At 45.9% G+C, this 111,992-nt stretch overlaps 1 protein-coding gene across 7 annotated transcripts; it reads right to left on the bottom strand.

Annotated features, from left to right (window-relative positions):
- Positions 1-19,483: 19,483 nt before the first annotated feature.
- Positions 19,484-103,938, bottom strand: ESRP2 (epithelial splicing regulatory protein 2). 7 transcript variants are annotated; one of them, XM_060253689.1, is made up of 17 exons: positions 103,761-103,867; positions 98,220-98,375; positions 97,030-97,158; positions 61,124-61,237; positions 58,935-59,049; positions 57,372-57,470; positions 55,959-56,019; positions 50,413-50,523; positions 49,264-49,396; positions 48,226-48,268; positions 47,353-47,654; positions 40,808-41,029; positions 38,451-38,649; positions 34,784-35,006; positions 31,982-32,180; positions 22,777-22,888; positions 20,703-20,890 (listed from the first exon to the last, which is right to left on the bottom strand). In XM_060253689.1, exons 1-16 carry the CDS (start codon positions 103,785-103,787, stop codon positions 22,799-22,801), a joined length of 2,223 nt encoding a protein of 740 aa, XP_060109672.1. In that variant the 5' UTR covers positions 103,788-103,867; the 3' UTR covers positions 20,703-20,890; positions 22,777-22,798. The 7 variants fall into 7 exon arrangements, with proteins under 7 accessions (XP_060109668.1, XP_060109670.1, XP_060109669.1 ...); XM_060253690.1 differs by having other exon boundaries at positions 31,982-32,159; positions 103,761-103,865; XM_060253691.1 differs by having other exon boundaries at positions 31,982-32,159; positions 55,959-56,013; positions 103,761-103,865.
- Positions 103,939-111,992: the final 8,054 nt, after the last annotated feature.

The raw sequence follows: 111,992 nt of genomic DNA, 5'->3' as shown, positions 1-111,992 counted from the left end.
AGTGCCTGGGGAGAGAGAGGGAAGTGATGTCATGTCCAGATGATGACCAGATGGCCTCTCCAGTCACTGCAACATTTACCATATAGAACAGTGGAGACTTTTTTCCTGCCCTGATCAGTTCTTCTAGGGTGGGGAATTGGTACTGGGAGCTGCTAATTTTTAACTCCAAGTGGGTAAATGGGAGGCCTGCTAGTGAGATCTGCTATCCTTCTCTATGGCTGGAGCAATACTGTAAAAGACCCAACGAGTCCCAAACACACAACTAGCTTCATGACAGGTTTTCCCATTGTTGAGAGAACTCAAAAAGCAAATTTTGCAATAGCACTTGAAAAGCTGATCTGTGTTGAACTCACATCAGCGATTCTAGCAGCTGTCTTGACACATGGAGAGCTTAAGGGAAGTCAAAGAGTAGTTGACTCTAGGGATGGGCATGAACCTGGGAAACGGTGGTTTATGTTGGTTCTTGGTTTGTACCATTGCTCAAACCAGTTTGTGGTTCAGTGTCTTCAGCAGGCTCTCCTCCACCTGCCCTCCAATTTGAAGACTGGATTTGGAATTTCCAAGTTATAGCCTTTCAAAGCAAGTACCCCCAGGAAACTTCAGCTCTCACAACTAACTCTTCTCTCTTTGTGCTGCAAAATGAAAGCAGCTGAATCAGGGTGTCTGCTCCCATAGAACAGAATGAGAGCTCCATGATTGCTATAGGTGCTTCTAGGGCTCCCAGGTGTTGATTGAATCAGCGCCAGGCTGTTGGAAAAACCGAACTGCAAAAATGAACCAAATGAAACACCAAGGGAAAACCAGTTTGAAACAACAAATCATGGTTCTTGGATTGGTTCATGCCCATTCCCAGTTGACTGTCCTACACAAGCTTATGAAGGTATAATTGATATAAAACTGGATATCATTGTTTGTATACATATCCACACCAGTGAATTTTGGGTAGAGAATGAAACGGATGTATTTTTTTCCCCTATTGGTGCAAATCTTGACTTACCCGTTGGGTGCTGGTCAGGTTGTATAAGATTTTCAATTAAAAAAACAGGACAGTGATAGTGAATCCTGCTCCATTTGGGACTTGGGTGTGACTGCGTCTCTGTGTAGCAGCTCACAGCATCACATTCTGGTGCTGATGGGGAAGTGGTCTTTGTAGTGGCTGGGACCACCTGCCATCCACCCTTTCTTCAGCTGCACAGCAAAGAAGGCGGCAAAGAATTCAGTTCCCCCTACATAACACATTTTAGGGAGTGTACATTTTCCTATGCTGAACATCCAGAGTTCAGCCCCTGGTTATTCTGTTTTAAAAGGCAGCCTGGCTGGGATTTCTACCTGATACTTCGGCAGAGTACTTCCTGTTGGGCAAGATTGACTTGGTGTAAATTCTTCTATGTCTGTAATGGTTCAAGTTATAAACCCCAGGGCTTGAATTCAGCAGGAGCTCACAGGGCCTGCACGCAGTGGGGAGTTCTTTCCCTGCTGCATACAGATCCTGGGCATATGCAAATGATATATGCTACTGAGCTCCTGCACCTTTTTCCCCTACAAAATGACCCCTGATAAACACTACTTTGAAATGTGGATGATATGCCAGTGCAACTAAGATTCTAGCTATATGTTGAGGATGCCTCCTGGATAGCCTTGAGGTGGGGCTACCTCCAGCCTTGTGAGAAAAGGGCCGAGATCCAAAGCACATGACCTAGTGAAAGCATTGACCAATTTAGGATTTGTCTCCTTGACAGTCTCCTCGTCTTTATGGATGGCCCTTGTGTTATAAATAGGGGAGGTGGGTGGAAGTGCCAGTGATTTCATATTGAGCAGGGATGTCTGAAGCTTTCTAAATATAGCTTGGAAGCTTGAATCCTGCTCTGCATTCGTGTCATGCAATTAAGAGGTAATTAGAGTCTAATGCTAGGGCTGCAGATGCATTGGCATCAGTTTAAGCACGTTAGTTTGGGGCACCTTCCCCTGTGTGTGTTCAGCTGGGGCTTGTGTGAACTGAAGAAGCCGCATCATATCTGTGTTTGACAGCTTGCAGAATGGAGCTGTCTCAGACCCGGGCTCATAGTTCTGTCGTGTCACATGGGGCCATAAGTCCCATAATTTATCAGAGGTGTTGTCATCTCAACCTCAAGAGCTGCGACAAATCACTTTGCCCTTCAAGGCCTAACTAGACAGAAAAACGTCCTGTTTCAGGGACTCTGTGATAGAAAGGGATTCTCAAAAAGCAGCCCCTCCAACCCCAGACCTGATAGGGGGGCTGAGTGAATGTTAACCCCTTTGAGGCTGTGATCAGAGGAGCTGTTTGATCTGATGTCGTTGCTGTTTCTTTCCAGATTTAAAATGCATGATCAGGCATCATCATCCCTATCCAGTCCTGTAGTTGTCATCCCCCTCATTGTCACTCCTCCCTGATTGTGTGGTTTTGATGCCAGGGAAAGTCCCATCTTTACGGATGTAGCTGGTGTCACCTTGCATTTCTGGATGTCTGAACTCTGTTGCAATCTCAAGCCGTTTGGGAAGTCTGAACCTTCCTTTCCATTTTTGTTCCTTTCTAAAAAGTCAGCAATGTGCACATAACCGCATATTCATACCTGGGTGATGTATCACCGCTTGCTCGTTTCAGTTCCCAAATATTGTCAGGATTGGGAGCCCCTTGGGGTTGCTTTAGAGTGACAAATTCAAGAAAAATAACTCTGTCATTTCTTGGGGTGGGACAGCAATGGAAATAATCCCTATTTAGGCTCTTATATCAGCAATTAGGATTGTGCCCCTGGAACTTCAAGCCACTTCATAATATTGCTGTGGCAGGAAAGCTCTAGGGGGAGAGAAAAAGGAAAAACTTCCCTATGAAAAGAGTGGGAAAGGGAATAAGTCCAGGCAGCAAAGAAGTGATTTCTGGCAGAGAAATACAGTTGTATAGAAACCAAAGATCACAGTACTTGGTGGAGGGATTGCAGAGCTGTCAGAAAGGAGCCCGTGCTCCAGTTATGAGCTTATGGGCATGCATGAAAGACCAAAAAAAAAAAAGGAAGCTGCCCGCCCACAGCAATAATCTGAATGGTCAACCATGGGGTGAGCATGTGGTGAAATGTGTTAAGGGTGTGATGTCTGAACAAAAGTTTCTGTAGGAAAAGATGAAATGAGAAGAGTGGCCAGACCACGCTAAGCTTGTCGTCTGACCGCAGCCTGGGTTAACATACCAGACACAATATCAGGCCGCATCAGTGGTTTTCTATTGCAACATCTGGGAGGTCTGGGCTTGAATTTCTGCTCTTCCATGGAGGCTCACTGGGTGACCTTGGGCCAATCACACCCCCTCAGTCTAACCTACCTCACAGGGTTGTTGTAAGGATAATATGGAGGAGTGGAGAGGAGGAGGATGCAGAATAATCTAGGTCCTCATTCATGAGAAAGCTGGAGGTGTACATAAAGAATAAATCGATTCCCAAGGCACTATAGTCAGTTGCTTAGGCATGGCGGTCCTGTGTGCCACCTTACAAGCTAGGCAAGAACTCTTGGAATCAGGGGGAGCCCCCCTCCTTTGCCAGACCAGCTCATATATGTTGACTTAATTGTCTATTGAGTGAAAGGGGAGTTCACCAACCGTACTTTCTCTGATGAAACCTTGAAATTCTTTTTTCAAATAATTATTTCATTACAAACCTATAAAAGCTATAAATTTAAAATATAGATGATGGTTCAAAATACAGCAATTAGCGTAATGGAGCCAATGTCTCGACTCTTTTTCTCTGTGTGTCTGTGTTTAATAGCAGAGAGCTATTAAGGTTTGGTGCCTCCCTTTCTCTGCATAATGTAGGTCTTTCAGTCCTGCAAATTCTCAAAGTGATCTTCTCCACCCCCTATGCAGCACACCACATACACCCCCTACGGTGGTGGAATGGAAAGATTGTGGAGCTCTATCCTAGGAACCTACTATATCTTCAGATCCCCTGAATCCCTGACCAGCGTTCATATAGAGACATCAAAAGTAAAGCATTTTTCAGCACCCTGGTCAATCTCATCTCCTTACGATAGGATCATAACTTACCAAGTCCTGGAAGCTGAAAGGGCAAGAGACAAAGCTCCAGGCTTGTTCTTTCATCTCAAAAGTGGAGCTGTAAACCAGACCACCTGGTGAGAGAATACAGGAGAGAGCTCAGCATGATGCAGTGGTTAGAGTGTGGGATCTGGGGGACCCCAGGTTTGAATCCCCACTCTGCTGCAAGGTCTGCTGGGTGACCTTAGGCCAATTATTTCCTCTCAACATAACCTACCTCCCAGGGCGGTGATTATGGGATGAAATGAAGAGGAGAACAATGTTGTAAGCCACTTTGGTCCTCATTGTGGAAAAAAGCGGGGTATAAATATATACATAAATGTATTTGGGGGTGTTAACTAATCAAAGCACGAGTTCTCAGAATGGGATAGAACCCCAAAGCGAGGTTGGGAGTGTCTTGCAGGTGGATTGTGAGGCCAGAAGGGAGGAGAAGGAAGCACAGGGTGATCTAGAAGAGAAAACACCAGGAGTTTTGATGGCAAATTTGGATTTGCACCCCAGGATGGCCAAGAAGTACATCTTGTTATTCAGGCATGAGACTCCTTACATTGGGGAGGGCGGGGGGGGGGGGGCTTACATTGGAAAGGGTGGGTGGGGGGATAATGCAGGATGACTTTGTGAGTGGCTCCTGAAAATAATAAGCATAAATTCAGTACATTTTGAAATGGGCTCCACTTCAAGAAGTTTTGAGAACTGCTGCATTAAAGTTCACCTGTGTTCTAGGCATCGGTCACATTTGGCTAGGCCTGATTTGTTTGTTTAAAATGTTTCTATTCCACCGTATTTCCTTAGGCTGAGGGCGGTGGGCCCCAGACCCCCTGTATTTGGTAACAGATCTTGAAATTAATATGGGAAGACCTAGAAAACCCACCCTTTGAAGGAACGGTTCCTCCGCAATATCTTGTAATGGCAAGCCGCATAAGAGAGCCAAAACAGTTGCTGGGGGACTGGTGTAGTGTAGAAGTTAGAGCACTGGGCTAGGAGGACCTGGAATGATTCCCTCACTCACCCATAGGATCCTGCCAGGTGACCTGGGGCCCGTCACAGTCGCAGCTTAATCTGCTCTTGTATGGTGGTTATCATGAGGATGAAATAGAGGAAGGGGGCAATGCTGTGTCCCTGATGAGGAAGAAAATGAGTATAATTAAAAAAAAAAAAGTTTAAAAGGTAAGTTTAAAAAATGGACGCAAACAAACCAGCCTTTAATTCACCTCTAGGTTTACCATCTTGAGCAACACTTTCTATAAGGTTTCAGGCTATCTCTGGGATGTAGGTGATGCATAAGCTTGCCAGCCTCCAGGTGGGGCCTGGAGATCTCCTGCTTCTATAACTGATCTCTAGACTACAAAGATTAGGTTTCTCAGAGGCCGTTTTCCCACTCACGTTTTACTGGCGCCACGACCATCCTGACGCCGGCGAATCTGCCTGGATTTCGCATCAGAAGCTCCGGCGCTCCCAGAAGCGCCGGCTACTTCCGTCGCTAAGCCAGCGCAAACGGAAATCGCAAAGATGCAGGAAAACGTTTGCGCTGGCTTAGCGACGGAAAGCGCCGGCGCTTCTGGGAGCGCCGGCGCTTCTGTTGCGAAATCCAGGCAGATTCACCGGCGTCAGGATGGTCGTGGCGCCAGTAAAACGTGAGTGGGAAAACGGCCAGAGAAAAGTGGCTGCTTTGGAGGGTAGATTTTGTGGCATTGTACCATGCTGAGGTTTTTCCTCTCCCAAAGCCCAGTCCCTCTCTAGGCTTCACCCCCTCAAATCTCCAGGTATTTCCCAACCTGGTAACCTGAGTGGCACGACTAACCCATGGGTGCTCTTCTCTGGGTCACCATACAACAGAAGAAGAAGAAGAACTGCAGATTTATACCTTGCCCTTTTCTCTGAATCAGAGACTCAGAGCGGCTTACAATCTATATCTTCTCCCCCCACAACAGACACCCTGTGAGGTAGGTGGGGCTGAGAGGGCTCTCATAGCAGCTGCCCTTTCAAGGACAATTTCTGTGAAAGCTACGGCTAACCCAAGGCCATTCCAGCAGGTGCAAGTGGAGGAGGGGGGAATCAAACTCAGTTCTCCCAGATAAGAGTTGACACACTTAACCACTACACCAAACAGCCAACGCCATCTCTGGTTTTGAGCAACCAGGGGGCTTTACTTTTTTTACAAAGAGAAAAACTTCTTTCTTTTCTTTTCTTTTTCTTGGTTTTTTTTGGTGGTGGTGGGGGGGAGACTATTTATATCCCTGTCTTGCTTCATTGCAAAGCTGTTTGCCCCTCTGGTTGCTCACAGCACCTGCTGTTCATAGCCCCTGGTGGTGTGCTTGCTCAAGGCCTTGTGGTTTCCCTACTTCCCTGCCCACTTGAGAGTCATGTTCTGTTAAGCAGCCGAACATACGTCAGGCGCAAGCATCCCCCCACCCCACCCCCCGCACGCACCCTTCCAGGGCTGGCAGCAGATGATGGTATACAAATACAGCTGACTTAGACATCCTCCTGCTGTGGTAACAGCTGGGCAGGGAATGTGTCTCAAACCTTATACGGCAACTGAGCCACAGAGGCGGCGTGAGTCAGGAGCTTGCAGAGACAAAAAGGAGGTTTCTAAACCTGGGTACACCTGCAGGGGTGACTGGGGGGAGGGGATTGTTGGTTGCTGTGCCTTCCCTCTGCTGATTTCTTTTGCAGCACTGCACTATTGAGGTTCTGAGGTCAGTAATTAACCCAGCATGAAGAAAAAGAAAAAAGATGGTAGAGGGTGGAAAATCAGCCAGAAGAGTTCAGCAGCCCCCCTCCCCTTTCCACTAATCTTGGACATGCACACTCAAACATACCCCTGGCAAATATCCACTGCATTAGAGTTTTTGAGAGAACATGTAAGTAGAAACAAAGGTGTTTTGCCCCAGTACAGTTCAGGCCTCGGATTCAGTGGGAGCTCACAGGAGCAAAGCTCCTGAACCTTTCTGAGAGTTCCACCTCCTCCTGAGAGTGCTACCTCCTTGTCCATTGAAGAGTATGTGCAGCTGTATAACAATCCCTGGATGAGCTCCACCACCTATTTTTCTACAAAATGACCCCTGCCGTACTTAATAGATAGTTCTGCCATAAGAGCGCTGGATTTCTTTTTCCCCAGAAGCATAACCCCTCCCCACAGTAAGGATGCCTGTCTGTCTCTCAGAAGTTTCAGCAGCATGGCTGATCTTTCATGTTCAATTGTCTAGTGTGTTAAATAGTTTGACCCACTTCACATTCATTCTATTATTCATACAATTATATTATATTCATTCATACAATTATATTATATTGTATAGTTTTAATGTTAAAATTTTAAGGTTTTTAGATTTTTAAATGTTTTGACTTTTTAATTGTAATAATTCTGCACTTTGTTTTATTGTTTTACCGTTTGCTGTGAGCCACCCTGAGCAATTTTATGGGAAGGGCGGGATATAAGTCATAGAATAAATAAAAAATAAATAAAAATTCTTGGTAGACCTTATTCCGGCTTTGTAAGCTGGTCACCTCATCTTGCACCCAGGGAGGTGAAGGCCAAGGCCCCTTCATAGCTGAGATGAGATTGGAAGTGAAACCAGAGTTGCTGACCACCGATACTGTTAGAAGCATACCTCTGTTCTCTGTGCTTGTGTGAGGCGGTGTGGAGGAAAAGGTCTGCACAGGTGATAGAAATAAGAAACGGAGCAGAAACTATTCTGGAAATTTCAACTAGACCCCCTCCCCCATTTACTTTCCTTGTGTGGCTTACTGTGGCTTTCCTTGACATACTTTGAAATTAGGCTGTTGTGGCAGCCATCTTAAATATCTCCACCAGAGGCGCCATGACACCTAGCATGGTAGAGTGGTTAGAGAGTTAGGTTAGTGACCTAAAAAAAGGTAAAGTGTGAGACTGTGCAAAACACCAGTTGTTTCTGTGACCTACACAGCCACAAAGCTTTCAGCCTAGGATGATTGGAAATTCAGCTATGGGCTGGGAAATTCCTGGTGACCTGGGAGTGGAGGCTGGGGATGGGGGTTGGGGAGGGGAGGTATTTCAGCGGTGTATAATTCCATAGGGTGTACCCTCCAAAGCTGCCATTTGCTCCAGTGTAACTGGTCTCTATCATCTGGAGATCAGTTGTAATTCAAGGAGAGGCCCAGACTTCACCTGGAGGCTGGTGACCCTCAAGGTTGTTGGGGGAGGCAGGCCTTCAGCTGCTTGGAGGAAGGATGAGATAAAACAAGACACATTTTTTTTTTAAATGAGAGCGTACAAGAGAGTTTTTTTTGCTCAGTGGATGGGTCCAGTTTTGCTTTGCCTGGACAATGTTGCCGTTTCTTCCACTTGGCATCTTTTCAAGGCTCCAGCCAGCGGTGCTAATGTTAATTAGCTGACGGCCTCAGAGGGGAAAGCAGGACAGGGGCTGTCAATATCGGACCTTCCAGTCACCCGCTTTCTTGTGTGGCGTGAGGCGTGTGGTGTGGGGTACACCTTTTCTCCTCATGGCTGTCCCCTGGCTGTGTTTGAAGCACCCCTGAATATCTCGGGGGAGGAGGGGCTCAGGGAAAGGCAAGGAACAGGCGATGACGTAAAGAGGGGAATCAAGGAGGGGTTGCTCTTGTCACCAATGAAAGGAAAGATTTTGACAGTTGGCAGATGAAGCGTTAGATGTTTCAAAGCATTTTTAACAACCATAATTCAACTTTGTTTTGTCAATCATGCTAATGAGGGCAACAAATAATCTGATTTCATTAATTTGCGACAGTTTTTAAAACTGTAACAAATTATGAAAATCTTTGCCACCATTAAGTCCAGGCTATATAAAACATGAGTGATTTTGTTTCCTTCGTTCTCTTCCATGCTCTCCTCACAGCAGCCCTCTGAGGTAAATGAGGCTGAGAGTATGTGGGACTGGCCCAAGGCCGCCAGTGAACTTCTGTGGCAGAATGAGGATTCGAACCTGACCTCAGTAGGGAATGTTGGCTCTCCAGATGTTTTTTGCCTACAACTCCCATCAGCCCCAGCCAGCATGGTCAATGGCTGGGGCTGATGGGAGTTGTAGGCAAAAAAACATCTGGAGAGCCAACATTCCCTACCCCTAGTCCAATGCTCTAAACCACAGCATCGGTCTATAGTTAGAAAATTTAAAAACAAAATGCAAAGCAAAACAAATTTAACTGCAATTTAGAAGCCTCTGCAGCTGCACATCGTTGGATATTTTTATTTCTTTATTAAAATATTTTTACACCTTATTTTTAAGGCGGGCTTAATGTAATAATTAAAACATTGCAAGTTGAAACCAAAAGTAAACTAACAAATCCCCAAATACAAACCTTCCCCCCCAGTAAAGGATGACTGCCATTCATAACCCATCAAAAATCCTGGCAAGGAATTAGGCCTTTGCAGTGCCCTTCAGGGGTCCTTATTGTGTTATGGCAATTCTTTGCCTTTGGATTGTCTTATCCACAGGAAAAACCAGGGCTTTTAATTCATTTTGAAAGGGACCTTCTAGTCTGGACTGTCTTGCTGGTGCGTGTGGCTAAATTCATGTGTGCTAAGTCTGACCACTGGTCCACCCAGACCAGTCTTGTCTCCTTGGACTGGCTGAAGCTCTCCCGGGCCCCAGGAAGAGAACATGTCTGTCTCATCTCCCTGCTTATGTTGAGATTCTTTAACTGGCAATGACAGGGATTGAACCTGGGACCTTCATCTTTTGTATGCAGTCAGCACTCAACCTTTGAGAAATGACCTCTTCTCCTGCTCACTTCAGTGGGAAGAAACTTGGCTGGCTTCAGTCCCCTGCTCCCTAAAAGGCAACCAGAGCTCAGGTGTTCTCCAAAGAGAGATTGATTTGCCTCTATCATTTTACTTATCTGGTCAGACCTCTGATCTCTCTGCCTCCCTTATGTCACTGTGAATCCTGCTGATTTATGACTGGCTTCCTGCTTAACCTTTCTTCCTCAACTCCTCCCCCCCCCCCCTCCTACACAAAGAACATCTTCAGTGAGTTATCCAACCAGGACTCTCAAGATCTCTTTCCTGGTCAGTTACTGCCAATTTGAACCCCATCACTGTATATTTATAGTTAGGGGGTTTGGCTCCAATGTGTACTACTTTGCACTTGCCCATGCTGAAACTCATTTGCCACGTTGATGCCCACTCACCCATCCTCAACAGATCCCTGACTTATTGAAGCTGGATGAGTGGTCTTGTTGAGGTCCCTTGTCATACTCCACCCTCCTATCTCTAGGAATTTTCCAATCCAGACTTGGCAAAAGCACTTGGTCACCTCCCACCCAAATACTGAGCCATGCTGCCTTCCCGGCAACCAGCTTCCTTACGCAGCAGGAAAAGATGGAGGCAGCTATTCTTGTATCTCTATGCAAGTGCTGGGAAGTTGGCGGTAGGTTTCGTAAAGTCTCTTGGCCTGGCCTTCAGCTCTAACCTTCTCAGCTCCTGCCTGGGGCCTGAATTTTCTCTCCCTCCTACTCAGAAGGGGGATCCTGCCGAGCCAGCCACCTCCTCCCCGCTGCTTCCAGCCAGGAGCTGGTCTCGCTCCTGGCTTCATTAAAGAGCTATTAAAAGCAAGCAGGGAACGGCTTCTTGTTTTCTCTGGCCTCCCCTGACACCTCTCTACCTCGCCCCTGCCAGCAACAGCCATTAAATAACTATTTCAGAGCTCCGGCAAAGCGGCCTCCATTTAGATAGTTCCAAGCATTTTGCAAGCTGCTTGGTGTATTAGAACAAATGGTGCCCATGGTGAAATCTAATGGCAGGGCACTTAGCCCAAAAAGGAGGGGAGGGGAAGCAGGATGGTTGGGGTGCCTTCCCTTCCCCTCCCTTTGCCGCGCCATAAAGGGTTTGTTGTGCCCATCAACATGGGCGACCCGACGCCTCATGGCGCCCTAGGCAGACTAGCTGCCTTCTGCCTCCCAAGCGCCTTCTCCCTCCCTTCGGACCCTTTCCCACTCTGTTGTGTCCTGCAATTCGGCCCCTGAATTTACAACACAGTGCTAGTGCGCGCGCACAGAGGCGACCAGTGGAAAACCTCAGGTTGCCGGATGTAAGGACGAAAATGCACTCCGCTTATGAAGATCTGTAGCGGGAGGTTTAACTGGCCAGGATTGGACCTGGCCAGATAAGGGGGTTGTTCCAGGAGATGTATATAATTGGTGACCCAGTCCCACCATGTGGTCTTGTGATGTACTCGCCAATAAAGCATGTTGCCTTTTAAACATCTCAGAACTCAGTACATTACACTGGCGACGAGGATGGGATCCTAGCCGGGTCTGCGGGCAGCTAGTTTCCCCTGCTGGGAGATTGCTGACCTGTCTGGAGATAAAGAAGGCACGCAGCTCAGATGGGCAGAAGCACCCACCGCCGCTGAAGCAACCACCGCTGCCAGAGTGCCCGCCGCCACCATGGAACCCTGAGCCGGATGGCAGGCCACATCACAGAGTTTGACCCCAACAAACACAAAAGGTGGGAGACTTATGCAGAACGTGATTACGGAGGGGAATGCCACGTTCGAGATCGCCAAAGGTCTCTCTACCCCCGCGAAAGTCACCGCGAAAACTTATGAGAAGGTAATCAAACTCCTGACAGGGCATTACTTACCCCAGCCATCCATCAGCACCCACCAATTCCTGTTCCACAAGAGGGATCAGGAGGCGGGAGAGACGGCTGCCATCTACTTGGCCGCTCTCTGCCAAATCGCTGGAAACTGCAGCTTCGACAAGCTGGAGGAAGCCCTGCGGGATCGATTTGTCTGGGGCCTCCAGGACGAAAGGCTACAGCAAAAGCTTTTCGCAAAGGATGAGCTGACCCTCCAACTTGCCTTCATTGAAGCCACCTCATTTGAGAGAGTCACCAAGACACACTACAGCCCTCAGGTGGAAGCCGTCCACCACAAGGAGATGGCGTCGGGCAACCACGAGGAGGAAGAGGCACACCAGCTCCGCCGCCAACCAGGAAACGGGCTGAAATCTTCCACCCGGCTGCAAGCTACAGAGAGGCCCGCCAGCACAAAGTGCGCCAGCTGTGGAGACCCACACGAGCAACGTGTGAGGAAAAACCCCTTACAGAACATCATAGTCATCAACTTGGTTGCCAGAGCACCTGGAGAAGTAACTCACACACGTCTGCCCAGAGAGTGTGAGTGAACCTATCCAGGGGCAAAAGGGACTTATGCAGTACTAGCAGCCATAACGCTACGAAGGCACTCAAGACCGGTACAAGAGTACCCACCAGGAGAACAGAGGGCTTCCCACCATTCTGTATGACTTCCATCTCAGCCGTGGAGCGGAGGAGACTGCGCCGCCAGGAGCTATCCAGGCGAACGGTTTTGAAGCACTGACCATGGAATCCACTGTGGAGGGCTAACACCACACGCAGCCATCTTCTTACCAGGCCAGACTCCATTCCAGCGAAGCGAACAGCTCACGTACTCACCAGATGTCACCTGTGATTGCAGGCAATCGACCCACCCCAGGCATGGCCAACTGTCCAACCGCCACTGTCTTTGTCCAGCGAAACCTTGGACAAAACACTGGTGACAATAGAAGATTGAAGAAGAGGAAGAACATCTAAATCCAGAGCCAAGTATCTTTTCACCGACTGGGTGTTACCTTAGATAACAATTTGGCCATCTATAGTCACCCTCTTAGATAAGTGTGATAAACTCAAGCACACCTCCACCCAGTGATTTCCCCCATTCTTCTCTGTACTGTCACCTTGGAGCACCCCCACCCTGGTTCATTTCAACCTGAGAGTTCACTCAGGTAACCAGAACCCAAGCCTGTTCATTGGTCAGTTATGGGCACCCAATTAGATGCCATCAATGAACTTTCTATTGGCTATCGCAGTAGTCCAGCCCTTATGGTCACTGTGAAGCCTCCCCTTTTTGGGAGGTCATGCATCAGGTGACCACCTTCCTCCTCCCTCGTACCTCCCATCCCCTAAGGGCTCAAGATAGTTCTTATAACCTGTGGACTAGTTACCCACAGGTGTGCTTCTAGCAGTATCCCAATTCCGCTGTCTAGATCCGTCCTCGATTCTAAGGCCAAGTTTCGGGTCCCCTCTCCCACTTCCTCGCTCGTCGCCATTGGAGCCTTCCTTGAAGACTACAATCGGTAAATATCACCCTGTTCGTCTACCCATGTGTTCCTCTATATCTCTATTTTTCTTAGGACTTTATGTATGATTTTATGAGTATTTTATCTTGTATGGAAGCCTATATTTTTCTGGAATAAATTTTAATTGTTTTACTTAATTAGAGTCCCTAATATTTTTAAGCATTAATTTCTGGACGTAGAATCCTGTATACACAGGTAAAAGATCCTGATTAAGCCAGGTGCCTACCTGACAATTCCCCAACCTCGTTTTGAGGGCATTTTGGCTTACAAACGGGACTGCCCCTACCACAACACGAATTGTAGGAGCTGCAGAAAAGTGGGCCACATCGTGTGCGCTTGCAGAGCCAAGACCAACTGCAGGCGCCAATCCATGCACCACGACTTGACGGACGCTCACATGACCGCATCGACTAGCATCCAGGTAATGAATTTGCCCCTGGACACCCCTGATAAGGTCAAATCGAGGGTGCTCCCTGCATAAGGGAGCTGGACTCTGGATCCTCCATCTGCATAATTTCAGAGGAATCCCTAAGAAAACTTTGCCCCCACAGCTGGCCCCTGTTGCGGCCTGATTTCATACTGCGGGACTTCCAAAAAAACCCTGTACAGATTTTGGGATGGGCCACTGTGAGGGTAGGGTTCAATAACTTTAAGGGGGCACTGGACATACTCGTGGTCAAGCGCCAGCTCACCACATTACTGCGTCTGGCCTGGTTCAGACCTCTGGGCATACAAATAGCTGGGGTGCAGCAGATACAATCGCACAATTTTGAAATTGTGCCGGGAATTCCTGGAGGTATTTGATGGGACTCTGGGGTGCTATAAGGGGCCTCCCATCACCTTATAGCTCGACCCTCATGTGAGACCAATATGGCTGAAGGCCAGGTGAGTTCTGTTCGCTTTAAAACCAAAAATCGAAGCAGAGCTGGACTGCCTCGTGGCCCAGGGAGTGCTAGAGCCGGTTTCGTGCGCTATATGGGAGAACCCCATAGTCACTCCGGTGAAGCAAAATGGGGACATGCGCATATGCGCAGACTATAAATGCACAATAAATAAAGTGCTCCAGGACAACCTATACCCCATCCCAGTGGTCAGCCACGTCCTTGCATCCCTGGCCGGCTCTAAGGTTTTTGGGAAGCTGGACTTGGCCCAAGCATACCATCAGCTCCCAGTGGATGCTGAGACTGCTGAGGTCCAAACAATAGTGACACACAGGGGGGCTTTCAAGGTGTGACAGTTACAATTTGGAGTAAGTGTGGCTCTGGGAATCTTTCAGAGCATAATGGACTCTCTCCTCAAAGAGATTCCTGGAGTACAACCCTTTTTCGATGATGTTTTGATCACCACCCTGGACGCCAAGGAGTTCAGTTGCTGTTTGCGAGAGGTACTCCACCGCTTCCAGACTGTGGGATTTAAGATGAAACGAGAGAAGTGCTCTCTCGGGGTGCTGAGGGTGGAGTTCTTGGGGTTTGCAGTGGACGCCGCAGAAATACACCTGACGGCCGACAAGATCAGGGTGATAGTCCACGCCCTGCCCCCACAAGGCGGAGTTACAACATTTTTTGGGACTCTTGAACTTTTATCATTCCTTCTTGCCCCACAAAGCTCCCCTTGCAGAACGCCTACATAGGCTCCTCGATAAACACGCCCTGTGGGTCTGGGAAGAAAAGCAGGTCACCACTTTTCAGGCAGTCAAGGGCATCCTGGTTTCCAATGCTGTTCTCCACCATTTTGATGAGTACCTTCCAATGATTCTAGCATGCGACGCTTCCCCGTACGGGGTGGGTGCCGTCCCGGGTCACCAACTCCCGGATGGGAGGGAAGTCCCTGTGGCCTACTACTCTTGGGACCTTGACCCCCGCAAAGCGTAACTATGCCCAAATCGACAAGGAGGCGTTGCCAATCATGGCAGGTGTGTACAAATTCACCGACTACCTGTACGGCAGGCATTTCATGATTGTCACAGACCACAAGCCGCTGCTGGGCCTCCTTGCCCCGGACCGCCAGACGCCGCAAATCCTGTCACAGCGCATCCTGTGGTGGAACCAGTTCCTCAATTCGTACACGTATAAGCGAGTTCACCGCCCTGGCAAAGCAATGGGACACGCAGACACCCTCAGACTCTTTCTGCTGTCCTTGATGGACCCCGACCCGGCCCCTGCCCACCACGTGATGCTACTGGAGACTCTACTGGAGAGGCCCCTCCCTGCCGCTGAGGTAGCTTGGGCCATGGGCAGAGACTGCATCCTCGCATGTATTTTGAACTGGGTGGGGAGGGGGTGGCCCACAGGCAAACTGGACGCTGATTTCAGGCCATTTGCATCCTGCCGGAATGAAATGTCCATACACAAGGGGTGCATTCTCTGGGGAAGCAGGGTGGTGGTCCCCCCCCCCCCCCACTTCAGAAGCAAGTGCTCAAAGCCTTGCACGAGACGCACCTGGGGATAGCGCGCACAAAGGCCCTAGTGCATAGTTATGTCTGGTGGCCGGGGATGGACGAAGAGATAGAGGGGTGGTTTAGAAGGTGCCAACCCTACCAAGAGTCCAGGCCAGATCCGTCCAGTGCCCCCATCCACCACTTGAGTCCAATCATGTGCTGTGGTCCCAGCTACACCTAGACTTCGCGTGGCCATACCAGGGCCAAATATTACACAAAGTGGTTGGAGGTGATTCCCATAGCTTCAACCTCCATCGTGGCCGGGGTCAGAGCTGTACAAAGGGTCTTTTGCACCCATGGGATCCCTGAGACCTTAGTCATGGATAACGGAACTGCTTTTACCTCCCGGGACTTCAAGGAGTTCCTGAATAGGTGCCTCATCCGGCACATACGGTCCGTTCCCTTTCATCCAGTCACCAACGGCCAAGCAGAGGGCATGGTGCACACCACCAAGGAGGCCCTGGCTCGCATAATGCAGGGGGACTGTGACCACCGCTTGGCAGCCTTCCTTTTTGGGAACTGAATCACCCCCAACCCAGTCATCGGCTTAAGCCCTGCAGAGCTGCTCATGGGTAGGAGGTTAACCACTAGGCTAGATAGGTTGCATCCTGACAGGGCCCTGGACCTCCACATCTCCCCTGAGACAAGAGAAGCCACTAGGGGGTTCTTTCCAGGGGACCTGGTCTATGTGAAGAACTTTGCAAGCGGGCCAGAATGGCTACCAGCCCGAGTGCTGCAGGTCACCAGGTCCCGGTCTTACAAAGTCTCATCAGAAGGGGGCCATTTCCTCCGGAGACACATTGATCAGCTGCGCTGTTGCACCTTGCCGGAAGAACCAGCAGAGCCGGGGGAACGGGGAGCAGGGTGATAGCAGTAACACCACCAGAAGCCACCCAGCCGGTGCCGACCTCGCCAGCCCTGCCGGTGGAGGGGCCCCGCAGCGGCTGAAGCAACTCTCCCTAGTGGGAGGCAAGAGGAGCCCCCGGAGCGGTTGCAGGCACCGGACAGCGCTCTTCTGGCTTCACCCCACAACGAGGAACCAGCAGCCACTGCCACAACAACAGCCGCTCCGGCTCACCAGATCAAACCTAGGGGGCTGAGGAGGGAACGTGGGCCACCGGCTTATTTGAAAGACTATGTTTCTTGAACTAGGGGGGGAGAAGTGTTGTATCTTGCATCCCTGAATTTACAATACAGCGTGAGTGCGCGCACACAGAGGCAACCAGTGGGAAACCGCAGGTTGCCGAACGTAAGGACAAAAATGCACCCCACCTATGAAGATCTGTGGCGGGAAGTTTAACTGGCCAGGATTGGACCTGGCCAGGTAAGGGGGTTGTTCCGGGAGATGTATATAATTGGGGACCTGGCCCCGCCACGTGGTCTTGTGATGTACTCGCCAATAAAACATGTTGCCTTCTAAACGTCTCAGAACTCAGTACATTACACACTCCGTGCCAATTTCAATGCCAGAACCGGCTCTAGCGCCGAGTTCTGGCTCTCTAAAGCACCCTCCTCCCCGGCCGAACACTCGAAAAGCGGCTAAAACTGCACTGCAGTGCTGGGGCACGCTCATCGTCCCTCAGGAAGAGCATCTGAAAGGGCAACCCCCGCTGCCACTGACTCCTCTCTCATCCAGGAAGTGGAGAGGGAAAGAGTCAGTGGCAGCCGGGGTCGGCCTTTCAGGACGCTCATCCTGAGGGACGGTGAGTGCACCCTGGCCCCGCGGCACAGTTTTAGTCGTGTTTCGAGTGTTCAGCCGGGGAGGGGGGGCTTTAGAGAGCCGGAATGCAGCGCTAGAGCCGGTTCTGGTGTTGAAATTGGCACGAACTGGGAAAGGGTCTGAAGGGAGGGGGAGGAGGAGTCGTGGCAGGAAGGGGGGAGGCATGACGAGGGGGGTGTGGAGCCGCGGCGGGGATGGGGGGAGGCGCTGGGGGAGGCGAAGGAAATGGAGGGGCGGGCGGCGGCAGTGAGTGGTGGTAGCAGTGGGGGGCGAGGAAGGCAAACTAGGTGCTTGCTTTGGGCACTGGGAAGGGAGTGGGAAGCCTAATTTGGCGAACCCACCCTCCTGGAGTCCTAGGCAACTGCCTAGTTTGCCTAGTAGGAGAGCCAGCCCTGCCCATCAAGGCAGAATCATTAGAGCAAAATCCCATGAAGAGGCTCTGATAAATTTAAAAATGATCACAATGATGCTGCATTTATTTTAAAAACCCGGCCATCCCCACTTCCATCTAGAACTTTTTAAGGAGGCACTTACTGATGCAAACAAAACATTTCAATTAAAAAACTATGGAGCTTTAGTTCAAATCCCGGCTCTGCCTGGAACTCGCTCAGTGGCCTTAGGCTAACCATAAAAGACATTGAATGGATCTTAGGATCTGGGCTTTTGAGCAGGAATGCACAGGAATGGAGTTCCGGCTGGTTTGGTGTCAGGGGTTGTGGCCTAATATTCAAATGAGTTATTGCTGGGCTTTTTCTACAAAAAGGCCCTGTGTGTGTGTGTTTGCGCTATTTTGGTGGAAAATGCTGTCACGTCTCAGCCAACTTATGGCAACTCCATTGCGTTTTCAGGGCAAAAGACACGAGAGGTGGTTTGCTGTTGGTACTAACTATGGCTGACCCTGCTTAGTTACTGAGATGTGGTGAGATCAGGCTAGCCTGGCCCATCCAGGTTGGGGTACTTTAGTTCACTTATAAAATAAAATCGGTTCCACTGTGGGGATTTCCTTCTCCCACTGGCCAACCATCTCCTCTCAAAATAGCAATAATTCTTTACATACGAGCAAGAATCCACAGCTTTTGCAATAGACCAAACCAGCTTCCTGAATTAACTACATCAGACCACATTCATGGGGATAAATGCATGGGACTATTTCACAGTATCCAGTGGTAACAGCTGCAAATCTAACACATTTTCCCTTTCTCCCCCCCCCCCACCTTGACCCAGTTCAGCTTGGAATCAAAAGGGAACCAAACAAAAGGACATTTTTTTTCAAGGGCACAGCATCTCTGAGAAAAAGGCTCTCCCCTCACCCCACAGCTATGACTAAAGCAAGAGCCAGAACTACTGTGTGTATTAAAATTATTGCAAATATTGTGAGAAGCACAAGTCTAAGAAATCCCAAAGTTCCACTTCCGTGCCTCCATTACAACCAAATGCAGTGCAATGGGGACATCTACTGTCAGGATGTCTTCATTACACCCTTTTAAGGATGATTTTCTTTCCATGGCATCTGAAGAAGTGAGCTCTGACTCACAAAAGTTCACAATGTAATAAATGTTGTTAATCTTCAAGGTGCCACTGGACTCTTGGTTTCCTTAGGTCATTGATGACTCTGCTTCACACAAGTCTAATTTCCTGCCCAGATCTCACTGTGTGCATGCCCCTCTGCCCTGAGTGCAAATACATACATAGTTCTCTGTCCAGTGGGACGGGGGGAGGAAAAGGAGGAGAGATTGGATTTATATCCCACCCTTCACTCAGAATGGCTTACAATCTCCTTTCCCTTCCCCTCCACACAACAGACATCCTGTGAAGTAGGTGGAGCCGAGAGAGCTCTGACAGAAACCTCTCTTGAGAGGAGCAGCTCTGCGAGAATGCAAGGTCACAGGGCAGGTGCATTTGGAGGAATGGGGGATCAAAAGCAGTTTTCCCAGATTAGAGTCCACGTACTTAACCACTACACCAAAGTGGCTCCTGCTTGTATCTGAAAAGGGGAGTTTTGACTCTTGATCTCCAAGGCACTACTGGACTTGAGTCTACTGTAAACCAACACAGCTGTTCTCTGAAACAAAAAGAAACAATTTAACTGCAAACCAGTTTATGGTGCATGGGCTCAGAGGAAAATGCCCAGTGATATAGTAAGGCCACAATGTTATTTCTTCAAGCATCTTTTGTTTTTATTTCTTGTTATATAAAGAAGCGTACATCATCATTTGGGAGGTGAGAGGGCAGGGGCTTTCCATTTTAAGTACTACTCAGAGTTGTACACTCTTTTAACACACACAATTTTTTTTCCTGTGATCACAGGTACCTTGAGAGCCACTCGCAAAAAAAAAAAAAAATCCTGGCTCCTTTCCAGTTTCCTCTGCTGTTATTGCACATTTGAGAAAAATCTTGGATCAAAAGGCACAGTAAAAACAAAATCATCTAGTGCTTCTACAGTAGATGTTTCCACACACGCACTGTACAACATAAAACTAAATTCTTTAGACATGTATACATACAGACACACACATAAAAAAACAAACCATGCACTAGCTGGGACTCAGGGTTGCCTTGTTGCTTCGTAATATACAAATAAAGTATAGTTTAATATTGTAAACAAATGGCATGCACAAAGACTATAGCAAAAAAAAAATCTTTTAACATAGTATCTGAGAGCTATGATGCTTAAATAAAACAAAATATATAATTTACTAGTCCTCAGTGTTTATGTGCCATTCTTGTCCTAGTGAGAGTTTTAAAATTCTGGAATTATTATTATTTTTTTGGTTCAGTTTGCTTCACAGATTGGCAGCTTGAATGTTTAGAGACATATGGCTTTCTTTCTTTGCATTGTACCCCACAAAAAGTTTTCTTTTTTCATTAAAAAAAAAGGAAAATTACTCCATCGTAATGCAGCTTCTTAAGCTGCTCTTCAGCTATGGGACATAACAACAACAACAAAAATCATACAATTTGCCAGGCTGCACTGGAGAGAGAAAGAATGGGGTGTTCCAGGGGCCTATTTGGCAAGTCTGGCTTCAAAACAAATTGGTAATTTGAAGGAAATGTTGGTTTCAAGCTTCCACTCCAAAATTGATATGTAAAACTAAAAATAACAGTAGCAGTATCCCATCATGGATGCCTTTGCCCAAGTGCAGTCACATGATTTCCAAATTCAGTGGCTGGAAATTATTAGGGCAACTGTCTTGAAATCAAGCACTGTGGCTCTACAAAGTGAGTGCTCTGGAGAGCGTGTGTGTGGGAGGGGGCGTTTCTGGCCTATCCCTTCCCCCACTTGAATGGCTGTTTGTCCCATCACATCAGAAGGAGAAGGCACTTTGATGGGGGAAGACCACTTCCTTAAAAGGCACCAATTTTTAGTCAAACTCCCCCCGCCCCCCATAAAGGAGTCTGTTGGTTAGATCAGGCAGAGTTCCACACAGTGGCTGCCCAAGAGGTGTCCGCTCCTCTCAGCCACGGCTTTCTTCGCGGAGTCCAGGCTGGGGAAGGTGACCAGGGCCTCTCCGCTGGGCTGCCCACTGAAGTTGTAAAGCAGAAGGATGGAATCCGTGTGGAGCTGCAGGGAGAGAGAAGCCGGTCAGAAAACAAGGAAAGAGGCGAGGAAAAGTCGAAGATTAACAAGGAAGTGATGCAACTCTGGACAACAAAAATAAGTCGAAGATTAACAAGGAAGTGATGCAACTCTGGACAACAAAATTAGCAGGAGCAGAAGGTAAAGGAAAGAGACAGAGGGGGGGGGGAGATGAGAAACTAGAGAAGAAATTAGATCACAGTTACTGTGAAATTAGAAAGTTATCAACCAGTGGGCTCAGACTGGTGTAACTCTGCATAGCACAGAATTGCCAGCTCTGTATTGGGAAATACCTGCAGATTTGGGGGTGGAGCTTGGAGGGGGTGGAGCTTGGGAAGGGGAGGGAACTCAGCAGGGTATAATGCCATAAAGTCCACCCTCCAAAGCAGCCATTTTCTCCAGGTGCCTCCTGGAGGCTGGCAACTATACACTGCATTATAAGTGTACTGGGGGGAACCAGGAAATCAAAACAGCAAAGACAGATCAATAAATGTTCCACACTGCAAAAATGTATCAAGACACCTAAAAGCACTGGGAAAAAGAAAAGAAACTCCATAAAAACCAGAGACTTCCAAAATAATCCATTCATTGGGAGAGAGGAAAACATGGACATTTAGAGGCTTGAGGAAAGGGAACCTTGAAGGATTGTTTTGAAGAGCAGCTAGGATATATACATACAAAGAAAGGGCTTACAGGCAGGAATATTAGTTCTGAGACAGGCAATACCCAAAATGGAGATGGGGCACCAATTACGTTGCGCGGTAAATGGAATCAGAGCACAATTAATAGGGGAGCCTGGGCCAGCTCCTAGACTATCTAATCCCACTCCCACACCCTAGGTTTAGAGTCCTCCAAATAAAACACATCTGGCTCCTAAAGTTAAAAATGGAGAAGACCTTTGACAAGCCTTTTTAATGACTCCAAGTTGATCTGATATTGGAATTCTGGTTTTCCCAAGGCCCTGAAAACAGCACTCCACCAGCTAGGCTGGGATGGGTTTCAAAACTTCCTTCCAAGGAACTGCAGGTGCAGAAGTTTGGTGGGTGCTCTTCAGTGAGAAGATCAGTCAATGGTGGGCAGCTAGATTTGAGTCCAGTAGTACCTTAGAGACCAAAAAGAGGGGGGTTCTTTGGGGGGGGGGATAAACTTTTGAGAGTCGAAGTTCCCTTTGTCAGATAGAGCTTTGACTCTCAAACACTTAGATCCCCAAAATCTTGGTAGCCCCAAGGTGCTCCCGGACTCTCAGCTAGGTGGTCTACTGCAGACTAGCTCGGCTACCCTCTGAAACAATGGTGGGCAAGTTTCATGGCAAGTCAGACAGCAGAGCTGCTAAAAAAACGCACACTGCGCATGTTCAAAAGCACTCTTGTCTTCAAGAATATACATTTTCAGAATGGAAAACTATCTCACATGGTCAACTGAAAGAAAAGCATCACAATTCCCGGAAATATTAACACCACTCAGTCCCACAGAATCCAAAGTTAAATGCTTACTGTTTTGCCTGGGTTGACCTAAGTCTAACAAGGAGGATAGAAGCATCTTGTTAAAGGCAACTGCCAGAAAGCTGTAAATACAATCATGACAGCTTAACCAGGAACACCTCTCCAAAAACAAGAGATGACCAAGCAAACCTTCCCTCAATATGCCGTTCCTTGCAGGCAAACACAGCCCCACCCCCCACCCCCCCAATCATCAACACCACCGGATTAGTCAATTCATGCATGGCACAAAAGCAAGGGATGTGTTAGCGAGCAAAGTCCCCACCGCAAGCCGGGAAGGGAACAAATCATCCCCCCCCACACACCAGTCCCATCATTTCGCCCCTTCTCCGCTCATTCCCGAAGGTTCCATGGCGGCCGGGCCAAGCTTACCTTCATCGGAGGTTACAAACAGTTACAAACAGACCCATTCTTTCGGTGCTTGTAACACACTCCTGGCTTGGTCGTTGAGCTGCACGAGGCCACTGTAGTCATCGGGGGCATACTACAGTACAAGTGTGACACACACAAGGTCAGTCTTCACCCAACCAGCCGGCCTCACAGACCAGCACTTGCAAGCTTAGAAGAAAGGGGTGAGCTACCAGCATCGGGGAAGACAAAGACACAGGAATGCACAACGCTGCCATCTACTGTCAGACCAAATAGGGTTGCCAGTCCTGGTTTGGGGGTGGATCCCGGGGGTGGCAGGGTTTGGGGAAGGAAGGGACCTCAGCAGGGTATAATGCTACAGAGTCTACCTTGGTAATCTGGAGATCAACTGTAATAGCAGGAGAGCTCTAGGTGCCACCTGGAGGTTGGTAACCCTTGCCAGACTACCAGACCAGCCAGCCTGCTACTCAGACTGGCAGTGGCTATTTCTACACTGGCCTCTAAGTCCTTTCAGCCAAAGGTGCTAGCAAGTTGGGAAAAGCCTGGGGGACAGGAGTTCAGTGTAGTATAATGCCATAAAAGTCCACCCTCCAAAGCAACCATTTTCTCCAGGGAAATAACAGAAAAAACACCGGAAGCGATGAAATTTACACGGAAACGTGTATAAATACGTTTTAGTGCAAGCTTAAATGAAACTTAAACAAAACTAAGGAACACTGAGCTTTCAACATATGAATTTCCCCAAATATGTTGAAAGCTCCGAGTTCCTTAGTTTTGTTTTGTTTAAGTTTCCTCTAAGCTTGCACTAAAATGTATTTAGACACGTTTCTGTGTAAATTTCATTGCTTCCAGTGTTTTTTCTGTTTTTTTCCTATTGATTACACCGGTTCCAGTTGTTTTGATCATTTTCTCCAGGGGAGCTGATCTCTGTAGGATGGCGATCTGTTGTGATTCCAGGAGATCTCTAGGCACCACCTGGAGGCTGGCAAGTGTATTTGCGTCAGAAGTGCTATGGGTTTAAACTGAGGACCCCCTAAGCAGGCACTTCACCCACTAAGCAGGCAATAACACAGGGTTTAGGCAATCTCAGGGTACAGATGCGTGGATTTAATGGACAAGAATTTTGGATTTTTTGGACAAAGAAGAAGAGATTAGATTTATACCCCGTCCTTCACTGGGCGTCTCAAAGTGGCTTACAGTCTCCTTCCCCTTCCCGCAACAGATACTTTGTGAGGCAGGTGGAGCTGAGAGAGCTTTCCAAGAACTGCTGTTGAGACAGCAGCTCTGAGACAGCTGTGACTGACCCAAAGTCACATCAGCATCTGCATGTGGACGAGTGGGGAATCAAACCCAGTTCTCCCAGATTAGAGTCTGTGCTCCCAACGACCTCCTTGTTTTCGGGTGAGCCCCAGGAGTCTTGGGAAAGTGCCAGACGGTGGGGGGGGGGAGGAAAAGGTGCAAGCACCAGTTGTTTTCGACTCTGGGGTGACGTCACATCACAACATTTTCACGGCAAGAATCCAGCCACAAATACTCATAAAATTGGGGTGATGGAGAAGCTACAGGCCTATCTGACATAGTTTAACTGAAACGAGTTGTGGGAAACTGGAAAGACAGGAGTGGCTGGGAAGTTGGAGAAAGGCAAGGAAAAAACAAGAGGGGATAAGGTAATTAGAGGTGGGAGGCAAGGGGGGGCATTCACCACTGACTCAGTAAGACTAATCAGCGCACCATAAAAAACACTTCAGTCAGAAAGTCCAGGAAGAATGATCAGCGAATTTCTTTTTTACTGCTCCCGCCAATGGGGTTGAGAACCCACAAGCATTTACCTTAAGGCCTTGCCAACCTCCTGGTGGGTCCTGAAGATCTCCCAGAACTGATTTCCAGATGACAGACATCTGGAGAAAATGGCTGCTTTGGAGGATAGACCTTCCAGAGGTCCCTCCCCAATCCCTCCCCTTCCCAGACTCCACCCCTAAACTTCTAGGAATTTCCCAACCGGAAGTTGGCAAGCTTATTATTGTAGTGCACCCCAGGGGTATGTTTCTCCTAATAGTAGCCGGGTACAGAGTGACTTTTCCCAACATAAATAAGCTTTCCCTGTGTTTCCTGTTAACTCAAGTTCCATGGCACCAAGCAGCAGAAGTGACATCCCCTGCCAAAAGAAGATTTTGTCCTTGCCTTGCTATATTCCTGCTTTTCAGAACTATGGAGGGAGTTCAGAGGTCAGAACTACAGCGTCCCACCCCATTCCTCAACTGTGCAAAGTGGGACCACGAAGGAACCAAGAACACAAGTTGTGCATTGACAGCAATACAACAATAGATGGGGTGGGTTCAGAACCAATCTTCCATTAACCCAGAGACAGTACACCCTCTGGATTATTTCTGCTAAACCACAATTTAATACCCTCCTCTCAAAGAGGATTGTCAGATAAGCAAGTTAACATTCAAACTGATGAGAATTCTGCCTTCTTGATGGCAAATGGGATCAAAAGCTAGTAAGCTTTGAAATTAGTATACAATTACAATATAAAATTGTAACATGTTAGCAATCCATTTACTGATTCTGGTGTGTGTGTATGTGTGTGTGTGTGTTTTTTTGTGTGCATGTGTGTGCAGACCTGAAAGTCACGGCAACCTCTGGTGACTGACCCCTACCGGGGGCATGGAGGATAATCAGAGAGGTGGCTGAATATAGCCTGCCCCTGTCCTCTGGTATTCCAAGGAGGTCTCCCATCTAAATACTTGCCAGAGCTGACCCTGCTTAGCTTCCAAGATGAACATATGAAGCTGCCTTATACTGAATCAGACCCTCGGTCCATCAAAGTCAGTATTGTCTACACAGACTGGCGGCGGCTCTCCAGGGTCTCAGCTGATATTTTTTACACCTATTTGCCTGGACCCTTTTTAGTTGGAGATGCCGGGGATTGAACCTGGGACCTTCTGCTTACCAAGCAGATGCTCTACCACTGAGCCACCGTCCCTCCCCTATCTGATGAAGTGGAACTTGCCTGGGCTATCCTGGTCAGGGCTGATATACTGGGTTTTTTTTAAGTCTCCTGCTATGCAGGGGATGGTGCTTGTGTGGACAGAGGTAAGGAAAATAGTGCAAATGTGGGTGGGAGGTCCTGCAAATAAGTGCTACAGGTGTTTCACTCCTGTCGCACACACCCATGTACTAAGGCATTCCATGGGGATGGTAGCTACACTCAAAGCATTATGCACATGCGTGCGGTATGAAAGCTTTGTGCCGTCTTGGAGTATGCCATGCTCAAACTGCCCCTTACATGACAAGGCCACCCTTTCTGTCTCTCAGGGTGCATTTCATAAGATTGCACTCACATAGGTCGGTCTCCCAGATGCCATGCAAATCAGCCAGAACCTTCAAGACCTCTCCACATGTCACCTCTTTGGCAGCCTAACACATGTGAGGATGCTGCTGCTGCCGCCACCATGCCCACTCTGGGCTGCAGGAACAAGAGCCCAGGTACCACAGCTTGCCCACACACTCTCCAGCCAGGCAAGGAAACATTCTCTTCATAAAGGAGAGACGCGCTGCAGCATATTCAAGCCAAGTGCACCTTTATGGTTTCTTTTCTCAAGTTCAGAGCCAAAATTAAGCCCTGAGAGCAAGCCCCACATCCCAGCACCAGAGCCAAATACCTGCCTACTATTGGGCTGCAGACACAAGTTCAGCTACAGCTCTGAGACATTGGTTGGCTAACAGTGGCCCAAGCTGGAGCCTGATGCTATACTGCAAGCACTGGGGCCTTCTAGAACTTAGAGACATCTCAGGCCACAAAATACGTGGAGTCTCCATGGCAAACACAGAAGTACAGGCAGGTAGGTGTATGAAATCTTTTAAAATTCAATTTGATTTCAGAAGCCAAAGCAAGTTAAAGAACTGCAGAGAGGTACTTTAGGGAAGGGAGGTCCATCTAGCCAAGATCTGACATTGGCTTGTACCTTCTCACTGTTTTTATATACTTTGCAAAAACAGACACCTCAGCTTAATCATGGCTTGTTTTGCTCTGAAACCCAGGACAAAAGTGCTGGGGGAAAAGGATCACCAACGTATGCTGTGGCAAACCAAGACTGTCTCTGAGCTGGATCCTACTTTCACTGTTAAAACTATGGTTTTGCATTCTGTCTGAGCTGGGCCAGTCTGTACAGACAGCGCTCCAAACACAAGATAGTCCAAGCATTCAGATGCAGCTATCAAGCCCCATTATGTGCATATGTGATTTCACTTTCATCTGAAGGGGCTATTCCTAGATGCCTTTTACTGTACTCAAATCTATATTCTCTGTGGTAAATGCTGGATTTTTTTAAAAAGGTGCGGAGAATGCACAAAATAAAATTATGCTGGCAAACAGACAGATGTACACTTGCTCAGTTACCATGCTTAATTCCCAATTTGATATTTGGGATGGTGAACCACTGAGAATTTTATTTTAGGTTGAAGAAGGAAGGAAAGGTCCCCTGTGCAAGCACCAGTCGTTTTCGACTCTGGGGTGACGCTGCTTTCACAATGTTTTCATGGCAGACCTTTTTACGAGGTGGTTTGCCATTGCCTTCCCCGGTCATTACACTTTCCCGCCAGCAAGCTGGGGACTCATTTTACCGATATCGGAAGGATGGAAGGCTGAGTCAACCTCGAGCCAGCTACCTGAACCAGCTTCCGCTGGAATCGAACTCAGGTCGTGAGCAGAGGGCTCTAACTGCAGTACTGCAGCTTTACTACTCTGCGCCACGGGGCTCATTGAAGAATTTCCTTGCAAAAGGAAGGGGGGGGTTGCCACAAAGATGGCAAGACAAGACTGGCAAGAAATCTAGGGCTGGTACTCCTGCCTCCCTGCCCTGCCCCAAGGTAACTACTAAAAATTGCTTTTGATAACAATACGAGCTAGAAGCTTGTTTGCCTGAAATCCAATTCTATGAGCCCCAAAAGAAGGTGCCCCCATCCTTCATTATTTCTTGTGGAAGGAAGAAATTGAAAAGGTGTGCTGTCCCTTTAAATGTGATGGCCAGAACTCCCTTTGGAGTTCAATTATGTTTGTCACAGCCTTGATCTTGGCTCCACCCCCAAAGTCTCCTGGCTCCACCCCCAAAGTCCCCAGATATTTCTTGAATTGGACTTGGCAACCCTAGTTAGATCTCAAAGGCCTGTCGAAACAGTTCGGTCTTACAGGCCCTGTGGAAAGTAGAGGGATCTCGCAGGGCCTTTATGGATTTCTCTCTCTTCTGGGTGTTACACAGAAGCTTTGGCAGGACAGGCAACAAGGAGAGGATTCTGACATGGCTTAGAAGCCAGACTCTGTGGGGCCACATAAGGTGTCAGATTTCTGAAGAAACTCAGAGAAGAGAAGACATCTTTGTTCAGTATATATTTGAAAGGAAACCTTTAAATCCTAGTGAAGTCAGCAAGAATGAGGCCTCCTGTCCCGATATGGGAGAAATACAGATTGCTAATGCCTGTGGCCTTTTGCCATCAGTTCAGAACACTGCATCCCGCCCCCCTTCATTGCTTCTTCACCCCCACCCCATTTTACAGGTTTTAGACAATATCTGGCCATCAAGTCTGTTGCAAAAGCCAAAAGATTAAACACAATAAAGCTCCTTTATAGTTGCGATAACGGAAGCTGAGTGCAGGTTGAACAGATATTTCTTATATGAAAGGCTGAAGCCACAAAGCACGCCCCCCAAGCATAGCCGCTGTCAGTATCTTAGACCATCCACTCCTCCTTCATTTTATAAGAACATCCAGACTTAGACTTCTTGCCGCAAAGTGAACTGCTAGTACTTTCAGGATGTGCTCAAATCTCACTAAAAGCAAGAGAACATTGGGTGCATGATTCCCACCCAGAATGTGGCACATTCCATTTGAAGTAAAGATGCCAACCTCCAGGAGGGACCTGGGGATCTCCCAGAATTACAGCTCTTCTGCAGACTGTAGAGATCCATTTCCCTGGAGAAAATGGATACTTTGGAGGGTGGGTTCTGTTGAAATGTACCTCACTGAGGTCTGTCCTCCCCAGGCTCCAGCCCCAAATCTTATAGCCATATTCTAAATCCATATTTCAGATTGCTTTGTCCTGGACAGGCCACTGGACCACACAGCCCGCTAATGTCTTGTGACCAGTGTTCCCTCTAAGCTGAGTTAGCATGAGCTAGCTCACAGAGTTTTAGCCTCCAGCTCACACATTTTTGTCTTAGCTCAGGAAAATTGACCCCAGAGCACACTAATTTATGCAGTAGCTCACAACTTTAATGCCAGTAGCTCACAAAGTAGAACTTTTGCTCACAAGACTCTGCAGCTTAGAGGGAACCATTGCTTAGAATCATAGAGTTGGAAGGGACATCTAGGGTCATCTAGTCCATCCCCCTGCACAATGCAGGAAACTCACAAACACTCACAGGATCTTCATTGCTGTCAGATGGCCATTAGCCTCTGTTTAAAAACCTCCAAGGAAGGAGAGCTTGTGACAATCCTCAAATGGCTCAACTCCCAGATCTCCCCACCCCTGAAAGTCAAGAGCCCTCCCACCAGAGACAGAACCAGGGACCTGCTCTTATCTCTGCTTGGCATCATTACTATCATACTCCAGTGCTTTGCTTTAAGTGGACATTGTAGAATTTTGGAATAAGGGTGTCTTAGCATACTTCAGTGTCACTACAGTGGAGGCTTCAAAGTTTATCTTCCCACCGTGCAAAATGTGCAATAGGGTTCCCAAATCTGGCTTGGTAAACTCCTGGAAGATTTGATGACAATGACATTGGATTTATATTCTGCCCTCCACTCTGAATCTCAAGAGTCTCAGAGCAGCTCACAATTTCCTTTATCTTCCTCCCCCCACAATGGACACCCTGTGAGGTAGGTGGGGCTGAGAGGGCTCTCACAGAAGCTGCCCTTTCAAGGACAACCTCTGCCAGAGCTATGGCTGACCCAAGGCCATTCCAGCAGGTGCAAGTGGAGGAATGGGGAATCAAACCTGTTTCTCCCAGATAAGAGTCCATGCACTTAACCACTACACCAAACTGAGGGCGGAGCCTGGGAAGGAGCTCAGTGAGACATAATGCCACGATGGCCATCCTCCAAAACAGCCATTTTCTCCAGGAGAACCAATTTCTGTTGCCTGAAGACCAGTTGTAATACCAGGAGATCTCCAGGCTGTACATGGCAACCCTAGTAGCGGTCAGCCCCTACAACCTCAGAACTGCAGTGGATCGTTGGAGGCACAGGAAACAGGTCAATCCAAAGAGAGCCGAATAACTTTCACAACTCTGGCTTTGTTAGGACAATGTTCCTGAAAATCCCAACCGCTTTCCAATGTAAACAAAGGCCCCTCTCCCCCCATAGGTGAAACTCAGCTCTTTGCACTGCAAACAGTGAGTAACTAATTCAATTAGATAGTTTGGGTAGGCTCAAGAATAGACTATGGAATGAGTTAATGATTCATTCATTTTGAAAAACTCCTGAGCAAGGTAGAGCCATCTGGAGAGATTAAAGAATAGATTAAGATAGAGAAGAAGTCCAAATCCCACAGGAATGTACTCTGCGCCTACATGTGTTAAACTTTTATTTCTTTTTAAAAGATGAATTGACAAGAGGTATCCCCAATTTAGGATAATGGATTGGCGGAAAGTAAACAAAATGTATTCCTCCTCCCTAAATAACTTACTGCTGATTTTATTATACTAATGATTGCAATTGTTATTATTAGGATATAGGATGGCCTTCAAGGAGTTACCAGCTCTTAATCAAAGCCTTCCTGTCAGAGTTGTTGCCACTGTATAAACAAGATACTCCTATGTAGCTTGCCCTGAACTCTTTGGAACGATACCAACCAAGATGATCAGTAAATTGGGGGGAGGGGGGATTAATAGCAATTGAAAACAAAAAAACCCTAAATGTCCACCATTTTCATGTCCACCATGTTCACCTGATGATAACCAGGGCTTTTGTTGTAGCAAGAACTCTTTTGCATATTAGGCCACACACCCCTGATGTAGCCAATCCTCTGATGTAGCCAAGAGCTTACAGGGCTCTTACTATAGGGCCTACTGTAAGCTCTTAGAGGATTGGCTACATCAGGGTGGGTATGGCCTAATATGCAAAGGAGTTCCTGCTACAAAAAAAGCCCTGATGGTAATACTTTTTTTGGGGACATGGCAAGAACACCATGAAGCTGAGTTTTCCAGTTCAGTTTTATAAGGTTGGGTTTTCGTTTGAATTTGTCTTTGTGTGGCCAGAACTGGTACTTAGTATATCAGAGTGAGTGAGATAGCTTGCCAGAGGTTTCTGAGGTTTCTTGCACAGGGACAGGGTTAAGTGCTGCATCTCACCACAAAGAAGGCACTTTCTGCTAAAAACTTCCACCATGCAAAAGCAGCCTTTCAGGGAGAGTATCTGATGGTTTCAGGACGGTTTTACATTCAACCTCCCGAACAATATCCAGGGTGCCTCCGAGGATGGAAGTGCCAACCCCAGTCCCAGGAACCACAGAAGGGTAGAAGAAGATTAGAGACTGAATTGAAAGCTGTCATTGGTCATGACTGGCTACCAGCACTGTGTAGCACCACTCTAGGCCTCAGCACATCTATGGAGAAAGCCTGACATACTTTGGACAGGATGACAGAATGGAAAAATGAGTTCAAGCCTAGACTGGAAATGCTGCTAAGGGTGGTAACAGCTACCTCTTTCCTTATTTCTGTCTCCTTTCAGCACTGACAGAAGAGTTTGCTCACAAGTGCAGTGGCTGAATGACAAAGAGTCATGGTAGTCAAATCAGTTATAGTCAAGGAAAGGAAATAGCTCCTAGCCAACAGCCCAATATGTCTGTCCTCAGGGCTTTTTTTGTAGCAGGAATTCCTTTGCATACTATGCCACACCCTCCTGAAGTAGCCAATCCTCCAAGGTCTTACAGTAGGCCCTGTACTAAGAGCCCTCTAAGCTCTTGGAGGATTGGCTACATCAAGGGGGTGTGGCTTAATATGCAAAGGAGTTCTTGCTACCAAAAAAGCCCTGTCTGTCACCTAGCAAGTGTTTGACCCCACTGAATATTTGCATAAGAGAAATTTCTTACCCAAACCTTCCCTTCCTATAAAGTCATGAGATGTGGAAGGTTCAAACTGCAGTTCATCATTGAGTGAGACAGAGAAAGAGGGGAGGGGAAGGGAACGAAAAGGAGAAGCCCGATACTAACCTGATAGCCTTGGAAGAAACTGAGGATTTCCTTCATGCCCGCATTGTAGGGCAATCCCTGCATTCGGACAAGAGCGCCAGGCTGGGGCAGCATCGGAGTGTGTGTGGCTGATGCAGCGGCTGCCACTGCTGCTGGGGGAGCTGTAATGTAACCCACTGTGGTAGGGGACACCGGAGGGCTGAAAGAGAAGGAGAGGCCACTGGGACCAAATTGGGCTGGTTCACTCATGCAGAGACTGGCTGCTGAATTTAGAAGTGGCTTGCCTGTGACACAATAGCTCACGGACATATGCAAGCTGAGACGCATCTGGAAACTTCTCCCACCAGATACCAAAACAATCATAATGCTTTGAATTAGGGCCAATTCAAACAACCTCGGACTGTATGATGTGACATAAGAACATAAAAAGAGCCCTGCTGGATCAGACCAATGGTTCATCTAGTCCAGCATCCTGTCTCACACAGTGGCTGACTAATTCCTCTGGAGGGCCAACAACTGGACATAGAGGCTGCGGCCTTTCCCTGATGTTGCCTCCTGGCTCTGGGATTCAAAGGCTTAGTGCCTCTGAAAGTGGAGGTCCCCCTCAGTCACCCCGGCTAGTAGCCACTGAGAGACCTATTCTCCATCAATCTATCTAATCCCCTTTTACAGCTGTTTACTCCTGACTACATCCTATGGCAGCGAATCCCACATTTTCATCACTCCCTGTGTAAACATTTATTTTTGCCCATCCTGAACCTACTTTCCCATCAGCTTCATTAGATGCCCTCCAGTTCTAGTATTCTATAATTTCATATACATCTATCATGTGACCTAATCCATCTGTTAGCTTGCCAAGCCCAGTCCAATCTATTCCAATCAGTTCTCTGAAGTCTGCTTTTCCAAGCTTTTTTTTAAAAAGCTGCAACTGCTAGGGATTGAATTTGGGGTCATCTGTGCAATGCCCCCTCCTCATTATTAATGAAGAAACATACAAATCTGCCTTACACAAAGTCAGATTTGTTGTTCCATGTAGCCAAGCACCACTGGGGGGGAGGAATAGTTTCCAAGGTCTTCTTATCCAGAGATGCAGAGGGAGTTTCTGCCTGCCAAGCACACCCTCTCCTGCTAAGATATAGTTACTCCCTACATGTTAAAGCTTGGGCTGAGCCATCCTTGTTACTAACTAGGGTTACCAGCTCCAGGTGGGACCTGGAGATCTCCTGGGATTACAACTGATCTCCAGACTGCAGAGATCAGTGCCTCTGAAGAAAACTGCTGCTTTGGAGGGTGGACTCCACGGCGTTGTGCGGAGGGGTACCAGCCCTCCTCATACCTGGCCATCCCCAAATCTCCAGGACTTTCCCATCCTGGAGCTGGCAAGCATTGACTGGCTATGGATGTAAGCTTTGCCACCCACTTAGACCACACTTTGGGCCTGAAATCCATTTCCTGTATTTACTTGAAAATTTCACAAAACTAAATCCAGAATTTTTACACAGACAGGAGTGAACGCCTTACGCAACAGAGCTTTCTGAGCTTGGCTGCAGAGCTCATTGACACTGGTAACTTTCTCTGGTTCTAGTATACTGATCCCTCCCTAGCAGTTGCTCTGCCCCTGGGCCTTTGCTTTCCCTGGCTCAAGTGACTGATTCCCTACCAGTTGCTGCACAGGTGTATTTTGGCCAGCAGACCCCTCCAATTTCCCTCGCAGCTTCATGCTCTCTAAAAAAAAAACAAGACCAGGAAGCGATGAGGGAACTTGGAGGGAGCTGCGGGTCAAAATGCATCCACACAACAACTGGTGGGGAATTGATCATTTCAAGGCTCACTTTGTAGCAGGAGCTTCTTTGCATATTAGGTCACAAACTCCTGATGTAGCCAATCATCCAAGAGCTTACAGGGCTATTCTTATAGGGCCTACTGCAAGCTCTTGGAGGATTGGCTACATCAGGGGGGGAGGTTGGCCTAATATGCAAAAGAGCTCCTGCTACAAAGTGAGCCCTGGATCATTTGAGTCTTGGGGTTGAGCAACTGCTTAGTGAGGAATCAGTTGTAGTCTTTTTGCTTTATTTACACTTCAATTTCCCCCCCCCGCTAGGGACCCTAAACAGCTTACATTATTCTCCTTGCCTCCATTTTATCCTCACAACAACCCTCTGAGGTAGGTTAGGCTGAGAGAAAGAGACTGGCCTAAGGTCACCCAGCAAGCTTCCATGGCAGAGCAAAGATTTGAACCTTGATCTTGAAGATTCAAGCCTGATACTCTAACAACTACACCACATTGGCTCTTTGACATGGTGGAATGGACTGGAGAGAAGAGGGGAGGTACACCTTGCATTGCATCAGCTAGGGTGGCTAAGGGACACACCACCTGGGCCCTAGAGTATATTTGCATTCACAGCTAGCAAATCTAAGAGCTACTGGGTGCACCACATGCTAATAGGAAGGTTGTGCATTATTGGGAAGTTGCAGTACTGAGCCAGGGAATTTCTGTTCTGTTCAATGCTGGATTACCCAGCACCACACCGTTCCTCTTCCAAGAACGAAAGAAATGTTAACTATGAGGTTGTTAACAGCTTATGGGGTGGGCTTTTTTTTTTTTTGCCTTCAAATCACAGTTGATTTATGTTAACCCCATAGGGTTTTCAAGCTAAGAGTCATTCAGAGGTGGTTTACCATTGCCTGCCTCCATATCATGACCCTGGTATTCCTTGGAGGTCTCCTACACAAATACTTGTCAGGGTCAATCCTGCTAAGTTTCCAAGATCTAATGAGACTGGGCAAACGTGGGCTATCTGGGTCAGGGCAACCGGGTATTACCTGGGATAATAAGCTGTGTAGTTCATATAAAGCTGAGCAGCTTGAGCCGGGTAGTAAGTAACAGCTGGAGTGGCGGCGGCGGCAGCAGCAGCAGCAGCAGCAGCCGCCGAAGCCTGTTGAGTCCTGCTGGGAGGTAAAAGCGCTTGCGACTGGTATATTGCTGCTTCTGCTGGGATCACGGCTGCTGCTGTCTGGAAAGCAGCATAGGCTGGTGGTGAAAGACCTACGGAGAAGCCGCGGCACAAGAGAAGAAGAAAAGTTGAAATCAGGGACCTGCAGAATGTATTACAATCCCACAGGGCCTGTAAAATGGAGCTACTCTGCTAGGCCTTTGACCGAGGCAGCGGTCGCCCAACCATCTCAGCCTCCCCTGCTCACACCAGCGCAGTGCTTACAGGGCTCGGCGCAATTTGCCCTGCTCTTGGAGACCAACGGAGCGTCACCGCAGGAGGCGCTATGAATCTGCCTTGACTAGCTGCCGTCTATTTGATTGGACTGTAACTTGATTTTAGATTTTATCCTTTAGTGTTTGGTGTCAAGAGTCGTATGTATTCTTCTTGCCATAAACTGTATCTTTTGTTCACACAGCTTTGCTGTAATCATGCACCTCGCTTTTGCCTCCCCTCTGCTTTTGCCTCCCCCTCTGTCTCATGCTTATCTGTGAAACTTATTAGTCAAGTCGCTTCCACCGGCCAGAGGCCAGATGCTGAAAAAGAAAGTAACGAGATGGCACCAGCATTCCCAGTACTATGGGTGGGAGGGGGACCCACGGAAATATTTCCCACCTTGCGTTCCCGCCTTAATTGAAAATTGTAACAGTAGTGCTAAGGTATAAATTGAGAGCCTGAGGCTAACATGTCAGTCTTAGCAAACATGGTGTCTTGTCTCTAAGTTGTCACTGGAATAAACCTGCCTATATGAATGGACTGTGTGATTCCTTGAACTCCTGGGGAGCCTGACATTTGGGCTTGTTCGGGAAGGGCAGGATAGAAATGTGAAATAAAAAACAAACAAAAATGCTAATTTTGTTTAATTTGTTGCTCCTACTTAAACCCTAACGTTTTATTGTTACTAAGCTGTTGATTGAAATGTTGTGACCCACCCTGAGCCCGCTTGCGTGGGAGGGCAGGACAGCAGTCTGATCAAATCAAATCCAAAGGAAAAAGGAAAGTTAGTAAGGCTTGTGGCTTTGGGGTGGGTATTTGTTTCAACACAGCTGCAGGTTGCAAGCAAGGGCATCATCCACACGTCACCAGATATGGCTCAGCACTCTCAGATGGAACTGGACCACCCAGCTGCAAAATTATGGTGATGACAGCGCAATAGCCGATGATTTGTGGGCGCGGCCTTAAAGAGAATGCAGATGGGCAGAATCTTTTGGACTAGATTAGTTCCCGCCCCCCCCCCACCTCCAGTTATCAATCTGAAGTCCTAGTCAGGAGACTCAGCAGCACAGCTGGGTTTTGTTCAGAACTGTGGTCTGGAAAAGGCACATGGATTAGAAGAAAAAGACTGCAGATTTATACCTCGCCCTTGTCTCTGAATCAGAGACTCAGAGTGGCTTACAATCTCCTATATCTTCTCCCCCCACCACTGAAACCCTGTGAGGTAGGCAGGGCCAAGAGGGCTCTCACAGCAGCTGACCTTTCAAGAACAACTCCTGCAATATCTATGGCTAACCCATGGACATTCCAGCAGCTGTAAGTGGAGGAGTGGGGAATCAAACCTGGTTCTCCCAGACCTGAGTCCATGCACTTAACCACTACACCAAACTGGCTCTCACCCTCTGCATACTAAACTGCTTTACCTGAGCTATCCCCCTGAGGTTCTTCTTGGGGCATCCTACTCTCAGAAATTAGCCAAAGAGTGATGGGGTGGTGGTGAAAGTAAGGAGCTTTTCCAGTGGTGGAACCCTGTGTAGATTTGCAGAAGTCAACCTTACATTCTTTTAGCTAAAAGGGTAAAGGTAGTCCCCTGTGCAAGCACCAGTCGTTTCCAACTCTGGGGTGACGTCACATCACAATGTTTTCACAGCAGACTTTTTTACAGGGTGGTTTGCCATTGCCTTCCCCAGTCATCTGCACTTCCCCCCACCAGCAAGCTGGGTACTCATTTTACCGACCTCGGAAGGATGGAAGGCTGAGTCAACCTCGAGCCGGCTACCTGAACCCAGGTAGGATTCCGCTGGGATCGAACTCAGGTCATGAGCAGAGCTTAGGACTGCAGTACTGCAGCTTTACCATGCTGTGCCACAGGGCTCTTAGTATTCTTTTAGCTACCAGAAGCTTATTTGCAAGTGTTCAATCTGTTGCTATGTCTGCGACTGACTGCAGCTCAATTTATTATTCCACCACCAACTTACGCTTTACTTTGAATTGCGGTATACAAGCACCCTTTAAAATATCTTTAATAATAAAGTAATAATAATTTGGTTACAACATCAGGTCTGTCCTCTTGGCCATTTATTTTTTGTTTGTTCTGTTTCTAGGGGATGGTTTAAATGCAGGCACTGGAGGTGTCCGAGGCTGTCTCAGCAGGATCAGTGTGGGCAGAACAGTGACTGTGACGCCTACACAGCGACTATTACCCCTGCAACAGGAAGTACATCCTCTTTGAGAGGCTCTTCCTCCTCACCTTTGAGTGTAGCCTCCTTAAACACAATTGATAAAGAGATCATCAAGATTGGACGATCTTGATCTGCCATAAAGGCCCAACTCTCAAACCACCCTCAAAACTAAAGATTCTGTCGCTCAGTGCGCAATAAAACCAACTAAAGGCAAAGGTAGTCCCCTGTGCAAGAACTGAGTTGTTACAGACCCAAGGGGTGACGTCACATCATGATGTTTCTTGGCAGACTTTTTACGGGTTGGTTTGCCATTGCCTTCCCCAGTCATCTACACTTTCCCCCCAGCAAGCTGGGTACTCATTTTACCGACCTCGGAAGGATGGAAGGCTGAGTCAACCTTGAGCCGCTACCTGAACCCAGCTTCTGCTGACCTCAGGTCGTGAGCAGAGCTTGGACTGTATTACTGTAGCTTACCACTTGGTGCCATGGGGCTCCTATAAAACCAACTACAAGATGGCAAAAAAAATCAATCTGGTTTCATCACTCTTTTCTCCATCTGGTAGAATTGGTCTCAGGAGATGCTGCCTTCGACAACAAGCAATCCCCAAAATACAGGCATCTCCCTACTGCTAAAATGCAGGTTAACAAGAACTCAGGGCTACAGAAGAAAACTGTTTCCCATTAAAACAAAAATTAAAAATCCATAGCCAAGCAGGTGAAGTTTACTGCAGAATGGGGAGGGAAGGGTATCCAAAACAGAAGCAGAGTAAGTGATAATATGAGAACTTGTCTGTGTGTGCACATGACACCTCTACTTCTCTGTTCTCGAAAATAGTACAAATGAAGGCTGCAAGCATTAATCTGAATTAACTGTTAGCCAGAGAAAGATCAGCAGTCGCCCCCTGCCCTTCCTGGAGCACTGATTTGCCCTAATAAAAAAACACTTCCAATCATGCCAGCGGCTGCTCAAACAACCAATTCCATCCAAACCCAGAGGTCTGATTTTAAATCATTGCAAAAGAGGAGCAAGAGGAGACAGTGCATCAGCACCTACCAGGCACAAGGTGCTAGCAGCAGAGAGTGGAGGAACCAGAGACTTACATGGTAACTTACACGGGGGTGGAGACAAGCCACTACGATTTAAAGTGCCACCCATTAAAACAAAATTCATCTCCTCTCCTGAACACTGGAAGACTTCCACGTAACGGTCCTTCATCATCTTCTTGTGGCACTTCTGAGCCACCAGGAAAGCCCGGTCTGAAGATTTCATCTGGATAAAAGCATCGCCAGACGGTCGGCCCTGAAGAACAGAAACCGGATTTGAAGGAACAGAGGCAGGAGCCCCAGGGTGAGCTTGTAACCCTAGCACTACTGCCCATCCTCCGGAGAGCACATGACACCATACGTGATTCTTGTACCTTCACAACAGCCCTGTGAGGTAGGTTTAGCCTCGAGAGAGTGCACAACTGCCCCAAGGCTACCCAGTGACCTTCATGACTCAGCAAGACTCTGAACCTGGTCTTCCAAGTCTAAGCACCTGTACTAGGGCAGATTATTTCCCTGTTCGCTGTCCCCCCCAACCCTATCTCCTTCTGCTCCATTTGCTGTTTTTCTTTGATTGTAACTTCTGTGGAGCAGAGTCCCGGCTCTCAGACTCTTATCAAGAGCCCCAGTAACCCAATCTTTCCCCCAAGGAGGTCAGCCTAGCAATTGCCTAATTACTTTCTCAAGATAAAGGTGATACTGATTTTGGTATCTCAAGATAAAGGTGATACTGATTTCGGTGTTTAATAACTGGATGTTGGTCTTTGATCTGAGATGCAAGCACGTGGGCGCAGATGTAATTTAGAAGCTCAGAACATGAATCACTCTAACCTTACTGCTTTCATTTCTGCTCACTGCTTTTGTTTCTGATCTGTTTTCTATTACAGAAATAAATGTGTTTCTACAAACTGTCTTGACTGTATTTGAGTACAAAGTTGGGAGATAAATGTATTAAATAAAGACACCCTGCTTTGATAGCTTCTCTGTTTTGTCTCGCAGTTTCTCTTTCCACTCCAATTGCTTTTGATGCTTGTTTTTTAAATGGGAGTTATATCTAGTTAACAAGCATTTGGACCACCAGTGTGGTCAGAAACTGAGGCCTGGTCTCCTGCCTCAGAGGGAGACCTTCTGCCGCCATGCAGATAGGAAACAAGGGGAAAATTCCAGAGGAAATGGGAGGCAATCAGTGTAGTCAGAAATGCTACGAGGGGACAGCATCACATTGTTCTAGCATTTGCTCAAAACGTTGTGGTTTTATGGTTAAACAACAGTTTGGGGAGGATGCTACTGCAGTGCCCCCTATGGGATGACATCACTTATGGCTCACACCAGAAGTGATGTCACTGTGCTAACAGGCAACGTCATGCCATTGCCAACTAGCCCTCTCCCTCAAGTCTCCTGTCAGTTGCTTAATCTGAGAGTGGTAAACCCCTCCCCCCAAACACTCTTTAACCTCTGGGGTTGCACCCAGGTTAGCAAGGCCATTTCTGTAATATACCTAGGGCTTTTTTTGTAGCAGGAACTCCTTTGCATATTAAGCCATGCCCCCATGATGTAGCCAGTCCTCTAAGAGTTTACAGGGCTCTTAGTACAGGGTCTACCATAAGCTCCAGGAGGATTGGCTGCATCAGGAGTTTGTGGCCTAATATGCAAAGGAGTTCCTGATACAAAAAGAGTCCTGAATATACCTTACAAGAATTCCTGTAATCTCTGTAAACCTAGGCAAAGTCTGTGTGATAATGCATCAAACACCTAGGACCAAAGATATATGACATCTCATTACCCAATGACTTAAGGAGGGACAAACAAATCAGGATGCACTGACAGATAGCCCGGTGGCTTTCCTAGATCAAGAGAGCAGAACTGGCCTGGGAGCAGGCACAAAACTGGCTCTTCAGAGTGACCCAGTTTCTAGGACCAGGAACATTCTGCTCCTGGATTGAACTGCCTGCAGTTCCTCCTCTGACCAGTGTGTGGTAGCAAGGAATAGGGAATTAGTGTTTGCCACACACAGGGTTCCCAGTTCAAGCCCCACAAACTGCCTACAAATCTAAAGCCCAGTACTTGCCACTGCTGAGTTCAGCAATGAGGGTACAGGGCTGACCAAAGAGAGAACAGGCACAGTGTAGTGGATAGAGAGTTGGGTAAGGATCCTGGGAAACTCAAGCTTACTCATATTCTTTCAGATCAGCCTAACTCACAGAGTTGTTATTGTTAGAGAAGCCACTTTGGGTCCCCAACTGGGGAGAAAAATCAGATATGAATAAATACATAAATCCAAATGGAAAGGGTCCTGATAATCCCCCATTTTTATTAGCAATCTGTTTGGGAGACACTGGAGTATTTCTCAGATGGCCGAGTTCCAGGCACCCTACGCTATTCTTTACTGCCCCATCTTGTTCAAGCTTCCATACTTGCTGATTAAGGACCATGTGGACTCCGTGTGGCTTGATATCCACAGTGGCATCTCCCATGAACTCCAGGATGTCATCAATTCCGGCGGTATAAGGCAGGCCTCGGAGCCGGACACAATCTCGCACACTTCCAGCAGTGATGGTGTAAGGAGGTGGTATGACAGGAATTATGGGAGCGGGGAGTGTGGGAATCAGAGGCGTTGACATGTATCTGTTAAGGACCTGTTGGCAAAGAGTTTGATGGTGGGGCGGAGGGGGGAGAGAGAGAGAGAGAAAGAAATCAGTTTTTGCAAGATGGGACCTGCAGTCAGAACACATCCACAGAATTGTCAGAAAGAGCACTACAAATAAGTGCCATCGGCTGCCAAATCATTTGCAACTGGCCCATTTTATATTCATGTAGATCTATAGATCTCAATGGAAAGCCAATCCTACTTATCTCTATTTCATTTCACTTAGATGGTAGAGGAACCAGAAAGAACCTTTTTTCCTAGTGGGTCATCTTTGGAATGCCTTCAAATGGGACCTGGGGATCCTCAGGACCTACAGTTCATCTTCAGAACACACAGATCAGTTGCCCTGGAGCAAATGGATGCTTTGGAGGGTGGACTCTGCACCATTGTGCCCCACTGAGGTCCCTGTCCCCCCAGGTGCCATCCTCAAATTGCCAGGAATTTCCCAACCTGGTAGCCATGGGGGACCAGACAACCCCAGGCTTCCTGGCACCTGGCATTCCTCATTTCATGCACCAGATAAAATAATGTTATTGTGGCACAGAGTGCTAAAGCTGCAGTATTGCAGTCTTAAGCTCTGCTCACGACCTGAGTTCGATCCCCAGCGGAAGCTGGGTTTTCAGGTAGCCGGCTCGAGGTTGACTCAGCCTTCCATCCTTCTGAGGTCGGTAAAATGAGTACCCAGCTTGCTGGGGGGAAAGTGTAGATGACTGGGGAAGGCAATGGCAAACCACCCCATAAAAAGTCTGCCGTGAAAACGTTGTGAAAGCAACATCACCCCAGAGTCGGAAACGACTGGTGCTTGCACAGGGGACCTTTCCTTTTCCTTTTTGCTAACAGTGTGTGATCTGTCCCCAAACATGCACATTTTTAGAATGGATTTTTGTTTTAGCTGCGTTCCACTGATTTGACAGCAGCAAGCTTTCATGTTCGAAACTGTTCTGGATTTTGCTTTTATTAGATTTTATATTGTTTTTCACCTGCCCCACAGGTTTCCAAAACGCTTGTGGACTAACACTTTAAAATAATTGAAAACGAATAATTATATTGTCAAGGGCAAAGAAATCCGTCTTGCATAAGGAGTGGCTGTTCCTGCCATAAATTCTCAGGATAAGATAAGTCATATAAACCAAACTGAAATAAAACCAGCTGCCCAAGATGCTAAAGCCATCATATAAAGCAGCCACCAGACTTGCTGGTAGAAAGAATGATAATCTGAAGCCCAGTGGGGGAGCTGAATTTTTTAACATTTGGGATTAGGACAGAGAGCAGTTCTGCAAGTGTAGCCCAGAATTTCCTGCTCTAAAGAAAACTAGAGGGGGAGGTGGTATGAGAGCCTGTGAGAAACTGTAGGAGGAGAGAAACAAGGTTGCCAGCTCTGGTTTGGGAAATCCCTGGAGAGTCGGGGACTGGAGATTCATGTGAGGAGTTGCATCATATCCAGTGGCTTTCCCCACACCCCCTACCTGCATGACATCAGCCCTCAGTTCACTGAACTGGATTATTTATTACAGAGGCCAGCACATAAATAAACACATTACCGGAAAAATTATAGACACAAGAGCAGAGAGAGGCCAAGAAATACGGCAGCCACGATGGGAATGAACAAAGTGTGCGCAGCTACACTAAAATTAGAGTTAGAATTACAACCCATTTCTAGACTATACTGATCGGTTCCTCCGAAGGAAATGGCAACTTTGAAGGGCATCACATCCTTGCTGAGCTTCTTTGACTCCCAAAACTCCCAGGCTCCATCCTCAAATCTCCAGGAATTTCCCAATCTAGAGTTGGCAACCCTACACAGCTCAATCCCACCCCAACACTAACTAGAACCGCTTCCTGGATCAGTAATCCCAGATAACCCATTTTGTGTTAACAAAACCCAGCAGGAAAATCCAAAAGCCGCATGAGGCCTTTTAGTAAGATTACCCCAGGATAACGCAACACAGTATGCAGTGTGTGGGTTGTGCAATTATTTTGGTTGGTCTGAGCAACATCCAAAAGCCACGTAGCATGTTTTTATTAAGACCCAAACCACAAACACATCAACATACTTGGCACACTGTGTTGTGTTATTTTGGTCTTGGCAACACTTAAAAGCCCTGCAATTTTTTTTTTTTAAAGAAAGCTAAAATAGCACGACACACATTGCGCGATGTGTTTGAGTTTTTGGTCTTAGTAGAACTGTAGTTTCTTTTGTTACACAACAACATGGCTGCCTGTTTTTTTTATGGGAACTTCACAAAGGAGAACATGTACTGATAGGGTTGCCAAGTTCTATTTAAGAAATATCTGGAAACTTTGGGGGTGGAGCCAGGAGACATTGCAGGTGGAGCCAAGAGCAAGGTTGTGACAAACATAATTGAACTCCAAGGGAGTTCTGGTCATCACATTTAAAGGGACCGCACACCTTTTAAATGTCTCCCCTCCATTGGAACTAATGAAGGATAGGGGCACCCCATGGTCCAATCCTTTTGAAACTTGGAAGGGTATTTTGGGGAGAGGCGGTGGATGCTATGTGGAAAATCTGGTGCCTCTACCTCAAAAAAACAGGCCCCCTGAACCCCAGATACCCACGGATCAATTCACCATTATACCCTATGGGAATCAGTCTCCATAGGGAAAAATGGAATGCCCAGCAGACATTCCCCCCTCCCTTTCTGATGACCCTGAAGTGGGGGGAGGGCCTCCAAACTGGGGGATCCCCTGTCCCCACCTGGGGATTGGCACCTCTATGAACACAGTCCATCCTCCAAATCAGCCCCTTTCTCTAAGGGAACTGATCTCTGTCATCTGAGGATAAGTTGTAATTCCAGGAGATGTCCAGGCCCCACCTGTAGGTCGGTAGCCCTATTAGAACTGGTAGTGACAAAGCATCACTGCCAGTTTGTAAAAACAACAACAAGAACAAAGAGCCAGCTCCTGCCTGCAGACAAAGGGACCTCTCCTCACCCCATCTAATAATAACTAACAAGCTCTGGGATGTCTCCTGCTGCCTTCCCTTCTGCCTCCAGCTGGGCCTTTCAGCTCCTGAGGGATTCCTCTGCAGCAGTGCCCTGCCCTGTCCCTCCCAACAGACAGAAACCAGACAGAAATAATTGGAGGCAGAGCGGCTGCCCGCCAGTGGGGACCCATTGTTCAGAAACTAATTACAGTGGATGAGGGAGAGGGAGCCATGGAGGGGGGGAGGGAGAAGACCAGCGATTAACAGGGGCAAATGCAGTGGAAGCAGTCACACTCCTGGTTGACCTGCAGCTTATCTGTTTGGGAAGTGTCAGCCACAAGAAAGCTGCAAACTCTTCCATCCCCCACCCCCACAGAAGTCCTGTTCACAAGTTTACAATGAATGCACATTTGTACAGTGATGCTTGATAGTTCTTTGTATATGCATACAGTAATTCTAAGGTGACAGTCAACCCATGTACACCTGAATGTGTGACTGAAACTCCACATTTATTCAGGTACTAGTCTAGTTCCCAGTTTCATTTGTAAAGTGAACGCCCACTGGCTCTTTCTTACAAATAGATGTAACGAATGTACAGGGAGGATGTATGCGCCCAGCGCCACTGGATTCAGACTTTGTTCTACTGCTTCAGACAAACACAGCCACCCGCCTGAAGGCAGGATGTATGTGCATTCACATGTGAACATACAGTTGCCACCTGGAGATCTCCTGCTATAATGATTAGTCTGCAGGTGACCAAGATCAACTCCCTTGGAGAAAATGGCTGATTTGGAAGGAGGACTCTATGGTATTATACCCTGCAGAAGTCACTCCCCTTCCCAGACCACATTCTTCCCAGGCTCCACTCCTAAAATCTCCAGGTATTTCCTAACTCAGAGCTGGCAACCCGATGTGAATGGGGCTATGGATGGACTACAAAACCAGCTCTCCTGTTAGCTAGACTGAACAGACACATGGGAACAATAAGGAAGCCACCTTCTACCAAGTTGTGGTCCTGGGCCTATAAAGGTCATCCTTGTCTATTCTGACTCCGGGGTCTCAGGCAGAGGTCTTTCACATCCCCAGCTATCTGACCCTTTTAACTGGGATATGCCGGGGATTGAACTTGGGACCTTTCAGATGCTGAGTGGACACTCTATCGCTGAACCACACCCCCTCCCTGACCAATAGGAGGAAGAACTTTTTATTAGTGACAATAACTGTGCTTCTGCATAGGTGCAAGGCAAAAAACACAACACTCTATTTCTGTGGAGCTGTAGGGACAGAGGAGCCACCTTCTCCGGTGCAGGGAAACAAAACAGGGATAGTATACTCCTCAATGGCACCACTACAGCTTTTAACCCAGAGCGATTCATAATAGACATTACAGGTCAGCAAAATGCCCGTCTTGGGTGTGTGTAGGGAAGGAGGCCCTTCAAGCCCCCCACAGGATACGGGTGAGGATGGCAACTCAGTAGCACTAAATCCCTTTACACATTGGTTCATGTTGTTGTTGTTACTGTTGTAGTCATTATTATTATTATTCAATAAAGACACACATACCTTAATTAATAAAACAATAAAAATCCGGCAAAATACAATAAGATAAGAATAAGCAACCTAATAAGATGACACTAAGACTACCAATTATGACAAGAGGGCCAGTTGCAGCCACACCAGTTTGGGAACTGCAATCACACCTGCATTGGTGCGTTGGACTTCAGGAAGTCCTACAAACGAAGAAAAACACTGTATATTGTAAAATGGACTGTAAAATAATTCCAAGTTAATATGTGAAAAATACTGAGGTTTAAAATTTTGTTTTGTATTAGTTAAAGCTCTCACGGAGTGTTCTAAGCTATATACCTTACTCACACCCGTGAGCTCTCTGGTTTCACAACATTCAGGTGGGGCCTGGAGATCTCCCAGAATTACAGCTGATCTCCAGACATCAGTCCCTCTGCAGAAAATGGCAGCTTCAGAAGGGGGGCTCCAGGGCCATCACATCTCTGCTGAGCTCCCTCCCCAAATTTCACCTGGTCATGGCTAATTGCACGTTCACCGCAAGAGCATCCTAACTTCAAGACTTAATTTTCAGAGAAGCAGAAGTTTGGGCTGGCTTGAGTTTATGTTCCCCACAACCAAGTCCTTCCATCGTCTTTAGGGGGAGCAGCAGGGGTCGACTTCTAAACTTATGCTGAGTATCAGAGGCCCCAGGAGCATTTCTAAAGCACAGCATGAAGCCAGAAAAAATCCCCTGCTCCCCCCCCTCCCTAACTCCAAGTTTACCATGGCAAAATTTGCGGCCCTTCTACCACAGCACTGTTTTCGCTATAGGAATGAATAGGTAGAATTCCTTCACATGGGACAGTGTGAAAGGATGCACTCTAAGCCAAAAGGAACCCTATGCCATTGGCCACATCAGTCACTGAGAATCAAGTTCACAACACCGAAACCTCACAGAGAGCCCAAGGCCAAGCCGAATGAAGTTCTGTGACTGCACTAACCAGGGGTATTAAATTTTTTTTAAAAAAATGCAATTATTAAGCATACAGCAGCCCAATTCTGATTAACAGCCCAGTGTGAGGATTTAAGCATCACTTAAACAGAGCCAGAAAAGCATACAGGTTGCAGATCACAGAAGTACCAGAGTCTCATCGGATCTGACCCTCAGAGTAGTTTCACAGGATTACTGGAATTGTTTCAGAAGACCTAACTGAAATACAGAGACCAGGGCCCCAGTCCCACCAGTTACTGCTACCCCCAGCCCACAATTCCACCTCCTCCAGCAGCAGCCCTCCTTACATCCTTCCCTGTCCGGCAGGCCCAAGCCTATGCCTGGCTGGTCTTGCAAGGCGAGTGTGAAGGAGAAGCAGGAAGCTGGGTGGAGTGTGCATCCTCTCCTTGGCTCAGCGCCCCTGCAGCATCCCAGGCACATAGCCCCTGTGCCTCAACCCTGCCCAATGTGCCTCAGCTGCCCTCCTTATGCCAGAGGTTTTGCTGCTGCTGGAGGCTTTGCCCTAGTGACAGAGGGGACCACATTGGTTTGGGGGGGTTTGCTGCAGGGATAGGGTTATTGGCAGCCCCCTGGCCCTCCAAAACAAAAAACTGTATCTATGTGCCTTACCAGATTTGAAATCCTGGCTATGGCCCTGGGAAATCCTTTTGCCAGTCAAAGTGGAACAAAAACTAACTGGTAGTCACAAGCTCACAAGCTGTGAACGGGCTCTTTGCTATTCCAGGCAGAACCTGCCCTTAGATGCCAGGATGTGGTTTGAGCTATGCTCAAGTCCCCTGTGGCAACTACCCACAAATGACATGCAAGAAATAAGATATTAATGCGAGAAAAAGACCAAAACTGCTACAACCTGCTGGACTTCAGCCGCTGTGCTCCTGAAGAGTTCAATGTAGCGCTTGCCAAGGATCTCCTTGTGCTTTTTAAGTGCATTCTGTGCATACTCTTCACAGGCAAACAAGACAAAGGCATCGCCCGTGGGCCGGCCATCTGGGTACTTGACAAAGAGAAGCCCCTCCTTCCCACCCGTGACGGGGCACTCAGGCCCAAGGAAGCCCAAGACGTCCTCAGGGGTGGCTGTGAACGGAAGCCCTCGCATCCGGATGATGACCTGGTTCTCCTTGGATAGGAACTGGGCTACTTCATTGGAGGTACCTTGTTATAAAAGGCAAGGGGAGAATTCATTTATTTGCCCTCTCGGCTAGGAAAATAGGGCAGGAATTGTGTGGCGGGGGGGGGGGGTCGACAAAGGTAATTTCAGCTGAATTGTTTTTAAAAATGATTTTTCAGCACAGAGACATTTCTCAGTTCATTTATGTCCTCTGCCAAGTTAGAGAGCGGCTTGGCTGCAATATTCACTGATGTAAACCTCAGTCCCACCCACTCCCTCCTTATTTTGCACACACATACAGTTGGCAGTACATCCAAATCAGCTATCTACATGTTTTTGAGTTGCCTTTCAAACTTTCTTTTAAACTGCAGTTTCTGATTTCAGAAAGCAAAAGCTGACCCACCAAAATCCTCAAATATACTGAGATGCAAACTCCTTAAGGCAGGGATCATGTTTGGCTTGTTCCTTTGCAAAAACCATTACATTTCAGAGGTGCAGTACAAGACAATTAATTATATTTGTCAGCTACACATTTTAAACAGAACTGTTTTGCTCATCAAATGCAGTTAAGAATAGCAAACTTGCAATGACAAGAATTTTATAACTTCTCCTCACCTCCAGCAATCTTTAGAAACTCTTCTCCAGTTGCTTTGTAAACCTGAAACAAAAAGAGAGCAAACATTGTTAGTATCACTAAATTCAAATACAAATGTAACACCACTTCTGAATATTCTTTTCTGGACATGGTTATTTCTTCTTGCATTTAGACCTTTCCTTTTTTCCAACATAGGACCTAGGTACCTGAAGAACAGCCTCTTCCCTTACTGTCCTCCTTACTAGTTCATATCTTCATCCTAAGCTCCTCAGAAGGCAGGCAGGAGGCAATCAGAGACAGAGCTTTTTTAGTGGTGGTACCTTATCTGGAGAAAATTCTTTCCCTGAAAGCTTACTTCACATCTATTCTTCTTACATTTTCCCTATTCACTCATCCTTTTGTCTTTTTAGGTATTTTTGTTTGCCCAGGATTTTATCTGTCCCACTTTTTCATTATTTTATTATTTGACCAATTTAGGTGTTTTACCTATTTCATGGCCATATAGGGTTATATTGTTTCTTGTCTGGCCTGCTTTTATGGGGATTACGCCTTGATTTTTACTGCAATGATTTCTTTGTATTTTTCTGCTGATTTTGATTATCTTACAATGTGTTGCTGCAGGCTGCATTATTGCTGGGTAGTTGTTAACAGTGCCATCCATATGGCAAAGTGTTAACCATTTAAGAAGGAGGAGGAGACTGGATTTATACTCCACCCTTCACTCAGAGTCTCAGAGCGGCTTACAATCTCCGCTCCCTACAACAGACGCCCTGTGAAGTAGGTGGGGCTGAGAGCTCTGAGGGAACTGCTCTTGAGAGAACAGCTCTGAGAGAACTTGTGACTGATCCAAGGTCACACCAGCAGCTGCATGTGGAGAAGTGGGGAATCAAACCAGCTTCTCCCAGATTAGAGTCCACACTCTTAACCACTGTACCAAACAGCTGCATACAACATAAGCTGCCCACAGATAAATATGTCAAGTCACTTGCAGCCCTCTGGCTTGGCTTTTGGATGCAGCCCTCAGAGATCATAATCCAAACCTTTTGCCGACAACATACCTCTATGTACCTGCTCCCCATGTGATGCTTGTGTCTCTCTAAGGCCAAGTCTCTCTGTTCGGAGTTGACAAATCGGACTAGGGCTTCCCCATTCCGCCTTCCTTGGGCATTGAGACACAGAGCCACACCACCTCTGGAGAGTGAAGAGAGAAGAGAATGCCTCAGACTCTATAACTGGGCAGTAAAGAATGTAATAACTTCAAGCACATATGTGAAGTTGTCTTGAAGCAAGTCAGATAAATAGACCAATTGAGGTCTGCACTGTCTACTCCCCAGATAACCAGCACCTTTCCAGGGTCCCAAGCTAAGAAAGATATTTTCCTTCCTTTGTGCTATTCCAAGCTGCTTTAAAGACCTAACGACCCCTCATTACAGAAGAGTGTTTATGCTCGCTCAGTTAAATTATTTTCCCTTGGCCGTAACAGAAGGCTGATTTGCAGGCGATACTGTATTCAGACAGAGTTTGTAAATGTGGATCTGGACAGCTCAAGTCCTTAGAACATATTTTACTGAAGTGTAAAATATTGTCTGATTTGAGAGAAAGGTATTTATCTACCCTTTTCATAGGTTGTGTCCAGTTTTTACTTGTATATGAGGATCAGAAAGCTATCTTAGCAGTCACTAAATATCTAACTGGGGCAATTGCCTGTAAGAGGGTTGGATTTTGGTCTGTTCAAGACCTTAGAGAGAGAAGAATGGCAAGATAAGAATATATATATATTCAAGCACATTGCCAAGCTACTGGCCATGGTGACCACAGGGGACCTTTTTATTTAGAGGCAGTAATCCTCAATACTAGTGCTAGGAGGCAATATTACAGGAAGTCTTCAGCCTCTGTGCTCCCATTTGCTGGCCCTCCAGGACAGCTGACTGGCCCTGAAGTTGGACTGTTATTTTGATCTGGGTGGGCTTATGTTCACCTGCCGCTTTTAACTGGAGATGCCTAATATTGAACCAGAGACCTTCTGCACTCAAAGCATGTGCTCTTCCACTAAGCCCCTGCATTTGCATTTTTCATGGAAAATATGATGGGTAAGGCATATAACAAAGCAAGCACAGCAAGAGTTCATATCAGAACAGAGAGGTGGTGGTGGGGAGAACAGTAGCATGTCGATCCTGAAAGTGAAACAGCACATTTAGCACTCTTACTTGGCAATATTAAGTCCTTTGAAAAAGCGAGCAATGTCCTGGTCGGAAGACTGCCAAGGGAGTCCTCTGGCACGTATTACGGTTTCGCTGTCTACTGTTTCTGATTTACTACTGTGAAAAGAAAAGGAAAAGAGGGTAAAACAAGCTGCTTTTCCACCCAGCATTTCTGTGCTGCTCCACAAGGACGTATTTAAGCATCATTGGAATATGTTCTACTGACAGAAATGTGAAGCATTCTATTTGGCAGTTGCTGTGCATACCAGAAATTAAAGCAAAGGATCAGCAGCCTTAAAAAACACAAAAAGAAGATATAGTAGGAGCTAAATCTAGTAGGAGCTAATAAATATACACAGGACATGTTTAAACACTGTGTGGGGGTAGAATCAAATTTAAGCCCACACAAGATAGCTGCTTGTTTCATGAGAATGCATCTCAAGGGTTCTGGTATTCTTTTCACAATCACAAGTGAGTGGTTCTGGCAATCTGGACCAGGCTCGTCAGGAACAGTAATGTGTAGTTTGGCCCTATGCTGTTCTAAGAGACAACCAGTCCATTATGTTAGACGTTGTTGCACCTCAGGAAGCTTTAGGCAAGGCCCAGAAGGGAAAGGAACCAGGTCTTTCTAAGGACTTTTCTCAGACAGGGCTAAATCCAAACTATGGAGCTGGAGCCAAATGTTGGTTTCTGTTCACAAAGCAGAAGTATGTCTCCTGTGAACCAATATGAGATCTTAGGATCAGAGAGATCCACATTCCAATTCCCACTCAGCCATGAAGCTCTCTGGGTGACCCTGGGACAGCCAATTCTTCTCACCATACAAACAGCATAGTGTGATAGTGTGGTTGTGAGGATAAAACACAGCCTAAGTTCCCTGAAGAACAGGTGGGATAATACTGTATAGGGAGGAAAGACCTCTTTCTGTAAAAAGTTTGGAATCAATCCCATGGGTTGTGTCCAGTTCATTGTGTATGAATGCGTAACAGCTGTTTCACAAACACACTTTTCACACTACACTAAAAAATAATAATGATGAAGCCCAGGGAAAACAGGATAATTTTGGGGGGAAAATTGAACACTGACATGAGGTTGGCTCACATGTATTACGACCAACACTTGATCTAGCTAATCTGGGGCCAGTGAACCATTTCTGAGTTGATATTTAGATATTGATACTTCACTTTTCTCCCCATTGGAGATCTGAAGATGCTTAACAACTTCCTCCCCTTCTCCATTTTTCCTTAATAACCACTCTGTGAAATGGGTTAGGCTGAAGGAGCATGACTGGCCCAAAGTTATCCAGCAAGCTTCCCATGGCAAAGTGGAGATTTGAACCTAGGCCTGACCATATCCTAGTTCAAAACGCTAGCTAGTATACTAGTTCTCAGGTATCAGGTCATCGGAGAGCTGGTGTGCTGATAAGGGATCAAGCTTCCAAATTGGCTCATGAAGAGAGATCTAAATCCTACCTCAGATGTGAAGCTAACTTGGTGACTTGAGGCCTACCTCTCAGCGTTGTTACTTAGATAAAAATAGAAGATCAGCCCTGTAGACTGTTCACAGGTCTTTGGAGGAAGGATGGGTGATCAAATGTAACAATACATGTCACATGACAGTCATGTGGTGATCATCTCATGCACAATAGTCCTACATGAAGATTCATGTGTGAACTGATTTCAAAGGCGACTTATCTATGCCAACAGCATTCTGTGATGTGCAAATCCTTGTTTATGATGACAAAATGCAGTGCTACAAAATAGATAGATGCTATTAAACTCATTCTGCATGACCAAAAAACCGATGCCTTTTGAAGAAACTGTCACCAGCATACCAGATTATGATTTTCTCCCAGAAAAAGAATTCTATGAAAGGGCAAATTACAGCATTTTGTAATGCTACTTAGTGATGTGGGGCAGATGAGCTTCCAACAAGGGAATACTTTCCAGGTTTTTTTCTGCTATATTTCTTTGTGGATTTTTACAAATTAATCAGAAACTTCATTAGTGGAATTCCCATCACACACAACGCAGGATTTTTTTTTGTTGATCAAATGTGCTAAATCATGTGGACCCCCAAACGATTTAGCATTTTCAATTCCAAAACATTCCTTGGAAAAGTTAGCGTTATAGGAATTTACCACAATAGATTTGCATAGGAAAATCTTCCAATCCAAAAATGTCCCACATCACTGATTCTCGCAATATTTCTTAGTAGATTAAAGCACACACAAAACCGCAAACCATCCCACACAAACCCGGGAAGTAGGGCCTGGGAAAGGACAGGACTGGAAATCCACAGTTCCCTCTAAAACACGTGAGGGTCGTCAACCTAGAGGCCAATGACTGCTAACAGCCACATCACTATGACCACACGCACACCCACGTCATTCCAGCCCAATGAACAACACACAGCCAGAAAAATGCCAACAAGAAGAGTGAGAAACAGCCAAGTGTGTGAACTCCCATCGGCAACTTCTGCTCAGGTGAGAAGTGGTGAACCCAGGAATCAAAGGAGGAGACATCTGAGAAACTCAAAAGGGCACCATGATGCACCGAGCCATCCCACCACAGAGCTGTCTCTCGATCTCCTGCAGCCCCCCCTTTTTGAACCAAGCAAGCCCCAAACCGTCCACAACACACAGCCTTAGGCAGTGAGTCTTGCAGTGCTTACATTACTTCCAGCTGCAGTTTGCAAATAAAACTGCCACATTTCCCCATCCCTCTGGACTGAAAAGAAAAAAAAATACGGGATACGCTAAGAGAAATGGGAAGAACTTCCAACACATTTGCTTAGTGCTGGCTTTTTTTTTAACCTGGCATGGTAATGGGGGCAACATTAATGAAACATCAAAGGACCATGATTGCTACTTAGGCGAACATATGAAGCCACCTAGAGTGAAGGCATGTACATCTGTTTGGCAGAAAGAGCCAATATGAAATGAAATAGGGAACCTGTAGCTGGATAAACATGAGGTTTATCACATGTTTACCTGTACATGGGTTGAATGTAATACAAGAATTACTCAGTGAATTAAGAAAAATCAAGCGTACTCTAAAGGGCACTGGAAGAGAAAGGTCTTTCTATCAACACAATTCATTGGGGATGCCATTGCTTATGAGACATAATCGATGTGAACAAGCAAGTATAATTCAAACTCTGCTCACAGTGTGCTTTATATTTAGGAACATCCACATGAATGGGTAAGAGTAATCTTATTGCATGGGTATTGGAGGGCGTACTGGCTAGATATAGTTGACATGAGAAGTGGTGCTTGCTTCAGCAGCACATATACTAAACGTTTGGATAACTGGGTAGTGAAAAACTTCACGACGTACCAGAATCATAGTGCACTCTTATGACCACTTTCCTGGAAGACTTCAGTAAACTGAGTAGACCTGCTTAAGATTGCACTGCTAGAGATGTGTTAAATAGGAAGGAAATGGTGTTCTGGAGACAATGTTGAGTTGTTTTTTATTTTAAAGAATGGGCTGGGATTTATACATGAATAGGGACTCAGAGGCAACACATTATTTTATATTATGCCCCCCCCCACATACACAAACAAAGATTTGACCTAAAGAATGTGGCTGCTAAAATTTCTGATTATGCATTGCATTTGGGTACAACAAAATGCACTTACATCATCTTTGAAACTATTTCTGGATAATCAACATAAGGGATCGCACAGCATTAACAGACAAAATCAAGGGTTGGTGTTGTGTTCAACTCAAAAGTAATGTTAATGAATAATTGAGAAAGGAAATGCTAATGATTTCCCCTTGATGGGAACTCAATGCAATCCTAAAAACACTTTCCTGGGAGCAGGGCTTTTTTTGTAGCAGAAACTCCTTTGCATAGTAGACCACATACCCCTAATGTCGCCAATCCTCCAAGAGCTTCCATAATAATAATAAGAGCCTTGTAAACTCTTGGAGGATTGGCTACATCAGTGGGGTGTGGCCTAATATGCAAAGGAGTTCCTGCTACAAAAAAGCCCTGCCTGGGAGTAAACCCCACTGAATAGATGGGAGTATGATTCTGAGTAGACTTGCTTAGGACTGCACCCTAAGTTTGTTCCTTGTAAGAAGGAAGCTATTAACTGCATTCAGGATCAACCATATCTCCTTTGTCTGATTCAGCCAGATCATTTAATAAATTCTGCTCCTCAGTGAATTAATATCATATATGAAAACCCATATACGTATAGAATTGCTTTTTTCAGGGCTCTTTTTCTAGCAGGAGCTCCTCTGAATATTGGGCCACACCCCCCCTGATGTAGCCAACCCTCCTGGAGCTTACCGTAGGCCCTGTACGAAGAGCCCTCTAAGCTCTTGGAGGATTGGCTACATCAGGGGGCGTGGCCTAATATGCAGAGGAGCTCCTGCTAGAAAAAGAGTCCTGGCATTTTTTAATTAATAAAACTTGCACATCAGTTTCATTAACTTCTGTTCATGATTTACTTCTGTTCACATAACTTCGGGTTTGTGTAAAGATACACATGTGGGAAGGACCGAAAGTAAACCCTTTGACTTCGCCTCCTCTACCGGGTCCTCTTAGTCATTTCCCAGTGACTAACACCCACCCAGTGCATGCAATGGCAGCAATCCTAAGTCTTAAAATATGGGCCCAAATATCAGAAGCTTTCCATTTTGGATTTTTAATATGTATGGAAATGTTTTTATGTATTTAATTTTAATATGTTTGTAAATTGTTAATGTTTTTAAATAGCTAATGTTTTTAAACTGTTGTCAGCCGCCCTGAACCTGTCAGGGGAGGGCGGGATATAAATCTGGTAAATAAAAATAAAATAAATAAATATCACTTGTAAAGCTGGGGGAGGGCAGGGTAGAAGCAGTGTTTAAAGCATAACAAGGAGAACACAGCTAAGAAGGATGCTGAAGCATTCACAGCACTCCATAATCCATGCCCCCAGTGACTTCTTTCCAAGCAGACTCATTTCTGCATCAAAAGTTGGGTAAAGAAAGAAGTCGGCTTTCTCGTTTCCAATTGCTGCTTGCATCTCCTCCCCCACCTTCTCAATTTTTTTCCTTTCCAACCTCTCTGTGCTCATAAAGGTGGAAAGTAAAAAGAAGCCCGGGGCAACTGATCCAAGGTTGCTAGCTCTGGCTATTGGAATGCCAGGAGATTTAGGGGCGGAGCCTGGGGCGGAGGTCAGCAGGGATGTGATCCCGCATACCCTCAGACAGTGTCATTTTCTCCAGGTGAACTGATTTCTGTAAGCTGGAGATGAATTCTAACTCTTCCCTTCCCGGCCCCACCTGGAGGAAACAGCCCTACATAGATCCCACAAGAAGGGGTCTCAATCAGGTCAGATGACTGGTCTAGCTCAAAACTTCAACTGGCAGTAACTCCAAATGTTGGTCCCAACAAGCTACCCGAGAAAGTATTTAACTGCAGAAGGCAGGGACTGAGCATGCAACACCCTCCATGCCCAAAGCATGTCTGATCAACAGTCCCTTTCAACTGGGGAAGGGAAGCCTCAGACACCCTGTCATGTCCAATTGCTGTGTTATGATAGAGCAACTTACCAGGGTCCTGTTTCATATTTGTATTTCACAGTCTCTGGATCAGTAAACGTGAGATCTGCAACTGGGATGGAAAGGTAAAATGTAATCATGAACAGGAGGCCAGGATGGGGTGTGGGGATAAAGGAAAATGTCGTTTATTGGCTGATACAAAGAGTGTGCTTGTAACAGAAAGCGTCCCACACCAACAGAAGAATTTTCACTTACTACAGAGGAAACATTTCCAGAAATGTTGTTGCCATGGGGGAAAAAAAAAATTGGGAGGAAACTGAAATAGGCACAATACTTTCCCATCAAACCCATTTTGCTAATTCAACAATATAGAAAGCATTATTTATAATGGGTTAGTTTAACTTAATATATACAATTGTATTAATTGACATGTTTATGGAACTCATGAGTATAAATGTCTTTTTTTAAAACAAGCAAAACTGTACATACATTAAATACTCAGCAAGAGAGAGCTGCAAAGTGGTGCACCCTATTCTGTCTCTGCATACTTCACTCATTCCAAAAGACGAAAATATATTTCAAAGGAATGTTTTCAATATTTCTCTAAATTTCTCAGTTTTTCCATTGGGAGAATTGGGGGGGGGGGGAGGAATCACACTTTTTCATGCAATGTTGACTGAGGAAAACCTTGTCTTAAAAAGCGTTTCACTCACTCCAAAAGAAAAAAAGTCTCACAGGAGATTTTGTTTGCGGTTCCCCAAAATTTCCATTGGAAAAAGTGTGTGGGGGGGAGATCTTCAGGCTTCCATGCTATACATTTTGAATGATTAAAACTTCATCATTTAAAGCAGGGGTCCCCAACCCCTGGTCCGTGGCCTGTTAGCAACCGGTCCATGAGTTGTTTAATTATTTCATTATATATTACAATGTAGTAGTAACAACAACAATAATAATACATTGGATTTATATCCTGCCCACCACTCCAAATCTCAGTCTCAGAGCGGCTCACAATCTCCTTTACCTTCCTCCCCCACAACAGACACCCTGTGAGGTGGGTGGGGCTGAGAGAGCTCTCCCCAGAAGCTGCCGTTTCAAGGACAACTCTATGAGAGCTATGACTGACACAAGGCCATTCCAGCAGCTGCAAGTGGAGAAGTGGGAAATCAAACCTGGTTCTCCTAAATCAGAGTCTGCACACTTAACTACCACATCAAACTAATAGAAACAAAGTGCACAATTGTATCAACCCAAAATCATTCCATCCACTGCTCCATGGAAAAATAGTCTTCCCCCAAACTGGTCCCTGGTGCCAAAACAGTTGGGGACCGCTGATTTAAAGGATTTCACTCGCCTCATAGTCTCTTCCAGTGTTCTCCAAATTTCCCAGTTTTTTTTACCCTTGGGGAAAAACAACTGCTCCTTAATCTCTCCCCCCCTGGGGTTTTCCCCCAGGACTTCACTTACCACATGTATCTGAAAGCATGTTGAAAATTATGGCCACCATGGCTTTCACTTGCCATACGCCAAAATCCTCCTCTGCTTCATCTATTGTAAAGCCAATATCTGGATGTCATGTTTAAGAAAACAATGCAAAAGTCTGCACAAGCAGCAGGGGCATTCAGCTGCATTGCTGCACACATCATAAGATATTAATAATCAGTTAGTTGAGGGTGTTTTTAAGTTAAGAGTTGTATCACAAGTATGGAAGGAAGATCCTGCTACAACAAGGGCTAGATTAAGATAGTGGAAGCCCTAAGCTATGTCAAACTTAAGAGGTCCCACAGCATTACTCCCAAAATGACCAAGAAGGCCCTTTCTTGGGTTGAACATATGAAGCTGCCTTATACTGAATCAGACCCTTGGTCCATCAAAGTCAGTATTGTCTACTCAGACTGGCAGCAGCTCTCCAGGGTCTCAAGCTGAGGTTTTTCACATCTTTTTGCCTGGGCCCTTTTTTGGAGATGCCGGGGATTGAACCTGGGACCTTCTGCTTACCAAGCAGATGCTCTACCAGTGAGCCACCGCCCCTTGCTGCCACGCATTTAGCCTCAGAAAGTAGAATTGCCTAAAGCAAGACCCGTGACAACTGTTACCAGTGTGCTAACGTTCTAACAGCTTTCATGTCAGTAGATCCAAGCAGGCAGCCGTGTTGGTCTGAAGCAGTTGAACAATGCAGGAGTCAAGTTGCACCTTTAAGACCAACCAATTTTTATTTAAAACTTAAGCTTTCGTGTGCTCTTAAGCACACTTCATCAGACGAGGAATCCAGCACAGTGAGCAAAGCCATACATAGCGGAGCAGAGCCATACATAACTGGTAGGCAGTTCTCTTCCGGAACAAGCTTTCATGTCAGCTTCTGTCAAGTTGGTTCACCATGAAATCATGAAGAGTTTTCAGTGCGAATTGGGCTGATGTTTATTAAGCACCTAACAGTTCCTACTCAATACAATTTTCATCTGAAACTACATTGTCTGCATCATGAATAGGGCTCCAGCTAATTGCAGCAGGGAGAACCTGAGGCAAAAGGGGAGCATGATAAATAAGAATCAAGTCCACAGAGTCAGGCAGTATATGTTTGTAAAAATGAAATGTTAGATATGAATATGGAAAACAGAATAAAATTAAACAGGTGAAAAATTTAGAGCATATATAAATAGGTATTACGCAAACAGGTAAGCTCTGATTGACATATGTAGTAAATAGATCATTGTAATGTAGTATTTTAGCATATGTATAAAACAGATATGGTACATGAAGAAATTGTAGAAGATCACAGATGACTGTCTAGGTCATGTTTATATTATGTAAGACAACTGTCTATGATACGTATAATTACAGGATTGTATTGCAGTATTCTATATTTCTTTGTATTTGTAAAATAATAATAATAAAAAAAAAAAGAAATAAGGCCACTTTTCTATCTATAGGAAATTCTGACCATAGAGTTCCTGAAGATTCCCAGAGCTACCTGGAAGTGACAGGGCTACCAAATCAGTCAAGGTGCAGAGGAACAATTAACAAGGATACATTCAGCCATGGATTGGATAGTTTGATCCTTCACGGAGGCTGAGTTGGGGTAGCAGTTGTGAAATTCTTTACGTAGATCATAAAAGGAATAAAAGCAGTCAGACAACAGGAGATTCTACAAAGGAACAACACAGAAAACTCAGACATTTTGCATTTTCAAATCACTCAAACTTTTTGGATAAAGATGAAGGCAATTTTACCCAACACGTATAAATAAAAACTCAAAAGGCATTTAGCTAAAAATCAAGTCCTGGTGCTGATCTGTGGCTTTCAAAAAGAAAAAGAAAGATGCAGAAACTTTTGCTTCTTTTCCTTTGTCCCAGAAAGAAGAGGCTAACACTAAATGAGAACTTTTGCACATAATATTTTCTAATTATTTGAATAATAATTCTAGTACAAAGTTGATCCAAAGTTAACCACCATGCTGCCATCTACAAGGAACCTGAGGAGCAGAAATTATTTGGAGAGGGGACAGGCTTGCCAAGTCTGGTTGGGAAATTCTTGGGAGATTTGGGGATGGTATTGGGAGAAAGCCTTTAGGTTCCCCTAGAGCTCTTCAAAGCTGCCATTTCCTCCAGGAGAACTGATCTCTATAGTCAGGAGAGCAGTTGGAATTCTGGGAGAACTCCAGGCCTACACTAGGAACCCAAATGCTCACAGTAGGATTGCCAACTCCAGGTTCTGAAATATCTGCAAGATTTGTGGGTAGAACCTGGGAAGGAGGGGTTTAAGGAGAGGAGGAACTTCAGAAGGGAATAATGCCACACAGTCCATCTTCCGAAGCAGCCATTTGCTCCAAGAGGATTGGGATAAATCCTTTAATCAAACAAATAAATAAGCAGCCTATGTAGTCTGGAGATCAGTTGTAATTCCAAGAGACCTCCAGCCCCCACTTGGAGGTTGGCAAGCCTAGCGAACAGGTTTTCTTTTCCAGAGCCCTTTAAGCACTGTAAAGAGTGGGAATGATTATGAAAAACCATTCTGAGCCTAAGGAATCCCAGGTGGGAAGGGGGCATGCAGAACAGAACTGGATGGGAAGGTGGGTAGACTTTGGAGTGCTAATATGTCTGTGGACATCAATCACTACCTTTTTCTAAAAGAATTTATCAATCCTGAACTTTTTCTTTTCTATTAAGAAACTCCAAAGTTTTAAGTAAAAGCTGCCCTTTGAAAACCTTAAAAAATTGTTTTTAAAAAATTGCTGTGCTCACACACACTAAATAATGCACTTTCATTTCACTCTCAATTAGGGTTGCCAAGTCCAATTCAAGAAATATCTGGGGACTTTGGGGGTGGAGCCAGGAGACTTTGTGGGCGGAGCCAGGAACAAGGGTGTGACAAGCATAATTGAACTCCAAGGGAGTTCTGGCCATCACATTTAAAGGGACAGCACGCCTTTTTAAAATGTCTTCCTTCCATAGGAAATAATGAAGGATAGGGGCACTTTTTGGGGGGCTCATAGAATCGGACCCCCTGGTCCAATAGTTTTGAAACTTGGGGGGTACTTTGGGGAGAGGCACTATATACTATACCGAAAATTTGGTGCCTCTACCTAAAAAAAAGCTCCCCCAGAGCCCCCGAAACCTCCAGATCAATTCCCCATTATACCCTATAAGAATCGATCTCCACATAGGGAATAATGAAGTGCTCAGCAGACGTTCCTCCTCTCTCTCCCCCCCCCCCTTTTCTGGCGACTCTGAAGTGAGGGATTGGCCTCTCTACTCACGAGTTGCAGCCAACTTCTTACAAGTAACACAGACACCCCATCCCAAGAGGAAGCCTTTCCAACTAGAGGGGGAAAGTCACATGGTGACTTTGGGGGCGGAGCTTCCCCCGCCGGCCAGCTGACTGGGGGCGGGAAGGAGCCTGGGAAAGCGGAAGAACCCCCGCTGGGACCTGGGGATTGGCAAACCTACTCTCAATGCATTTTCCAACTGTGTTTTACTGTGTGAACTGGCAAAAGCCAGTTGGAAAGTGCACTGAAAGTGGATTGAAAGTGCATTATTTAGTGTGCATGATCACAGCCTAAGAGTCATGAATCAGCATTCAGGGGAGGGTGATTCACCCACTGGCTCCACCTTAGATCCCTTGTATAACATGTCAGAAGCCCATTTAGATCTTCCTTCCTGGCTGCAAGCACGCTGTTCTGCATAGCACTCAGAAGCCTCTCCATTGTCCACCAGGCATACCTTTTTTGAGGCCTCCGGATGGAGGACCTGCCGAATGAGTAACTGGCCATCTGTGCAGAATGTGTAGGAGTTTCTCCCCAGTGCCTTCAGATCACTGGATACCAACTGACTGAACTGGAAAACAGGTTAAAAGAAAGTATTTGTGTTAAACAGGTGGGCATGAAAAATACCAACAGAGCCTAAAGAAAAGTACAAAGCAGTGTTCCCTCTATGTTGTAACCATGATTGACGGCTCATTAAAACAGGAAGTTTCACTCAGCAGCAATCTGAAGCTGTGAAGGGTCTTGCACTGCCCATTGGCTATTTTAAGATTACAACAGTTATATTCTGCTCAGGATGGGAACTGCTCTGAGCAGTAGGAGGGGAAAAATAGAAAGAAAATTGGAACAAAGGTGTCAGACAGTTGTGTCTATGTCTATAGTTTCCTAAACATAACTATATCCTTTAACTGGAATACGTTTACTTCATATTAACAACTGTTATTTTAAAAGACTCATACACAATACAGCAGATGATCTAACACAGGGGGCCAATCAGGCCCATCTGCAAGTAGCCATCGTCTGCTTCCTTCTCTCCACCTGCTTCTTTTGGTTGCCATTTTTTCTTTCTCTCCTGTGAGGAGGCTGCTGAGCAAAGCAGCCTCTTCTCGCTCTTTCCCTCCTTCCCCTCCTTCTTTTCAAAGGGAGTGTCAGAACTTAAGAACTCCAGGCAGATCCCATACTTAGTTTCCAAGCTAGGATTTTATTAGAGAGAACTAAGAACTGTTAGATACAAGGTACAAGATAACAGTGATGGCGAGAGCCAGCACTGGCCCAGTTTTATATAGTAAAACAAACAACCCACAAAGCTTTAATTCACACCGTTACAGGCACATCTGTCTTCCCACCAGTGCTATCAGCAAAGACGTTGCCTCCTTACTCTGAAGGCCACACGATTCGGCTTCAAAGGGTGTCAGTGTGAGAAAGTACAGAGATACAACATTATTCAGTCTACAGCCCCCAAATACTTTGGATACCATCGGGGCAGGGTTAACTACTACTCAGGCACTTCAGGTTAAGAAAGGTTACAATATGGGGTCGGTCTGGTTCAACGCTCAGGTCCACTCTATGCATACTTGCCAACCATCAATTATACTGGTTCTACATTAAGCTAGCAATAATAAAGTTACAAGTTCTGACATACTGCCCCCCCTAAGCGCCCTCCCCCGGGGGGTGGCGGCTTGGGCTTGTGCGGGTACAGCAGGTGAAACTTTTTTAACAATTGCGGCGCAGCTACGTTCTGAGACTCGACCCATTCATCACAGCTCGGGGGGAAGTGCTTCCACCTGATTAAGTAATACAGTTTTCCCCGTTTGACTTTGGAGTCCAGGATTTCGTGGACTTCATGGTGACTCTGACCCCTCACTGTCGTCGGAGGGGGCGGCGGAGCCCTGGGATGGAAGGACGTGGCACCAGGGTCTTTCCGGAGTAAGCTGCAATGAAAAACAGGATGGATTTTGCTTAGAGACTTGGGCAGCTCGAGTTCTGCAGTCACCTTATTGATTACTCGTTTGATCCTAAAAGGCCCAAGAAACTTCAACGCAAGTTTGCGGCAGGGCTGAGGAAGGGGGAGGTTTTTTGTGGACAAAAAGACAGTGTCTCCCACTCTCAATTCCCATTCAGGAGAGTGTTTTTTATCAAACTGTTTTTTGTAAGCCTTTTTCGCTTCCTCCAGGTTCTCCTGAATTCCCTTCCAGCTCTCCCGAAGGCCCTCCCACCATTGTTGGCACGATGTGGGTTCTGAGGGGGTGGCAGGGAGGGGAAGCGTTGGGAAAGGCTTGCCCTCATAGCCATTTATGATTTGGAAAGGAGAGGTTTTCGTAGAGCTGTGAAGGCTGTTGTTGTAGCCGTATTCAGCGAATGGGAGTAGGTCCACCCAGTTGGACTGTTGGAAGTTAATGAAACAGCGGAGGTACTGTTCTAGAAGGCTATTAACCCTCTCCGTCTGTCCGTCCGACTGGGGGTGGTAGGCTGAGCTGAGGCCCTGCTCAATACCCGCAAGTTTGCAAAACTCCCGCCAGAAGTTGGCAACGAACTGCGTCCCGCGGTCGCTAATGACCTTGTCTGGGAACGAGTGTAGGCGTACAATGTGTGTAAAGAAAAGTTGGGCAAGTTTTTTAGCCGTGGGGAGCTGCTTGCAGGGGATGAAGTGGGCTTGTTTGGAGAATGTATCGACCACTACCAAAACAACAGTTTTGCCCTGCGACGGCGGGAGCTCCACAATGAAATCCATAGACACTACCGACCAAGGCCGGGTGGCTGTTGGGAGGGGCACTAGGTGGCCGGGAGGTTTACCCCCTCTTCGTTTAGCCATCAGACAGGTGGGACATGAGAGGACGAATTCGGAGACGTCTCTTTTGAGCCTAGGCCACCAAAACTGTCGGGTAAGGAGGTTGAGGGTTTTGACATAGCCGAAATGGCCCGCCAGGCGGCTGGAATGACAATGCTCTAAAATCTGCTTGCGGAGGGAGGAGGGCACATAGATCTTTTCGTTGTGCAACAGGAGGCCGTCCTCGCTTTTACGGAGGTTCGGTGGTTGGTCTGCTTCCCGAGCAGTCTCCGCAACTAACTTAGACAAGAGGTCTGGCTCCGGGGGGCCGATCCTCTTCCCGGAGCGGGTGGTCTGGGTCGCCGCACCGGTAACACTTTCGGGCAGTGGTGGGGGTCGAGGTTGTCGGGGCCCGTCGCCCCTCCGCCTTGGTGGGTGTGGATTTCAACCCCTTCTTCGCCAGTTGCTGTCGGCGAAGCCCCACGTGCTGGATGTTGGTCTCGACCTCTCCGGCTAGCTGGATCCACCCGACCAAGGTGTCGGGTCGCCCGTGGCTGTAGCAGCGGTCGAGGACGTTCGGGTTCAGCCCGTTACAAAAAGCAGTATATTTCATAATCTCGTTCCACCCTCTCACTGCCGCGCAGTAGCCCAGGAACTCCGTGGCATACTCGCGAATGGATCGGTTGCCTTGTTCGATGCGCTGGAGGGCTGCGATGGCTTTCTCCTCGCGGAGCGGGTCGCCGTACTGGCGGAGCATGGCGTGCAGGAACCCCGCTACGGTTGCTAGCTCGGGCTTCCTCGCGGTGAACAGCCCGACGTACCATTTGCGGGCTGGACCTCTCAGTCGGGACGCAATGTGGTACACTCGGCTGGCTTCGGTCGGGTAGTCCGCACCCCAGTGGGTAAAGAACGTGTCGCACTGTATGGTGAAGTACTCCACGTCCTCTGGGCTCCCGTCGAATGTAATTTTCAGCTCTCTCCCCCCCCCTGCGACCGGGGGTGCCGCGGGTTGGGGCACCGGGGCCGGCAGGGCCGGTAGGGCTGGTGCAGCTGGGGCCGGCGGCGCTGGCGGTGCGGGCACGGGGACCGCCGGGGGCGCCGGAACTGGCGGCGCCGGAGGCGCTGGGACCGGCGGCGCGGGGGCCCCCGGGGCCGGAGGCGCCACTGGTTGTGGGGCCGGTGGGGCTGGAGCGGGCACCACCGGCGGCGCGGGAGCCAGCGGGGCCGGTGGAGCCACGGGCGGTTGCCCCAGCGGCAGCCCTCCCACGGGGATCCCCAGGACCGCCGTCTGCAAGGTGCGGAGCTGGTCGTAGATCGCGCCTAGGTTCTGTTGCATCTCCTCGGCCATCATAACTCGGGAGGCGTGTACGTCGTTGTGAATTTCCCGTACATAGTCGAACAGGTCGTTGCGGAGGCTCCGGACCGGGTCGTCCCCGCCTCGCGGTTCTGGACCTTCGCCCTGGTCGTCGTCTCCGTCTCCGCTTGCCCCGTCGCCCAGCATACTTCTGTACCGCTGCTCCGCCGCGTCGATCGCCGCCGTGGACTTCCGCGGGCTCCAGGATCGGGGTGCGGCGAACGCGTCCACCGAGAAAGGTGCGGGCACCTTAATCTTGCGCCTCACCCCCGTCACCTTCGGGTCGAGCGGCGGGTCCTCCGTTGGAGTGGTGGGCTCTCCGTTGTCTGGAACCTTTGCAGCCATCGGGCCGGGTTTCCAGTTCAGATAAGCTCCGAAACAATGGGATCACTGTTATAATGTCAGAACTTAAGAACTCCAGGCAGATCCCATACTTAGTTTCCAAGCTAGGATTTTATTAGAGAGAACTAAGAACTGTTAGATACAAGGTACAAGATAACAGTGATGGCGAGAGCCAGCACTGGCCCAGTTTTATATAGTAAAACAAACAACCCACAAAGCTTTAATTCACACCGTTACAGGCACATCTGTCTTCCCACCAGTGCTATCAGCAAAGACGTTGCCTCCTTACTCTGAAGGCCACACGATTCGGCTTCAAAGGGTGTCAGTGTGAGAAAGTACAGAGATACAACATTATTCAGTCTACAGCCCCCAAATACTTTGGATACCATCGGGGCAGGGTTAACTACTACTCAGGCACTTCAGGTTAAGAAAGGTTACAATATGGGGTCGGTCTGGTTCAACGCTCAGGTCCACTCTATGCATACTTGCCAACCATCAATTATACTGGTTCTACATTAAGCTAGCAATAATAAAGTTACAAGTTCTGACAGGGAGGAGGAGGATCCTCAGCCAGTGGAGAAGCTCAGATCTGTAGTTCTGTTGTGTGATTAAGTTTGCCAGGCTCATTCAATCACACCACAGAGTTACTGAGTCAAGCCTCTCTTCTTTCTAGTGGTTGAGGCTCCTCCCCCTCATCTCCTGGGGAAGGAGGGAAAGAGAGAGAACTTCCTTTGCCCAGTTTCCTGGATCCCACTGGAGAGACACAAAGAAACACAAAGAAAGCAGCTTAAAACCAACAATGAGTTTTTGCCTTGCTTCAGAGAGACAGAGAGTGTGTGCAATGAGTTTTGTTGGGCTTGTTATGGGTGCAACTGAGTTTGCCTCCCCCTTTATTCATGCTCTCATGATCCAGTGCCAGGATTAGACTGACAGTGTATGTCCAGACCAAGTTTACCCAAGCACATTTCCTTTGATTTTTATTTCACATTTTCCTTCAATTTCCTTTGATTGATTGGGGATTTTGAACTTAGACTTCCCAGCTAGTAGGCTGGTGCTGACCACTATACATGGCTGTCTCTCTGTTCCTGCACTGCCTCATAGGAGCTGCAGTTATTTTTCTAGGGAAGACTACAGTTTTGTAGATAAACACATAGCCCTCAGTCTGTGCCATGGTGCCTTCACATGTTCTTGACCAGCACATGAAGCAACTTATCTACACAAGCTCACAATGCCCAGCCATTTCATGTTTTCCTTTGGGTCTTAGGCTCAAAGCATTGATCATGAGATTTCTGTAATGAATGCCAATAAATCAAAAATAGGTTTGCAACTTACAGAACACATGAACAGCATACTCAAGATTGCTACAGCTCAGACATTGTCTTCAGTTTTTGATGCAACAATTCAGAGCAAGAGGTGTCAGTTATCAGAGACTGTTAAAGAAAATATTGGAAGCGTGCTAATGTTTTAAGCATGTCTTATTTTAAGTTAAAAAATCTTTGTGTTTGAGCTTTTTTATAAAGTTTATATCTGTGCTACCTGGCATTACATTTTATGACACACACGGCCCAGCCCGACAAGGTCTCGTTTATGTCCAATCTGGCCCTCATAATAAATGAGTTTGACACCCCTTTATGGTTGTGTATGGGGGGGGGGGGGGAGACCCTGAATGGCTTTGCATATTTAAAAAGTGTTGTTCTATTACATATGGATGGGCCAAAGCTTTCTTAGTACATTAAAGCTGCATTCTGGCAACGAGAACAGTGAGGAGAAAGAGACTGAAGAGCAGATTTAGAACCACGTCAAACAAGATTGTGGCCATTTACCTGGAAGCAGAGAAGAAAAGCAGTGTAGCGAGTTTAGTCAGTTGTAAGTTGGCCAAGAGCCAGCATCTTCCTTCTCTCTCTTCCTCAAACATACTCTTGCGTTTCAAAATATAACCCCTTTTGTGCTTCTATAATTAGACGGAACAAAACCGGACCCTGAGCAGACATGGAGTCCGGCACACCAGGCAATTTCCTACAAGCTACAATTTGATAAGAGTAGCTGTGAATGCATCTAAATTCCTACCCCACTATTCACTGGCAGTAAGAGAAACTTCCTCTCTTTTGGGCCCCTCCATTCCTCTCTTCCAAACCAAACAAGCAGTCAAAATAGTTTGTTACACAAGGACGCCTGCATCCCAGCTGGGCCATTTGTGTGAACATGGGTTACCATCAGGTTAAGCAAATGCAAAAGAGGAGGCCCTGACCTGGATAGCCCAGGCAAGCCTGATGTTTTCAAACCTTGGAAGCTAAGCAAGGTCAACTCTGGCAAATACTCGGATGAGAGACCTCCTTGGAATACCAGAGCTGGGAGGCAAGGGCAGCTTTTATTCAACCGCCACTCTGAATATCCTCCATGTCCCCCAGTAGGGGTCAGTCACTAGAGGTTGCCATGACTTCCAGGTACACACCAAAAATATACCCGAAAAAAACTCAAAATGCAAAAAAGTAGATTTTAGATCAAAACATTCATTCTATCAATCAATCAATCAATCATTTGGGCATTTAGGCAGCCCTTCCCTGCATGCAGGGCTCAAGGCAGCTGTGACAGTAAGGTATGGGTTAAACAGAAAATTGAAGACGCACAGAGCCTGCGTCAGGTGACCTGAGGGTGGGGGCCAGAGTGCTCGGAACTCTCAGTGTGAGATTGACAGCTAACGGCTGAGGAGAGTTAGTTAGTGCCTGACAGAGCCAGAGAGAGTTAGTGCCTGACAGAGTCAGAGAGAGCTGGTCTTTGAGAAGGAGCTGGGGCAGTAGCTGTGGAGAGTCTTCATGAGAAGAAAAGCTGACTGCTAGCTCTATAAAAACAGCCAAGGGGCTGTGTGTGTGTGTGACAACAGAAGAGTCACGGTGGAGACCTGAGCGGTCACAGACACTTATATAAACACCTCTTAAGAGCTAGAGAGGTGGCTGAGGGAATATATGTGGGTCTAGGAGTCTGAAGGGCTGGGAGGAGAGGCTCCAGTCGACTGGAGAGACTTGGCACATCATACCCAAGAGGCCAGCCTTTGCTATTGTTGGAAAGTGTATTATATAGAGGAACTGTGAACCTGAGAGACCCAAGAAAAAAGAAAGATATTATAAAGCCTGAAGTTACTGAGTAATTTGTTAACTGTGTGAGATACATTATAGCCCGTGTAAATATCTCCCATATCCCCAGTTGAAGACTTTAATTAAAGATCTGTGGTTTATTTTAAAGTTCTCTGGTGCCTATAATTTGCGAAAACTATCAAAACTGCTGTGGTCCCCTATGAAGTGCATTATATATCCATCTGAAACCAAATACCCCGAAGAGACTAGAAGAGCGAAATCCATCATACCCACCCCTTGAGTTCTATAGTCCTGAGGTGAAAGTTTTAAAAGGAAGAACTGAGGAGAAAGAGGGGCTGGGGTAGCCATAAACAGCACATAAAAGCGATCTAGTGGGACCGTGAAGCGGGTGCTTTTATAGCAGCTTACATTAAGATAAAACACTAAAACAACATACAGTCTGAGTCAACATAACAAAGCTGGAGTCCAGTAGCACCTTTAAGATCAACTAAGTTTTATTCAGAGTGTAAGCTTTGGTGTGCATGCACACTTCATCAGACGATGAAATGGGGTACAGTGAGCAGAGTTACATAGCTGGTGGGCAGTGGTTAAGCATGCAAAATAGTACCAAGTTAGAATCTATGGCAATATAGTCCAGTTAACAAACTGTAAGAACAACCAGTTTGGTTTAGATACCATTTGTTGCGTAGGAAAACAGCAAACATGCCAATTGAAGAGTGATGGTGAGAGTGCCACTTGGATCTATCTACATAGTCTGAGTCAATGTAATGATAACATTAAAATATCAGATTCTAATTAAGATAATTCAGATGGTGATGAATGAAATCTCTCAACTTCAGAAGACAGGCAAGGGGGGCTGCGTAACCTGAGAGCACCAGATAGTTATTATCCTGTCAATATCTTCAACCAAAGTTCTGTCGGAACATCTCTGTCTATACTACAGGCCCTGCAAAAAAGTAACAAATCCTGCAGTGCGTGGCTGTTCTCTGGCAGAGAGTTCCACCAAGCTGGTCGAGGACAGTCAGATCTCTCTCAGGGCAGGGACCACCAGAAGATTTTTTGTACCTGATCTTAATGTTCTATTGGGGGCGTATTGGGAGAGGCAGTCCTGAAGGTATGTAGGTCATTGTCTGTGAGTGGCCTTAAAGGTTAATACCAGCACCCTGAAATTGATCCGGTGCTTCACTGGTAATCAGTGCAGCTCACGTAGCACAGGTCGTATATGTGCCATCCTTTGGGTTCCTGTCAGGACCCACGCAGCCACATTCTGGACCAGTTGGAGCTTCCAGGTCAGTCACAGGGAACCACCCAGAGTCATGCCCAGGCTCTTGACAGTCAGGATCAGTACAAAAGGCACCTTGTCACGAGCTGGGAGCTGGCAACCTGACCATGGTCCACTCCCTCCCAGCCAGAGAACCTCCATCTTATCTGGGTTCAGCTTCAATTGACTCTGCTTTAGCCATCCAGCCACAGCCTCCAAACCCTTGGCTAAATTCATGGGAACAGCATTGGGCTGGTTACCCATCAAAAGAAACAGCTGGGTATCATCAGCATACTGGTGACACCGTAGCCCAAAACTCTGTGCCAACTGGGCAGGGGGGCGTACATAGATGTTAAACAGTATCAGGGAGAGGAGTGCCCTTTGTTGGACCCCACGTACAAGTGGATGTCGTGGGGGTACCTTCTTGCCCTGCACCACCCTCTGTCCCTGGCCATGGAGGTATGAGGTAAGCCACTGCAAGGCTACTCCATGGATGTCAGCAAGGTGGTGAGTCAGAAGACTGTGGTTGACTGTGTCAAACACTGCTGTAAGATCCAAATATATCAGCAGTGCTGATCCACCTTGATCCAGCTGCCTACACAAATCGTCTGTGAGGGCAACCAGTGCTGTCTCCCTCCCATGGCCAGGGTGTGAAGCTGGAGTGAAACAGATTTAATGCCAATGTGTCATCCAGAAATTGCTGGAGCTGCTCAGCTGCCGCTCTCTCACCTTGTCCAGAAACGAAAGATTCAAGACTGGGCAGAAATTGGATAGGTCTTCTAGATAACAGCTCAGTTCAGATGCAATGGCAAATTCAAGTTTTCCCATAAATAAGCCTGAAGTTCCATGTGCCTTCATCCTTCCTCTGCTCCCTGATGAGCAGCATGCTGTTCCATCCAGACTGCTCAAACACTCACATCCTGACTGCATGCAACCAGCGTGGGAGCTGAATGTTCAACACGTTGTTCCGCCTGCATTTGAACAACTCAAACCTGTCCGGCATAGAAATGTCATGCTTTTGCATGTATAAGCATGCATTGTGGTGTTTTGCTCTTCCCCGCCTATCCCTGGCTAACATAAATGTCATGCTGCTGAAAAGAATTATATGAAGGCGAGGGGTGGAAGAAGTTCACAATTTGTTTGGTGTTTGTCTCTTATCTCTCCAACAGATTAACTGTCGATCCAAAGTGGGTTTTGGTTTGCACATGTGCATTCTCACAGCCTCACGAGAGCTGCAGTTTATTCTCCCTACAAACACTGTGTCAATTTGAAAATGGCTTAGTGAATTGTAAAATTAAAGGGCCATTATGTGCACAGAGCCCTGACCCAGATGGAATAGACTAGCACAGGGGTATCAAACATGCGACCCAGGGGCCGAATCAGGCTCCTGGAGGGCTCCTATCAGGCCCCTGAGCAACCGACTGTCATCTGCTTCCTTCTCCCTCTCTCTTGCTTCCTTCTGCATCTCAGTGTGCTTTGCAAGGCTTGCTCAATCACACAGGAGCTATAGAGCAAAACCTCAATTTTCTCCATTGGTTGAGGTTCCTCCCTCTCCTGGTCCCCTGGGGAGGGAGGGAAAGAGTCAGAGCTTCCTTAGCACAGTTCCCTGGATCCCATGGGAGAAATACAAATTTTTTTTAAAAAATCTTTAATCGTGTTTGTCTGTGTCCTTTAAAAAGTTTATATCTCTGCTACCTAATATTAAATAGGTACACATACGGCCCAGCCTGTCATGGCCTGGCCCAGCCTGACAAGGTCTCATTTATGTCATTTAGCTTCCTGGGCTAGCACGATCACATCAGATCCCAGAAGCAAAGCAGGGTTGGCCCTGGTTAGACCACCCAGGAAGTGCAGGATAGCTATGCAGAGGCAGGCAAGGGTAAACCATCTCTGCTTGTCTCTTGCCTTGAAAAACCTACGGGGGTTACCATAAATTGGCTGTGACCTGACATCTCCATCATGCACACAGAGCCCTCACTGACCCAACTTCAATCACCTGTCATGGGGAGGTGAGAGAATTACTTCCATCACGCTGGCACATAAGTAGCCACAAAACACAAAGAAACTAAACTTATGTACAAGTCTACCATGAAGCCAAAAGGTGCGAGGCAAACTGGTTTGTCTTGCCCTTAATCCATTGCTCAGCTTTAAGTGCAGAAGACAGCAGTTGAACAAGGTACATTTGTCAGGTGAGCAGTTTGCCACAGTGTGTGAACAATCTCTGCTTACATCTAAGCTAGACAGGCACAGTAATGTAATGGAAAACCTATGGCTCTTCTGCAAAGGGGATGATAGGATCACCTGAGTCGAGGAAAACGCATGCAAGCTGATAATCCAACGGCAATCCTACACCGATTACAAGAGAGTAAAATCCCACTGAGTTCAATGGGACTTACTTCTGAGCAAACAATTTCGGGATTATGCTGCCATTTGCACAATGTCAAACCGTGGCTAACCTCTGAGCCAGGCCAGAACAAATGGATATTTTATGCTCACATTATCGGCTGAGAGATACAACCACTGATCAACCCACATACATGCCAACGACAGAACAAAGTAGTGAGGGCAGAAAGGCAGAATACAAATTTTGTAAATAAAAACGAAACAACAAACAGAGGTGAAATGTTTGCAAAACTTTCAGCAGAAACAATTAAAACGAGGCGGTACAATCCTCAAAGTGGCCAAACCCCTACAAAACACTCATTTCTTATAGGTCGATTATTCATCTCTGCAAGATACAGTAACCAATACAAGACAGACTCATCAAAAGCCAAAAGAAGAAACCTGCCCATTCACTGGACTTTGTCCCAGGGTCAGCCCTGCCACTAGGCAAACTAGGTGACTGCCTAGAGTGCTGGCCTTCTGGAGGCAACAAACTGGGTGTCCCTCATATGACTCGGTGATGCTATCAATGCGGGGGGGGGGGGCAGACGTTAGCCTTGCCTAGGGTGCCAGTCTAGGGCCAACCCTGCTCAGGGCTCAGAGGAAAGATGTTTCGGGAGGAGCAAGATTTCTTTGGACCACCTGTAGCGGAAATTCTTGGAGATTTGGTACAGCTTGGGAGGGTGGGTTTAGGGAGGGGAGAGACATGAACAGGGTATAATGCCATAAAGTCTATCCTCCAAAGCAGCCATATTCTCCAGCGGGTTGATTTTTGTAATCTGGAGACCAGTTGCAATTCTGGGAGATCTCCAGGCTCCACCTGGAGGTTGGCAACCCTTACTATCCAGAAACTTCCTGTTGTTAGGAGCCTCTCTGTCTCTTCTCATTCCTATCAAGTATGCTGATTCCTGATCAAACCTTTATCTGCTCTTTAATCAGGTTGTGTACCGTTACTGTGTTAATTACTCTGCCAACAAACCTGACCAGTGGCACGTCACACTCACAAGAGAAATGCTCTGTCCAACCAACAGTGCATCCCTACAGAGAATTAGAGACTTTTAAATCCACTGAAGTCAACAGAAGGATGGAAATATTTTGAGGATGCCACTGATGGACTTTCCACTTTGCTTATTAGGAATGATTGTAAAGACACGTTTGTGCTAAACCAAGAGGTGTCGGAGGAGGGGGGAATGTAGAGTGTGTCAAGAGCTGGCAAAATGCTTATTGATTTCCAGCTTGGTCTTTAGATCTAGCTCTCTAAGCCCTTGAAATGAAACAGCAACTGGCTACCAACTGTATAAACAGTGTGCTTCTTATCGAATAAAGGTTCTGCAAAGCAGTAAAGCTGAGATAAAGCACACTGCTAGGACATGAAGTAAAGCACCACAGGGGCATGCTGAGTGAGCTGTTGGTGACTCCTAGGGTGCTAAGGTCGTAGATTAGAAAACACCTGGAGATTTGGGGGCAGTGTCAGGGGAGGGCACATTTTGGGGAGGGAACTCAGAGGGGATGTGATGCTGTAAAGTCCACCCTCTGGAGCTGCCTTTTCCTCAAAGGGAAAGAGTTTCTGTTGTCTGGAGGTCAATTCTAATTCCAGGAGAATGCCAGGCCCCACCTGGAAGTTGGCAACCTCAGGCTCAACACAGACATGACACTAGACTCTGGTGCACTCACTGTAGTTTAGATCCTGTGGAAAGAAGCTAATGGCAAGGCCAAAATTGGCAGTATTAAATGCAGAATTCTGAGATTCTTTGTTACAGCAGCAGTCTTCTTCCTTTTCAGACTCAAGAGGCATCCACAAACCCTCAGATGTAGGGTTGCCAGCCTCCAGGTGGGGTCTGGGGATCTCCCGTTTTCATAACTGATCTCCAGCTGGTAGAGATCAGCTTCCCTGGAGAAAATGGCTGCTTTGAAGGGTGGACTCTGTGGCATTGGACCATGCTGAAGCCCCTCCCCTCCCTAAACCCTGCCCTCTCCTGGCTCCACCCCCAAAGTCTCCAAGTATTTTCCAACACAGACCTGGCAACCATTCTCAGATGATATCATAGAATTAACTGGGTTTAGGGCTGCCAGCTCTAGATTATGAAATTCCTGTAGTTTTTTTTTGGGGGGGGGGATTAAAGCCTGGGAGCAGTGGGGTTTGGGGAGGGAAAGGACCTCAGTGGGGTATAATGCCACCCTGCAAAGCAGCCATCATCTCCAGGGGAACTGATATCTGTAATTGTAATTCCAAGAGATCTCCAGATACCGCCTGGAGGTTGGCAACTCTAACTGAGCTGTACCACATGACAGGAAACCATATGATGTCAAAGTTATATAAGAAGAAGAGGAGGAGCCAGAGTTCTCACTACTGGAAAAGAGATTCTACACTACAGGTCCATGCAGAGCACTGGAGAACTGACTGGGGGGGGGGGGGGTGCCTGGAAGGCAGCAACAGAGAAAAGGCCAGGGAGAGCTTGCAGAACCTCACCTGGTTCTCCTGCTGTTCCTCTCAATGTTTGCACAAAGAGAGACAAAAGGCTTGGCAGCCTTCACACTAGCAGCTCAGACCTTGCATCAAAAATAAATAGGCAAACATTTTGTGGGTGTTTAGTGCAGTCCCCCCCTCCTTTTACTCAGCTTCAGATATGCCAATTTGCCCTTTGCGCCAAAGGACAGCTATGCTTCCCCAGTTAGCACCACGTCTATGCTGAGCTCTTGCTTTATTATTAACACCTTGCAGACGTCAACAGCCTCTTTGTTGTTTAAGCTGGCCTTGCTATCTTCTCGGGTGTGGCTTTATTTATTTAGAATTTATATCCCACCCTTCCCACGAGTGGCTTTGCCGAGAAGAACCTGCTGCAGACAAAATAGCAAGAGGAGAGGATTTCTTGGGCTACCCTACTATTTGCTGATAAGAGAAAAGCCAGGGCGAGGACTTCTGGGTTATGTTGCATTGAGCTCAGTGGGGGTCTGCGGAGCTTGTCTCTAGCAGCCCCCCTGAATCAGGTGGTTGGAGAGGTGCCACAGACGTGGCATCTCCAGGAAGACCCTGAAGGGGTTTCCTTTCGGCATGGTGGTTTGCAAGAAGCCAGGGGCACAGCAGCGGCTGTTCCTGTCCTTCTTGTATGCCCCGAAGCTCCGCCGCCATGATCGCCATTACGGCAGTAAGAGGTGAACACCCGACCGCTTGCTCTTTTTTCTCTTAAGTTTCTGATGCATTGCTTTCCTACCTCAAGCACGGGAATTCTACTCGGCAAGTAAGTTTGTTTTCAATACCACTGGCTAATGGGTCATTTTACATAACAACAAACGGGACAGTTCAAAGGAAGGGAAAGAGGTGGATTTCCTCCCCCCCCCCCACTTTCCCAGGAATGCAGCTTCAAAAAGACAAAGAACAACTTTGAGTATTGGCAACAATTTGAATTAGACTGAATATAGATACTCAAATCGACCTGGATTATAATTGAATATGTGTTAATGAGACTATTATCTGGCTATAATATGGTCTGAACAAAAACGAGATATTTTAGAGAGATTTGTCTTTGCCGCCTGAGTGCAACTGAAATGGCAACAATCAAAACACATGGCTGGAGGAGATTTGAAGAGACAGACTAACTGGGTCTCTGAGTTACTTTTCAACTTGGATTAATAGACTGAGTTATTTGGTAGAGAAAAATGGCATTACCAAGTGAAATGTTTTATAAAAAAGATATAATGGTTATCATAACTTCTCTAAAGCAAGATCTTGGTTCATTAACAGAGTTGGTAAAAAAGCAAACGGGAGCTTTTATGTTGAAAGCTAGCAAAATCTCAAATCCACATGAGCAGAGTGTTAAAGAGATCTCGGTGACGTCTGTGGAATTGGAAATGGAGAGTGATCCGCTGGGAAACGAACAGAAGAAAACCAAAATGGAACCTTATTGTGCAGTTAAAAAGAAGGACCGGAAATTGAGACTGATTGAAGTTTTTTCGAGAGGAACAAGTGGCGTGGAATCCTTACTATTTTTACTGAGAGGGATGACTGCACTAAGGAGAGAGAAGGTACATCTCAGCAAAAAAATCAAGACATGGAAAACTTTCAGGAAGAAGGGTCTTTGAACTGTTTCTCTCTCTGTGGGTAATTGGATATGGAATTCTCAACAAGAACTGACATGCGATTTTAAAAGGCCAAGTGAGATTTTTGGGTCATATTAAGTTGTTCCTCCTAGAGCAATATGGATATAAGAGTTAAAGGATTGAAAAGTTTTGAAAAGAATTATATATATATATATAAATAGTTGGATCAATTTTTAAGAAGGCAGACAACAGAATTATTCTGTAATCTGGTAGATCTGCTCTTAATATGTTTGTTTGGAGAAATTGTTTATACTGACACAGATAAATTACTATGTTTTTTTCCTGCTTATTACTTTTTTTCTCGCTGTGTTTTATGATATTTTAAATCTGATTTTTTTCTTTCTGTTTGAAATAAGTAAGTTAGAAGGATAAAGATATTTGTTTCTTATGCTCATTTTAATGACGACATTGTTCAAATAACAAGTTAGTCTGTATTTTTAATATGGTTAAGCTTAGCCAGTTAGTTCTGTGTTGAGACTTCTCTGACTTTTTTATACTTATATGTGCTGAAGAACAGTTTAGACTTGTATTTTAAGTAATAGTTTAGTAAAAAGTGTATAATGAAAGACAAAGATGGTAAAATATAAGGGGAAAAATTAGTACTTGCAGGTAGAAAGAATTGGGTATTTCATTTGGAGGTAGAAATGTAACTGATATATTTGCATTTTTCTTTGTTTCTGGTCTCCCACTCTGTATCCACCCCTCCCCCTCTTTATGCTTCTGTATCTATGCTTATGCTTATGCTTTTTCTTTTTATACTTAAAATCAATACAAATTATAAAAACAGAAGAGAAAAGCCAGGGAACTGTTTCAACAGAGCTGCCCTGTCCTTCACTGGGGCCTCGCCTTTTGTTCGGCTGCTAACTGTTATTCCACGTGGCTGATAATAGGATCACTGTGACCTCATGCAAAACAGGGGGGGAAATGCACAAAGCCCATGCAATCTGTCAGACTCGAGCCAATTTCTTTTGGCTTCTGGCACCGTAGGGGAAACAAAGAGAAAAAGAGCTACTGTGGCTGGATGCCAAAACAGCATGGGGCACAATGAAGCAGCGAGCTCAGAGCCCCAAGATTTGTGCCTGTCCACTCTGCAAGGACAGAGAAGACACTCTGCTTAATGTGAGATTTTGCATTTTATTAGAATACGCAACTTTCCAACATTGGACTACTTACAGTAGGAGGAGTACTGGTGGTTGGGCCCTCGCTTTCCTACCTTTGTTACTCTGAGCAGTGCAAGAAAAGGCCCTGGGCAGGAAATGATGTTTGGCAACATGTGACATCACATTCGCCCCAAACCCAGATGGGATGGACGGTGGAAGCATGTTAGGTGACGTTCTGGCCGTCTCTTGGTAAGAAACTTGGTAAGAAACTTCAACGAGTTACACAGGCTCAGTGCCAAAAATTGTTCTTACTGCCAGTCTAACTAGTAAAGCTGTGAGCTCCTTAAAAGCCACAAAGTCCATTTTTCACAAACTTATACCACTTATACAAAACATTTACAAAATTACCAAGTCACAAATCATACAGAAAAACAAATCACTTGAAGAGTCCACCCCAGGAAGGATTGCTGAAGTAGCAGTTTTGACACGCAGACCTCTGCATGGAAAAACAAAGTGATTGTTGGCAAACTCTTTGAACAACAATGTTGCAGTGTAGTGAAGACTCAAAGACAAATAAGAAGTATAATTGATAACACGTTTCTCAGGTAAAATTTATGTGTTTCAATACCAACTTCCTCTGATCAAAATACTTCAATAATCTGGAACCAATGCTCTATCACAGTATGCGCGCAGTTAGTCAATTACTCCAACAAGCATTAGCAGTTCTCTTTGAAGTTTCTTATTAGTCTTTAAGAGACTTTTTTTTTAGAGGTTTATCATCTCTTTTGAACATAGTTTTTCTCAGGCTTTCAACCATACTGTGTTCTTCTCTATTGGCTTGCACATCTCTAGCTTGGTGGCAGAATGCTGGGAGGGCAGCTTCTTTGCAGCAAACAGAAAATGGACCTCCCTGAATATCAAGTGTCCCCTCTCACACTGCCCCCACCTTCCTCCTGCAGCCATCCTTCATCCTCAAACACGCTTCATTGAACGCGCCTAACAGTTGGATGGCTCCGTGCCAGCAGCTGCTGTGCAAATGATGGCAGGCATGACATACCTGCACTGCTCAGACAGCCAAAAGGAAAAACAAATGAGTTGCTTCCACATACAAATGCTCTTGCATTTGTTCAGGGACTATTACAGCCATCGGACACCTCTATCAGGGCTAACTATGCAATCTTAAACAGAGTTATGCCCTCCTAAAGCTCATTAGCTTCAAAGGAAGCTCATCTCTTCTTAGGACTGCACTGTTAAGGGCAGGGGTTAAAGTATTAAATAAGTTAAAATTCCTGACCAAATAAGCATCCTTTGGAGGGCGTCCAAACAAGGGAGATCGAGAAGACAGGTCCTACATATCGCATCCGGTTTGACTCTAAAATGGCACCACTAGCCACAATGATCCACAAAGCCTTGCCTGGACAACATCTGTGAGAATTAAGATGAACCCTAAAGATCTGGGACCTCTTTAAATAATCCCTGCAGAAAGGAGAAAAACCAGATAAACCGTGAAATTGAAAAGCCAGGCTGATTTTAGATAGTCCCGGTCCAAACTATGCATTACATAATAATTAAGTGCTGCCCTGACCTGGATGGCCCAGGCAAGCCCAATCTCATCAGATCTTGGAAGCTAAGTAGGAGCAACCCTGGCAAGTAGTTCGAAGGGAGGCCTCCAAAGGAATTCCAGAGCTGGGACTCAGAGGCCTATCAAGCCACCTCTGAAAAACATCCAAGTAGGGTCATTGGAGGTCACCATGACTTCCGGGCACACAAGCACACACACACACAAATAACTATACACACACACACTATAATAACTAAGTGCCATCAAGTCGCAACTGACTTACGATGACTGCTCAAGATGTTTTCAAGGCAAGAGGTGAGCACAGGTGGTTTGCTATTTTCTTCCTCTGCACAGCAATCCTGCTTTTCCCTGGTGGGTCTCCCATCCAAGCACTAACTAGGGTTGACCCCGCTTAGCTCTAGACTGGGCTATGCAGAAATGGCCACTTCCAATCGGCCCAAGTGGGAATAGGGAAACCAAGTGGGAGGGACAAGCCTCGCTCAATTAACCCTTTCCATACTTGCTATTTCTTTTACCCCAGATCACCTGTCAGCAGCGTTCCCTCTAAGCTGAGTTAGCGTGAGCTTGCTCACAGATTTTTAGCTTCCAGCTTGCACATTTTTGTCCTAGCTCAGGAAAAATGGCCCCAGAGCACAATCATTTATACAGTAGCTCACAACTTTAATCTCAGTAGCTCACAAAGCACAATCATTTATGCAGTAGCTCACAACTTTAATCTCAGTAGCTCACAAAGTAGAATTTTTGCTCACAAGACTCTGCAGCAGGGGTGGCCAAACTGTGGCTCGGGAGCCACATGCGGCTGTTTCACAGATACTGTGTGGTTCCCAAAGCCTCCACCACCCCATTGACTGGTTTGGAGAAGGCATTTGTCTCTTTAAATCACTTTACCAAGCCAAGCCAGCTGGTGGCTCAGAGAATGCATTTAAAGTTAAAGTTGCTTTCTTCCCATATCTCCCTCCCCATCTATATTCCTTCCTTCCCTGATGTTCATGTCTTGTGGCTCTCAAACATCTGACATCTATTCTATGTGGCTCTTACTTTAAGCAAATTTGGCCACCCTTGCTCTGCAGCTTAGAGGGAACATTGCCTGCCAGCATCTTTTTCTCCCATTTTAATTGTGAACAGATGCCGCAGAAGGACTGGAGTCAGTCATGTGGCAATAGAAAGGAAAAGTTACCACTGGCTTCTCACCTCCCACCCCCACTATGGGCCATGCATACTGATAGCAAGTCCCTTCCAAATGGCCAAACTCTCTCCTGTGCAAGTCGTACAGCCAGTGTCACCCCAGGTAACAGTATGCTGTCCTGTCATTTCTCTAAGTAGGGGAAGACTTAGCTGCATACAGACAGCTACCTACGTTCAAAAGTTGGATGTTTGTGAGTTCTTTCCCATGCAGTCCTAACGGGGCTGAGCTATCACAGTGTTTCTCTCTCCCTCTCTTGTTCTCTCCCCTTCCTGTTTCAAGGACGAGCTTTAATTTGGCAACACGATCTTTAGCCCTGGCTCTATTGATTGGCAGCCGTGTTTACCCAACATCATGGCACTGTTTGCAGTGCAAAGCGGAGCCTGTCAGGAGAAAGCAAACCAAAGCCTGCAGAGGGAGTCAAATATGGGCATTCTTTAAAACACAAAAACCTAAAGCAGGCCAGACTTAGTCACCTATATATTTTAGGGGCACGTTCTCAGTGTGGCATTAGTCACCAATGTGACCAGGAAACGTAATCTAGGGCAAATGGCATTTTGTTGAATCTTTGAGACTAACTTATTCTTGCGGAATTTCCAGGGATCAGAGAGACTACATAGGCAGATGCATGAAGTGTTGAGCAAATTGTATGACTATACACACAGAGATGGTAGAGGCAGAAGGAAAGCATATGTCTGGGCATGGGGGGGGGAGCTATCACCCCCCCCCAATGTTGCAAATATAGAAACCAACAATAATTTAGATCTCCCTTCAGCACATGCCTTGGCTTGTTATTATGGCTTATTTAATTGTAAGCAGAACTCTGGAGAGGAGGCAGAAACAACTTCTAAATAAAACAATACAGTGAATCCCTCATTACGCAGAGAGCAGAAATGTAGGGTTCCCATGCAGTCTGGTGAACTTGGAAACTCACTATTTTGTGCTTAAACTGGGAAAAGCCCCTGGGTCCGATGCTATTCCCCCTGAGGCTATCAATGCTTTTCCACAGTGGTGGGCCCCATTCCTAGCAGCCCTTTTTACAGCCATAGATAGGTCTAGTGCAATACCAGAAGAATGGAAGAATGCTATTCCCTCATCTTTCCCCTAATCTTTATGGTAAACACGACAGAGGCAGGGGAAATTCCTACAGCGTCCCTATGAAAAATAATTTTCTGGCCAATTTCCCTCCCACTCCTCAGTTTCTCAAGGGAGAGGGGGCTGGGGTTGAGGGCAGGCAAATGGCAACCCTAACTGCCACACTATATCCTCCAGCACTTTCACGGATGAAAAAATGAATACTTTTTTTTATAACACTCCTGTCCTCACACCAAAAACGGGAGTGCTCCCCCATACTAAAGGTTCTTGCATGTCCATGCACACAGGCATATATCTGTGGACACGCAGAAATATAAAGATGTCTTTCCCCACCCCCAAGATTTACACTGCCATCCTATAAAGAACCATTTCAGCCTAAAACCAACAAAACAACCTACCTATTAATTTGTAATTTGTAATTAATTAGCCTACCTATTAATTTGTAAAAGACCTGAAACCTGTAGAATTCTAATGCTTATGAACCACTGACATCTTCAACAACTCCCCACTCCTCCAAGGCAAAATAAAGACAAAGTAGTGGTTTTTTACCACAGGTTGGTATGTGGTTTTTTTTAAAGACCTTTAGAAAGAACCCCCCTTCCAAGTCACAACAGTGTCTTTTGACTTCTCCCCATAACTTAAGCCATCCACTCCCTGTAGTTGCGGGTGCTGAGAGAGAGCAAAACCTGACCTTTGCTCTAATGCCTGTATAATATAGTGAGTTCCACGCAATGAAGAGGCGAGGTGATAGTGATCAAAGCTCTTTTTATTATCACAGTATAGTATAGGGCTGTGCTCTAAGACTGAAGACTGGGCCAACTATATATACACACAAGGTTCCCATGCTGGCATGCTATTGGACCATTCAAACCAGCAGGGGGCCCTTGATTGGAGCAGGGATTTGAATCCTGCTGCCTATTGATCCTGAGTCCTCAAGCTCAGTCTTCCAGGCTCCAATGAGTCAGGCAAGAATTCCATATATTAAACACAATTCTGATCACATATATAACAGCCTGATTAACTGCCCTTGCTGTTACAGGGACAACATTGTTACATGGTCCTTGCAAGACAGAAATCTTCTCCCTTCACACATCCTACTTGCCATAGGAAAAGGCACACTCCTAGTTCCAGTACAATTTCTGGCCTTTCTGGAGCAATGTATGGGCAGCAGGGAAACAGCCTAGGGTTGCCAACTCTGAACTGGGAAATGCCAGGATATTTTTTTTTGGGGGGGGGGGTAGAGTCTGAGGAGAGCAAGGTTTGGGGAATGGAGAGCATTCAATGGCATATAATGCTGTATAATCCACCTTCCAAAACAGCCATTTTCTCCAGATGAACTGATCTCTGTCTCCTGGAGATCAATTTGGGCTTCAAACACACACACTAAATAATGCACTTTCAATCCATTTTCCAACTGGATTCACACAGTAAAATCCAGTTGTAAAGTGCATGGGAAGTGCATTATTTAGCATCTGTGATGGCAGCCTGTAATAGTTAGAGATCTCCAGCCACCACCTTGAAGCTGGAAACCCTAAAACAGTCACCTCCAGGAAGCTTAGCATCCAGTAATGGTGGGCAGGGTGAGACTAGTGAGAAAAGCATGCCGGGGTTACCAATTACCTTGAAGGCACCTCTCTGCACCAAAACCTCCCTTTACCCAAAAAATTATCACAGAACTTTCTATGCATTCCAGTGGCTTGTTTGATCTCCTAATTTGCCTAGTATCCACCCAGATGCTGCACTTCACCCACACATGCCTACTCTGTTCCTATCTGCACAAACCCTTTGCAATAGCACAGATACATTTAAATCAGGGCACATTGCTGCTAGACATAGGCATGAAGGTCAGCACTTTCCCCTCAAATCACTATTCTGTTCTTCAAGCTGATGCGGCAACTTGTTTAAAGCCAGTAGACAGACAGCACAGTGTAGTGTTTAGAGTGCCAGGCTAGGAAATCCCTGCTCTGCCAAGAAACTTGCTGAGCTACCTGGAGTCCATGATTCGCACTCAGCCTAATCTACCTCATAGGACCATTCTCAAGAAAAAACAGAGAAAGGGAGATTGATCCAAGCCACTTTGGATCCCACTGAAGAGAAAACAGGAACATAAGTGAAATAAATAAAAAAAAATAAATCATCATGCAGATAGCACAATTTTTTCCCTCTCCCTCATCTACTGTCAGCAGTGTTGAAAATTATCCAGTAACATAAAGATGGCAACAGAACCAAAGTCACACGATGCCCTCAACCAAAGTTGCTCTCAGCATAATGGTACTTCACTTCCACACCAGCGCATGAAAGAAACACTTCTCCGTCCATTTTGTGGAGCCAGCTGAATGCCTCATTCCTACTCAGCATCCTTGTAAGTAATTTGTTCCCCTCTCTGTTCTCTTTAATGTTCTGAATTTTTGTCAAGACTGGCATTCACTTCCTTTCTAGTGGCACAATCAGCGCTGAAGATCACACTGGCATTTGGTTTGCATTAAAACACACACAAGGTGGTGTTTATTCTGAAGGGTGGCAAACAATGCATATGTATCTGTTGCCAATGTGCAAACAAAAGAGGGGAGATACACGCTGGGGAGAAACCCCAGCCTGCTGCACAGCCTACACCCTCTGAGAAGAACGTGCCAGTCAGGGGAGGCAAACGGATGGGAAAAGAGGGGTGGCCCGGGGGGGGGGGGGACATCCCATGCTTCCAGTCAGCCATTTCTCTGCTCCCTGGTTGCCATTTTGCCACCAAAGCATGGTTCTGCCAAAGCTGTCATTGCTTCTGTTTGGAGCAGGTCAAGAAATTCACTCCGTGTAACAACTTGGCAGACAAGTTAAGTCTAGCTGAAGCATTCCAGAACCACCTGCATCAAAGGAAACGTGCCTGCTCTGTGATGCAGCCCGTCAGGTTGTGGAAAAATCCTGCATGGTATGATCCAGCACACTACCGTGGTTTTCACAAGTCACATACTGATTGATGTTAAATATTCAAGGTTCGTAGTAAGGGAGGGGCATGAAGAGAAAGGAGGGGAGGTCATAGGACAGGAGGTTTATTTTTCTTAAGATATTTTCTCAAAGCTGTAGGCATTTTAATCTCTGCCTGAACATTTGTTCTTGAGGAAACCACACTCCATTAGGGCTTTTTTGGTAGACAAAGCCCAGTAGGAATTCATTTGCATATTAGGCCACAGCTCCTTATGTTGCCATTGTTTTGCGCAGGGCTTTTTTTGTAGGAAAAAAACAGTAGGAACTCATTTGCATATCAGCCCACAGCTCCTTATGTCGCCATTGTTTTGTGCAGGGCTTTTTTTGTAGGAAAAAAACAGTAGGAACTCATTTGCATATCAGCCCACACCCCTTGACCCCAAGCCAGCCGGAACTGTGTTCCTGTGTGTTCCTGCTATAATTTTTTTTTTAAATCTGCCCTCCGTCATACATAGCTGTTGCCACCTACAGGCCAGCTGTACTTCAAATTTAATCATGAAGTATTTTTATGGAACACATAGCCCCAGTTAAGGGCCATGCCACACACTTACTTACAAGATATATATGCCCACCTCTCAGCATAATGACTTTCAAGGCAACTTCTGAGTAAACCCCACAATTTAAACAAACCGATAAGACAGTTGATTAAAAAGCCCCTAATCACAGACCTTAAACATCAACCCAAAAAGGCCATTCAAGCAACCCAGCACATCATAGTGGCTAAAACAAATCAGTGGCTGAAACATAGGGGCTGAAACAAATTAGACAAAGCTGCAGAGAGGGATCGCTACAGTTGAGGAGCCACTGCAAAGGAGGTCCTGCCTCTGTGACTACCAGTTCTTCTCTTTGGATGGGGGCAGCCAAAGGAGGGCATCCACAAAAGATCTTAATTTGGGGGCAGGTTCATAAGGAAGCAGGGGGTCCCTAAGGCGCCCTTTCCCCAGGTCATTTAGAATTGTAAATGTTGCAAACTGAAGAGAGCATGGCACAGGCTTCCTTGGATGTTAGCACTTAAGAAGGTGGGTACATAGGGCAATGGGACAGCATCTTGGGGGGGGGGGGGTGGACCTGGTTGTACCCTACTGCTGAAGAGCTGAAATCATGAACACAGAAGCAGAGGTAACAGCAACCCCGCCCTGCCCCCAGCCAAGCAGAATAAATCTCTCCTGCATTTTTGGTTACTCACTCTTATATTTAATTCCTTTCTTGGGAACCCCTTCCATTGGCTGAAATCCTGCAAATACAGATCAAACCCTAAGACAAGCTGTGGCTCGGGAGCCACATGTGGCTCTTTCACACATATTGTGTGACTTTTGAAGCCACCACCAACCGGTTGGCCGACCTGGAGAAGGCATTTTGCTCTTCAAATCACTTCTCCAAGCCAGCTGGTGACTTGGAGAATGCATTTAAAGTTAAAGTGCTTTCTTTCCACCTCTCCCTCCCTCCATCTATCTCCTTGTCTTTCTTTTCCTTTCTCCCTCCTTCCTCTCAAACATCTGATGTTCATGTCTTGCAGCTCTCAAACATCTGATGTTTATTCTATGTAGCTCTTATGTTAAGTTGGCCACCCCTGCCCTAAGAAGCAACAGTTCCAAGGTTTCCTGATCTATGATTCCTGCGGTTTTGTGCAGTGGACAGAAGATGCTGACCTTGCTTAGTCAACAGTAAAGGCCTGCTATGGTTTCACACTATGTCTGTAAAGTGCCTGAACACATGACAGTCTAGGGTACAATTCAGTTCATCATGCCCCAACTCAAGCCCTGATGGTCAGAGATTTTCTGATCTTGATAGTGTGCAAGAAAGAAATTGCAATCCCATGGATGAACTCTTACCTGAAAGTAAACCCATGCTGAACACAATTCTGAAAAAGCATGAATGTAATCAGGTTGAAGAAAGGCTGGTTGGGAAGATGGGGAATAAAAACAATCAAGGCTTATCCTTTAGGCAAAAAGCTTGATTGCTTCACCAGAGGGCTTTTGAAGAAGAAGAAGAGAATGGATTCATACCCCGCCCTTCACTACCCAAAGGAGTCTCAGTTTACCATCTCCTTTCCCTTCCCCACCCCACAATAAACACCCTGTGGGGTTGGTGGGGCTGAGAGAGCACTGACAGAAACTGCTCTTAACCAGAACAGCCTCTGAGAGGGTTATGACCACCCAAGGTCACTCCAGCAGTTGTAAATGGAAGAGTGGGGAATCAAACCCAGTTCTCCCAGATAAGAGTCCACGCACTTAACCACTACACCAAACTGGCTCCCTTTTGAGGGACGATCCAGTTTGATTATCTAAGGAGGTGAATGTGACTTGTCCAGAAGTAAGACTTCCAGTGAATACCATAGGGCAGGCCCTAACAAATTTTCTTTGGCTCTAGAAGTCAGCCCCAAAAATGTAGGAGCCAGACTCATATTTCAGCATTCAAAGTTATGTACTATCGTATTTTAAGTTATTACTACCACAAAAAATACTAGGCACCCCAATGAAATATACAGGCATCAGAGGAACCTGGCTTCTGGGATTTGTCAAGCTGTGCCATGTGGGTTTTTAGTTTATTGTATTTTAGTAAGCCACATGCTCAAGATCAACATCGGGAGGACAGGACTGAAGTTGATATTTCAGGCTGTCCCACTACTTGATAGACCTGGCAAAATAAATAAAAGCACATGATGACTAAGTGAAATTTTCAAATCCTGCTGCCTTTTAAACTTCTCCTCAGGACAAGCTGAAGGAGCTGAAGCACAATCTGCCTGCTGAGTCACCGCTAGCCTAGGCAGGGGTGGGAGGGGGCTAGAGAGGGAAGGAATGAGGGAGTGTTCTGAGGAAGCATTATTGATTACTGAATGCAACTGGAATGACACTGTTGTCGTGTGCTTCCCTCTCTGTATTCAGGAGGCTACTAAACAAACTAGGATTTCTGCATTCAGAAGTCATGACAAACCACGCAAGACCAACTACATTTAATATGCAAGGTACAGATCACAGTTTAGAATATCAGTTTAGCACCCTCCAAACCACTACAGTTTATAATGGCAAACTAGAATGATGTTTATAATGTATGTTACATGTTAAAAAGTAAATTAGGTGAACAGGAACACCTCTGGGAAAGACATGTTTTCAGTTTAACCCAGACTTGCAAGCAATAAAGCAATTAACAGACTGCAATTATTGTCTTATGACGTTCTCACCATCATTCTCTCATTACTGTTTCATTGGTTTCCCATGCAAATGCTATCCAGAACAAATGTTCTGTTAACGTGTTAATTTCACTATTTTGCCACTGGATTCTAACATTGTACCACTTTGCATTCTTAACCACTGTCCACCAGCTATATGTAGCTCTGCTCACTGTACCCCATTTCATTGGCTGATGAAGTATGCATGCATATGAAAGTTTACATTCTGAATAAAACTTTGTTGGTCTTAAAGGTGCTACTGGACTCCAACTTTGTTCTACAGTTTTTATGGCAGCCTGCTTTCAGTACCACACTAACCTGAGGTTTTATCAAATCATGACTGATCAAACTATGGTTTACTACAATACAGTATCTGGGTGCAGACTAATTCTCATTTTAGCCTTTGAGAAAATGCCTTGTAACAGTTTTAGGAGGAATTTAGCATTGTCCTACTTCTCTCAGGTACTTGAGCGGGGTGTGGATGCATCTCACATATGCATGTAAGCACACGCATATGAATGCTAAGAGGCCGTGTAATACACAACCTGCCATTCACACACTTCATTCTCTGGAACATATTTCGAACTAATTTATATCAGGAATAACACAATGGTCCTAAAATATATTTTGTTTAAAAAGCACCCTTTTACTTTTTAAAGTATGGCTCCGCATATACCACAGACAAGCAACTGAATGTTATTTCATCCAAACCAGATTTGAAAAGCTGATTTAGAGCAAAAGAATCCAGCTTAGACACCATTCCTGCTCCTCTCTTTCCAGGCACATCAAGAGGGGACAGGTGCAAACGAAGCTGGCAAGGACTTATATTCCCTCGCAGTGGTAGGAAAATACTCCCCCCCCCCATCAAACATAACTTTATCACAAAGATCTTAGCTTGGTCCTTTTTTTCTTTTCTTTTTTGAAGTGCAATAAAACCAAAACTATTTCCAGTGCCATTAAAGAAGGCAGAACAGAACGCGCCCTTTCCCATCAGGAGGAAAGGCTGAAGAACAGGTTTGCCTCCAAGCAAAACTACAACCTGTTCATCAGGTTAAAGGAATCCAATGGCTGCACCGCCTCTGGTTTTCTGCTGACTTGGCTGGTGTTGGCAAACACACTGCCTGGAAACCTCCCGTGTGGAGGGGGGCGAGGGCTATGAACAGAAACACACTAGCCTCTAACTTTTAAAAAAAGTATTTATAAAAATAAACCAAGGAACCATAAATAAACCAAGGAACCAGCCAAGAAATGGTTCCTCCAATAAGGCAGATAGCTACACCATTGGTCTTTCAAATCATTAATGTTTACTCTGACCACCAGCAGCTTCCCTGGATCTCCAGGTGAAATATTTCCTATCACTTGCCGTCTGCTCCTTTGAAACAGAGATGCTGGGGATCGGAACCTGGGACCTTCTGTATGCCAAGCAGATACTCTAGCGTGGAGTCATGGCCCAGTTAAATGCTGGTTGTTTGGCTGGTAACTAAGCGCTGCTCTTAAGGCTTTATCCCTCTGATCAATTAGTGAACATTCCAACTGTACTGCTTATCTATAGTGCTTTACTCTCTAGCACAACATCCTTGCAGTGTACAGGAGGATAATCTTATGGGAGAGCTATACCCCTTGAAACAAAAATAAAATGGATAAATAATTATAGTTCATTAAGTCAGCTGCCTTTCAACAGACGGTTTAACTGTGATTGAGGAATAAATGCTGAAGGAAATCCAAGCTAATTTCCCTTCCTTCCTTTATAAGTTATCACTCATTAGAAAGAAATACTTAAAATACAGCAACGCACAAGAACTAAGCTTAAAAAAAACCCCTACCTTCAACTTGCAGCCTCAGAAACCTAAAATTTATTTTCTCTGATTAATTGCATGAAACTTTATTTGATCTACTAATTAAAGCTTGTGCCCTTTCACAAATGTGGAGCGTCACACTATACCATGGGTGTGCTCGCGTGGGATGAAGCTATGACGAAGAGTATACCTATACCACAACTATCAGGTATCTGGAAAGGTGGGATTAAGGGTTGTCAACCTCCAGGTAGGGCCTGGAGATATTCCAGAACTACCTTTGATCTCCAGATGACAGCCCTCAGTTCCTGTGGCGAACATGGATGCTTTGGAAAGTGGACTCTGCAGCATTATAACCTGCTGAAGTCCCTGCCTATGGCTTCATGCCCAAATATCCAATAATTTCCCAAACCAGAGTTAGCAACCCTAGGTTTGTAATTAACTACAATAATACACCTATACACTGGTTTTATAGCAGTTTTTCCTGTCTTTCCCTGAAGAACTCTTTTGGTGAGCTTGCAAAGAATTCCCAGGCTCCCCTCAAAGAACTATAATATCTAATTTGAAGTCCATCTCTCCAGGGCAAGTGAAGTAGATGTATATCTGAAAGCTATTGGATACAGGAACTTGAAACAGAAAAAGGAGGAGGAGGAAGAGGAAGAGGAAGAGGAAGAAGAACATCCTACCCTTCACTCTGAATCTCAGAGCAGCTTACAATCGCCTTTATCTTCCTCCCCCACAACACACTGTGAGGTGGGTGGGGCTGAGAGAGCTCTCCCAGAAGCTGCCCTTTCTCTATGATTCTATTACTCTATTCTCAGTTACCTTTTTTTAAAGCTATGACCAAAGTGCTGCAGCATATAAGTAAATATATGATTGTCATCACAAAAAAGGTAACCTCTACCTCTATCTGTCCTCTAAATAAGCTTTGTAACTACCAAGTACAAAGAGGCAAAAAAAGGGGGGGGGGACTTACAATAAATGTCTGCTGAGAATACTGGTGCTACAATGAAACTTCTAGGTACCGAGGTCACCTATGCCAACAATTTGTCAAGTGTTTACTAGTGGAATGGATCCATGGCTCAAAGGATAATCCTGGAGATGGGTTGGAAATAAAATCATCCCAACAACAACAGTTTTGAGTACTGGTAGAATTAGGAGGTCCCCACAAAAGGTACAACCACCAGAAAGGAAGACATCTGAGATGGTAAGCACTTGGGGGCAGGGACCTAGTATCTCATTTTTGCCTATGAAATCTCTGCATAGTGTCATGTACTTCCTGCAGATCATAGAGTGGATACCTTCCCACTCCTTCACCCTCATCTCTAATGGAAAAAAAAAAAGGCAACCGAAGGCTAAGATGCAATCTAGAAAGCCATTTGTGCATTTCCAAACCTCAATATACTCTTGCATTCCGTTTGGGTGCCACTGACCAGAATAACAGCCTCTCACCTGGAAAATGGGAGGCAGATGTATAGTAGGGCCCCTCAAGAACAAGCCACACACAGGGTAAGCAAAGAGCCACTTTGATATTCAAGGACTTCACAAACACATGAAGCTGCCTTATACTGAATCAGCTTGTTGGTCCAACAAGGTCAGTATTATCCGCTCTAATTGGTAACAGCCTCTCCAGGGTCTCAGGCAGAGGCCTTTCACCACTGCTACCTGATCCTTTCCATTGGAGATGCCAGGGATTGAATTTGGGACCTTCTCAATGCCAAGCAAATGCTCTCCTGAGCATCGCCCCTCCCTGATTCCACTTTTTAAGAAATCAGAGCTACCCCTGTAGTCCACCGGTTTAAGCTGTGAGCATGTAAAAGGAGTTCTCAAAACTATTGTTTTACAAAGAGTTTTTTTTTAAGTATAAGGAATCTTTAAAGCCTAGCACAATGAGCTATCTTGGAAAAAGGTCCTCTGACATTTTGGACAAATACTTGGCATAGATAGTACACACAGGAATTCCCAGTCAAGAGATGATTTAAGGTAATAACAAAAAAGAAAGTGCTATTATCATGTCAGCAATTACATTTCTTCAAAAGGCAGACTACCTGGTACACAGGGCAGACGTTGGGATGCCAGACCCCAGGTGGGACCTGGGGATTTGCTGAATTACAGCTCATCTCCAGACTACAGAGATCAGTTCCTCTAGAGCAGTGGCCCCCAACCTTTTTGTTACCAGGGACTGATTTTGCAGAAGACAATTTCTCCAAGGACTGGTGTGGGGGGGACGGTACTGGGGGTTCTGACACCCCAGGCTCCCCCCCGCCCACACCACATCCCTGCCGCCCATGGGGGTCTTTAAATGGGGGGGGGCGGAGACTGAAGCTGTTTCTGCCTCTCCTTCCCATTTAAAGAGGGGTAGGTTAAGGTCACAGCAGCACTGCCCCTTCTACTGGTCCGGGACCCTGCAAGGGGAGGCAGTCTTGGAGTTAGGCTGTGCTGCTTCTTAAGTCTGGGGTTGTTCTGCCTCACTCTGTGGCCCAGTTGCTAGCAGGCCACGGCCGGTACTGGTCCATGGTCCGGTGGTTGGGGACTCCTGCTCTCGAGAAAATGGATGCTTTGGAAGGTGGACTCCAAGGCACTGCACCCAACTGAGGTTCTTTATCCTCCCCAGGCTCCACCCCAAATTTCCAGGAATTCCCCAGTCTAGAGATGGCAACCCTACCCTCCCATGTCTTGCTAGTGTGTGTGTGTGTGTGGGGCGGGGGGAGCTGACAACCCTAGGCAGACAGGCCCCAGGCTTTGACCTCTAGACTCAGGTTCAGAGGTTCATTCTCAAGGCAGCAGAATGAGATTCCAGAGTCACTGTCAGCCCACATTTGATACCTCCTTTTAAAACTTCTACAAACACCCTCTTGAAGTAACGATTGTGCATGCAGAGGTCTGCGGATGTATTAACTTCAGTACTGCTATTCAATATGACATGACCAAGTCCAGCCCTGTAACATCACCAGGCTCCCTCATCTCACCTTCTGGCTTGGGATGCTGGTGATCTGGCAACCCTGTCTCCACCTTGTTTCTCCTGGTAGAGGCCTGATCTACAGAGTCCTGCTTCCCTAGCTCTCTTGAGAGATCTGGGGTAAGGGGGGGGGGGGAACAAATTAATTCAATTATATTGATTTTGCCTCCTATCTTGCTATCAATGCTGGCCAGTAACTAGCTTCTGTTTTTGTGCACATGCATTTCATGGTGGGCCAAACTGCAAGTGACATGCAAGTTCTGCAATTAAATGCCCTGATCTTGCTACACGAAACACAAGGTAAAAAAGTAATAGTCAGTGCTTTTTGCATTTTAATTATACTTGAGAATAGGCCTTCAAGCCTTACTGTGACTTTCACTTCACCTAAAGAAATCTCTCTCTCCCCACTTAAATCCAGAAGTGACATTCCCAAGTAAGGAGCCTAATTTTGTCTGACATTCAGCACTTGGCATAATATTTTCATCAAACATGGTGAGATGTAAGCATGAGCAGGGCATTTTTTTTTTGGTAGAAAAGGCCCAAGAGGAACCTATTTGCATATTAGGCCACACCCTCTGGCGACAAGCCAGTCCTAACTGCATTCCTATGCGTTCCTGCTCAAAAAACCCCCTGATCATGAGGCCTGGGTTTGGCCTACCACATTATTTGTTGATTATTTCAAAAAAACCCTCTTCCTCCTACCCCCTCCCCCTTCAGTGCTCCAGCAATCTGAATGACGAACAAAATCACCATCAAGGTTTTTCTACTGTTGAAAATCTACTGTTTTAATTTGTATTACTGCACTTTTAAATCCATATACTGTTTTTATTTGTGTGTATCACCCAGAGCCTGGCTTAAGGCCAGGAAGGGGCAATTCACTAAATCTAATAAACAACAACAACAGGAGAAAACAGAAGAAAATCTACACCTGGAGAGATGTCTTTCTTCACCCTTACTTGCCTACTCATTTCCCAGCTGTCTGTAACACAAATAATGGCCCAGGACCTAGCCTAGGCTTATCAACTGCCAAGTCCAGCCTGCAGTTCTCCTGGAATCAAACTGACCTCTATATCCCACCAACAGCAGGACCTTCCCACTGTGGCTCAGCTGAGTGTCAGGAGAAAAATGGACAACCGGAAGTGACATTCGCTAGTCAGTCTCCCACCAGCTGCCAGCCTTGTGCTGGCAACCCTAAGTCACCACATGGATCAATTCCCCTGAGGGGAAAAATTGCTGCTTTGGAGGCTCGATTCTGTGGTACTATACCTCAAACTCTGACCTCCCAGGCACCACCTCCTAGGTCAGACCTGGCAACCAAAGGACTAAGGCTCATATTCTCATGATTGCAACAGGCTACACATACAGAATGAACAGAATGGGCTGCTCATTTCTAGCCTGAGAACTGATACAAAAGAGCCAGACTGTTACTGCTAAAGATTCTCCATCAATCCCACCATCTTCCTTTACTCAACCAAGATGGGGCAGAAAGTCTCCCTCACCCACCCCTGCCAGCCTCTACCACATCAAGGCAAAAGGGAGCATTTCTCCCCTTTCTGCCTACTGTACTAGCTGCATCTAACTTGCAATTTGTGGCCATAGGATACAACCCCCATTGAAAAATGGACCATAATTACAGTGTTTGTCTTAAAAAAAAAAAAAGAAACAGTAAAGTGTACCTAACTAAGCTGTTCCAGCTGTCTTTGGTTGCAAGATGCAGGACAAGATCTGACTTGCAGCCAGTAACACTTGTATCAGAGCAGTTTCTAAACTCTTGAAATCATTTCTACAACCTGAACCAGACTTGCATGAAATCTAATGAATGAAGCAAAAAAGAACTCCCACATCTAATGGTTTCTTTTGCAGAGTACTCCCCCCCCTCCTCCTGGAGGTCTGCCGTGCTCCCTCTTAAGGTTAAAATGGGGGGGGGGGGGCAGAGTGAACTCTTAAAGACGGCGTTGCACACAGAAGCCACTGGCTGCGCCGATCTCTGTCTCTAGAACCTGTTTTACTGCCTAAGCGAGTTTCTCCCACAAACACACACTCCCTGCAATTCAAGTGAGATATGAAGAACCTACTTCAGACATTCCACAAAGCCCCACTATTGTGCTTTTCCATTTGAATTCTTGTTTTCTCATAGGTTGCGGGGGGAGGGGGGCAGAAAACATTGACACTTGCATCATCTACTAAAATGCAAATGAACTATTCTCCACCCTCTGTGTCAGAACACAACATCCAGGCAGGCATTCAATTCTGTCAGAGATCAGCAAAAACAGCCCCATATACACTGGCCTATAATTTCATTCTCTGGGAACACTGACTTTTGTAAAAAAAGGAAAGTGCCTCACCTTTGCGGTTCAGATAATTTTAAGCTTATGCAAAGAAACTAGATCTACATAATTTCTCCTGATCTGTAGAGCTGATACAGATTGCAGAGTTATTGCAGCAGAATTCAAATGACCTGAACATACTGTTGTCTGCTCTGGGTAGGAAAATTTCTGGAGATATGGAGACAGAGCCTGGAAAGGGTGGAGTTTGGAGAGAGAAAGGACATCATATGCAGCAGCCCCTGAAACTGCCATTTTCTATACAGGAATTGATCTATGTGGACTGGAGATCAGTAATAAGAAATCCAGGCCTCACCCAGAACATGGCACCCTACTTTGACAAAGAATATTATAGGGTTCTTTAATGCCAAAAGGACTTAGCTGCATAGGTGCTTGAAGTAGCCAAGCCTGGGCTTCCAAGCTCTTCTAAAACTGGACAGAAATAAAACTAACCTGTGAGAAGTAAGGGGAATATTTCAGTAGCAAGTCTTGGAATCTGTGAGATTAATAGCAAAGCCAGTGTGGTGTGGCAGCTAGAGTGCCAGGCTATGCACTGGGAGGCCAAGCTCAAAGATTTACTCTGCCACAGAAGTTTACTGGGGGACCTTGGTTCAGTTACACTCCCACAGCCTCACGTATCCCACAAGTTAAAATGCAGGAAATGAAAATGAAGTGAGCTGATTCAAGTTGCCCCTGGAGAGAAAGGCAGGGTATAAATGAAGTAAATAAATAAATATGTAGTAAATAGAAGAATATGAAGTAAATAAATATGAAGTAAACAGCTAAAGTTGGGCTGGGCCTAGGGTTCCCAGCTCCAGGTAGGGAAATTGGAGAGGGGTGGGATAGAGCCTGAGGAGGGCAAGGTTTGGGCATGGGAGGGACTTCAATGCGGTATAATGCCATAGAGTTTGCCTTCAAAAGAAGCCATTTTCTCCAGGTCAACTGATCTCTGCTGCCTGGCAATCAGTTGTAATAGCAAGGGATCTCCAGCCACTACCTGGAGGTTGGCAACCCTACCTGGGGCTCAGCCTACAGAAGGGGCCATACATGATCCCTGGCATTTCAGCTGAAAGATTCTTAGCTAGCAGATGTTGGGGAGGGGGGAGATCTGAGAGCCATCTTCCACAGAAACTTTATACTGCCCCCATGTCACACTGAAAAACAAAACACTGGGCCTCTGGGAGACCCCACTGTGGCCTACGCCCTCACATAGGTCTCCTCGTCATTCAAATTTTCAGGACCAAGAAGCCAGCACTCCATAGCAGGCCATTCATGTGGCCTGGGGTGGTAGGAATTTCTGTCTTTACCTCTCTTCAACTGGGAAAGATGGTATTGGTTTTAGATGCCCAAGTTTCAGGCTTAAATTCCACAGAGCACACTGATTAATCTTGAACAAATCATTCGCCCTTCTGTCTGATCTCTGTCATAGGGTAGGGATTTTTTGGGAGATGGACTATGACGTGTTTTACACAGCTGCCTGGGTCATCTCACATTTGATATTCTGTAAATGTAAAGAGTCGCTAAATATACTGTAAAAACCATCACAACTCTGATGAGCTTTTCACATGTAACTAGCAGCCCGAAAGGGCAGTGCATATATACTCTCAAGAGCAAGCTCACAAGTGTGAGTCTACCTCAAAACAAGTGCAACATCCATCTGTCACCTGAATGCATTAAATAGCTGTCAGAGATCAAACACCTCAAACTTTAATTATACACAAGTGCATCCCCCTGTTGAGTCAGACCAAAAATCCATCTAGTCAAATGCACTGTTCCTCACATAGGGTTGCCAGTAGGTCTGTGTTTATTTTATTATTTTATCACATTTATATCCCGCCCTCCCCAACGGGCTCAAGGCGGGATATAGTGTTGGAAAATACCTCGTGACTTTGGGGGTGGATTCAGGAGAGGGTGCAGTTTGGGGAGGAGCCTCAGCATGGTGCAATGCCTTAGAATCCACCCTTCAAAGCAGCCATTTTCTCCAGGGGAGCTGATCTCTGCCAACCGGAGATCAGTTGTAAAAGCAGGGGATCTCCAGGCCCCACCTGGAGACTGGCAACCCTATGACCCCACGGTGACCAACAAGATGCCCTAGAAACTCACAACAAACTCAACTGTAGCTCTACAGCAATTGGTATACTGGTTTTGACAATGGAGGTTCCATTGAGCTATCATTGATAATAGCTCTTTTTCACGGATAATGTTTAATCGTTTCTTAAGGAACCATCTAAACTATCATCACATCCAGAAGATTCTACAAGACAACAACATGTATTCTGAAGGAATGTTCTTTTTTCTTTGCCCTGAATCTACTGCCCATCAGTTGGAAGCTTCCAAATTTGGGGGGAGGGAGAAAAAGTCAACTGCAACTACTTCTCCATTCTATGAACAGTTTTATAAGCCTCTATCATGTCCCATCCCTTAGATATTCTTTATATTGCACTCCTGAGAATGCAAAACATTTCATTTTTATGATTCCAGCAAACTGTTACCACCACGGAGAGGACAGAGAATGCAGGTTGGATTGAGATTATCTACCGAGTTCAAGGAAGAAGAATAGTTTGAACCAGAGGCTTCGTAGCTCCTACCTCAGACTTCTGGTTGCCACCCTACAGCATTTCTCAGAATTTGTCACAGCAGCCATGCAGCTCCCTGTCACCCAATGATGAGAACAGCAGGGGCATACACACAGGTCGCAAAACCAGTCCCTATCCCTTTTCACAAACCCAACTCTGCAGGTTTCCTTTTCAAGGAAAAACCTTCCCTGTTCAGCACCGCTGCCCCAAGGGACATTTTGCCACTGATTTCAAAGCCTAAAGCAAGTCTGTTTGCTGTGTTGCATCAGATGAAGTCCCAGTCCTTGCACATTAACCCTCTCGCAGTCCTCACCTGTTGGAGAACCCGATCCAGTGGCTCAGCTTTACTCAGTCCCTCAGGGGTTAAGCCTGTCACTTCTTGACACTGGTCACTCAACTCCAAGTTGTCTGCCTTCACCAAGCATTTGTGCAGCGTCCCTACCTGAAAATATTTCACAAAGTGGGAAGATGGGAATTGGAGAGAGAGAGACAAAGTAAGAAGCTGGAACTGTAGGTGTTTCATGTTGACTTTTTAAAAAAGGTAATACGTAATGACTTGCATCGCTAGAGCTCTGCAGAAGGCATGGGACTCATTGTTTGGAGAATGCATTTATTTCTGTCTCCCAGAACTCAAGATCTGTTTGATCTTTCAAGGCCTCTTTATTTCCCAGGAGAGATAGAGAGACTGCCTTCACTCTACTCCCCCCACCCTTTGCAAAGAGACCTGGCTGCCATTCTTGTATAATCCTGAGAAGTACATGTTTACCTCACCAGAAACTGTCTGGTTTTCATGGGAAGGTCAGATTGCATGGCAGGCAGAGAAGTTCCTTTAATTTGGTTTGGCCAGATTGACAACTGGGCAGACATTAAAAAAACAAAAACCAGTCATGACTTCAAGAGTTCACTTCATTGAAAGAAGGGGAAATTTAGATTCTTTCTTATCCACACAGAGAAGACCTCCCCCCCAGGGGTATTCGATTGCCATATAAAGCGATAGGTCCCAAGAGCAGCATGCAGACCTGATTTTCTCTAAACACAACAACTAGATATCCCAAATGAGAACCCACTTAACTTCTGGAAGAAGGAAAAGCTTTGGCATTCTTAACCAAGTTTATTAAAAAGTCCTTTAATTGGGAAGAGGGGTAAAGAGCTGTGATTTTGTAAATCTCTGTAGATTTCATAATCTTTAGGATCACCTTGTCTCTTACAGTCTCTCAAACAGTTGTGAAATCAGCAAATCTGCCCCTTCAGAAGGGAAGGGGGGACAATTCTGGCCAGACAATTGAACTCTTTCCCCCACAAAAATTTGGGAAAGAAGAAGGATAACAGCTCAATGTTTCCTCAAGGACAAAAGCCAGTGAACTGGGTGGGATTTATTCTCAAGGAAGCATGGGCAGCCATGAAGTTTCTTTTTCAAACACACTCTCACACAAAGAAGTTTGCTTTTTTGGTACTTTTTTGCATGTCACCCAACTTTTGTATCAAGAGTTTGGGAAGCCATACCTTCTTGCTGTGTAGATCCACAACTTGCCACACCAAGAGAATTAGTTCCCTCTCATCGGAACCCAGCTTAGCCCCAAATGCACCAGCTGTTGCCCCAAACAAGACCACCACAGAGTCACTGTGCGAAGAAGCCGTCATGACCACAGGGAGAGACAACTACAATCAAAAGCACAGGTAAAAACAAAAAAAAAGAGAGAAAGAACGAAGGAAGAAAATAAAAAGGGGAGGGGAGGGAAAAAAAGAGAGAAGAGAAAAAGGTAACACAAACCAAAACACAAAAACCCCACACAAAGGGTCACCCCCTTCCTCCAAGTGGAAATCAAAAAGGGCAATGTCAGAAAGCCAGAACTATGGGGTAGGGGAGGGTCAGGGAGAAGAGTAGCGCTTTACACACACCCACAAAATAGGAGAAGAAATCTCGCCATTGTACCTGGTTGGGCAGGATCTCTTTTTCTCCCTGGGTCTGACTGGGAGACGAAATCAACAGGCTGTTAGCTTCTGTCCTTTTGACATCATGGCAGGAACTCAGGCTCCGGGTATATTGTTTTGTTTTTAAAAAAACCTTTTTTCGCCCTCTCTCCTCTCCTTTCCTAAGTTACCTGCCCATGAGAGAGACCATGTGACCCTAGTCAATCTCCCCACGGGGCAAAACCATTGGGCCTTTAGAAAAGGTGTAGGAGGGACGTTGAGAAATCAACGCCTGCCACAGCCTACCTGATTGGATTTTTTTTTGACTGAGAGAGATCAGAAGGGAAACTCCCTTTCTCTCTCTCTCCACCCCCCCTTGCTCAATTTTAATTCTGGCTCCAGGAAGTGCTTTACCTGCTTTGAGTTTAACTGGTGTCTTTTTATCAGCACTGAGCGAGTGGAATGTAGTGGACTGCTTTTTTTCCTTCTCCCTTTCCACAAAGGTATGGGGGCCTCTTTTGCTTGCAGAAGACTCTTCAACTAAACAATATTGTGTTTCAACAAGCTTTTCTTCTACAATTTCATTTGCCATCTTTTGCCACCTGGGCACAGATCTCTCTCTCTCTCTCTCATGCTTTAATTGTTTTGAAGCTACAGTCTTCGCCAAGAGCCAAATCCAATGCAGAGTTAAAGTGAACTTACAACACATCAATCAACCTTATTAGGAAATAAATCCCATTATATCTGACGAAACAAAACACAGGCTTATTGAGTTGCAACTTTATGTTCACTCATTTGCAGCCAGAACCTGGAAAATGTGGCTTAGTTGCAGTCAACTTATGGTAACTCCCTAAAGATTTTAAAGACAAGAGGCAAACAGAGGTATTTTGCCATTGCATCACAGTAGAATGGAGCTGGAACTGAGGCCTCCCTCAGCCAGTGACAAAAATGTCAGCTTAAAATGATGGCTTAGATAAAATTATGCTGCAAAGTTCTATTTTATTAGACCCAAAATGTTTTTGTTTACAGTGATTTTTTTAAAAGGAATTTTCATTGGGAGGAAGAGATGAACACAAAAGGATACTTGTGGATCATAGGAAGAGGTGTGTTCTACCTTCAGTTAAAAATGCACATTACTCCAAAGCAGGGCTATGATAAATAGACTTTAAATGAAATTAACTTAGCACTTCTCTGTAAACTGCCAGTTTCCCCTCAGGACCTCTAGCCTCAGGCAATTCTGCACAGCTTTATAAAGAATAGAGTTAAAGGGATTTGCCATTCTTTTTACCCAGTCCTCTCAGCCAGTTCTGCTACCGCTAGCAAAAACTACCGGGCCTTGAGTTGATCAGAAGTCCCTCCCTCCTTCATCTTTGGGATAGCTTGACTGGTCAGTATTTAGGACAGGGGTGGCCAAACTGTGGCTCGGGAGCCACGTGTGGCTCTTTCACACTCATTGTGTGGCTCTCAAACCCCAACTGCCCCATTTACTGGCTTGGAGAAGGCATCTGTATCTTTAAATCACTTCTCTAAGTTAAGCCAGCTGGTGGCTTGGAGAATGCATTAAAGTTGCTTTCTTTCTACCTCTTTCTCCATCTATTTTCCTTCCTGTCTTGCAACTTCATGTCTTGCCTTCTTTCATGTCTTGCGGCTCTCAAAAGTCTGACATTCATGTCTTGCAGCTCTTAAACATCTGAAGTTTATACTATGTGGTTCTCGTGTTATGCAAGTTTGGCCACCCCTGATTTAGGATCTCTTTCTTCCTATTCTCCCTTTTTCAGGAGAGTGGCTCATCCTCTGAGGTTCTCTGCCTTGATGGAAGGGTGTCAATCTCCCTGCCATTCCCAAATCTCACTCTCCAAACAGCAGTAGCAGAGGAGGACTTTGTAAAAATTATTTTGCCTCTCTGGCCTCTCACTGCTAGGAAGCACCTTGCTGATTTCAGTCTGGGCCCTTCTTTTCAGGATAATCTAGAAGAGTAGCTGTGTTAAGTCTACTGTAGAAAAATAAAACTAGCAGCATTTTAAAGACTAACAAAATGAGTCAGAGCCCACTTCTTTCCAGTCAGGCCTGCCCTGGCTCTTTAGGATGCAAGTGACTCAGGACGTGTTTGGTTGCTTTGGTGGAAAGTGCCGTCAAGTAGTCATAGCTGATTTCCAAGTCAAGAGACATTCAGAAGTGGTTTTTCCATTGCCTCCTCTGTAATGACCTTGGACTTCCTTGGTGGTCTTCCATCCGATTAGTAACCAAGGCTGACCTTCCAAGCTCTGATGAGATTGTGCTATCCTGAGCCATTCTGGTCAGGGCAAGGTTGCTTTATGGAGCCAAAACCTCAGGTAACATCTTAATCGCTCATAAAGCAGAAAGAAAACTCGCAGAGCATGGATGTTATTCGGCAGAGAGTTCCACCAGGTTGGAGTCAAGGCAAAAAATGCCCCAGCCCTGGTTAAGGACAGCTGGATAGTTCTTGGGTTGAGGACCACCAACAAGTTTTCTCTGTCTAATTCAGTGTTATCCTGAGGATATACCAGGAGAGGCAGTCCCAAAGATTTGTTGGACCCACATCATTAAGGGCCTTGCAGGTTAACACCAAAACCATGAACCTGATCCGGTACTCCACTGGGATCATTGCAGCTCTTGCAACAAAGGCTGAATATGAGTTTTTTGGAGTATCCCCAACAGGATCCATGCCACCATGTTCTGTACCAGCTGACGTTTCCAAAATCAGTTCCCCTGTGGGAAATGGATGCTTTGGAAGGTGGACTCCATGTCATTGTACCCCACGGATGTCCTCCCCAGGCTCCATCCCCAAATCGCCAGGGGTTTCCCAACCTGGATCTGGCACCCCTACATCCCCCTCATCCCTGCTCATGGGCAGGGGGGAACTGGCAACCCTAGTCAGATACTCCAATCACTACACTGTGCTGGAGGAACAGGTGACCATTATTAAATATGCAAAAATCTAAAAAAAAGAAAGTTCCCATCCTCTAGGAATGTAATAGAATAATAGGCACATACTTTGTATCTGGCTGTCTTCATTTTTTTTTACTCTGCACTGATCTCCTGCTGGCCACTGTTTTATTGCAAAGTTTTAAACAAAGATCAAAGCAAAGTTCATAGCAGAGTCTAACTGAAATTTAAATTCCAGTAACAAAAAAAAGTATATCTATTAAGTAGAGGGGAAGAAACTGTTAAGGTAGGTTAATGGTCTGTGCCTTTAACAACTGCAGAACAGGCACAGATACAGCAAAGAATCACCTTGTGAATTTCTTGCAGTTATTAAAGGCACTGGGGGAGAGGTTATAATCTTTATCTTCCATGTCTCTCTCCCCCCCCCCCCCCCCCGTGATTATAGAGGAAGGTCCCAGCCAGTTTTCCCTCTAAGCTGAGTTAGCGTGAGCTAGTTTACAGTTTTTTAGCCTCCAGCTCACACATTTTTGTCTTAGCTCAGGAAGGATGACCCCAGAACACACTAATTTATGCAATAGCTCACAATTTTATTGCCAGTAGCTCACAAAGTAGAATTTTTGCTCACAAGACTCTGCAGCTTAAAGGGAACATTGTTCCCAGTTCTGTAGGAAATTCAGCAAGATTTTCCAATTGTGAAATGTTCACTTCTGTTCTGGGCGCTGTGATTTTAAATTCCATGGAGCTTGAAATATTGCAGCTGGTTTTTCAGCTTTAGGAGTCTGCCAATAATCTCACCAGAGAGAGCACAATACATAGTGCAGAGGGGAAGATGGGAGAACATAAAATATGAGTTTACTTATGAGAGCTCAGAAAATTAGATCATTGAAAGCCAGAATGTGGTTCAGATGCCCACGACCCACTTATTAATTTAACTGACAAGAAATCGTAGGTGTGACACTTTGTCTACTTTCAGCCAGTGTACATGCAATTCCAAACTGGTCTGCTCAGAAGTAAGTCCAATTTTATTCAGTGGGGAAAAGTGTCCCTAGGATGCAGTTTATAAAAGGCAAACAGATACATTTATTAACAAAATTTGAGTAGTGTAATAGAAAAGAATGAAGAGAGGTAGTATACTGCATTGAACTGTGGAGTAGGATTGGGAAGATTTAGGTTTGAATCTAGGGTTGCCAAGTCCAATTCAAGAAATATCTGGGGACTTTGGGGGTGGAGCCAAGATCAAGGCTGTGACAAGCATAATTGAACTCCAAAGGGAGTTCTGGCCATCACATTTAAAGGTACAGCACACCTTTTCAATTCCTTCCTTCCATAGGAAATAATGAAGGCTAGGGGCACCTTCTTTTGGGGCTCATAGAATTGGACCCCCTGGTCCAATCTTTTTGAAACTTGGGGGGTATTTTGGGGAGAGGCACTAGATGCTATACTTAAAATGTGGTGCCTCTACCCCCAAAAAACAGCCCCCACAGAGCCCCAGATACTCGATCAATTTTCCATGATTTTCTATGGGAATAAATCTCCATAGGGAATAATAGAGTTCCCAGCAGACATTTCCCTCCCCTCCCCCCGCTTTCTAACGACCCTGAAGCAGGGGGAGGGTCTCCAAACCAGGGGATCCCCTACCCCCACCTGGGGATTGGCAACCCTATTTGAATCCCCCACTCTGCCATAGCAGTTCACTAAGTAACCATGAGCTAGCCTCTCTCTCTCAACTCTGTGTGCTTATGGAGACAAGTCTTACTGGACTGAAATCTGATTTCTGAGTGAAACCACAGAGTATCACAGCAGTTTGTTTAGAATAAGCATAATTTAGAAGCTCTGACACTGGATTGGAAAATATAGGTTCAAATTCCCACAGAGCTGTGAAGCATGAATGTGAGTCAGTCACTTTGTCTCAGCCCTGCCTACTTTACTGGATTGTTGTGAGGACAAAAGAGGAATGGAAACCACATCAGCCACCCCAGGCTACTTAGACAAAGGGTGGGGTAAAAAAAATGTGATACTGCTTTGGGGGGTTGCTTATACACTAAACAGCCTAACTGCCATTCAGACATGATTGCAGAAAAAGCCAGAAGAACTTCAAATTGATCAGGGCTAATCTGGGGCCTATCTAAATGCAACAACCATTTAAATTCAGAGGTGTATGCAGATAAGTGGAAGTGAGAGAGCTAACTATAATGGAAGAAGAACTGAGGACACAAACTAACCTACCTGGCTGTGGATTAGGTATTTCTGCATCCTTTGGTGAAATGAATTCACCTCAGCATGTAAGCAGCCAGTGGGCCTTGCCTCAAATAGAGCTGCCTTTCCACACAGGTGCTGCATTTCCAGTGGAATGTTAAGTGGGCTTGTTACAGTCCTAGGGCTTTGTTACCACTCCCTCCAATTTAGGATAGCCAGGTCAGACTCAAGAAATATATGGGAACTTTGGGGGTGGAGCCAGGAGACTTTGGGGGTGGAGCCAGGAGCAAGGGTGTGACAAGCACAACTGAACTCTGAAGGGAGTTCTGCCCATCACTTTTAAAGGGACTACATGCCTTTTAAATGCTTTATAGCATTGGGGAAAAGTGCAGAAAAGGGCAACCAGAATGCTTTGGAGGATGTACTCTATAGCATTATATCCCACTGAGGACCCGCTCCTCCCCCCCCCCCCAAAAAAAAAAACAACAACAACAACAACAAAAAACCCTTCAGGTATTTCCCAACCCAGGGTTGGCAACTCTGTCATGATATGGACTCTATAGCATCACATCTCTGGTGAGCTTTGTCTCCTCTCCATATTTCCAGGAATTTCCCTGGCTAGATCTGGGTATGCCGAGTGAATGTGGTGTTAATAGTTAAAATGGGAACCCCCAGTCTTGTTGAGCCTGTTAACAACTTTGGAATTTTGAGGACAGAGTGGATGGCACCACAAAATGGCTGCTATGGGGACTGGGGTCAGTCACAGAATGTTACAAGACGTGATGGAGTGATCAGTTCCTGAATGGATGTTCCCTGCAGAAACAAAGATTGACGCCTTCTGAAGTACCTCTTACTCCAGTGAGGTTGAGAAAAAACAGAACTGGCCATTTGTTTTAGGAAAGAGATGTTCTGTTTAAGAAGGTGGGCACCATCTTGGGACTTTGTGGGTTAGAGTATTGCACTTGGAAGAACTGAGTTAACTTTGCTTGTTCAGCGATAAGGTTTACTACATAATAAGTTTCTCCACTTACCTGCTGGAAGAAGTAGATCTACCACCCACTCTCATTCTGTTGCTGCCTATCAGTTTGGAGAGCCAGTTTGGTGTAGTGGTTAAGTATGTGGATTCTAATCTGGGCGAACTGGTTTGATTCTCCACTCTTCCACAGGCACCTGCTGAGTAACCCTGGGTCAGTCACAGTTCTTGAAAGATCTGCTCTCTCAAGAGCAGTGCTCAACAGAGATCTCTGAGCCTCATCCACCTCACAGGGTGTCTGTTGTGGGGAGAGAAAGGGAAAGGAGATTGTAAGCAGCTCTGAGACTCCAAGTGAAGGGTGGGATATAAATTATTTATTATTTCACATTTCTATCCAATCTCCTCCTCCTCCTCCTTCTCCACTGCTCAGCTGGATACTGGGAGAAAAATGGTGGGCAAAATGTGGAACTGGTATTCCTGATGTTATTATACCACTTCTGGTGTGACTGGGAAGGGATGTAAACATATTGGGTAACACTGGCATTTGTCCAAAATTCTGTGGTTAAACCATAGAGTTTTGGGCAAATGCTAGAGCATCAACCCCTTGTGTGATGGTACACCAGATTAGCAGTGTCGTCATGACAGGGATGCTGATGGTGGTCCCCCATGTAAGTTCCTAATTTCCTCCTGCTGTTTGCCAGGCATGAATAACTGAGTAACCCTGACCCAACCATTCTCTGACGTTTATCTCACAGTGTTTGTAGGGTTACCAACCACAAGGTGGGGCCTGGAGTTCTCCTGGAATTAAACTGATCTCCAGATGACAGAGAACAGTTTCCTGGAGGAAATGGCTGATTTGGAAGGTAGACTCTATGGTTTTATACTCTATAATGAGGTCCCTTCCACCCCCAGCCCTGCTCTCTGCAGGTTCCAATCCTAAATCTCCAGGAATTTCCCAATGCACTGTTGGCATCCTTAGTGGGAGATCCCAGCTCCAATCTGTGCTCTCTATAACTTGTAACTAGTGCTAGAAACATTTAGAATGTTGCTAATTCCACCTACCCTTGCCCTCCCAAACCCGCTGGCATTCCTCTCTGTCGCATTTCCTCGAGTCATGAGCTGTGTGACCTTTTCTTTACTGAGAATGTCGAAGAAATAATATTATACATGTTTGCTGAGAACAATACCAGGAGCCACTTCCTGCAGTGGGTTAAGTCCTTTGAGTGCTCAGTGCTTTGAGTTAATTTGTAACCGAGACCTTGATGAAATGAAGAGCTATAGCAGCTCCAGTTCTCCTGGTCATACTTAAGTGAGATCTTGTTTTTGCACTACAGAGCCAAGATGTTAACTACAAAAAAAGAAAATGTCACAGCCCTCCATTTAGTGTCGCAACTCCTCCTGCCTCCCAGTTCCTTTCAAACAATCATGAAGGAAAGCTGGAATGTTTGGGATATCATGGAGGGCGTTTACATGAGCATTGAGCAAGAACAGGGCAAAATGCGACCATTGTGAAGGCCTTTGTTTGTTCTCTGGGCTTCTCTCCATATGGAATGTAATATTTAAAGAAGGTGGGAGGGTAGGGAACCTTGGCTCTCCAGATGTTTTTTGCCTACAACTCCCAACAGCCCCAGCCAGCATGGCCAATGACTGGGGCTGTTGGGAGTTGTAGGCAAAAAAAACATCCAGACAGCCAACATTCCCTACCCCTCCTGATATTCCTGCTTCAGTATATCCAAACTGTAGACTAGGAAGTAAAAAGAAGTAAATAAAATTAAAGCACCCATCTACAGAAGCACCTATCAATTGTGTCTCTGTATGAGTCTCTGCTCCATCTTTGTCATGTACCAATTGTTTTTTTTCCTGAGGATGGACAATTCTGTTGCAGCTCTGAATTGAATGCAGCTGGGTCATTTGCTCATTGTTGCTGCAGGGATACAGCAAAATGACTTGCTCTCTGAGGAGGTTCCCTGTTGCTTCCCCGTTTTGGGCTTGCCTCCCAATAGGAATAAGAGTAACTCCTGGGGTCAGGAAGCCAGCCTGAAGGAAAAGACTGACACCCCTTCTCCTTGCATGCTATGGTTGTGATCCAAACCAAACCATGCAGTATTAAGAATTTAGTTCCCAGTGGAGAACTTGCAAGTACATGTGGATTGCATGGTCCCTGGGGAAAAACAACCTATAGTCTGGTCTAATCTTGGTTGGTCTTCAGAAAAAGTATCACAAGAACAAATGCAGTTGTGACTCCTCTGGCTCCTAGCCGATGCATGCTTACACAGTGGGATATTCTTCCACACTGGAAGAAGAAGAGGAGTAGGAGTAGGAGGAGATTAGATTTATACTGTGTGGCCCAGGGCTTTTTTGTAGCAAAGGCCCAGCAGGAACTCATTTGCATATTAGGCCACACCCCCTGACATCACCATTGTTGTACATAGAACTTTTTAGTAGGAAAAGCCTAGCAAGAGCTCATTTGCATATTAGGCCACACCCCCTGACACCTAGCCAGCTGGAACTGCGTTTCTGTACGTTCCAGCTCAAAAAAAGCCCTGACCATTCCCTTCACGCAGAGTCTCAGAGCGGCTCACTGTCTGAGAGCTGTGGGACTAAGAGCTGAGAGAGAACTGCTCTTTTAAAAAAATTAACAATTTATTGTATTTTCACAACATAAACATACTTAATCAGTACCCCAAACTGTAAGCAGTGGGCTTGGAGAGAGATCTGAAAGACAAGGGATGGAATTGAGGAAACAACAAATGCCAGGGGCTGTGGTTTTGCATGACAGCGGAAGATGATTGGGTGGCCTAGGGTGGTGGAACTGGAGGAGTGAAACTGAGGGTTGTGGGTACATTGAGAGACTCAGACAGAAACACCATCGTTGATGGGAAAACGATGGAGAGCTTTGGAGGTAACGGGAAAGCGGTTTGTGCCAAATGTGGCAAAGAATGGCAAAACCAGAGACCAGAGTCTCTGAACAGCGTTTCCGCATTGCAACAGTTTTGACTTGGTCCATTTTTAATAGCTGGGAAGTTTTGTATCATTTTATTGCTACAAGGATTGCAATGTCAATATTGATTAAGAAAAACAATGGGTGTAGAGCAGAGCAGGTGCTGAATGCTTCATGCCTTCCCTCTCCTGGCAGAACCAGGCTGATAAAAATATGTGCTCTGGCAGAGCCCTTCCAGATGCTTTCAACTGGCAGTGCTACCACACCCACTTGCTTTTCACACGTAACTATACTTCAGAGGGCACGCCCTTGTTTGCCAAGAAATAATAATAATAAAAAAACCTCAAACCAGTACAAGTTGGTTTCTCAGTCAGTTGCAAAGCATTTTGAGGCCAAAATCAGATAATCCAAATGGAACCCAATACCTGTTTAAGACTGATCATGTGGCCTAACCCATCCTGAGGTGTGTCTGCACAAGCTTCATGGCGATAAATTGATCCCTCCTCCCCCTGAGATCTTTACAGAGGTCTGTGTTGTAATTAGGATTGCCAGGTCTGACTCAGAAAATATCTGGGGACTGGGGGTGGAGTCAGGATCGAGGTTGTGACAAGCATGACTGAATTCCAAAGGGAGTTCTGGCCATCACATTTAAAGGGACTGAACTCCTTTTAAATGCTTTCCCTCCACTGGAAATAATGGAGGATGGGGACACCTTATTGGGGGCTCATAGAACTGAACCCCCCTAGTCCAATCTGTTTGAAATTTTTTTTTGGGGGGGGGTGTTTTGAGGAGAGGCACCAGATGCTATGCTGAGAATCTGATGCCTCTATCCAGGGCTTTTTTTGAGTAGGAACGCAAAGGAACGCAGTTCCGGCTGGCTTGGTGTCAGGGGGTATGGTGTAATATGTAAATGAGTTCTTGTTGGGCTTTTTAAAGCCCTGTGTGAAACAATAGTGACATCAGGGGGTGTAGCCTAATATGCAAATGAGTTCCGGCTGGGCTTTTTCTGCAAAGAAAGCCCTGCCTCTATCTCAAAAAACAGCCTCTCCAGAGCCCCAGATACTCACAGATTGATTTTCTATTATACCAAATGGGGATCACTCTCTATAGGTTATAATGGAGGGCCCAGTGAACATTTCCTCCCCCCCCCCCACACTTTCTGATAACCCTGAAGCAGGGGGAGGGCTTCTAAACCAGGGGATCACCTGTCCCCAACTGGGGATTGACAACCCTGGTTGTAATTGCACATCTAAGGGCAGGGCTTCTTCAGTTGGGGTTCTACAACACAGCAGGTTCATTTGGCTCAGTTTTTGGTCATCTTAAAAACATATAGTTGCAACACATAACAGAATGTTTGTGTGTGTGTGTAAAAACCAAGGGCCTATGTGCAAACTAAAACACTTGCACATAAATGCATAAGAATTCAAGCTCACCCCATGTGCCAATAACTTGAATGTTGATGAGTTTTGGACAGCCCTATGGAGGAACCTACATACTGTGTGGCCGAGGGTGCTGGATAGCTGAGGAGCAGAAGTTTTCTCAGCTCTACACATGAAGCTGCCTTATACTGAGTCAGACCTTTGGTCCACCCAGAACAGCATTGCCTACTTGAACTGGCAGCAGTTCTTCAGGGTCTCAGATGGAGGCCTTTCACATCACCAATTGTGTGTGTGCGCGTGCAAAGTGCCATTAGGTTGCAACTGACTTATGGGAACCCTGAAGGGTTTTCAAGCCAACTTAAAAACAGAGTTAGTCTGCCATTGCCTTCCTCTGCAGAGTCTTCCTTGGTGGTCTCCCATCCAAGTACCAACATTGCTTAGCTTCCAAAATCTTACGATATTGGGTTATACCATGCCATCTTCCCTCCACCATCACCTATTATCTGGTCATTAAAAAAAAAAAGAATTGGAGATGCCAGGGATCTTCCTGCATACCAAGTAGATGCTGTGCACAGGGCTTTTTTGAACAGGAACACAGTTCTGGCTGGCTTGGCATCAGGGGGTATGACCTGATATACAAATGAGTCCCTGCTGGGCTTTTTCTACAAAAAAAAAAAAGGCCCTGGCTGTACCACCGGGACACTGCCCCCTCCCCAACTCTAGTGCTGTCCCTGTCCCACCCAGGGATATTTACTGTGCAAAAGAGATGTGGCCATAACTAGAGGGGGTGGTATTGCTCTGGATCTGAGCATTGGTTTTTCATACAAAGGCCTTGGCTTCAATCCCCGGCTTCTCCAGTTAAAGTCTTGCCAGTAGCAGATACTGGAGAAGAGCTTCCTCTACCTAGAATCTGGGTGGTTGCTGTAGGTTGCAGTACACGATATTGAAGCAAGTGGGGGGAACAATAGTTTGATTTTGTATAAAACAGTCTGTATAAAACTTCCTGTAGCGCCAGCAGCTGAAGAGGGTTGCCACCTCCAGATTGGTAAATTTCTGGAAAGTTGGGGGTAGAGTTTGTGGAGGGAGCTCAGCAGTGTTGAGTCTACCCTGTGGAGCTGCCATTTTTTCTCCAAAGGAACTGATGTCTGTAGACTGAAGATAAGGTTGCCAGACTCTAGGTGGGGCCTGGAGATCTCCTACTTTTAAAACTGATCTCCAGCTGGCAGAGATCAGCTCCCCTGGAGAAAATAAGAAACGCAACTGGAACCGGTGTCAATATAGAATAACCACCGGAAGCAATGAAACTCCCATGCAAAGCATGTGTAAATGCGTTCTTTTTGTGCAAACTAAATCAAACAAAACTGAGGAACACAAAATACTCAGTACTTGAAATTTCCCCACACAGTCTCTCAGCACTCTTTTAAGAGTAACAGTCTCTTCAAGATAGACGTAGTAAAGATGTGAGTGGAGTCTTTAATCTTTTAGTGTTCCACTTGTGACGATACGGAGAGAATAAGGAACCGCTTTTTAAAGGAATCCTCACGGTTTTGCTTATCAGTACTTCTTCAGCCGCTTTCTCCCAATGTTACATGGAGCCACAGCTTTGCTCTTTACAACATGAACCAACGCATGCTTTCATCTGTGAGAGCCGGCAGCAGCAGATGAGAGCATGCGTTGATCCATGTTGTAAAGAGTGGAGCTGTGGCTCCGTGTAACGTCGGGAGAAAGACACTGAAGAAGTACTGATAAGCGAAACCCCTAGGATTCCTTTCAAAAGCGGTTCCTTATTCTATCCATATCATCATGAGTGGAACACTAAGAGATTAAAGATTCCACCCACATCTTTTACTATGTCTATCTTGAAGAGACTGTTACTCTTAAAAGAGTGTTGAGACACTGTATTGAGTATTTTGTGTTCCTTAGTTTTGTTTTATTTAGTTTGCACTAAAAGAACTCATTTACACACGCTCTGCATGGGAGTTTCATTGCTTCCGGTGGTTACTATATATTCTACTGGAGAAAATGGCTGCTTTGAAGGGTGGCCCCTATGGCATTGTACCATGCTGAGGCCCCTCCCTTACCGAAACCCCACCCTCTCCCAGATCCATCCCCAAAGTCTCCAGGTGTTTTCCAACACCAACCTGGCAACCCTAATTAAAGATCAAATCATCATTCTGTAAGAACACTAGGCTGGCAGGGGGGAGTGGCAGGGGAAAGCCTGTGGATTTTTCGAGGGAGAACCCTGAGCCCCTTTGGACTACATTTGGTGTGACAACTGATAACACTTGGAGTATTTGCTACTAGGCATGAGAGGAGGAACTTGCTGAGGAATACAGTACTCTTGAAGGTGCTTTCTTGAGGCAAAGTGATTTTGGGGGCTGAGGTAGGCATTGGATCTGTCTGATATCATACCCACCCCTCTCCCTATGCTCCCCTTTTCTGTACGAGTTCTGAGCAAAACCTGAGAATTCCAGATTGTTCACTTGGGGTTGTGAAGCAGCGTTCTCTTTTGGAAGGCGTTTGGAGTGGCGTGACACTGTTTTAAATGATAGTTTTATTGCTTTTTCTAATGATTTTACTGATGCTAGTTTTGTTTTATGGATCTGTGTAGAGGGTTAGAAGAAGGCAGGTCATGATGTAACAAGCTGAACAGGTCCCTGAATCTGTAATGGGAGGGGCTGCCGCTGGGTTTGTTTTAAGCACACAGGTTTTTTCTCTCTTTTTCTGATGAAAATCATAAACATAGGATGATTTCTGCACTTTTATTAAATTCCTGGCTGCCATTTTTCAGGGGTTTCCTGCATTATTTTTCTCTCCTTGTACTTTTATCCTGCCCTTCTGCTAAAGAGTTCTTTGGGTCTTGAAGGTCATGTCAAAACAGCCCCATTGTCAAGCTGATACAATTCTTTATGTGTTGCACTTTATGGCCAATTTTGCACCTACAGATTTGGTGTATCCAAAAAAACTGC

The sequence above is a fragment of the Heteronotia binoei genome, chromosome 14, assembly GCF_032191835.1.
Source record: "Heteronotia binoei isolate CCM8104 ecotype False Entrance Well chromosome 14, APGP_CSIRO_Hbin_v1, whole genome shotgun sequence".
NCBI lineage: Eukaryota > Metazoa > Chordata > Lepidosauria > Squamata > Gekkonidae > Heteronotia > Heteronotia binoei.
The sequence above is the reverse complement of the archived record's forward strand: the minus strand, read 5'-3'. Positions and strand labels throughout refer to the sequence as shown.

What these genes read in the sequence shown, in the direction of transcription:
- ESRP2 (XM_060253685.1), bottom strand. Translation starts at nt 103,874, where the DNA reads ATGCAGCACCTGTGTGGAAAGGCAGCTCTATTTGAGGCAAGGCCCACT. An exon ending in TGGATCTACACAGCAAGAAG is followed by an intron (nt 97,159 to 98,219) that starts GTATGGCTTCCC and finishes AAATATTTTCAG; the next exon opens with GTAGGGACGCTGCACAAATG. An exon ending in ATCCGGAGGCCTCAAAAAAG is followed by an intron (nt 59,050 to 61,123) that starts GTATGCCTGGTG and finishes GTTCCTTTGTAG; the next exon opens with AATCTCCTGTTGTCTGACTG.